The sequence below is a fragment of the Mytilus edulis genome, chromosome 6 (genome assembly GCF_963676685.1).
Source record: "Mytilus edulis chromosome 6, xbMytEdul2.2, whole genome shotgun sequence".
Lineage (NCBI taxonomy): Eukaryota > Metazoa > Mollusca > Bivalvia > Mytilida > Mytilidae > Mytilus > Mytilus edulis.
The window spans coordinates 19,524,269-19,654,028 of NC_092349.1; the positions used below are offsets into that span (position 1 = coordinate 19,524,269).

Genomic DNA, 129,760 nt, shown 5'->3' on the forward strand with positions numbered 1-129,760 from the left:
TAATGTGTTCCCCATAACGACGTTCATAACGACGTTCATAGTCTTGAAAAGTCCCAAGATGGATGAAAGCGCTAGACAATGCTGCTTTTAAAACTCTTTTTGTGTATTTAATTTTTAATATATATATATATATATATATATATATATATATATATATATATATATATATATATATATAATATATATATATATGAGGACGCAATGAATTTATCTCGGAAACAAGAGTTTAAACCTATAGACTTGTTTTCACGTCGTCTTTTTCAATGTTGCTGAAAGTTTACTCCGACTGTGAATGTGTTAAGAATATAATAAATAAAATATTCTAAATATCTGAATGTACATTGTATTCAATTCACTCTTAATCAGGTATGTTCAACAAATACCTGGGACTGAAAGAAAAGGATAATCCATAATATAGGTTTATAAACCTCAATATAATGATAATGTCACATTATATACCCTGTCTGAGAAGTGAATAATATTTTATAGTATATCCAATTAATATAAAGAAAACCCAATTGGACGAATGAAACGTCCAGATTTATACACGAGTTGAAATAATCCTTTATTCATTTCTTGAGATGTTTAATTTGTTTAAATGCATTAATAAAATAATTTTAATTCAAATCAGCTAATTATGCATCATCATATCTAAGTCTCTGTAAATTTAACTATATACTATACACGTACCTTTTGTTCAGGTAACTCAGGATATCTATTTATTGTCACATCCGTTTTTGTAGAACAAACTACTATCTACAATATTCAGTTCTACACACATTTTCAATATGGACTATGATACTATTATTTACCACTTAAATCCATTTGGAAAATATCAATTGTTTGTATGTCTAATTCTTAATATTGGAAGCAGTTTGAACAGCATGACATCATTGGTTTTAAATTTTATTATGACACAGCATATTCATAGGTATGTTTTTGCATATAATAAATTTCACAAAGTCGTAATTGTAAGAGTCAGCATGTAACGTGCTTGGGTGTGTATCAATATTTAGTTTCGGGAGTTAAACTAGTGGGTTTCCCCAACTATTTTTGAAGGAAATTCCATTTTTTAATGTTATGGAGGACCATAATACCAACACCTGCTTGATAATTAAAAAACTATACATTGGATTTTTTGATTTTTCAAATGACCCTTCATCCGCTGATTACAGCTTTAACAGAAAAAAACATCTCCTCCGTATTACCAAATCAAAATCATATATAATCATAAAGCATTTTGATTTGTAGTATGATAAATATTTTTGTTTCATATGTTTCAAATATCCATATATGAATAACATTTATTATCTTTAAAAAAAACCGAATTATCAGGTATTACGTGGTTGCAAATTATGCACTTATCGGATATATTATATATGCTAACTGCATGTGTAGTGAACACTTGTTGTCCTTCATATGCTTCCTGTCGATAAGTATTTTTTGGCGTTGTATAACGTCCTGACCTCCTGCACTGCATTGAAAAATTCCAATAATAATGAAAAATTTAGAGTGCTGTCGTAACTGCAGTGTGTATCGAAATCTTATTAGGTCTTTTCATTTTTCTGTGGAAAGACCTATTGATTTTGTTTTGATTATTGTTTAGGCTTTTCACTTTTCTGTGAAAAGACCTATTGATTTTGTTCTGATTTTTTTTCCTTCCGCCACTATTATTTCTTGCGTGTAATTTTTGTTCCGCAAGGTTTCGCTTAGATCTTATGTTTATGCGCCGTTGAAAATGATCCTGCTTAACCAAATACTTTTTTTTGTAAAAGTCATCTCCCCGAAAACTGTTTTCCTTGTGGGTGAATCTCCTCCGTAACCGTAAAAGAAACTGACAACTTTTTTTCCAAATTGCTCGTTATATCCTGATGTTTTGTCAAATTTTGACCGGACCCATATGAAGACTCCATATGAGAGTTATTTCCCTTCTGTATTTTACATAAGTGATATATTAATGTATTGCATAAATGGTAAGTACATGTAATAGAGACGTAAGGTATTTTGATTTGAGGTCCTTGGTTCCAAAAAATGAATTTTAATATAAAAATATTGTGACACATTTGTCTTTTAATTTATCAATAACGGTATTCCAAAGGGTACTAACTGTGCCTACCCATTAGTCGATTTTTTGGGGTTTTTGTTCTCATATGAAGCAGAACGCATACAAAACCTTCTCAAAGGCGAAAAACAATAAAACGTTTACTCGGATAATATGGATGTCTAAGGTGAAGTCAAGCTATCTATTCTACTTAGGCGGCGTGAATCAGATGTGGATACTAAAAAATTCCAAAGATCTGTTAGAGTCCATAATATCTGAGACTCTTTCAAAACAAGAATGGTCAACGTAGAAAAGTATCTTGTCTTATGGAGGAATAAATCGTACGTTTTAAAAAAACACTCTGATTAAGATAAAAAAAAAATGGTCTAAAAATGACATTGTCAAGATGCTTGATTGCTTAATTGACAACAAATTTGTTACGTTTGGAGGATGTGTTTTTCAAAAAGCAATCGGCTTGCCCATGGGAACCAACTGTGCTGTGTTCATCTGTTTGCCAACTTTTTTTGTAATTTGTTTATTTTTGACATAAAGACAGAAAACAATCAACCAGGATTACACACATGTACAGTTTTAAGTATGGTCTTAGAGATATTATTATATTACGTCAACTCTAAATAGCAAGACATAAAACAAAATATAACTATAATTTTCGTACAAGTTATATGAAATATTTAATTCACCTAGGACAGATTGTAATGGCAACCATTTCATATATATATATTCTCTTTGTGTAGGTGATAAATAATTTACCGTATGTTGTTCTATTCTTATACAATATTTCAAATATGCAATACTACCTTTCACAGAAGGTTTTTCTACTGAATTTTTACATCTATAAATACAAACTTTTAAAATCAACATTATATGTTGTACTGTATTATATGGGTCAAAAATTTCCCCAATACCAAAAATAACATCCTTTGCATCTATATGTTTCAGGCTAAATCCACATTTTAATAATACATTTTTAATTGCTATCCAAATATTGTTGCTGTATACATGTACACATTCCCAAAAGACATGCAATAAGCTTTTTTTGGTTTCAGTGCAAAAAGTGCACATTTCTGTTTCTGTTAAACCACATTTATAAAGAAAAGAGTTTGTTTGTGTATACAATTCTATGTAATAACCTGAACTGAAAATATAGAAATTTAGTGTTTTTTGTTGCTTGAAATGCAATGGAGTAGATTTCCCCCCAATCATCAATTTTAACACACAAATCCTCAGACCATTTGTTTTGTGATCTTGAAGGATTTTCTTTTAAATTTTCTAGAATTAGTTGATAATATTATTTACATGGTTTTTTTTTTCATTTTTAAGTTTTTCTACCATATCATTTTCAATAATATTTAATCTGCCGTAATCTGAAAATGTTTCTTCCAGATACCTGGGATTGCACTAACAAGACCATAATATTCAACAAACTCGGTTTTAACTGCATACTGAGTTTTAAGCTGTTCAAATGTCAGTATGTTTTTTTTTCATCTGAGATTAGATCATTTATAAAAAATAACCTCATTACAATAATTTCATAAATAAATGGCTTTTCACATCTTTTAATATTAATATTCAGCCAAATGGGTTGACTCAGGATAATTATGGCATTGTTTTCATTTTTCACCTTTTTTGGCTTCAATTTGGACAGATTTAGAAAAAAATGTCCCTCCAAAAACTTTTTTGCAATTGTTTCCAAACACTCTTTTGTCAGGTACAATATTTTATCCTCCCCCCCCTATTTTTCTATATAACTCAATCATATAATTTGCCAAGGGGAACGATTCAAGGGATCTAGCAATTTATAAAGCCATGACATTTTAAGGGACATACAAACACTTTCTAAATGGGGGAATTTTAAACCTCCCTTCATCATAATTATTTATAATAACCTTCCTTTTTATTTTTTCTGGTTTTCCTTCCCATAAGAATTTGATGAAAATTCCTTGTATTTCATGCATAACCTGAACTGGTGGATTTGGAAGTACTGTCAGAACCTGTACCAAAAGTGGGAGAGCCAAAGTTTTTATAACAATGGTTTTGCCAATATATGTCAAGTTTCTGTATGACCATAAACTGAGAAGGCTTTTCATGCTTTTATTTTTTTATGTATAGTTTTCTAAAGTTTTATCCTCGTTTAAGAGATTGAAACGATTTCTCAGCAGTTTAAACTTTCCTGATGTATTCCAATATAATTTCTTATTTGGTAACAGTTTTTCATTACTGCCTAATCTTGAGCCAACCCATATGGCTTCAGTCTTATCTACATTTACTCTCAAACCAGCACAAGCAGCAAAGCAATCAAAATGGGCAGAGCTTGTTTAAGAGATTCCTCATTTTCATCCAGAATCAGAGAGGAGTCATCTGCATATTGACTTAGTAAAAACTCTGAGTCGTTTACTGTGACACCAGATACATTTGGGTCATATTCTAAAGCTGCACTAAGTAGTTCCAACACAAGGATGAAGAGATGAGGGGATAAAGGATACCCTTGCCTAACCTCCCTAGCCAATGTAAAAAATTCTGTTAAATGTCCATTATTTGTAACTGCACTGGTAATGACTGTATAAAAACATTTTATCTATCTACAAAGTGTGGGGCCAAACCCATAAAAATCTAAAGTTTTTTTCAATAAAGGACCATTCGACCGTGCCGAAGGCTTTTTCAAAGTCAACCAGTAATAATAATCCTTGAATATCTTCTTCTAATTTATCTATCAAATCTGCAATAGTTCTGACACATTCACCAATGTATCTTCCTCTTAAAAATCCTTTTTGTGTCTGAATTATAATATTTTGCAGTAGAGGATTTTAATCTACTTGCTATGCAAGCAGATGCTAATTTATAGTCAACACAAAGTAAAGTAATGGAACGCCAATTGTTTATGAAATGTTTTTCTTTTCCCTCCTTTGATAAACATACTATTAGCCCTTGTCGCTGACTTACTGAAAGTTTTCCCTTTTCAAGGCTCTCATTCAGGCAATTGACAAGTGGAAATTTTATGTTATCTGTTTGCCAAATTTGTTCCTTTATTCCTATGAGGCTGACTACATACAGGAGCTTCTAAGGAAGAATGAAAAATAAAGAAGCTAGCATTATCTTTTAACCTCACTTTCCGCTATATACATGATGTCCTCTCACAGTATAGTTCAAAGATTGTTGACTATGTTGAAACCATTTATCCCATCGACTTTAAAATGAAGGATACAGATAAGTCTGTCTCATATCTTGACTCGGTTGAGAACAAAACTGTATGACTTGAGATGATTTCAGCTTCCCAATTCTTAACTTTCCATTTCTATGTAGCAAAAAGTAAAATAACAAAAATACCTAACTCCAAGGAGAATTCAAAACGTAAAGTCCCCCATCAACAATCCAGTACCATCTGCATATGGATTGTATATCTCCCAGTTGATACGATATTCCAGGGCTTAAATTTCATATAATTATTTCCTTGACAGAGGATTGCTGCTCACAAGGAATCTAATGAACCAAGAGTTTCAAGTGGTGAAGTTGAAATCATCCCTCCGAAATTTTTACGGACGCCATCACAAGTTGCCTGACCGTTATGAAATATCTTTTTACAGTAACTGTTGTCGACGGATATGATCAAATTGTTGTAACCACAATCCCGTCCACTTTTCCCCGAATGTGAAGTACAGAATAAGACTTATCACAGGCTTTGTACTTACACATATAACACGACAGGTGCCATATGTGGAGCAGGATCTGCTTACCTTTCTGGAGCACTTGATATCACCCCCGGGTTTTGATTGGGTTCATGTTGCTCAGTCGTTAGTTTTTTCTATGTTTTGTGTTGTATCGGGTGGATCTGTACGCAAACTTTAATGGTCGTTTTTGTGTTCTATTGTCGAAATAATAAAAATGTCCTTTATCTCTCTTCTCCCTCTTTCTCTGTCATGTATTGTTGAAGAACGTGCTTTTTTACAAGAGGGAAAATACTTTTGGAATTTTGTTAAAAGTAACCTGTAAATGGAAGTTTATATTTTTAAATCATTTTTGACTATGATAATTTATATCATAAGCTATCACCCTAAGGCCAAAATCTGTCACCCTCATATTTATCTCAAACATATTCATTGTCGACATGAGTTACCTTCCACGCAAAAATCAGACATCTTTCATGGAAATCATGACAAAAAAGGTCTTTAAATCTTTTCAACCTAAAAAAGTGTGAAAAAAATTGTTTGTGTTGCAGATGTCAAATTCCACATTATGACTTGGATCATTACTCCCCACCAGGTTCCGTATTCATCAATACAACAAACGGAGAACTGAACTACAATGTCACAGAATGTACGATAGAATTCAATGGTACCACAACAACATGTAATAGTTGGGTTTATGACCAGGGCTTGTTCAAGAGCACTATTATCTCAAAGGTAAAGTTCTATTATGTGCAGGAATAAAAGAGTGTAAAGAAACCAATCGTTTAACGTTTTGTTATGCAAATATCACAAGCAACACGACCGGTACCACATGTGGTGGAGGATCTACTTACTCTTCTGGATCACCTGAAATCACCCCAGTTTTGGTTGTGTTCGTGTTGCTCAGTCTTTAGTTTTCTATGTTGTGTTTTGTGAACTGTTGTTTGTATGTTGGTCTTTTTCTTTTTTAGACATAACGTTGTATATTTGTTTTCGAATTATGAATTTGAATGGCCTAATGATATCTTCCACCTCTCTTTCACATTTATTTCACAAACTTAGACACAAAATGATTTGCATATTTTCTGTTCTTCAATAAATTTGAATTCAAAATGGTTTTGTCAATAAATCCAGCAATAAAAACAATTTTTCTGAAGAATATAAAAAAATTTATAATCTTTATATATCGCTATTAAAATCATAAATTATATGATTTCTCGACACAGCATAGGACGTTTACCTTGTAGAATCATCCGGTCTCGCTCCATTTGGAATTTATTAGAATTCCTGAATTTTTGTTTGCTTCCTTGATTTATCTTTTTAATCATTTTATGAGATTTGTACACCAATCATGAACAGAATATTGTTAAATATTTTTAGTTTGACGTTGTTTGTGATGAGAAGTTTTTCCGGGCACACTTCTTGATGGCGCATTACATTGGATTGTTAGTGGGTTCGATATTGAGTGGATTTCTGTCAGACATGTAGGTATAGATTTAGCTTTGTTTTGTTGCTTTTTGTCTTAATGGTTACATACCATCTTCTATAATATATATACTTACATTGTGTTGCATAAGTAGTTATTCATTCTTACCTAAAGGATTTAGGATAAAAATATATAGTCACATTGACTTTTCCTGTTCAACAGTAAAATCAATCTTTTTTGGATATCCGAAAACACATCATAGATACTTGGATTAAAATTTTGTACGCTAGACGCGCGTTTCGTCTTAAAAAAACCTAAGATAATGGAGTGGGTGTCCGAACGAGAAACTAGTATAATTATTGTTTAGAGTTAAGCTGAGGCCCATCTCCGGGTGCGGGATTTTCTCGCTGTGTTGAAGACCCATTGGTGGCCTTGGGCTGTTTTCTGCTCTTTGGTCGAGTTGTTGTCTCTCTGACACATTCCCCGTATCCATTCTCAGTTTTATCATCAGTGACGCTCGAGTAAAAAAGTTATGAACGGCAAAATAAAGTACGAAATTGAAGAGCATTGAAGGAAACCTCCACCAATAGTGGCATCGACCCAGTGGTTGTAAATAAACTCTACTCAGATACCAGGAGTAAAAAAATCGTACGCCAGAAGACTCATCAGTGACACTCAAATTAAAATATTACAAAAGGGCTAAATAAATCACATAGTAGTAAAGCATCAAGGACCCAAAATGCCAAAGGTTTTGCAAAATACAGCTAAGATAATCTATTCTTGGGGTAGAAAATCCTAAGTTTTTAAAAGTTTTAGCTTTGCAAAATTATTGTACAAATTGACTGCCAGGTCGGATTTAGGACGATAAATCAGATGAGTTCTGTCGGAAGTGCAACACGATGTTTTTACCTGAAGGATGAAATAACTAGAGTAAAAACCGTCGTCACTGCTCGACCAGAGACATTCAGATTGATATTTTTGCTTTAATTACACATGAACTAAAATTAGACAAAAAGATGGAATTCTTCAAATGCTTAACAAAAAAATGAAAGTGTTAACAAGGTCAAACATCTAAAGATATAAATTGTTAATTATATGTTTTGTAGTATTGGGCGTAAACCAGTTCTTGTATTAGGAATTATGTCGATGCTGATAGCAATGGTGACTAGACCTTTCGTTCCAAGTTTGGAAATGGTGACCTTTTTGGAATTTATAAATGGTTTTGGAAGCATGGTTTCCTATATGATACCATTTGTTCTCCGTAAGTCAAAAACGCACATGAAAAAAAAAAGAAAAAAAACCAACAATAGCATGTGTCCCATTTCTATTGAGTATTAGTTGTGTTAAGAAATTCATTTATATATCTGATCAGAAAAACGTATAAAGACAGTTATTTCAGTGTAAATTTTCTGTAATAACCCTATATAGTAAAGACTAATACTGAAAACATTTAAGAGAACAAGATATTAAGTAAAATTTTATACGTTTATTCTTACTTGATATCTTGACACAATTTCTTATTTTGATATGCACTCGAAAAATGTGCAAAAGAAAAGGGTACTTTCTCGATTTATGTTTCCAGATATTGTAGTTTTTTCCATGTTTGCGGTAAAAGAAAAAAAAAAAAACAGTGTTTCAATATTTTCCCGAAAAGAACAAAAATAACACAATTTTTAAACGAAAACAAATTATTTCACATGTTAATGCCCCTAGACATAAACTATATTATTTTAGTATTAATGTATGGACTTTTTTTATATTGGCCCTGTAACATGACCGAGGTATTAATAATGGCCAAGGATGATTGTAATGGCCATGAGGCAACGCCGAGGGCCATTACAACTGTCCGAGGCCATTATCAATACCAAGGGCATGTTACAGGGCCAATATGAAAAGTCCATATTTATGCATAAAATAACATAAAAAAGTTTAATGATGTTCCGTGATTTGTAACGTCTTGAAACGGAAACATTTTATAATCACTGTTTCATTTCCGTAGAGGGAAAACGGTACTACTACATTTTCCCAGCATTAGGTTGGCCTTTTGTGTACCCAAGGCAGGTGAAGGAAGTCAACTTAGGAGCGCTGTGATTGGATGTAAGGGTACAATATTTTTTATTTATTTATCTATGAATAACTGCAGTGTGTATATTTACAATATAAATTTTGAAACCTATTGAAATATTTTCTAGAGAATTATTCGAAAATTCTTCATGATACTATTTGGCTTCAATTTTAAAAACAGAATAATAAAGTACTAACACCACACATAACTGTTTTCTCAAGGTTTTTATTATAAAAAAGTGGTAAATTTAGAAAATGCTAGTATTGTCGCCTATGGCAGAATAAATACTACCGTTATGTTGTTTTCTGATCATTAAGTCTGGGCACGCCTTGTCTTTCACGATAAAAATAATGTGTTGACTGATCTTTCACGATCAATTTTGATTTAAAATCATCAAAATTATAAGTTTTCAACAATAATAGGAACTTTTTCAAGCACATTTAATAGCATACTTATATTTTACTGGACTTTCTAATACAATAAAGATTAAGTTTCAAATATATCATGATATATTGGAATGCGACCATTACGACGTTACGCACGGTATTCGATCAATTTTTCATTTGACCATTTCTTGATGCATAAGTGGGACACAAAACAAATCAATTCTACGCAGAGTAAATTGTCTTGATTCATCATTTGAATCGATATTCAATAAAACCTGATTTTAATAAATTCAATGTTATGTTTTATTATGTAATAGTCCAGTTGCCAATTACCGTTATTGACCCTGTATTTAGAGATCCCTATTTAAGTTGTCTCCCTTATAAGGGACATTAATTTTTATTTATAATGGAGAGATAGCAGAAAGTGCAAATTTACCTGTGCGTAATGTGAGTAATCTTTAAGGTTTTCAAATCTTTCAATTACATTAATTTGTTGTTCAGCTAAATACTTTTGACAGATTCAGATTCAGATTCAATAGTTTATTAAAGTCTCACCACTTGAATAACATTATACATTCCAATATACATATAAAACATTGCGTATAACATGAAATATTGGATAACATATATAAAACATATTGTATATTAAAACTAACAGTAAAATATTATTAGCTTCAAATACATGTACTAAAACATATACAAGTGCCATTCTATTAAGAATTATGAGAGACTAATATTAAAGGATTAATTATATACAATATTTCACACAATTTTAAAACTATATATATCTAAGATTTAAAATACATCATTAGCTATATACAAATAAAAAATTTGTTCTTCTACATAAAATATTAAAGCAGGTTTTAGCAACTACCTGACATAGTTCTTCATTACTGAATAAAAATATAAATTTTTCGTCAAAAGACCAGTTATAAAATTGATCGTTATGTTTCACTGCTTCATTAAACAATATATTTCGAAGGTCGGCATATAAAGGACATAACGTAATTACATGTTTCTCATCTTCAATTTCGTTATTACACATAAAACAACATCTTTCATTTATTGGCTTTTTCTCATATCGTCCTGTTTCTATTTTAAGTGGCGCAACGCCACATCTAAATTTTGCATAAGCACTTCTAAATTTAATAGACATTTTTTGTTTTAAATATAACTCTGTACAATATTGTGACTTATATAGCTTATAAGTACGAAGCTTGTTACCATTACTCTGTGACAAAATTTTCGTTTGCCATTCTACAATATATTTATTAAATAAAACATTTTCAATTTGAAGAACAATATTCTTATGCAGCACATTATCAATTGTAGTATACAAATCAAAGTTACAATCTTTAAATTTTTTCATGACTCTATTACACCAGTTTTTCTTATTATTTACAGCATTTTTATGTGACCATTTGAAAACTTTATAATTCATTCTGTCATTAGTCATAGAACTACATCTTGCCCAATGCCTGAAGACACATGTCCATTGTTTTACACTAGGAGGTCTCCAGCCCATGTCCCCGTTAATTGCATCATTTGGCGTATACTTGCCAACACCCATAAAAAAAACCTGATAGCTCTGTTCTGGACAGCGTTGACACAGGAAAAAGAACGAGTGCCCCAAATGGATGCACCGTAGCTTATTACTGGCCAGACCAGAGTATCAAATAATGTTGTAAAGGTACTGTACTGGAAACCACCATGTGCTTTACATTTAACAATCAATAAACTTAGAGCTCGACTTGCAGACCTTGCTACAGCTTTAGCCATCTCGTTATAATCGAGATATTTTGTCAACAGTAGACCCAAATATTGGTAACAAGATACTATTTGTACTGTATTATTATTTAACAAAAAACATTTAGATGTTTGTTGAACCGAAGGGTTCCTAAAATGAACAACTTTAGTTTTATCTAAGTTCACATTCATACAATTGGTAACACACCAATAACTTAATACATCTAATAGAGTTTGTAAATTATTTTCATTTTCAGCAATAAATACAATGTCATCAGCATATAAAAGTATACCAACTTTTTCACCATCAATGTCTACACCAGTGTCTAGTGCTTTTATTACATCAATTAAACTATTAATAAAAATGTTGAACATAATAGGCGATAATACACATCCTTGTTTTAAACCTGAATTAACGCTAAACCAGTCTGTCATATTGCCATTAAGTTTAATACAACATTCTACATGTGAATATATAGCTTTCAATGTACATAAAAAATGTGTACTAATTCCTAAATCATCTAATTTTGTAAACAATAATTTTCTACTAACAGTATCATATGCTTTTTTAAAATCTATGAAAGCTGTAAATGTTGATAATTTTTTCAATTTTCTAGTTTCAATAATTGAAGTTAATGTATTAAGATGGTCAATGGTACTTCTACCTTTACGGAAGCCATTTTGCTCGTCATGAATAATATCTCTATCATCTAACCAATACACTAATCTATCATTCAGTATACTGCAATATAATTTATATGCACAAGGAGCTAAAGTTATGCCCCTATATGACAAAGGATCTCGTGGATCTGAAGTTGAAGACTTAGGAATTGGGGTTATAATACTTTTACCCCATACAGAAGGAATTTTTCCATACTTGAAACATATATTAAATAATTTATGCAAAATTAACATCAACGCATTATTTTTAAATAATTCTACTGACAATTGATCAATACCTGGCGACTTGCCATTTTTACTTTTAGCAATTGCATTTACTACTTCTTCAAACAATATTTCCCTATCTAAAAAATCATCAGAAATATTAATATTGCCATTAGTTTCAATAGTCTGATTATTACAATTTAATAATTTATCAAAACAGTTTTTCCATTTATTTAACACAGTGTTTGTATCTGTACTAGTTGTCCCATCGTCTAGTGTCACTTCCATCGGTATAGATTTCTGTCGTTCGTTTCCAACTCCAACTTGACCAATCTTCTTCCAGAACTCTCGCGGATCCCGTTTTTGGTCATCTAGAAGCTGTTCCTGACTGTTGTACCAAAACTGACGTTTAGCTTTCTGACTGCTTTTGTCAAACAATTTCCGTTTTTCCACAAATATCATCAGAAATTAATTTTCATGAACAATTAGTTAAACCGCCGATACATCACTTTTAATTCCTCAAAGCATCGGCATTTGCCAATTTTGTCCGGTATAGAACCAGTCTACAAGTAAAAAGGGAGGTAATTCGATTAAAAAGTGTGTAATAACAGAATCAAATCGGTAATTGGCAAATGGACTATTAAGCAATGATACCGTGTTCATACTGCCATTTTTACCGTCTAAGACGTAACAACAAGAACCAACCATCCAAATATAAACGAATAAGAAACACAAACTGTTAAATGGATTTCGATAAAATGTGTACAGGTGGGATATAATATAATTATATTCATGGTGTGAAACGTCACGATAGATATCATAGCGCGCAGGTTGCAATCTAGCGGTCATTTTCGAAATTCGATAGAGCTGTAAGATTTGAAAATTGGAGTACACAAAAATAAAAGCAAGCACTTCGATATTATAATATTTTCACATAAACTATAATAGAAAAGGTATGTCACCTCAACATTAAAATGTGATTTTATCAGATTGTACGAACATATTTTTATTTTTAACATAAATTATATCATTTTAATTTTTTTCAGTATTTCCCGTGTCTCCCTCAAATGTTACCATAGAGCCATTGTTCAAGATATTTCATTACCATGATAATTTATGGTATTTTACAATTTTTGACAGACAAATGAACTATGAAAACATATATTACTACTGAAATGTGATTTTTTAAAAGATTTGTTTAAGCCTTCAATGTTGAGGAAACGCTCAATTTTCATCAAGTTGTCCGTGTCTCCCCAAAATGTCACCACGTCCAAATTGAACGTTTTTTTGCACGGAACCTTAATGTAACGTAATGTATTAATTTTATTTTCCATTGACTGAAAGTGTTACATGTATATGTCTTTTGCATTTGACAAGTTCTGTATAATGACATAATTTTGGGAGATAATGTTTTTATAATTTCTTTTAAAAGGTTACAAATCAACATGTGTGAACATTTGACTCTATCAAAGTTTTGTTAGCTACAAATGTACGTGCTGATCTTAAAAACGTCGAAGATCTCGTATAAAAACAAAAATTTCATGCAAAGGGTTAATTATTTTTTATGCAAACAATTTGCCCTTGTAAAGCTAAAAGTGTGGTTGATAAATATATGTAGCACAAGCTTTAATGATACCGAAGCTTTCGTTTTTGGAACCCAGTAACAGATATGTCTCTGCTAGTACGAATGTTTGTTATATACACCAACAGTAATTTCCACGCATCCGACAGACGCATGTGAAAAATACTCATTCTTTTTCAAGGACTGTAAATCACTTTTTAATTTTAAATAAATGAACAATTCCAAACTGAAATTTTCATCACAAAATCTGAGGATGAAATTGAAATTAAGGATCAAGCAAACAGGATTACTTTTCATTACAATCTTCTTGAAAAACCCATATTTCAGAATTTGATATTACGGATAAAAAGGCGCTCGTTTTCTAAAAGACCCTGAAATTATTCGCGAACTGTATTTGAAAACTACAGTTCAAGGCGGGTTGGTAGAATTTAAACTCTTGAAGCTCAAAACAGCTTTGGTACCGACTGTTTCCAAGCAATATGTAAGCTTCGATACTAGTGATGACGGAATTCTGACTATCATTGAAGATATATATTTTGCAAGAATTGACATTCTTTGGCAACGACAATCATTTGAATTATATAATTTCAATAAGTTTGTATGTCAAAAACATATAATCAGTAACCTTAACAGTCTATTTTTTAAATAAATAGTTAAACATCAAAATGCCAGCTGTATTTAAAAATGTGCAAAGCTTTGACGTTCTGTACAGAAATCGGCTGAAATAATAGAAAAACTACGTCGGGTAACGTTACCATTTACTAAATCAAACACCGTGTCTATAGATACAAAACGTGACTTTTCTTAATGATTCTCATTGGATTGTGTGTCGCCTTTTGTGTTTTTTTAAAATTAGTACTAGTTTTTTTTAACTTAGTAGGAATAAGGACTAATTTTGACAGACATATTTTTTTCAGATTTGTTCAACCTTTTGAAAATGCAGCAGATTTTTTTTCACAGATTTTGAAGTAGAATTACAATTAATTACATTCACGGTCCGAAACCAGATCTTTCACGATCCGATAGTAATGCTTGACCACCGTTACTTATTCTTTCACCATCATTTTGCTCGATATACCGAATGACACCCGTGTTCTAGATCTACACGATAGATTCACTAAATACACAGAAAACGAAAAATGCACTTAACACAATTCCAACATGCACTTACCAAAACCAAACGCTTAGAAATAATGTATCTATTGCTGTTCCCTATTCTAATGTGATAGTGAAGCCTTCATGCAGGGAAAAGCTGACACCAAACTGCAAGTTCGTCGATGTATGTTTTCGTTGAAATACCCGATTAATAATACCAGAAAAACATACACAAATTAACCTACCTTCTATAACAATAGAAACATGTCTAATACTTGTAAAAAAAAAAAAACAAAACAAAAAACAAAACGAAAACAACACTTTAGAATGTAAAAAAGTATATAAGACTTAGAAACAGGTTGAAAACAAGGCTTGTGCCGAGCATTTCTATCCTGTTTTGAGCCGAGTACAAATTAAATGTATATTTCGATACATGTATAACATAATATTGCTATACATTTATGAGAACTTACAGTCTATACGTCCTGTTATTATAAAATTGAGAATGGAAATAGGGAATATGTCAAAGAGACAACAACCCGACCAAAGAGCAGAAAACAGCCGAAGGACACTAATGTGTCTTCAAAACAGCGAAAAAATCCCGCACCCAGAGGCGGGCTTCAGCTGGCCCCTAACTAAAAATGTGTACTAGTTGAGTGAAAATGGACGTCATACTAAACTCCAAAACATATAAATGAACTAAAATTTAAAAAACCATACAAGACTAACAAAGGCCAGATGCTCTTGACTTGGGACAGGCGCAAAAAAGCGCTTATATTGACAATAATCATATTTTGGTATTGATTGATACTTTAGTCTGGGTTACATGATTTATTTATTAGTTTTTATTGGCTTTGAACTAGCTTTCAGTACTAGTACGAGTACTCTGAGATCGTTACTTAGTGTTTTTTCTTGTTAAGTTAGTTGATTTTTTATGCATCATGCTGATCTGATGAGTCAAACAATTTCCAACTGATTTTTACAGTTTGTCGTTATGTTGTACTGTTACACCACTGTCCTAGATTAGGGAAGAGTTGAGCAGTCACAAACATGTTTAACCCCGCCACATTTATTTATATATGTGCCTGTCCCAAGTCAGTTATTCAAGTTGTCGTCCTTTGCTGTCTGTCATATTTTGTTTTTGGTCATAAATCATACCAGTGTTTTTGTTTGCCTGATTGAATTATTTCATATATTTTCATGTCAGGGCCTTTCAGCAGCTGACTATAAGGTATGGTTTTGCTAATTTTTGAAGGTCGTACAGTGACCTGCAATCGCTTCATTTGGATATTTGTCACAGTGGCAACCGTACCATTTCTCCTTATCTTATGTTTATAATGGTTGCTATTTTTAAAACTGCCACTAATTCAAATGTTCCAAATATATTAATTACATTAGATGTATGTTTCATAATAATACATTATTCTGATTGAATACACTGCAATCTCGCGTTATTCCTTAACCAATTTCATTACACAATAAAATTTATAAATTGTGATGAAACGAGGTCCCACAATAAAGTGCACATGTAAATCAAATGAAAACTTGATAAAAATCGTGTTTTCATGATCCTAGCTAAAAAATGTAATTATATAAGTATTGAATGCTTCTTTTTGTAACTTCATAGGGTTGTAAAAGCGTTGAACATGCGCAAATTTTTAGAATGAAGCGCTTCCGCGCCTCATACAAAATGTACTTCGTCAACGCTTTTACACCCCAATGAAGTTACAAAAAGAAGCATTCAATTCTTAAGAAATATTTCGTAAAAAAAACACCAATTTTGAATTTGAAGCGGCTCGATGACGAAAAAATTCCGCGAACCTGTATTTATTTTTGATAACATAAACAAAAACCCTACGGAGTTTCATTACCAATGTCACAACCAATGAATTATAAGGTAATGCAGTGACTGTATATTACAAATATTTATACAGTCAATTCAAGTTGACTGCCCAAATAGCACAGCAGTAATGTTGATAAAAACTGTTAACTAAAGATTATGATTAGTGAATTACAATGTAAGTGTATTTTCATTTATATTTGAGTTGTTTATGCTATATCATTTAAGGTTTATGCAGAAGATTTTAGTAGGCAATTTCTTGCATGCACTAGCTGTGAAATATATCTTAAAATGAAAATACTTTTGTTTATAGTTACAGAATTGGTAGGACCAAAAATGAGACTGTTTGCTTCGTTTTGTGTTTATCTCGGATTTTGTGTTGGTCTATACTTACTTTTGATTCTTGTGTATTTTATACGAGAATGGAAACTTCTAATGTGGGCTATCGGTGTACCAATTGGTATATTTGCATTGATAGTAATTTTGTAAGTACATGTATTTACCAAATTTCATATATAAATATATGCTTTTTTTTTAAATTTTAAGATTTGTTCGATACTGATAAGAGATAACAGAGAAGAAAATGAATTTATATCGTATATTTGAAAACTGGAGTATTTAAAAAAAGAGACGGAAAATACGAAGGGTGCATTAAAATACAAAGGGTGCATAAAAATCTACAAAGGGTGCATAAAAAACTCAAAGTTGAAGAAAAACTGACAACCTCACGAAAAAAACCCGAAATCGACGAAAAGACGAACAATTCCCCAAAACACGACATCGAAAACAACTTGCACCCCCCCCCCCCCCCCAAAAAAAAACCAACCCAACAAAACAAAACAAAAAAAACAGGGATTTACTCAGGTGCTCCGAGAGGGAAAGCAGTTCCTGCTCTGCGCGTGGCATCCGTCATGTTGATCGTACATTATTAATCCAATGAAAAGTCTCGTTCGGTGATGTCATAATCGAGGACTTAATTAACGATAATTTGATCTAATATAAACATAAGGAGATGTGGTAGATTGCTGATGAGATCTAATATAAACATAAGGATATGTGGTAGATTGCTGATGAGATCTAATATAAACATAAGGAGATGTGGTAGATTGCTGATGAGATCTAATATAAACATAAGGAGATGTGGTAGATTGCTGATGAGATCTAATATAAACATTAGGAGATGTGGTAGATTGCTGATGAGATCTAATATAAACATAAGGAGATGTGGTAGATTGCTGATGAGATCGAATATAAACATAAGGAGATGTGGTAGATTGCTGATGAGATCGAATATAAACATAAGGAGATGTGGTAGATTGCTGATGAGATCTAATATAAACATAAGGAGATGTGGTAGATTGCTGATGAGATTATTATACACCAAACTTAATTATTTGTCACCCGACATGAAAAATAAGAAAACTAACTGTCTAATTTATAACAATCTAATTTACATTAAACAAATGTGACATATATGAACCTACGACAACCACTGAACTACAGGGTCCTGACTTGGTAGCACATACAAACTATGGCGGGTCGAACATGTTTGGAGGCGTCTAACCCTTCCCTAACCTGGGACAATGGTGTTGTATCACAATATAAGAATACACTGGAAAAATCAGTTGCAAAAACTAAATGGCTTATCTCAATAAATCGATTCATGCAAAAAAAAAAGTAACTAAAATAAAAACAATAAAAACAAAGAACCGATATAAGAGTACTTGCAGTTACTTAATATAAAAAAGAAGATGTGGTATGATTGCGAATGAGACAACTCTCCACAAGAGACCAAAATGACACAGAAATTAAAAACTTTAGGTAACCGTACGGTCTTCAACAATTAGCAAAGCCCATACCGCATAGTCAGCTATAAAAGGCCCCGAAATGATAATGTAAAACAATTCAAACGAGAAAACCAACGGCCTTATTTATATATAAAAAATGAACGAAAAACAAATATGTAACATAAAAACAAACGACAACCACTGAATTACAGGCTCCTGACTTAGGACAGGCACATACATACATAATGAGCCGGGGTTAGACATGTTAGCGGGATCCCAACCGTTCCCCTAACCTGGGGCAGTGGTATAACAGTACAACATAAGAACGAACTATAAAAATCAGTTGAAAAAGGCTTAACTCATCAGATGGACAAAAATACAAGTGGACGTGGCCGGGTACTTCTACATCCCAACAACAAAAAGACACTAGGAACAGATCTGAGAGTATACTCGCAGTTAACGGAAAGCTAGTTCAAAGCCACTAACAACTAATAAAAAATTCATGCATCTAAGACTAATTTATCCATCCGTACACATCCAACATCCAATGGATTTGGTGTAAAGACTTCATAAACAGTCAGAGAAAAATATGACCTTGTGCAATGCCAAGATACATGTATCGACTTATAGATTTAAAACTAGTTCAAAGCCAGTTACAACTAATATATAAATAATGTTCTCCTAGACTGCAGTATCAATTAGTACACATCCAACCGATGTAGTGTAAACACGTCATAAACAGTTGGAGAAACGCAAGACCTCAATGCCAAATATAAGTAAAAAGTATCAACGGGATGTATGATCATGAGTACTTATAACTGTACACATTTAGCAATATATATTTAGCTGGGTTTTATTTTTTTCAAAAACAAAATCAATGTTAGTACCGATGAAAACAATATTTAAACATTTTATTTAAATGTTAAATTGATAACCTTTAAAATGACATTAATCAAAAGATCAATAAGGTTACAGGTATCGTTACTAAATTCTTGGGATCTATAAAAAAAGGATGAAAGATACCATAGGGACAGTCAAACTCATAAATCGAAAACATTAAACTGACAACGCCTGGCTCAAAATGAAAGAAGACAAACATTAACATATGACACAAAATAGAAAACTAAAGAATAAGCAACACGAACCCCACCAAAAATTAGAGGTAATCTCAGGTGTTTCGGAAGGGTAAGCAGATCCTGCTCCACATAAACTGTACAAATTAGGATGTAATAACCCGATTTTATTACGAACTTTACACGTACAGCCAAACTACCTATCCAAATCCTTGTATCAATAACATTGAGAATGGAAATGGGGAATGTGCCAAAGAGACAACAACCCGAACATAGAAAAAAAAGAAAAAAAACAACAGCAGAAGGTCACCAACAGGTGGCTCCTGACTTGGGACAGGCGCAAAAATGCGGCGGGGTTAAACATGTTTGTGAGATCTCAACCCTCCCTCTATACCTCTAGCCAATGTAGAAAAGTAAACGCATAACAATACGCACATTAAAATTCAGTTCAAGAGAAGTCCGAGTCTGATGTCAGAAGATTTAATCAAAGAAAATAAACAAAATGACAATAATACATAAATAACAACAGACTACTAGCAGTTATCCAGACTCCAATTAAACTGACTGAAAGATTATGATTTCATCATATGAACATCAGGCACAATCCTTCCCGTTAGGGGTTTAGTATCATTCCATCATAACATATATGAGAAGAACATAACCCGTGTCATGCCAACAACTGGTTTTTGAATAAATGTGTTTAGTTTTGATGCAAAGACCCTATATGTGAATCAATATTAACGCCAAAATATACAATCTTTAATGTCTACACGTACAGCCAAACTACCTATCCAAATCCTTGTATCAATGTCTACATTTACAGCCAAACTAAATATCCAAATCCTTGTATCTATGTCTACACGTACAGCTAAACTACCTATTTAAATAATTGTATCTATGTCTATACGTACATCCAAACTACCTATCCAAATCCTTGTACATGTATCTATATATGTCTACACGTACATCCAAACTACCTATCCAAATCCTTGTATCTATGTCTATACGTACATCTAAACTACCTATCCAAATCTGTGTATCTATGTCTATACGTACATCCAAACTACCTATCCAAATCCTTGTATATATGTCTACACGTACAGCCAATCTACCTATCCAAATCTGTGTATCTATGTCTTCACGTACAGCCAAACTACCTATCAAAATCCTTGTATCTATGTCTACACGTACAGCCAAACTACCTATCCAAATCCTTGTACTTGTATCTATGTCTACACGTACAGCCAAACTACCTATCCAAATCCTTGTACATGTATCTATGTCTACACGTACATTCAAACTACTTATCCAAATCCTTGTATTAATGTCTACACGTTCAGCCAAACTACATATCCAAATCATTGTATCTATGTCTACACGTACAGCCAAACTACCTATCCAAATCCTTGTATTAATGTCTACACGTACAGCAAAACTACCTATCCAAATCCTTGTATCTATGTCTACACGTACATCCAAACTACCAATCCAAATCTGTGTATCTATGTCTACACGTACAGCTAAATTACCTATCCAAATCCTTGTATCTATGTCTACACGTACAGCCAAACTACCTATCCAAATCCTTGTATCTATGTCTTCACGTACAGCCAAACTACCTATCCAAATCCTTGTATTAATGTCTACACGTACAGCAAAACTACCTATCCAAATCCTTGTATCTATGTATACACGTACATCCAAACTACCAATCCAAATCTGTGTATCTATGTCTACACGTACAGCTAAATTACCTATCCAAATCCTTGTATCTATGTCTACACGTACATCCACACTACCTATCCAAATCATTGGATCTATATCTATACGTACATCCAAACTATCTATCCAAATAATTGTATCTATGTCTATACGTACAGCCAAACTACCTATCCAAATCTGTGTATCTATGTCTACACGTACATCCAAACTACCTATTTAAATCTGTGTATCTATGTGTACACGTACAGCGAAACTACCTATCCAAATCCTTGTATCTATGTCTATACGTACAGCCAAACTACCTATCCAAATCCTTGTATCTATGTCTTCACATACAGTCAAACTACCTATCCAAATGATTGTATCAATGTCTACACGTACAGCCAAACTACCTATTTAAATAATTGTATCTATGTCTATACGTACATCAAAACTACCTATCCAAATATTTGTATCTATGTCTACACGTACAGCCAAACTACCTATCCAAATCCTTGTATCTATGTATACACGTACATCCAAACTACCTTTCCAAATCCTTGTATCTATGTCTATACGTACAGCCAAACTACCTATCCAAATCCTTGTATCTATGTCTTCACGTAAGTCAAACTACCTATCCAAATCATTGTATCAATGTCTACACGTACAGCCAAACTACCTATTTGAATAATTGTATCAATGTCTATACGTACATCTAAACTACCTATCCAAATCTGTGTATCTATGTCTATACGTACATCTAAACTACCTATCCAAATCTGTGTATCTATGTCTACACGTACAGCCAAACTACCTATCCAAATCCTTGTATCAATGTCTACACTCACGGCCATACTACCTATCCAAATCCTTGTAGCTATGTCTATACGTACATCCAAACTACCTATCTAAATCTGTGTATCTATGTCTACACGTACATCCAAACTACCTATCCAAATCATTGTATCTATGTCTACACGTACAGCTAAACTACCTATCCAAATCTCTGTATCTATGTCTTCACGTACAGCTAAACTACCTATCCAAATCCTTGTATCTATGTCTACACGTACATCCAAACGACCAATCCAAATCATTGTATCAATGTCTACACGTACAGCCAAACTACCTATCCAAATCATTGTATCTATGTCTACACGTACAGCTAAACTACCTATCCAAATCCTTGTATCTATGTCTACACGTACATCCAAACTACCTATCCAAATCATTGTATCTATATCTATACGTACATCTAAACTACCTATCCAAATAATTGTATCTATGTCTTTACGTACAGCCAAACTACCTATCCAAATCTGTGTATCTATGTCTACACGTACATCCAAACTACCTATTTAAATCTGTGTATCTATGTCTACACGTACAGCCAATCTACTTATGCAAATCCTTGTATCTATGTATATACGTACAGCCAAACTACCTATCCAAATCCTTGTGTCTATGTCTTCACGTACAGTCAAACTACCTATCCAAATCATTGTATCAATGTCTACACGTACAGCCAAACTACCTATTTAAATAATTGTATCTATGTCTATACGTACATCCAAACTACCTATCCAAATCTTTGTATCTATGTCTACACGTACAGCCCAACTACCTATCTAAATCCTTGTATCTATGTATACACGTACATCCAAACTACCTATCCAAATCCTTCTATCTATGTCTTCACGTACAGTCAAACTACCTATCCAAATCATTGTATCAATGTCTACACGTACAGCTAAACTACCTATTTAAATAATTGTATCAATGTCTACACGTACAGCCAAACTACCTATCCAAATCCTTGTATCTATGTCTATACGTACATCTAAACTACAATGTACCTATCCAAATCTGTGTATCTATGTCTACACGTACAGCCAAACAACCTATCCAAATCCTTGTATCAATGTCTACACTCACGGCCATACTACCTATCCAAATCCTTGTAGCTTATGTCTATACGTACATCCAAACTACCTATCCAAATCCTTGTATCGATGTCTACACGTACAGCCAAACTACCTATCGAAATCCTTGTATCTATGTCTACACGTACAGCCAAACTACCTATCCAAATCTGTGTATCTATGTCTACACGTACATCCAAATTACCTATCCAAATCCTTGTATCTATGTCTTCACGTACAGCTAAACTACCTATCCAAATCCTTGTATCTCTGTCTACACGTACATCCAAACTACCAATCCAAATCATTGTATCAATGTCTACACGTACAGCCAAACTACATATCCAAATCCTTGTATCTATGTCTACACGTACATCCAAACTACCTATCCAAATCATTGTATCTATATCTATACGTACATCTAAACTACCTATCCAAATAATTGTATCTATGTCTTTACGTACAGCCAAACTACCTATCCAAATCTGTGTATCTATGTCTACACGTACATCCAAACTACCTATTTAAATCTGTGTATCTATGTCTACACGTACAGCCAATCTACTTATGCAAATCCTTGTATCTATGTATATACGTACAGCCAAACTACCTATCCAAATCCTTGTATCTATGTCTTCACGTACAGTCAAACTACCTATCCAAATCATTGTATCAATGTCTACACGTACAGCCAAACTACCTATTTAAATAATTGTATCTATGTCTATACGTACATCCAAACTACCTATCCAAATCTTTGTATCTATGTCTACACGTACAGCCCAACTACCTATCCAAATCCTTGTATCTATGTATACACGTACATCCAAACTACCTATCCAAATCCTTGTATCTATGTCTATACGTACAGCCAAACTACCTATCCAAATCCTTCTATCTATGTCTTCACGTACAGTCAAACTACCTATCCAAATCATTGTATCAATGTCTACACGTACAGCTAAACTACCTATTTAAATAATTGTATCAATGTCTACACGTACAGCCAAACTACCTATCCAAATCCTTGTATCTATGTCTATACGTACATCTAAACTACCTATCCAAATCTGTGTATCTATGTCTACACGTACAGCCAAACTACCTATCCAAATCCTTGTATCAATGTCTACACTCACGGCCATACTACCTATCCAAATCCTTGTAGCTTATGTCTATACGTACATCCAAACTACCTATTCAAATCCTTGTATCTATGTCTACACGTACAGCCAAACTACCTATCGAAATCCTTGTATCTATGTCTACACGTACATCCAAACTACCTATCCAAATCATTGGATCTATGTCTACACGTACAGCCAAACTACCTATTTAAATAATTGTATCTATGTCTATACGTACATCCAAACTACCTATTCAAATCTTTGTATCTATGTCTATACGTACATCTAAACTACCTATCCAAATCTGTGTATCTATGTCTACACGTACATCCAAATTACCTATCCAAATCCTTGTATCTATGTCTTCACGTACAGCTAAACTACCTATCCAAATCCTTGTATCTATGTCTACCCGTACATCCAAACTACCAATCCAAATCATTGTATCAATGTCTACACGTACAGCCAAACTACCTATTTAAATAATTGTATCTATGTCTATACGTACATCCAAACTACCTATCCAAATCCTTGTATCTATGTCTATACGTACATCCAAACTACCTATCCAAATCTGTGTATCTATGTCTACACGTACAGCCAAACTACCTATCCAAATCCTTGTATAAATGTTTACACGTACAGCCAAACTACCTATCCAAATCCTTGTATCTATGTATACATGTACAGCCAAACTACCTATCCAAATCCTTGTATCAATGTATACACGTACAGCCAAACTACCTATCCAAATCCTTGTATCTATGTCTATACGTACAGCCAAACTACCTATCCAAATCCTTGTATCTATGTCTTCACGTACAGCCAAACTACCTATTTAAATAATTGTATCAATGTCTACACGTACAGCCAAACTACCTATTTAAATAATTGTATCTATGTCTATACGTACATCCAAACTACCTATTCAAATCTTTGTATCTATGTCTACACGTACAGCCAAACTACCTATCCAAATCCTTGTATCTATGTATACACGTACATCCAAACTACCTATCCAAATCCTTGTATGAATGTCTATACGTACAGCCAAACTACCTATCCAAATCCTTGTATCTATGTCTACACGTACAGTCAAACTACCTATCAAAATCATTGTATCAATGTCTACACGTACAGCCAAACTACCTATTTAAATAATTGTATCTATGTCTATACGTACATCCAAACTACCTATTCAAATCTTTGTATCTATGTCTACACGTACAGCCAAACTACCTATCCAAATCCTTGTATCTATGTATACACGAACATCCAAACTACCTATCCAAATCCTTGTATGAATGTCTATACGTACAGCCAAACTACCTATCCAAATCCTTGTATCTATGTCTTCACGTACAGTCAAACTACCTATCCAAATCATTGTATCAATGTCTACACGTACAGCCAAACTACCTATTTAAATAATTGTATCAATGTCTACACGTACAGCCAAACTACCTATCCAAATCCTTGTATCTATGTCTATACGTACATCCAAACTATCTATCCAAATCTTTGTATCTATGTCTACACGTACAGCCAAACTACCTATCCAAATCCTTGTATCTATGTATACACGTACATCCAAACTACCTATCCAAATCCTTGTATCTATGTCTATACGTTCAGCCAAACTACCTATCCAAATCCCTGTATCTATGTCTTCACGTAAGTCAAACTACCTATCCAAATCATTGTACCTATATCTATACGTACATCTAAACTACCTATCCAAATAATTGTATCTATGTTTATACGTACAGCCAAACTACCTATCCAAATCCTTGTATCTATGTTTATACGTACAGCCAAACTACCTATCCAAATCTTTGTATCTATGTCTACACGTACAGCCAAACTACATATCCAAATCTGTGTATCTATGTCTACACGTACATCCAAACTACCTATTTAAATCTCTGTATCTATGTCTACACGTACAGCGAAACTACCTATCCAAATCCTTGTGTCTATGTCAATACGTACAGCCAAACTACCTATCCAAATCTTTGTATCTATGTCTTCACGTACAGTCAAACTACCTATCCAAATCATTGTATCAATGTCTACACGTACAGCCAAACTACCTATTTAAATAATTGTATTTATGTCTATAAGTACATCCAAACTACCTATCCAAATCTTTGTATCTTTGTCTACACGTACAGCCAAACTACCTATCCAAATCCTTGTATCTATGTATACACGTACATCCAAACTACCTATCCAAATCCTTGTACATGTATCTATGTCTACACGTACAACCAAATTACCTATCCAAATCCTTGTATCAATGTCTACACGTACAGCCAAACTACCTATCCAAATCCTGGTATATATGTGTACACGTACATCCAAACTACCTATCCAAATCTTTGTATCTATCTCTTCACGTACAGTCAAACTACCTATCCAAATCCTTGTACATGTATCTATGTCTACACATACATCAAAACTACCTATCCAAATCCTTGTATCTATGTCTACACGTACAGCCAAACTACCTATCCAAATCCTTGTATCTATGTCTACACGTATAGCCAAACTACCTATTTAAATAATTGTATCTATGTATACACGTACTGCCAAACTACCTATCCAAATCCTTGCATCTATGAAAGAATTTAGGAAAAGTTTTAATTGATTTGTGTTTACAAAATCCTTGACTTAATAATGTACCATGTATACATGTACGTAAATTACGTTTATTGTTTAAGCCTAGGATTTGGTATCATTTCTTCAATAATTTTATACAACACAAAAACATGATTTGGCTAAGATCGTATTTCGACCACTTTTTATGTTTTGGGTCGCTGAAGGAAACTCCAATTTTATTTTATTCAGAAGTATACTCGTTGAGTACAGCCCTTTGTTTTGTTATTTCAGCTTCCTAGATGAATCCCCAAGATGGCTTATAAGTCGAGGAAAAATGGAAGAAGCAATGCAGTCTCTCAAAACCGTTGCCAAGGTGAACAAAATGACTCTTTCTCTGTCAGTGAAAGACATAACGATTAAAGACGAACGCACAGCTACATTTACACAATTTTTAAAAGAATTGATAAAATCCAAGTCTTTGCTGTGGAGATTAACCATCGTTAGTTTGAACTGGTATGTATGTGATTTTAAAACAACATATATATATATATATATATATTATACCATGCTCTATGCTCATTTTGACATTATATTTAAATTGTCAAGATCTTTATACTGAGTGAAAGTATGTTGTCAAATATAATCCACACCCATGTTAAATAGGAAAATTCTGAACTAACTTTTGTACTTCGGAGCGGATCTATAAGATACATTGTACGTTCGATAGGAAGCAGTTTTTAATTTATTTTGATGATACACAAACGTTCTAGAAAACCAACTGTTTTACGATTAAAAACTGAATTAAAACCTGTACACTTACTCTTAAAATGATTTTATTTATTTGCAAGCAAGCAAAAAAACCACAAAAAAGTCCATTTCGACATCTGGCGTTGTTAACACATACAATTATTAAACCTTGTAATTTGTTTGTGACGTCACACCCGTACTTCCCATGTTCTATTGGAATTTGAAAATGGCTGTACGGTAACCTATAGTTGTTAATTTCTGTGTCATTTGGTCTCGTGTGAAGAGTTGTCTCATTGGCATTCATACCACATCTTCTTTTTTATATGTATTTACATTTTCTGCAGTTACACGTGATCATCTTAAATGCGCATTTCGATTGGATGCAGCCAGTTACAACTGCGACCGTTGGAAATCATTACCTCGTGAATCCGAAATTTTAACTCAATCTGCCAAGGGAGAAGAGTAGGACTCCTGGTCATTACCCTTGCATATAAAAGATGAACGAATATTCTCAGATCAGTTATTTGCCACTGGACGTTAAGCAACCAACAAACAATCAATCTCAGATCAGTTAGATTGTTATGTGATACATATTATATTTGAACTTTCAGGTTTGCTCTTAATTTGGTCTATTATGGTATATCCATGAACGTGGCCAAATTTGGTGGTGACTTGTTTGTGAATTATGCTGCGTCCTCGTCTGCTGAACTTTTGGCAATATTGTTTTGTTGGTATACAGCAAATAAAATTGGAAGAAAGAAGTTATTTTGCACTGTAATGATTCTTGGTGGGGTCACGTGTACAAGTACAATTTTCACGTATTTATACGCTAACGAATGTGAGTAAAAGTAAAACATATATATCACTTACGCAATTAGACGTCTTCCTAGATTATCTTTTACCGAGAATCTTTAAGAAGCAAAATTTTGGAAAACCGGTGTTAAGGGAGTGTATGGTATAGAAATTCAAAATAGACTTTGATGAGCAAATCACTCTAAGGTGAATTTTTATGTTGGAATACTATGAACAAAAATTCAGTTTTTAAACGGGAAAACAATTTTGTTATGAATAAAAATAAACATAAAAATTGTGTTGAAAAAAAGGTTTTGATTTGTTATCATGTATTTCATTTTGCTAAAAAGTTTGATTTACGTTTCAATTATTTCAAAATCTTTTTTTTTCAGCACAAACTTGGCTAACAACCAGCCTAGCTATGATTGGGAAATTTTTTGTATCAATCGCTTTCTTTGTTGTTTATATGTTTACCGCCGAACTTTTCCCTACTGTACTGAGGGCATCATCACTAGGGTTCGCCAGCATGACAGGACGCCTTGGAGCTATCTCATCAGCGTACATCGCTGAGTTGGTAAGGAAGCAACAGCTGTTTTATTCTGAATGTAAAAACAACACCTAGTTAAACACATGTTTTGTCTCCAGAAATAATCAAAATAAAAAGGGCATCAGTGGCTGTCGGAAAGCTGGTTTACCTTTCGTAATGTGTAATCAAGTTTTGATGGTTGTATATTTTGATCTTATTTTGATAACTTGTGTATGTACTTGTGGTGCAATACCCTCTCACCCTTAGCGAATCGAGTGTTTAATGTTAGTTTTGTTAATTGATTTGTAACTCCAGAAATCTTCAAACCAGTGATGAATTTCAGTGAAACTCAGTGAAATACATTTTAATCAAATAGACGTCCAAAGCAGTATGAAAATATTTTGAGCAAAAAAAAAAAAAAATGCCTAAATAGAGTATAAAAGCTTTAAATATAAAATAAATAAATAAACAAAAGGAAAACCCCCAGAGAAGTTAGAACTTTCGACTGATAAAATGTTTGTCCTGATCGCATTCAATTGCACCAGAAACGCTCAATAAAAGGTGAGAATAGTGCTTTCGGAACATAAACTAATTTTTTTGAAGAAGTCTAGAAGTACGTAGACTCTTTTTGTTTTCTGTTTCTTTGTGCTTTATCAATTGCATGAAAACATCTTTTTAGGTGTGGGGGTTTTCAAACCATTATAGCAATATAATGCCTGTTATTGAATAACTTATTTCATTTAGGGAACACTTATTCCATCAAAGTTTGGGAGTGCACTGCCACTTATTGTATATGGAGTTGTTGGATTGACAGGAGGCATGTTGTCACTGTACCTTCCAGAAACCACAGACATTATCCTTCCAGAATACGTAAATGATGCCATAAATATCAACAGGTAAAATGACTTCATTTAAAAATGATAATTGCATTCACCGATAGGTACACTGTTCTTTTTCTTAAACTCTTTGATCACGATAACGAAGACTAACAGTTTTAAAAGCATCAAATAAAAAAGAAATAACAAAATCACTAACGACCCTCTAATAGAAGTGAAAACCTTTGATGTCCCCAATTAGGTTGTGAACTAGCTTTCAGCCTTTTTTTCTTTGCGACTCTAGGATCGCTACTTTTTGCCTTTTAATTGTCTTTTTGATATATGATTTGTATGCAAGAACCAATCCCATGATTCAAGCCATTTCCATCTGAGATATTTACAGGTTTTTGATTATGTTGGTCTTTTCCCCTTTCCAAGACTAGTGGGATGGCTGAACACTCACAAATATTTTAAACACCGTCACATTCTTTATGTGCCTGTCCCTTGCCAGGAGTCTGTCATCCAATTGTTATCAATTGTTTTTTTTCTCTGTTATATTGGTACATGTTGTAGTATAACTAAGGCCGTTGGTGTTCTGATTTGATTTTTTTTTTCATCACGGAATTTTTATTTCTTACTATCCGAAAATAGTTTGGCTCATATGAATACCGTCGGGTGCCTAACAATTGGCCGTTTCAGAATCTAAAGGACTATGGGTAATTGCATTGTCCGTACCCCAAAATGAAAATAACGTTACGTCATTGGTTGAATTTCGATTGTTTAGGACGTTTTAAACCAATCACCACGCTTTGGTGTACACTTTTGAAAATATTACCCAGAATGCATTAGATTCTGAAACGGTGAATTGTTTACATCTTTGTCCTTTGGTTATCTCTTTTTTCATATTAAGAAATATTAGTTAATAATAATAATAAGAATTGTCAAGCTGGAATTGAGAATTTTCGAACTCGAAGAAAGAAATAAACAAAAGAATGTGACGTCACTAAACGATTTCCGAACAGAACAAACTTTATCATGACAATTTTGACTCCTGGTTACTTATTTGCTAATTTAATCATACACATTTTTGATATACATAATACATATTTCCTGTTATTTCTGTTTGTTTGCAGGACTGAACAAAATTCACAGAAATCAGACGGTGGAGAAAAGAGTTCCGTGAATAACGAGTCTCAGAATGGAATAACTTACTTTTAACTCACATGGCACAATGAGATCATTTCAAGAATTTGGCATCCATTGTCGTTCATTAAATTTTTTTCTTCAATCTTGAATTTTCTCTCTTTTAAAGTACTGTGTCAAATAAAACCTCACTTGGTAATATTCATCTTTAGGATTTTTTTAGAAGAATTTGTGATATTGTAATTAACCCATCTCACACACTTGGAAAATTATGGTTTGTGACCTCATTTTTCATGGGACATGCCTTATATCGTTATACCGAAAACTCAAAACATTTTATTTTTCAAAAATGTTGTCAAGGGCCGATTGCTATCAATCTTTGAAAACCTGATACAATCGGCTTCCATTAAACGTTTGATGACCCTTATCGAACAAGCATGATCGCAATAGTAACTTTATTTCAAAATGACAGATATATCGAAAAAATAAATAAAAACCTTTTGAACATCCCAGTAATACAAGACATAGGAGAAATAACATGTTAACATCCACGGTGAAGATTTTTTTCCTAAATCATATTCACACATAACCGCGTCTGTTACTTATGAAATGAGTTCAACAAATGAGTCTGTGAGCTACTGCTCACTTATGATACCCCGCCCCGCTAAAAGTATAAGGTAAGCAGGAAGTTGTTGAATTTGAAAGCGCATCACACGGTATAGATGACTCATATAAACCCTGAAACCAAATTTCAGAAATCCTTGTAATGTAGTTCCTGAGAAAGATGCGATGAAAAATATTCATGGGACGGAGGGACGAACTGACGGATGGACGGACAGACAGAGGTAAAACAGTATACCCCCACTGTTTTACGGGGGTATAATTACATAAAGGCAACAGTAGTATACCGCTGTTCAAAACTCGTAAATCTATGGACAAAAATAAAATTGGGGTAACAAACTAAAACTGAGGGAAACGCATTAAATATAAGAGGAGAACAACGACACAACATTAAAATGTAACATACACAGAAACGGACTAAGCATTAGACAAAATCCGATGAGAATAACAAATATAACATCAAAACCAAATACATGAATTTGGGATAGAAAAGTACCGTGACACGTCTTATAGTAATGTGAATTCACACTCAAATATAAGAGAAAACAAACGACACAACGGAAACACAACGTTAAAATGTTACTCACACAGAAACGAACTATAATATAATAATGGCCATTTTCCTGACTTGGTACAGGACATTTTTAAAGATAAAAATGGTGGGTTGAACCTGGTTTTGTGGCATGCCATACCTCGCACTTTAATGGCAAATGAATGTTAAATATAACATTGAAATGACAACATAATATTACAGGACTACAATACACATAAATAGGAGAACGTATTATACAAAGAAACACATGATTAATAGATAACAAAAGGCATCCGGTTTAAAATTCAATACGCCAAAAACGGGCCTCGTCCACACAAGACTCACCAGTGACGCCCAGATATAAAAGATCGAATGAAAAAAAGTACAAAGTTGTACAGCACAGAAGATCAAAAGTTGAAAAAGGTTGTGTCAAATACGGCTATGTTATAATGCTTGGGATAAGAACATCCTTATTACAAAATTCCTTAAACTTATTATAGAACGAATTAGTTTCGAAACTAGGAACTTTTAGAAATGATTTTCTCGATATCCCCAAGATGATATGTGTGTTATTTGGATAATTTGGTGTTGATGGTAGATGATTGATTTATTCACAACTTTTATAATGTATGGACACGTGTTTATTGTTGAAGACTGTATATTGACCTCCTTATAGATTTTTTGTTTGTTTGTTATTTGGTGACAATGTCAATAACTTTTATCCCACGTCTCCATTTATTCAAATTGACAGCAAGGACCGACATTATCATAGTGAAAAGAGGATTGCCATTTATTTAGATTCCGAAAACAAATCCAGATTAGACTTTGACTTCTATAGAAGAATTTTATTTCGTACAAGCGATAATATTGGGAAATTAACTTACACTTCAATATGACAGGACAGATGAAACGTGAGCGATACACACGTCTAGTTTACGAAATAAGTTTCATAGCATATACACATGGTTTTGAATTGATTGTAAAACATTTTAAGTTGATGATTACCAATAAAATATGATCGATATGACAGTTCTAATATTACTTTTTATAGTTTAACGGTTTTGTAGTTCAGTCTCTTCCTTTATACCTTAGAAGTTGTAACTTGACAATAAACTGATATGATTTGAAACGTGATAGTGAAAATTGATTTATAGTCTTAGATACACGATTTTCTTTTATTAGTTGTTCTTGGCTCTGTACTAGCTATCAGTAACTGCGAGTACTCTCAGATTTGTGCTTAGTGTCTTTTCTGATGTTAGGGATGATGGATAGATATATACCCTGCCACGTCCTGTTTGTGTTTTTGTTTTTCTTTCTATCGATCTGATGAGTTAAGCCTTTTTCATCTGATTCTTATAGTTTGTTCTTATGTTGTTCTGTTACACCACTGTCCCGGGTTAGGAGGAGGATTGAGCGCTCACAAACATGTTTAATCCCGCCACATCCTTTATGTGCATTTCCCAAGTCAGGAGCCTGTAGTTCAGTGGTTGTCGTTGGTCATATCTGTCATATTTGTTTTTTGTAAATTGTTTTGTTATACATTAGACCGTTAGTTTTCCGAATTGAATTGTTTCATATGTTTCATGTCGGGCCTTTTATAGCCGACTATACGGTATGGATGGGTTTTTTCATTGTTAAAGGTCGTACGGTGACCTATAATTGCTTACATCCACTTCATTTTAACTTTGGTGGATAGTTGTCTCATTGGCAATCATACCACATCTCCTTATTTTTATTTTGTTCGCCGAACCCTGAGCCATGTTTTCTTTTCCGTTCGATGTTTAAACAATTCAAAAAAGTTTTGACATATAATCCGGTGTTGATTGAAGGACTGTCTATTGTGTAATGTGTCACGACATATTATTATGATTATCTCTATGCAAATTAGATTTTGCAAAAATGTTACTACTTACGGGTATTAAAAAAAGGAGAACGTACTTCGCACCATTCCAGGGTATTTGATAAAGCTGCAGTTGCTCCACATTTCCCAAAAGCAGTGACTGTGGTATAGAAATATTGAATCTTGGATTCTTTTGTCAGTACGTTCTAAGGGGGGACATGTATTGCTGTGAATATTAATAAATACGCAGCCAAGCCCATTGGAAAATGAAGACGGTTAGTGTAATGTCTCATGTTGAGATAGAACCTTCACTCTGCATGTCAAAGAACTCTTTGACGAGGAACGCCGTAACTGCCTCATGGTACTTCCTTCTTTATCATGATGAGGTTTTCTTTATCATGATGAGGTTTTCTTTATTATGTTGAGTTTTTTTTTCTTCTATGATAAGGTTTTTCATTATTATGATGAGCTTTTTCTTTATTATGATAAGGTTTTTCTCTATTATGATGAGGTTTTCTTTATGAAGTTGAATGTCTGAAAGTACCTAACAGCCACGTTTGCCTATTCTCCAGGACCCAACACATCGTGTTTCTGAAGTACAGAATAGGACAAATTCTACAATATTCCTAAGCTCATATGAAGGGTGGGTGCTTCTTCAGGGATCCTGAACCAATCCTTCATGTTGTACTCAGCTTTGACTACCGAGCAAGTCAGTTCCGATGTCTACTATACGCCACCATTGGTGGTTTTGGAAATAGCTCCCTACATTTCTCATTGCAAAGTAGTTTTGTATAATGTTTACGCAAAGCTTTATTTATATTTCCTAACATAAAGTGATATTTTGTTACAAATACTAGTGGTATCTGCTTGTCAAATTCTTGTTTAAAGCGGAGTAACTCTGATCGTTCGGTATTGAGAGCCGATTCACAGTTACGATGTATTTCATGCTCCTTATATCCCCTTTACTTAAGATGGCCCTTGCATTTTTAAATTGTATCTTTTAAATTCTGTGTGCTGCTGTGGTTTCGGTGGTGGCGAATAGCTTCCCCTTTTATAAATCCAGAGAAGACTGTTTGGTTATGCATAGACGTCCTATCTAAATATTGAAATGCATTAGTAGGTTTGGTGTAGTTCTTTATATCAAGGATACCGGTCTTTCTGAACCTCTTCCCTTTATGTATGACTGTATCGAGAAAAATAATTTCTTCGTTTGAAATTTCATAAGTAAACTTTAATAAAGGGTGATGATCATTCGCTTTTAAAGAACTCCTTAACCTCTTCTCGTGATGAATGAGCTATTATAAACGCATCATCTCTATACCTTCCGTAAAATAAAATCTTATTTTTATACTTATATTTTTCAATGACTTCATTAATAACTTCGAATGCTCTAATATCCCAAATTTCTGGGCTGCATTTACTTCCCATACTAGCGCCTATTTTCTGTACAAAGTATCGATCATTAAATTCAAAATAATTGTTTTTTCAACACTGTGGCTACTAACGATTAAATTGTTTCACAGCTAGGTAACTTTATCGGATAATCTTCTTTTACTGCACTGTTATAAGCCCGTCCAACAGATTTAATGAGTTCATCGAACTTTATATTTGTATACATGCTGGTACAGTCAAAAGAGATTAAAAGGCAATCCAGATCAGGCCTTAAATGTTCTATTTTATTCACGAAATCCCCACTATCTCTAATGTAACTGGTCTGTCTTAAGGCAGCAACCATTTGATTTTCTCTGGCTATGGTTTTTTTTTCTGTACAAACTTTTTTTTTCGCCTGCGGCGAAAAACAATATATTTTTTTCGCGACAAGTCGAAAACAATTTTTTTCTTTCAATTTTAGCATTACATATAGTGGCAGCTGAGGGTGAAACAAACAATTTTTTTTTTCTCAGAATCAAAAACAAATTATTTTTTTCTCCAAAAACTGGAAACAAACTTTTTTTTCCAAAAAAAACCATAGCCCCCCCCCCAGAAAATCAAATGGTTGCTGCCTAACTATAGGTATCAAAAAGTAATCAATAAATTTGCTAATCCTTTCGGTGACAGAGTTGACAGAGATCTCACAAAACATGTTTAACCCCGCCGCATTTTTGCGCCTGTCCCAGCGCCTGTCCCAAGTCAGGAGCCTCTGGCCTTTGTTTAATAGTTTTGTATGTTTTTTAATTTTAGTTCATTTATATATTTTGGAGTTTAGTGTGACGTCCATTTTCACTGAACTAGTACACGATTTTTAAAAGGTATTAATAATGTTATCTTTGTCGGTATATATCTACCTGGGTGTATCATTACAAAGCGGTTTTAGTGGCTGAGTGCTCTATGTAATCGAACTACTGTATCACTAGCTTGTCAACACTAGGAAGTTCGACTCATACTTAAAAGATAATGAAAATAATACACAATATCGTGGTATCTTCAATAAAATTTTCATCCGAAAATTTCAATACATTTTCGAACCTCACTTTATAGGATAAAACGGGGCGATGCATTTGCAGTGGAAAATAACGTTGCAAAAGACAAGTTATTACCTGATCCGCATGTATGTAAAAAGACAAGTAATTACCTGATCCTCATGTATGTAAAAAGACAAGTAATTACCTGATCCTCATGTATGTAAAAAGACAAGTAATTACCTGATCCTCATGTATGTAAAAAGACAAGTAATTACCTGATCCCCATGTATGTAAAAAGACAAGTAATTACCTGATCCTCATGCATGTAAAAAGAAAAGTAATTACCTGATCCGCATGTATGTAAAAAGACAAGTAATTACCTGATCCTCATGTATGCAAAAAGACAGTCAAGTAATTACCTGATCCTCATGTATGTAAAGGTACACATTAAAATTGAATGGTTAAAAACGCCATCTAAGGTCTATAACGTTTACATATAACTAATAATCGTTATGACTGATCGATACCAGATATTTTCAACTTAAAGATAACAGTTAATGTTATTGCAAAATTACACACATCACTTATTATCAAGCTTCACACATTATATACATGTAAATATACCAAGATCGTGTATAGATAAAATGACAAAACTACTTTCGTTATGAATGTGAAGAATATGTTAGATTCGTGTTGTTTATTCTTTAGTTTTCTATGTTGTGTCATGTGTACTATTGTTTTTCTGTTTGTCTTTTTCATTTTTAACCATGGCGTTGTCAGTTTGTTTTAGATTTATGAGTTTGACTGTCCCTTATGTATCTTTCGTCCCTCTTTTAGAGTTTTATTTCTTTGTTTTCACTACCATTAAAAGTTTCCTTTTAAACAAACACAAAGTAATGGAGGACAAACTTTACCCGCCAATCAGTATATGACATTGTCGAAGTTCTTTAAAGGAGGGAAACGGCTGCAGAAGAAAATGGAAATTCATTTGTCTCGACATGACATGGACAATTAATTTGTCTCGACATGACATGGACAATTCATTTGTCTCGACATGACATGGACAATTCATTTGTCTCGACATGACCTGGACAATTCATTTGTCTCGACATGACATGGACAATTCATTTGTCTCGACATGACATGGACAATTCATTTGTCCTGCTTACTGCTCAGCTACAGCAGAAACTGAAACTGCTGGATACGAAATTATCAGATCTTGCTTAAATCAATGAGACTAACCAGGATGTTTTAAAAATTGAAGAAAAATATAAAGGTCTGGAGCTAAGTTACAATAATCTGAAAAACGAAAACACTATATTGCAGAACAAATACAATTAGATCATGTAGATGGACACTGAACTCCAGTGAGTTACGAACAAAACGAATCAACTCGATAATATGTTACAGGATTATATAATGTTGCTCTGACAAGATTGTCCATTCAAGGGAAAGAATCAGTAGTCTTAAGAAACGAATCAGTATTGGTTAGCCAGGAAATTTCAAACTCAAAACAGTTAGGTATAATTCAACCACTTCAGGAAATAAAATCATTACAACAACAAGAATGTGTCCAAAGTACACGGATGCCCCACTCGCACTATCATTTTCCAAGTTCAATGGACCGTGAAAATTGGTAAAAATATAATAAGGCATTAAAATTAGAAAGATCATATCATAGGGAACATGTGAACTAAGTTTCAAGTTGATTGGACTTCAGCTTCATCAAAAACTACCTTGACCAAAAATTTTAACCTGAAACTCGCACTTTCATTTTCTATGTTCAGTGGACCGTGAAATTGGGGTCAAAAGTTTAATTTGGCTTTAAAATTAGAAAGATCATATCATAAGTAACATGTGTACTAAGTTTCAAGTTGATTGGACTTCAGCTTCATCAAAAACTACCTTGACCAAAAACTTTAACCTGAAGCGGGACAGACGGACGGACGGACAGACGGACGAACGAACAGACGAACGGACGCACAGACCAGAAAACATAATGCCCCTCTACTATCGTAGGTGGGGCATAAAAAGTAGAAACAATCTCAGCAATGACAAGTTCTTTAAGTATGACGATACGTGCACGTAGTGAAGATTTTCTGGCGTTATACAACACGAATACAAGCTCGATGAATGATCTTCAAGTTCGCACCCAAAGAAAATGAAGCAACTAGAACATGATTATAATAAAATGATATAGTTGTTTTTGTCAAAATATAGTCATAATTGTTTCCTTTTTTAAATAGAACGTTGTGTTGACGAATTATGTGTCGGTTATTTACGGCATAAAGAAAGTTATTAATAATACAATCCATGAAAGAGCGTATAACAATTATACTGAAAACGCGAGGTTCTAAATTTACAGTCCCGGCTTTGAACTGACTAAGATCTCAGTTACGCAGGATCAAAGATATTAGAGATTGAAGAAAAGGCATACAATTATTATCTGTAGAATTCCCGTGTTATTTGAAAAATAATTCTTAAAGTTTGAAAACCGTAGCATATATACTTGAAATAAATATTATAGAAAGTTGTTCCTATTAAACTTATTCCTAATCAGTGTTACTTATACTGCATGTATACACAAAATTGTCCCGACCTAAATTTTACTTGCCAGCTTATTAATGGCAATTTCCTCTGATACCATACGATTACTGAAGAAGTTTGTTTTATTCCGTTTGAAAATTTATCTTCAGTTAAAATAGGAGTTTTAAATTGATAAATAATGCAAACAACGATCATTTGATATTTAAACCATCATAATGACATTAAAAAAGCTTTATTAACACATTGATGGTCAAAGATAATTTTCAACTGTGTGCTAATTAGTAATAGGGCGTTTTGAATATATTATCTCTACCTGGAATGCATCACATAACATTTTGCCATTGATTGTTGTTGCTAGTAATAGCAATCTCGTTCAAATCCCGTTTCAATCACAGTTAAAAGTTGGGAGAAAACGTGATAGCTTTACTTTATAGCGGGTTACACACTTGTCTATATAAGATACCAGATTTTGACATGTAACGTCGTTAATGATGTTTAACGTCGATGGGCACATTGTGGTATGGTACAATAAGATTATTTTACACAAAGAAAACATTTGTTGAATGCAAATTGTTTTTTTTTTATTAGTTTTAAATACACTTAATATGATATTCGTCTCTAAAAAATAGATGCACGAAGAAAAATGTCATTAAATACTAAAACACTGTTTGTTGTGACTAATGGTTTTTAGTATACATAATCCGATATAAAAAAAATAATTAAAAGAAGATTTTCGGGCAATATTAACTGGACTATCAGGTACATTTCTAGAACAGATAAAAAAAAAGTGATAACGTCAGTTCACACAATATGGAGAAGTGTTACAAGCTAATTACAAGAACCGGTACATAATGTTATATCATCAATTGCAATATCACCGTTATTACCAGCTTTTCCTTTCGAAGCCTCGATATCAATCTGAAAAAAAAATATCAATATAGAAAATACTGTTGCGAGAATTTTGTTCAGGTTTACAAATATTTAAAAAAAAATTGCCAATCACACTTTATGTTCTTTTGAATAAATACATTTTATGTTATTTTTGTTTTTGTTTCACACAAATAAGTCATTCACGTGTTTTGAATTTTTCAGTTAGTAGTTAAATGCAATTGATATCTTACATTCTGATTAGTTTGAAATGCATTTGCGTACTTTATTTGGAAAATGATAGAATTATGACAAATTCACAATTTAACCTTGTTTTGATTGACACAAATTTAAAATTGAAGAGTCCAATTGTATGTATCATACGATAAAATCGTTTAGTAATGTTTGTTCCAATACATGGCTACATCAAGAGAGTAACCATATTGTACCAAGTAAAGAATATAATAGTTACTCTAAAGGATGTTTGCTTCTCATGTTTTGGACTTTTTGTCAGATTTTCGAAACATCTGGTTTTATCCATTTAAATGTCTTAAAAAATTTTGCCCATGAACCCCCAAATTTCTTTTTATAAATCTTTTCCGTGTATAATTATAAGCCATTGGTAAAAGTCTTATAAAATTTTATTTATTTTTTAATAGTTTTTGAGAAGTTTAACTGGTAAATGATAAAGCTATGAAAAATCAAGAGAGAACATTTTCCCGCCAAAATTTCAATGGCTACGATCTCAAAAACAAGCACATTGACCCCTATTTTGTTTTGCGTTTTTGATTCTTCAATTAATCCCCTATCAATATATACTAGTTTTAAGGAAAGTTATTTATAATGAAACTGAGCAGCAAACATCCTTAAGTTCGTTTGATGAGTTACTGTTTGAGCTTTTGAAAAGAGAGTTTCCGTTTTAATGTTTCCTTGGAGTTTTGTATTTTTGTTATTTTATCTCTTGATGTCTTGCTATGCAGACAATTAATTTTGTTGCATGCGTCAAGGATAAATCGTGTTACACAAAATGTCGTCTTTCATACATTCACCCTATTATAAAGGGTAAACGTGTCATCAACGAACGTATATAGACAGTTTATATTTATTAGTGTCACTATTAAACTTTTAAGGGCCATAACTCTCCTTAACAACTGAAGTAAAAATCGTCAACCCCGTTAATGAACTGCACTTTCTTACCATCTAAAACATAACCAATCCACAAAGCATTGGTGTGATAACTCTGAATTCATTTCATGAAAATTGCCATGTTCTAATCAATCAAAAACCATACAATACTAATTCTGACAAACAAAAGTGGAAATAATCGACATAGAACTTGACATCAATCGTAGTATTTGAAACAACATATAACAGCGCATTTAAGAGCAATGTGTGAACGGTTAGAAATTTATCACATCAAAAAAATTGCAGCTGCTTGTCCGTCTGTTCAGCAAATGTATTCCCTACTTAGAACCCGAATTTTCGGTCAGGAGGGATTTCTATGTCAGAAGCCCTAGATATAAATTTCAAGCCCAAACTGATTTTAAAATAATGCCATCGACGAGTTTTATGTTTGAGCTCAGTGCATATTATAATAATTATATAAGTTCACGCAATCTCAGTGAAACTTTACAAACAGACAAATGAATGTGTATTTAAAGTTTACTCTGGAAGGAAAATGTGAAGGAAGAACTGATGTTCTGATTATATACTTACAACAATGCCTTTCACTGTATTACCAGTTATATCCACACTAGCTTGCATCCATTGATTTCCTTGATTTCCAGACCTAGTCCAAGGATGGGACCACCAGCCCGCGCCGAGATATTGTGAGTACACTGATAGATATCCGATATGTTGACCATACATGTGATAACAAAATCTGAGGCAATACGAAGAGGCTGAAATAATCATAATAATTATTCGACAAGTGAGATATGTAAATTATGGTTGTTGGAACCAAACTGTAATATTTATATATATGTACTTGATTATCAAAACAATTGAAATATGAAGTTATACAAATGAACAGGGAAATTATAGAACCTTTGTGAGCAACTCACATGACAAAATGATTTTTATAAGGATACACCATGGACACTTATTTCATTTACGATATAGCTTTTACTTACTTTTTTGCACTAATATAGTTTTTTTTGTCGTCTGAATTACATGCTTATAGGTAGCATTGCTAAGGGAGAAACTATTGTGAATGCTAAAATTTGTAAAAGTAAACCATTATAGGTCAAAGAACGGTCTTTAACACAGAGCCTTGGTTAACACCGAACAGCAAGCTATGAACGGGCCCAACATGACAAGTTTAAACTCAAAGAACAGATAGCAGATGACAACCATGCTGCTACAATTGACAAGCAACATTAGGGTCAAAGGGGGAAAATAAAAAAATCCACTGCATCGGAAATAAAGATATATAGTATATGTTGATTTTAGATCGACGACCGTATATAAATAATATTGAGAATGGAAATCGGGAATATGTCAACGTGACAACAACCCGACCACAGATCAAATAACGAACGTAGACAATCAATTGGTCTTCATCACAGTAAAAACCCTCTAGCCCCGACACAGACTATTATCTTGCATAGTACAAAAGCATAAACCTGAAGCACGAAGATGCACTCTACTGTCTTCACGCGGCACTAAAGACAACACGAAAGATAGTTACAAGACTACAATAGTGCAGTTGGAAACTGAAATAATAAAAAAAATACTAATGAAAGACCTGTTAAACAATTTAAGGTAAAATCATAACATATATAAATAAATGTTTTTAATACTTACAGAACAGGTTAGTATTCTTTGACCTCAAAAATGCCACAAAGTCCTGTCCTTGACCATTTACCTCAATATAGGCATATTGGGTACCATTGTGTGCAGCGGAAGGACCAGTGTTTGGTGTAGATGTTGATCCCTGTATTGCAATGACATTTATAATATGAAAAATAAAATTGTGTTTGTTTGTTGTCATGTTTTACAGTTCCCTATTTGATGTGTCGTTCACACGCCTCTTTAATGTGTCGTCACACGATTATTTGTTCAATACAAGAATACATTTCAGCGACTGATACTTTGTTCGACATAAGAAATCATTTTATTGATTGCTATAACACAATACTTTGTTCGACAAGAACATATTTCAGTGATTATTATGCCACAATAATGTAATTTTGGATGTAACGCGTCCTCTGATTGGCTGATGTTGTTATGTGTATCAGCTCATAGACATAATTTTGTCATGTGACCGTGACGTCGTCAACGTTTTTTCATGATTTACGCCGGTTAAAATGAAATTTTGAATTCAATTATAAGGAATGACTGTAATATTTTTTTGTCTATTCAAAATAACAATGCACACTTAGAAATAACCCGCTACACTCGTTATTTAGTGTGCACCACACTTTTGATGTTATTTCTTTATAGACAGACAAATTTTACAGTCATTCCTTTAGTACGTACGTTGTTCATCACAAGACAACATTTCAGTAATTGCTATAACACAATACTTTGTTCGTCATTAGAAAATATTTCAGTGATTGCTATAACACAATACTTTGTTCGTCATTAGAAAATATTTCAGTGATTGCTATAACACAATACTTAGTTCGACAAGAAAAAATTCAGCAATTACTATAAGAACAAAATACTTTGTTCGACAAGAAAAAGATTCAGTGATTTCTATAACAACATACTTTGTTCGTCATTAAAAAATATTTCAGTAACTTCTATAACACAATACTTTGTTCGTCATTAGAAAATATTTCAGCAATTACTATAACAAAATACTTTGTTCGACAAGAAAAAAATTCAGTGATTGCTATAACACAATACTTTCTTCTACAAGAAAACATTTCATTGTTTACTATAACACAACATTTTGATCGACAATAAAATATTTCAGTAATTGCTATAACACAATACTTTGTTCGCCACAAAAAAGTATTTCAGTGATTGCTAAATACCAATACTTTCTGTATTATCTGATTTCGATACCAACTTGTTAGCACTTTTCGAAATTACGTCTCATATTGAGAATTTAGTTGTGTTTTCAATGTATGCCATTAGCTGTACAAGACAATAAGTTGTCTTATAATGGAATATTAAGCTAAAGCTGGCAATGAGATTGAGACCGAGAGCATGTGAATAAGAAAAAAAAATGATTACTAATTTTTCAAATATGAATTTGAACTTGGTGAAAAATATTTGAACGATTTCTTTCTTTAACATTAGAATCAAGATTATCATCATGGGTCAGGAATAACTATTATTACTCTAATATCAACTCAAATTGACACATTTAGAAATTGTAGTTCATATGTATAATTCTATTCGTTTGTTGTTTCGTTGGATTGTTACCTCATCGAAATGATGAACACTTTATATTTCCGACTATTCGTATTAACCGTATTCTGCGAAAGGACGTTATGTCTTTTAAAAGAAAAATGAAAAAAAAACCCGAAGCGGGATTAAAAAGTTTTTACCAGCAAACTAAATAAATTGAAACTCTTTTATGTAGGATTATTATTACTTTTTATATCATGTTGGACAAGAATATCATAAGCCGATAATGTTATTGTATTACAATAAAAAAATCCATGCATTTATATTTTCGAAGAATGGCCAAGTTCATTAAAAGTAAGCAGTTGTTTCACATAAATGACACAACGATGACCACAAATCTAATCAAAATAGCAGAACTATGTGAATATTCATCATTAATTTGCTCCTAAATACAACTTACTGATTTATCTAAAGTCCAGTTGAAGTCGTCGCCATTAGTATTTTCGAATGCACATGTTTGTCCTTGTTCAAATCCACATTCAATGACTGAAGAGAAAAAAAGGCAGACATGACGTCTATATTTTGTTTTCATGCAACCCTCCCCAGTATTCGATGAAGCAACTGTTTGACACCGAATAGTTAGCTCAATCAACAAATTATATCTTGACCCGCGCCTTCATCATTTCTTTCATTTCAATAAGTAAAAAATTGAGTTCAGATTAAATTACTATGAAAGTTGACGAGAACTGCTCGTTGCTACATTTGAAAAAAAATTAAACTGACCATAATCTTCTTACAACGATTCACGTCTTTGAATTAAGAATATCAATTACTCCGAAAAGGATACAAAATATGCTGCATACACTATATGTGAACAATAATATGATGCATACACTATATGTGAACAATAATATCGAATGTCTCATGAAACGATTCAGAAGAAGAAGATACAAATGGCATAAGATGTTAAAAAAAAATAATATTACACTACATCTACATTTCCCCTAGATTCCACTTCTTTATACCTTTGTCACATGAAGGAACAGTTGTCGTTGTGGTTGGAGGAGTTGTTGTAGTCAGAGTAGTTGTGATCCGAGTAGTTGTGATCCGAGTAGTTGTTGTGGTCGGAGTAGTTGTTGTGGTCGAAGTAGTTGTTGTGGTCGGAGTACTTGTTGTGGTCGGAGTAGTTGTTGTGGTCGGAGTAGTTGTTGTGGTCGGAGTGGTTGTTGTGAACGGAGTAGTTGTTGTGGTCGGAGTAGTTGTTGTGGTCGGAGTGGTTGTTGTGGTCAAAGTAGTTGTTGTGGTTGGAGTGGTTGTTGTGGTCGGAGTAGTTGTTGTAGTCGGAGTAGTTGTTGTGGTCGGAGTGGTTGTTGTGGTCGGAGTAGTTGTTGTGGTCGAAGTAGTTGTTGTGGTTGGAGTAGTTGTTGTGGTAGGAGTAGTTGTTGTGGTCGGAGTGGTTGTTGTGGTCGGAGTAGTTGTTTTGGTCGAAGTAGTTGGTGTGGTGGAAGAAATTGTTGTGGTCGGGGTGGTTGTGGTTGGAGAAGTTGTTGTTGTCGGAGTAGTTGTTGTAGCTTGAGTAGTTGTTGTAGTCGGAGTAGCTGTTGTTGTCGGAGTAGTTGTGGTCTGCGTAGTTGTTGTGGATGGAGTGGCTGTTGTGGATGAAGTGGCTGTTGGGGTCGGAGTGGTCGTTGACGTTGGAATAGTTGTTGTAGTCGGGGTCGTTGTGGTCGGATTGGTTGTTGTAGTCGGATTGGTTGTTGTAGTCGGAGTGGCTGTTGTGGTCTGTGTAGTTGTTGTGGATTGAGTAGTTGTTATGGTTGGAGTAGTCGTTGACGTTGGAATAGTTGTGGTCGGATTGGTTTTTGTAGTCAGAGTTGTTGTGGTTGGAGTGGATCTTGTAGTCAGAGTAGTTGTTGTGGTCGGAGTAGCTGTTGTGGTTTTCTCAGTTGTTGTTGTTGTCGAAGAAGTTGTTGTTGTCGGAGTAGTTGTTGTGGTCGAAATAGTTGTTGTTGTAGTTTGACTTGCTGTAAAATTCATAACATTAAAGTGAGATTTTTTTTTATCATAATAAAATCGGATTAAAAAATTAAAAGAAAAGCCCAAATAAGCAAAAGGAATTCCTTTTAAAAAGTTTCTTTGTATCTATTTTAGGAAAATTGCACTTACAGACTTTAACTTCGGTGAGAAGTGGTTTCACATTTTCGGTCATACTAATTTATTGAAAGATTTTGTCCTGCTGGTCTTTTCTTCTAATTAAAATATATATCTATTTTTTTTAAAGCATTCAAAATTAAAATTGCTCTTTGAATTATTTGTGGATCTTGTCTTGCTCTTTTTGATGTTCAAATTTACTTCCTTTCTGTTATAATATTTGAGATAGAAAAAACAAGTGAAACTGCGAGCTACTGCTCACTGATGATACCCCCGCCGCAAGTGGATAATATTAATAGTGTAAAAATATGCAAGTGTTCGGTAAACAGGAAGTTGTCAAGTGATGAATCTGAAAACGCATCACACGGTATAGCTGACTTATAAAAATCCTGAAACCAAATTTCAGAAATCCTTGTATTGTAGTTCCTGAGAAAAATGTGACGAAAATTTTTAACTTGGTTATCATGTGTAAAATCATACAAGTGTTCGGTAAACAGGAAGTTGTCGAGTGATGAATCTGAAAACGCATCACACGGTATAGCTGACTTATATAAATCCTGAAACCAAATTTCAGAAATCCTTGTATTGTAGTTCCTGAGAAAAATGTGACGAAAATTTTCAACTTGGCTATCATGTGTAAAATCAGACAAGTGTTCGGTAAACAGGAAGTTGTCAAGTGATGAATCTGAAAACGCATCACACGGTATGGCTGACATATATAAATGTTGATACCAAATTACAGAAAGGGTGGATGTGTAGTTCCTGAGAAAAATGTGACGAAAGTTTCATGGGACGGACTGACTGACGGACGAACGGACAGACAGAGGTAAAACAGTATACCCCCCCTTTTTTAAAGCGGGGGTATAAAAATCAAAACAAAATCGGAATTGTTCTTGTTTATTCCTACAAGTAGTCGTCTGACAGTATTGTAGATCTCTTCATTTTGAACAGGTTTTCTCTTTCTGTAGCGGTTTTCACGTTTTGAAAGACGAAAGCGACATTTTACTCCTATTTTTAGCCATATTTGCCATGCTTGTTTGCAAGTGTGGCAATCAGACACATTAGTTTTCAAATTTTAAATACCCAATGATGGTTGTGGCAAAGTTTGGTTAAATTTGGTCTAGTAGTTGTAGAAGAGATGATGTTTTTAAAAACGAACGACAATTAAGGAAAGGTGACGACGAAAGCTCACGCTGGCATTCGATTTAGACGAGGTTAAAGTATAAAAAAATGCAGGTAGAAATCGGTTTTCTTTTAAAAAAAAAAGCCACACTTTTAAACATGACCTAGCATTCTGAAGGTATATCTCATGCAATACAATGCCACTTGTCGACCGACACCGATGATTTGATGAGTTGACACATTACATTGAGACAATGCCTTCAATTTAATCATAAGGTATAGACTGATATTTGATATTAGAATGTCCAAGGGAAATAATAAAAATGTTGCCAATACAGTTAAGACATCCCACAAAAGTGTGGGTAACAGATAGAAGCTCCAAATTTATAGATTGAAACGTTTTAAAAACGTTTTTGAAAATTTCAAAGACATTATGTATAATGTAAAAGGACCACAAAGTCTGTAGAACTAGATCAACTAGAAAGGAACTTACTAATTAATTAGGTACAGTTAATAATTATCCAATTTGTATATCGCAGCTTTTCGTAGCAAATATGGAAGCATATATATCTCAAACCATTAATCTAATTCAAACACATACGAGTAAAGTAACATGATAATGACGTTCCAGGCACATAACCGATTTTGCCAGCCTTTGTTTTGTCATTTCCAATCCTCAACTATTTATTTACCTCTAAATACAATAAACCTGAGATATAACAAATGAGATACAATATAGATTCGGTTATTGTGCATTCCCTCTAGATATGTTTGATGTATGCCCCTTTACTCTTGATTTATATGTAGGACTCAGAGGTGCGATGGGGACGCTGAAGTGCGATGGTCACGCTGGAGTGCGATGGTCTACGCCGAGGTGCGATGGTCCTTTCGCTGAAGTGCGATGGTTTTGTATGACGTTTGAATATTGTGACGTTTTCAAATACAGCGTTATAATAAAATCTCAAAATGCAGGCAGGAGCATAAGATGATTTGTAGCTGAAAGTTTCATGCGTACAAATAAACAGAAATTGAATGAAACGAACGATTCAAGTCCCATTTTGAACATTGGGTGTCGAGGTTACCAAAATATGTAAATCAATGGGAACAAGGTGGCCAAAGGATAAGATGATCTTGGTCTCTAGATGAGCTAACCAGTGTTCGGAACTATAAAATATATGCCGGAAAAGTTTTGTACGACAAGTGAATGATCTTATTATTAATTATGACTTTTTTAAAAGTATCCTTCACAATAAATTGTGTTGACAACTTATATATAATTAATGATAAGATAAAATTAATTATAAGCATATTTTTTCGTTATATCAAGTAACTTTATTGTGCTCACAGTAATAAACTTCTGTAACGGGATAGGCGAAACAATCAACCAGAATGGTCTCAACTTGGTCATGAGTGGAGAAGCAGCTAATTACCCGCTATGAGTCAATCATAAAACAGTTATGGTATTAGACAAATGGATAACTGGGTGTTGTGAGCAATTTCTTAGATATGACATGACAAAACAATTTATTAGTATATTTGATAAATTAAGTTGGAACCCAGTGTTGTTTATCGCAATTAAACATTCAATATAAAGACATTTCTCGAAAATAACATCGGTGATTACATAATTTTTTTTCGCTTAAAATTCTGAAATAAGTATAATCTATCTTCATGCAAAATTTCAATGATTTAGTATTATTAGACTAATTATAGATAGTGTGATTTCCCTTTAATCTCGGCCATCCATATAATAAAAGAAGATGTGGTATAAAAAAAATTCTGACCCTTCACTGCTGTTATACATGTTAATATAAGCGGATGATTAGCATATTAAAAATTAAAGTCTTTGATTTAACCTGAACAGAAATAAAAACCCGATATCTCAAATGTGAGGCTAGCACGCTAACAACTAAACCTCCATATTACATAAGATTCAAACTTCAGACCGTCGTATAAACAACGTGACAATTAGACCATCGCACTTCAGCGTACCCACCATCGCACTTCAGCGTACCCACCAAAGCACTTTAGCGTTTCTAACAACAAGTCTGCGTCACAATGTCATCATCGCATTTCAGCGTGTTAACCAACACACTTCAACGTAGACCATTGCACTTCAGCGTGACCATCGCGGTTTGGAGTACCATCGCGGTGCCGAGTTCTACTTGTACGCTAAAACAAGCATGGCAAACATGACAACATGGCTATATACTCCAGATGAGCTTTAAAAAGGATATATAGTTGGATACTTTTTTCTAATAACGCAGTCGTACTAACCACAGGTACCAGGAACCAAGAATATACCATCTAGAGCCATTTCTTTCATCCAATAAGGCCCAGAGGTTCCTTTAATTGTAATCTGTAAGGAATAATAATTCTGTCAAATGCTTTTACTATCGAATCTTCAAGCACAAGAAAGAATAGCAAAACCTCCAAGTGCATTTAGAAATAAAAGAATTCAAGGAGCTTGAATCGCTCACTCAGCGAGCAATATGCAACATTAAAATTTCAAACAGCATTTGCATATTGTGATCGCTAAATGAGATTGTTACAAGGTCTGATACGATCAGAACTCATTTACAAAATTGGGAAACAGCTTTTGGGATTCAATAGAAATTTGGAGGACATAGGATATGTTCATAATTTTTTTCTGTCTAAAGTCCAACTGTTTCTTTTTAATTAATTAACTCTTTCGAAAGTGGATACACTAGTCTTTTAATGGAGATAACTAAGGTTGCAGGGGTTAATTAATGACCGTGTTCCTTTAACTTATAAATGTAAATCTTCGTAGTACACGAATGGCCCATCCGCACTATCATTTTGTATGTTTAGTAGACCGTGAGATTGGGAAAAAACTCTAATTAGACATACAAATGAGGAAAATCATAGCATAGGGACCATGTGTATTACGTTTCAGGTTGATTAGACTTCAACTTCATCAAAAACTACCTCGACCAAAAACTATAACCTGAAGTGGGACAGGAACGAACGGACGCACAGACCAGAAAACATGGGGTATTAAAAACACAAAATAAAAAACACAAAATATTACGATTAATAAGACGAAAATACACAACGTGTTCATTAAACATTCATTATTCAGTGTGCAAGTCTTGTAAGGTTTAAGCATTCCTACACGAATCTCTGATGACCATCCAGTTCAGATTTGTGTTGGTTTTAGAAAATATTTATAGAGTTTCAAAATTGGCTATCAACAATATTTCATGGATTAAAGGTAAACTTGATCCGTAAAATAAGTGAAGAGTTAAGCACTTTTCGGCAGCATTTAAGTATATTTACAGCTTTTCTATAAAACTATACAAATCAAACCTCTGTTTAACTTGCTTGCTTTGTTTGTTTTTGGTATTTGTAAACAACAGGTTGTTAGTCTGTTTCAGTCTATTTACTTTATACTGGAATTTGATTTGACAATAAACATTAACTGCATTTCAAGTTCCACATGTATGTCAATTTTTATTGTTCAATCAAATCACAATCTATATTAAACAGACTGAAACTCCGCCTATCAATTGTAAAACAATAACAAACATCCAAGCAAACTCCGTCTATCAATAGTAAAACAATAACAAACATCCAAGCAAACTCCGCCTATCAATAGTAAAACAATAACAAACATCCAAGCAAACTCCGCCTATCAATTGAAAAACAATAACAAACATCCAACCAAACTCCGCCTATCAATAGTAAAACAATAACAAACATCCAAGCCAACTCCGCCTATCAATAGTAAAACAATAACAAACTTCCAAGCAAACTCCGCCTATCAATAGTAAAACAATAACAAACATCCAAGCAAACTCCGCCTATCAATAGTAAAACAATAACAAACATCCAAGCAAACTCCGCCTATCAATTGTAAAACAATAACAAACATCCAATCAAACTCCGCCTATCAATTGTAAAACAAGAACAAACATCCAATCAAACTCCGCCTATCAATTGTAAAACAATAACAAACTTCCAAGCAAACTCCGCCTATCAATTGTTAAACAATAACAAACATCCAAGCAAACTCCGCCTATCAATTGTAAAACAAGAACACACATCCAAGCAAATATAGCCGATCAAAGTTTTGTGTTGCATGTTTTAAAAGAAAAACTGTATTTGTTATGCTGTTTACCATTGTAAACGTACGTCTTGATGCGAATATCCAAGGTCAATAGCCTTTGTTTAATTTCGGCCTCATTTTCTCTCTTTTAATTGTTTTAAATTATCATCCCAGGGTTGTTTATATCATATCATGCAGTGTAACTTTAATTTGTTCATTATAAAAGGCCGTACGGCGACATTTGGTAATGTTCTAATTTCCTTATCCGTTGATGTTTGATGAATAGTTAGCTCATAGGCAGTTATATACCACATATCTTTTTTTATACTATTTAAAAGCCTTACGAGTAACACATCTTTATAATTGAAAGGGAAGTAACATTTTACGTACCTTCAAATTGTCAACAGCTGGTATGTCTATTTTTTTTTTATATCATAGCATGCAGTGTAACTTTAATTTGTTCATTATAAAAGGCCGTACGACGACATTTGGTAATGTTCTACTTTCCTTATCCGTTGATGTTTGATGAATAGTTAGCTCATAGGCAGTTATATACCACATATCTTTTTTTATACTATTTAAAAGCCTTACGAGTAACACATCTTTATAATTGAAAGGGAAGTATCATTTTACGTACCTTCAAATTATCAACAGCTGGTATGTCTATTTTTTTTTGTAACCATACTTTGCTCTGACTACCCGTTCGGCTAAACAATGACGTTACAATACCAGTACTGTCAGTCATTGTAATCTGTAGTGTTCCCATCTCATATGCTGGAGAACTGTACATATGATACCAGAAAGACAAACATCGCGCGACCCCTATCAAGCAAAAAAGTCAAAAAGTTCATTGAGAGTAATATTGATGCAAATCAATAAAAAGTAAATTCTATCCAATCTGATTAATTCCTAAGATTATTATAATTATTAATACATAAACACACATGTATTTGTTAAATAAAATCTTATAAGGCAAACAATGGCAATCGTATAAAAAGTCATCAATTCTTATCTTAATTAATAAACATAAATAACAGGATTGATATTTTATAGGTCAAACGCGCGTTTCGTCTTTAAAAGCCTCATCATTAAAACTAAACTTCAAAGAAATATATAAAGATTATAAACGTCAAATAAGTACAAAGTTGAAGAGCATTTAGGATGCAAGTAACAATATGTATTCTCTTTGGATTACATAACCACCATTACAAAATACAATATTTAAATTCCTTGTCAGTTTTTGAATTGTAACGAAAATTATCCGAATCTCCGAAGTCTATCTAATCTTACTCTTTCCTCAAGTTTAAATATTTGAAATGAGGATAATTTCACCACAATTTAAAGGTGCTCTATCGAAAAGAACAAAAACCCACTTAATCTTAATTTAAGACAGATAACACCGTCTATAAACAGATCACCAGAAAATAACTGATATGATTTTTGATAATACATGATTTGTTATAGAACTTTTTAATATTGTCCGTTAATAAATTTTGAAATTACAAAAGAACTAAAGTTGTCAACGCCTTTGTTAATTTTAGATTTATTTGGCTCTTTTTATGTCCTTTTGGTTATGAATCCCTGCTCTCGAGCTGTTTCGTCTCTTATATTACTTGATTTATGTCACTTGACCGGGCGGGGTTTAACCGGTTCACTTATTAAAGACCAGTCCAACTATAGACATGAGTTTTGGGATACAATCATCAATGAATTATTATTTATCCCAGATTATACACTCAGTTCTTTTGTTAATCCATTTGGTGACGCTGATAGGTGATTATAAATCAATAATAATTAAAACGGCTATCAAGCTTATTGCACACATAATCAAATAGACTGTCCCTATGCAAATTAAAACATACGCACCGCTCGATCAGTTAAAATAACATAGGTAATATTACCAATGTTATTTCAACTGATCGGGCGGAGCTTACGTTTTAATTTGCATAAGGACAGTCTATTTGAACATGTGTGTGATAAGGATGATTGCCGTTATAAGTATTACTGATTTCTAATCACCTATCAGTGTCATCAAAGAAATTTACAAAACAATGACTGGACACTTCATTGATGAGTTTAACCTAAAACACCTATCTATAGATGGACTGGTTTATTGTGAGCGAATCGGTTATACTCCGCCCAGTCGAGTGAAATAAATCGAGTAATACATTGGCTTTCATAAAATTAATGAAATTTATTATATTATGTTTCAATTAGTCAATATCATCTATTTAAATTTTCTTCGTTTACCTAGACTTATGTTTTTACAAGAATTTTACCTGTCAACTAACAATCGAGCAAAATAAAAACAATAATAGTATTTAGAGCTCTCACTTGGAAAAGATATATTAGTTGACATAACTGCATCCTCTGCCACTGGCGATTCCCATTTATGCACTGTATATAAATATACAAATCCTTCTTTTGCGCCACCAGGATAACCAGTACCAACTGGACCCTGAAGAAAAGTGGAATGTTTTTAGACTAGGGAAAGAAATAAAACTATTTTCAGTGACTGAACTCGAACTAAACTAAATTACTTGAAATGTCTGTTTTATAAAGGCAGATACCCATTAGTAAAACTTGCGTACAGGGTTCTTCAATTGTGCATACATAGCAACAAAGATTATTTTCAAAAACAAATATAATATTTACAGAGTGGGCGAATAGAAAATTGTCAATGAACCATGCATCCGACCATAAAATTGACAATAGCTACGATTTTGACTGTAACGTTACGCACGCTGTTCCTACAACCTCTAGGATTTGTAACACAATCTTCGTAATTTCCTCCGCAAAAAAAAAATGTTAGCAAACACGAACCACTATTAAAACAAATTCAATATATGTTTTAAATTATGTTTTATAGCTCTTGATCATATACTAAGTAATATCTAGTATATTTGAGGATTAAAATAACAAAGCTATGTGAAAAAAACGGATGTCCAACGTTACATTTATGAAAAACTGTTTTGACTCTTATGTAGAGTGATCATATTTCTTATTCTCTGATCTTCCGGAAACTTGGCAGGAACAACGGCATGTGTCGGTTCTTTGTGGCGTAAAAGCCGTTACTTTGCCAAATTTCATTTGACTCGGTGGCCGCATATTAAGCTGGAATAAGAAAAATGTCCAACGACGTTTTTCGGTAACTTAACGACTGGAAGTGAATTTTATAAGTAGATATAGCGGAAAACGAATAAAAAGAGTAAGACAATAATAACATCTACCAAAAGTACAAATATTTGCCTCATTGTTCGTGAGTTCAAATATTGCAGATTTTCTAAAATCTTCTTTACACAGTCGTTTTTCAAGCGGTAGCCATTTTGTCCAAGTTGATATTTCATTTTTCAAAGCAGTTAACGCGTATTATTTAACTGATATTTCAATAAGTTATTTATAATTGATCAAAACAAAAGTTAGATACACGAAGAGTACAAAATGCCAACATTCTTTTCTTATTAACTACATATTTGGGTCTTAAAGGAATATATTTTTTCAACACATTACAAAACGGTAGCCATTTTGTCCAAAAGTTTAAAAACGTCGAAAAATCCGAAAAACGTTAATTTCCGACGTTACATGTCCTAAAGTTTCAATTAAATGTTCATGATAATTTGGAAAAAAAGATGTTGATAGCTGCCAAAAAAAAAGAATAGTGCATGTTGCTACATGTATAGGCTCTGGTCGGGAAATAGATTCGACACAGGTTAAATTTTGCAATTTTTATTGATCGTTTATAGCTTTTACCGATTTATTTAAAAGAATCGTGAAAAGGGAAATTCAATCTCATTACATGAACTTCGTTCAACTTTTGCAAAGACAAATTGGAAACACCAAGACAATCCTCTAAATGTAAAATGCGAATTTTAATTTATGTTGCGGAAGGACTACGAAAATTCGAAATAGATCATTTAAAGTCGTCACTTCAGTAAGGTGCATTCACCAATTATATTAAAAGGCTTAATACAAGTCCACGGAATGTTTTACTTCGCAATTTGTCCTGCAATTCATGTTATAACTGACAGCAATTCCTGTACTACATGTACAAGCGAAGCCGGAACTTTTCGTCAATATTAACTTGAACATTACTTGCGACAGTAAGCACTGTATTTTTAGGTGAAATAACTTTAAAGGTAAACATTATTAAATCGATTTCCACAACTTGAGGTAATTTATGATAAAATGATATCACAAAAAGAACAGAACCAGAATCAACCAACAGCATATAAAAAAACCCGAATAAAACTTATATATAATAAAAATTAATCAGTCAAAAACCCTCTTTGACGCCGCATTTTTAGTGTAACGTCGTGTTGTAGGATACAACGTTTGTATAACACACCATAGATACTTGCTAAATACCTATAGGAAGATGTAGTATGAGTGCCAACGAGACAAATCTCCATCAAAGTAACAATATATAAAAGTACTAGCAAGACATTTATTAGGCATCAACTGACTAGTACTAGCTACGTCTGAATCGACATTTGATATGACCTCAGTTGGAAATCAATTGTTCAATGAATCATAATATTTAGTGTGTGTAATGTTTCATAAAAAAGCAAACATAAGCAGCAATAAGGCAAAGATGTGCAAAAACTCGTCCTTATACAGGTTACACGATGCTATACATTCTTTTCAATGATATAAAATTTGCCAAAATATAGGAACAATAGCATAGGAAGAACATTGATTCCATGCACGTCTATTTTCATCGGGATCTAAATCTCATATCGGAGGAACATGTTCAACGCTTTTTCGGAGTTCATGTCGATTGTAAGAAAGCTACCATCCACAAATTCGCAGTAAGTGTTGATATCTTCCTTGCCTGGTTAATCGTTTACTCTGAAACTCTTGTAAACCTTTTAAGAATGTTAAAAGTTTAAAGTTGAAGGTGAATCAAATTTGTTGAACGTGTTTAGGGCAGCTAATACCGCTTTAAAACTGGTTTGCTGCATTTTAATAAAAAATGAAAGTAATTCAAAGATAATTTAAATAATCCAACCACATACGTCTTAGTAAACATCTAAATAGTGTTCATGTTCAGGTTTTAATAATATGGATGCAAAAATATGGTACACAACCTGATCAAGTTAGTGGTCATCCTTTTTTAACTGATATGTGCAAGTCTTATATATTGATTTTCAATTTATTACTTATGTCCGGTCTCAATAAGGAAAGTTGGGTCTGGTTTTAACCACTCATCAGTTTTTGACTGTATACAGTCTGGGTCTCTAATTAGTTAGGTATCAGAATTATAATGTTATACACAAGACGCGTTTCGTCTACATGAGACTCATCAGGGACGCTCATATCAAAGTAGTTATAAAGCCAAACAAGTACAAAGTTGAAGAGCATTAATCAATAAACAATGTGCTGTTATCTGTTCTTTATGTGTATGTCTGTTTCTACCTAGGGTGTCAGTAGTTGGTTGATGGAATATTCTCTTGTAAGAGCTACTATGTTTACAATATTTAGCTATCAATCGATAAACGTATTGCCTATCTTTATTCAAAGAATTATTAATATAATGTTCGATTGTATTTAAAACGTCACAGGCTTTAATTCGAATAAATGAACAAAATTTATAAACAATACTGATATGTTTACTCACTGTTTTTGTCTCCCAGTTAAAATCATCATCAGTGGATTGATCAAACATACAGTAACGATCAATCTCTGCAGTACACTCGAATATTGAATCAACTATAAAACAAAATAAACATATATATCTAGACCGAAAGATAAAATATGTTTTAGAATATGGCATAATTGTAAATTGTTTTAAAACCATGCAGCTGTAGCATTATATATTTTGTGTTCAGGTTGTAATGTTTATAATTTGTACAGAAATTATGTGCAAGTAATCAGTGTTATATGAACTGTTTAACACAGATAGTTGCAGCAATAATTCAGTCTTCTGTTTCGCCTATTTTTGTCATTTCTGGCTTGGTCCTTATAGCCACTATAAACAAAGCGAACTGTTCGTCTTTGTACCTAATCTATGTCGTGTATGATTAGCGAGAGTCCCATACCGGGGAAGCATATTCAAGAGTTGGTCTTACTAAGATGAGGTTAGCTTTTGTTGTTGGAATACATTACCCATGTTTATATGGAAGAAGCAAAGTGTTTTGAAGATTTTCTTGTTGATGTGGTTTGTCAAGATGAGGTCTTTACAGATGGTGAGCTAAATGTATTTTCAAATTCCTTCCTTTAATTCTCGATTTTGACCACACCGGAAGATACATCAATCGACGTATCATGAGCAACATAACTGATGCCACGTGTGAAGCAGGATGTGCTTAGTCCTCCACAAAAGACATCTACATACATCAATTGACGTATCATGAGCAACATAACTGATGCCATGTGTGAATCAGGATGTGCTTAGTCCTCCACAAAAGACATCTAAAATCTCACCCAGTTTTGGGTGATTTCGTGTTGCTGAGTTTTCTATGTTGTGTCTTGTGTGCTCGTCTTGTTTTCGTCATCATTCGTTTTATTTTGCCTAATTAATGCCAAATTAATGCCAGTTACTTGTCTTACGAGTCTTCAATATATAAGTATCTGCTGCATTTTTGTCATATAGTTCATAGGGTTAAAGGGAAATCCATTAAGAGTTTCGGACATACAAAATTAATAATATTTTTCGCCTCTTTTGTGGTTGACAAATGCATTTAAAGATATATTATACACATTTCCTGACAGTGTTAATCTCCTTTTCACGAATGTGAAGTAACAATTTAAACTATTTACTGTCTTTGTAATAACATGAGCAACACGACGTGGACATGATCCACTTACCCTTTCCGGAGCATCTGAAAGCCATCCAAGTTTTTGGTGGGGTTTGTGTTGTTGTCCTCCTAAGTGAGATATTTTCTTCTCGTATCTTAGTCAATATGATGAAATTTGATTCGACTGTCGTACAAATGTGATGTTTAGCGCTTTTAAACCGGGTTTAATCCACCATTGTTTTTCATTTGAGAATGCCTGAACCAAGTCAGGCATATGACAGTTTTGTCCATTCGTTTGAAGCGTTCTATCAATTAATTTTGCCATTTGATTAGGAATTTTCCGTTTTGAAATTTTTTCGGAGTTCAGTATTTCGTGATTTGACTTTTTAACTGATTTTATCGTCCATATTTTAACAATAAAATAACATATCGATAAGTTAATCAAAAGTATATAATCTTATTACAATGTAACTACAACATTTAAGAAAAATGACATCTCATGGAATAATATAACTGTTTGTGTTTTACTTCGTGGAAAAGGGTGATTCCTATAAGATATAAACGCTAACACAAATGTCTTGATATAATATGGGAAATATCGCTAGTATCATGAGTCGTTTATATATATATATATATATATATATAAAATGACTGAATAAATAGTCAACGATAAATCTTACGGGGCGATGGATCATATAACTATGATTCAGAACACTATAAATATAATATATAACAAGTCTAAAAGGGTACAACATCACAATAAAACAAACAAACAATAAAACGAACAATATGTTAGATATTTCGGATAACAGTTATCCTTCCTCGGTAATAGCACGATGTTAAATGAATCATGTCAAAATATTCAAATAAGGACACTTTCAAAATCTTACAATTTATACAATAAAAGCGACGCTGGTACAATTTAAAAATTTCCAAACACGGCGCAAAGACTTCAAAGATATGCCAAAATAAAAATAGTTATTTGCGATGTGTACTGGCACACCTCTAAATTTCCATAGATGGTGACAGTTGAAATGTTGAAAACACTGCGTGGAAATACAGTCCCAATAAACAGTCCTGACCGACATAAGCTGGTATAATATTTAAAATATGTCAACGGTAGAGCAATTGCAACAGAGACTGCGTATTTAAACATCCCAAATATATAGTAATTTGATGATAAGAAAATGGAGTAATACATTTTTACTAAGGGTAAGTAATTGAACGTGGCTGCGTATTTGCACATCCCTGCCAACTGTAATTAAAACTTGTATAATTAAAGAAAATCCTGAAAAGTGTAAGAGTCCAGTACGGAAGCCGGAGTTACCATGGTTACTGAACACAAGTGATGGCAGGAAAATTAGTGATGGTCGGGAAAATGAGTGATCTTTCTATGTTTTTTCATTAATGCCCTCTGGGGAAACTGTCCTGAGCTTTCTTATCCAAAAATTTTCCCGAGCAAGTCTGTCGGCCTTTGACCAATCCTCGTTGTGATCTATGATGGTGATGGTAAGTTCTTTTTTAAATCAGCTTGGGCGTGCCCATGTGATCTCAATTGGCGACTTAAAATTATATATATATATATATAATTGCAGTAATACGATATCATGTTTATAATGACTTTGTATAAAATACAATGGTATGTTTATTTCAAACCTGAGGGTACGTCGCAGTTTGTTCCAATAAATCCCTGGGTGCATGTACAGGTATAGTTGTTTGAATTCATTGGACTGTAACACGAGCCATGGAGACACGGACTTAACTCACATCCTATAAATAATAATAACATTTATAGATATCTTTGATTATTGTAATGAGTGTTAAAAAACTGCTAGATATTCACATTCAAAAATTGAAATTTGTTAGATTATCATGCCATTAGTAATTATACCACAAATATTTATCGTGGTATATCTTATTGTTGACCGAAACACCGACTGTAAAATAAATAACCAAAAATACAAATCATTTTTAACACACACTTGTTTATTCGCACGGAATGCAGTAGTGTTTGTCATTTCATTTATAATCCAATTTAACATGTGTCAACCAAACTGAAATGAAATATCTAAAATCAGCATACTTATATCGACATGCAATAACCTACTATGAAAGCTAACCTGAGACTTTCCAAAGGGTAGCTGACACACGCATCGTTATATATATAATAGCAATCAATGGTACTGTCGTATAAGTGAGAGGTTTACTGCTTTAAAACCTGATTCAATCCACCATTTTCTACATTTGAGAATGTACAAGGTCAGGAATATGACAGATTTTGTCCATTGCTTTTGATGTGTTTTGTCGTTTGGGTAGGCCATTTGAATAGAGATTTTCCGTTTTGAATTTTTCTCGGAGTTAAGTATTTTTGTTATTATACTTTTTGCAAGAGTTTACGGATGCGGATATATTAAGTTTATTGCGATTACCAGATTCGCATACATCTGATCTTTTTCGAGAAAATGGTGAGTTAAACCGGCTTCATAATTTTACATATTAATTGGATTAGATGTGTTAAGAAAGAGATACACCTACCACGAAGATGATAGACATCATTATCGATGCAAAATGTTTAGTGTAATGTTTATCAAATCACAAATGCATTAAAAGCTTAGTGAACCTTTGGATCATGCCTTTAATTATTACACTAACAGTTTGCATTGTAACATTGTTTATTTCTTATATATAATGAGTACATTTCAAATATTATTTCATAGAAATTAATGTAAATGTATCATTTTATATTCCTTCGCGTTATAGATTTATTTTTACCCCAGTTGTAAATATATTCAGCAAATTTGTTTTAGCAAGATATATATTAGTATAGCTCCGCTAGATTGGGGTGTTATTTTAAACATGGCTTTAACTTATCAGATTTCAAGATTCTAGCTTTATAAAACAAATGTTTAGAAATAAATCGTAAACGATTAAGCGCTGATCGAATCTAAATATACACCTTTTTCTTTATTTTCCCTTTTTATGTCATTCTCATTTTGGAGTTTATGAAAAACCAACTAAACATTATAATCATCACACTTTCCAACAACTAAGATTGTCGATGTAATTATAATGAGCTTTTACTTTACAAGTATTTACTTCTACATTCTACATTCTACATTCTAATACTATACGGTTTGACATACCGGATAGAACACCATACATATTCTCAGAAATTTAAAGCCTCATTTATTTGCAGTCAATTCTGCAGGTTGGATGCAACTCGCCAAATGAGGAGTTATTCCCAAAAAGAGTAACAACCACTCACCTGATTTATCATTTAGGAGTTCCACTTTTCTTCTACTTTAAGTGGCACACCTCCATAAAAATTAATAGGCATATCTTGATTTACTACGGAGTTACCAGCCTATGAAAACTTCTAAATACTGGTTTAAGCTACTTACTTAAAAAACATAATAAGAATACAAACAAATTTGGGAGAAGTAATTCCATTTTATATAAAGTGCCATTTTAAGCAAAAATACCAATTTTATGAAAAGTTTGTTTTTATAACGCTATCAAATTATTACTCAAATGAGGGATTGTTTATCATTTTGGGAATAATTCCTCGCTGGCAGGTTTTCACCTACCTGTTCAGGGCATCCCCTAACACAATACTAGTAAAACTAATATGTAATAAATACAAGCTGTAGCTTTTAGTTAATCTTATATACTATGATACACATATCCATTTTATTCTAATTTTAAACAACATGATATAAAGAAACGAATTGCCTTCTTTAAAAAAGTAAACAACTTGACGGCAGTTACAAAAACATTACACGACACTTATATATGATTATATATACTTTTAACCGACCTGTTCCAATTGATTCTAATGTTATATTGAAACCACGGGAAGCAGCCTTATCACCTCCTTTAAGGCTGTCAAATTTGATGATCATTGTATTCATTTCTCCGTCGTAGGATGTATCCCAGACTTCATGGTTCGAAGTACCGCATCGCCTAAAAATAACCACTATGCATCAGCATAATAACTTTGGAAAATTGTAGTCTCATTTGTTAAACAATTTGTCATAAAATGTCAGGCAATTACCAGCAGTAGTTTAAACAATTGCAATGATCATGAAAGTTTAAAGATCAAAACGTAGGTTACAACATAATGTGCACACGTATAGCAGTCTAAACAATAAGTATTTGACTGCCACTGTGTTATGCTTCTTTGTAAGATTCTCTTTGAAAATGTGTAAGTTTGAATATCTATATAATTTCACTGTTATTTTAATTACAAGCAATTTTTTCTTATATGACTTTGTTTCATACATATAGATTACACAACGTACATTGGACCTTTGTTGGCAAGGAGGTCATAAACCATTTCTATCCAGTGATAACACGCATTGCCGTTATTGCTTATATCCATATCGGTAACAGTTGCTCTGATATAGTTGCCAGGATCTCCCTATCAAATTATTAAGACTTTAAATATAACATTAAAGAAATTATTTGAATTATAATTTGCTAAACGTGACATGTATTCAGTCTACATAAGTATAATTAAACGCAGTGATATGAGTTCCAATAAATAAACTATATCCATCCAAGTCACAATGTATAAAAAGTATAGAAAAAATATGGGTCAAAGAACGACCTTCAACACGGAGCCTTGGCCAAACACCGAACAGTCGAAAACCTGTCCTTCATATTTTACACACAACAGTTATTAAAAAATCTTTAAAACAATACGAATCTTTGAAACCAACATTTACAGTGGATCAAATTTTTTGATCAAAAACAATAATCAAGGGATACAAATATCGCTGTGAAATCTTTACAAATATCTCTATTAACATATATTCAATACTACATTCAAATATAACATGTATAAACACAATATTACACACTGCCTATTAAATGTATCATTTTGTGTTTAAGTTCTTCACTATACATACCTGTATTAACCATACACACTGCACATCGAGGTCATAATTCGATGGGTAATTTGGTGACGTCAGGAAATATGTTTCACCGCCTGATATATTAACAGTACCTCCGCAGTTGACTGAAATTATTATAAGTATATTCGTGATGTCATTTGATTAACTCAAAATTACCACCGTTTCTATCACATACAACAATAATTTCCAAATCATTCATTTTTTGTCTTAAATGTATGCGTCAAGTCAATGATCCTTTACTTTCTCAAGTTTCATATTTTCCCTATGGAAAAAGTCTTAAGATTTTTGAAATGTTCATCCCTACCTGAAATAAGATATCTCAATGTTATCAAAACCTTTGAATAAAGTTATTAAGGTGGTACCCAACACTTTAACTAAAATTAATTTGGCTCGTTTAATTTTCTTAAAATTTTGACAAAGTATTGACTTTGACCCTTTTATAAAAATATAAAAAATTAAAAACATTTGAACCAACCGTTTTATCAGAAAAATTACACTGGTTATATAGCAGTTTGTCAAACACTTATTTTGATAATTGAGAAGCTTAATATTCCCTTAACAACACAACGTAATTAAAACGTTTAGCTGATTTTACAGAGTTATCTCCCTGTAGTGTTAGGTACCATCTTAACTGGCTTGATACCACTGCTGATAGACTGTTAGTTCTCGGGTGTATCATCAGCTCACTAGTCGGTGTCTGGTTACTGATATGATATACAATATCTATTTTTACTAACCCCCACTTTGATAAATTACGATTTGCAAAGAAAATAATAATTCCAAATCCATCAGGCAATACGGACTTAAAGTAACTGTGCTATTCTTTTTATTTCCCTTATTTAGATAGCTTCTAACGTTTCTCCTTATCTGTAAATTTCTTGAATTCAATTATTTGTTTTTGAGTGTTCCAGATAATGATACATGCAGAAAAGTACTTCTGAATCAGGAATTATTTGAAGTCTACTAGTACACATATTAAAATGAAAAAGAAAAATGTTCAATGCATCACACTACGGTTGAAGACACTATATACTCAGAATATACTTACAACTACTTTGTTTAAGTTGTTGACAAACAGTGCCAGTTAAATCTCCAGGACAAGCACATGAACAAGTTTTATCAACAAATCCTCCGTGCTGACAGGTAGGTGGTGAGACACACGAATCTAAAATAGTAGTACATATAAATATATTATTGGAATAGTCCAAGAGAACTTCATGGTCCTTTTTTCTAAAATATAAAATAACTGTTTTAAAAAATCCCAAATTAAGATTAATCACAAAAATATCGTTTGAAATATTAACATGAAAGAATACTATCTTTTAAGAAATTATGTCCAAAAGAAATCTCTATCATTTAAATACAATTGTATCACTATAAACACAAAACAAATAAGGAATATGTTCGGAAATATTTTTTTCCATTGGCGATATATATTAATATGTATATATATCGTATGTGTGTTGTTTTATCGTTTTTTGAGTTGTTCTGTTGTTTTGTTGTTAACCTCTCATAATTGATGTGTTTTTTTCGGTTTTAGTTTGAGAGAGAGATTTTATTGTAAAACGACTCATACAGAACACTTAATTAACAATGACATAGGTTTTATCTTTCAACATTTATTGCAACTAAAATTTTCAATTACAAACACGTTTTGCTGGATCTCGATATTGACGACTTCAAGTCTAAACCTCCTGATTGCACTTGTGTTAATTCCCATTTCACATATAATCCTGCGGCCACGTTATCACCGGTAACCTCAACATTGTTAATAACAATTCTCTACGAAATGTGTTATCGAAAGGTCCGAAATATCGCGAGCCTAAATTCATCAATTGGAAATACAACTTTAAAATTTTGATGGACTCAGTTGAGGATTATGCCAGGCAATGGGCTATGCGCGAGAAGGAAGACCGAATGGATTAAGGCAGTGAGGTCGTTGATACAAATCAGAATTAAGAAACTGAATGGGTCATTCAATGCCCATGCTACGTCAATCTTTAAAGACCCAAATGTTGCAAAGCACCTATCCTACCTCCATGACAAATATGTTTTTGTCCCCGCAGATAAAGCCCAAAACAACATCGTTTCTGTGTGTAAAACTCATTACATCAACTGCTTGATAAACGAATTAGGTATTGACAATTCACTTGGACACTCAACATATGCTCTCACGACACTTACCAAAGAAGAAATCCTGGATAATCATAGGTCTGTTCTGTGTTCCTTCGGAATTTCAACCAAAGATGAAGAACTGGATCTGCCTTCACTATATTGGATACATAAACTACATAAGTGTCCTTACAAACAACGGTATATTGCTGGGTCTTCCAACTGCTCCACGAAACCTCTTTCGAAATTATTAACATCTATTTTATCAGCAATCAAAGACGGGCTTCAAAGTTTTTGTGAAACTGCCTATTCTAGAGGGGGCGTGAATCAGATGTGGATATTTAAAAATTCAAAAAATCCTTTAGCATCACTGAAGAGACATTATTTGTCGAAATGCGCATCTGGTGCAGAAAAATTGGTACCGTTGCTGTTTTTAGAGTACATACAATCTCTTTTATCGTGTAACAGTATTAACACATTTGACTTTTCTACTCTTTACACTAGTATTCCACATTCCAAACTAAAAGACAAATTGAAAGAGTTGGTATTGCTTTGCTTCGTTAAAAAGAATGGCCAACGTAGATACAAGTATCTTGTCTTAGGGAGGGATAAATCCTACTTTGTTAAGGATCACTCTGATTCGAACAAAAAAATCTCTGAAAATGATATTATCAAGATGCTTGATTTCTTGATTGACAACATATTTGTTACGTTCGGAGGACGTGTTTTTCAACAGACTGTCGGCATTCCAATGGGAACGAACTGTGCCCCTCTACTTGCCGACTTGTTTTTTTATTATAATGAGGCTGACTTCATGCAGGAACTTCTTAGGAAGAAAGATAAGAAGTTAGCAATATCCTTTAACTCTACTTTTCGCTACATAGATGATGTTCTTTCACTAAAGAATTCAAAATTTGGTGACTATGTGGTACGCACCTATCCAATCGAGCTAGAGATAAAGGATACTACAGATACAGTTAAGTCGGCCTCATATCTTGACTTACATCTAGAAATTGACAATGAGGGTCGGTTGAAAACAAAACTTTACGACAAAAGAGATGATTTCAGCTATCCAATTGTGAACTTTCCATTTCTAAGTAGCAACATTCCAGCAGCACCTGCATACGGGGTATATATCTCCCAACTGATACGAAATTCCCGTGCTTGCATTTCCTATCATGATTTTCTTGATTGAGGGTTGCTGCTCACAAGGAAGCTATTAAACCAAGAGTTCCAAATGGTGAAGTTGAAATCATCCCTCCGTAAATTTTACGGACGCCATCACGAGTTGGTTGACCGTTATGGAATAACCGTTTCACAAATGATATCGGATATGTTCCTTACATCGTAGCTGCAATCCCCTTCCCTTTCATGAATGTGACCTACCGAATTAGACTATTTACCGGATTTGTTATCACATAAGCAACACGACGGGTGCCACATGTGAAGCAGGATCTGCTTACCCTTCCGGAGCACCTGAGATCATCCCTAGTTTTTTGGTGGGGTTCGTGTTATTTATTCTTTGGTTTTCTGTGTTGTGTCGTGTGTGCTGTTGTTTGTTTGTCCTTTTCATTTTTAGCCAAGGCGTTGTCAGTTTGTTTTCGATCTATGAGTTTGACTGTCCCTTTGGTATCTTTCGTCCCTCTTTTAAACAGTATTAATGACGATATTCTTACTAGTACATTCATAAGCCTCAGTAACCTCAGCAATATCATAGAAACTGAAACCTGTAGCTTTTCCTGCAAGAAACTCTTGTCTCCAGTCATGGAATTTTAATGTTTTATCTCCATTTATTGATAATGCCTAAAAAGATGATGATACAAAACAACAAAATACGCTACATTTAAAGAAATAAAAGCATATACAACATATTGAAGGATCTAATACGAACTACAAATATAAAGGCAATAGAAATTAATGATAAATATTATCAACTTAGCACTTTTGTTTTAGGAATAATAAAGAAAAATAAATATATTGGATCATTTAAAAAGAGCAACGTGTATGCAATATTTTTAGGGAACAGTAGTCTACCTATTTTCACATCTTAGAAACTCATGAAGTTGACAAATTGACGCTTACACTAAAACCATGTAATTTCATAAACTCTAAAAGGGGCGAGACTGGTTACGTCGACACTGTATTCGTCCCCTGCTATGTATTCAGTATCTGCAATCCGCCATAACCAGTCAAAATGTCATGTTAAATTACATATTAAACTATTGTTTTATTTTCTAAAGACTTAAGTTCTTTGTCTCAATAAACAATCATGCACAATATGCGAGCGATAAAGCTTTGGGGCAGTTTACTGGTGAGAAGTGGAAAGTTTATTGGAAAATTGATGTCATCACGTTTTTAAAAGGTTCTAGTTTGAAGTTGTCCACATGTGTCAGTTTGAAGAAACGCTTAAAAAATGAAGCAAATCTCTATTTTCGTTAGTATTTTAAATCTCAAATTTAAAATGATATATGAAATGCCAACACTGACTAGACCGCGAGGTATAAATCAAAGTTTTAATATTACTGCCAAAATATCAAAATTGTGATTGAAAATTTTCCAACATGTCTTTTGTTTTATAAAAAAAATCACATACTACTAGTATGACATCTTCTACTTTAGAAAAGAATAATGTGGGAACTTTAGAACAATATTAAGTGGAACATCTTGATGACTCGGTTAAATATCTTTCTATATAAGGTCCTATATATTTCTAAGAACATGATTGGTTAAGAGCAACCGCGTGGATACTGTGTATATTCCATATAAGGTTAGTCCCTTTATACAAACAACACGGCGGTGATAACAACAGACGATTAAATGGATAACGAACGAGTGAAATTAATTCCATACAACACATTGAAAGCTAACAAGTTGTTATTGTTGGCCTTTTTTTATATTTTTTTTAATAGACCTTTGAAAGTTGGATCATAATACTAACAGTATTGAAGACTTGATCACTTGTATAGGCCATAAGTCTAAATATCACATGTTTAGATAGTCAGTAAGATAAATTCGTTACATAGTGTTTTACGCTCTCACCCCATATGGAATTTACTGACGCTATATCTATCGTTTTAGGTCACTAGTGCACTATGTAACTAATATCATTAAACACTTATTATGTTTGAATATTACAATGTTAATGAAGATTATTTTAAAGTTCAGTTTCAAATACATTTAGTTTGACAAATCTAACATATTGTTTTAGGGCGGACGAGGACAAATGTCGACTTAACATCAATTCTGATAAGTGAATAAAAAAGGACAATTTTCGGACAAATTACGACTTATTTTTTCATACAAACAGCATTAGCATCAAGTCGACGACATAAGTGTCTATTAAGTTGGAAATAAAAACACCACGGACGGAAAATATATCAATTGATTTGTTCCTTAATTTTCGTTTCTGTCCTTCCGTTATGTGCCTCACGAAAAATGTCCCAAAAATGGGTAACTATTGCATCGACAAGAGAAAATCGAGTACATCTCTATATGTTAGGGCGTGTTTGTCTTGAATATGTTGTCTTGAAAACGTATTTGACACATCATCTTGCTTCAGATTCTATCATTTTTATATATCAAGGCTACAGGTTGACTTTATAACAACAACCAGTACTAAAAAATGAAATATATGGGTCGAGTGAAATACCTTACTAATGAATCAAAAACACAGAGAAGGTATTTTCGAATAGCAAATTTTTACTAATAGTTCTTGACGACAGACTTTCATGTGGATCTTGAAAATGTATATCTTCGTAAAAACTTCATTTTTTTGTGAGTGAGAATTAGGGTTTATAGTCTTCAACCACTGAACATTTTTAGTCTGCCCTTCCACAAAGTATTTAATTAGAATGTTTTTAAATGTTTATAAATTTTTGAAAATTCCAACTGACAACCGATCAGACATGCTCATTAGCTACTATTCTGCCGATAAAAACACAACTGGAATATAAGGATCGTAATGGTGCTGTGTGGATATTTTTTTGTTTTTTTCAAAAGCTCAATTGGAAGCGCGTCATCCCTACGATTGCTTCCATTTTTACGATTGTAAAACCGAAATGGCGTAATGGGGATATAATTTTTACTAGGTAAAATTTTGAATGGAGATGTTTGTGTCAGAAACAATTAAAGATACACCCGATAATAAAAGAAATGATGATTCTAAATAAGACTTACATATATAGGATACATTAAATCGGATGCTGGGTCAAATGGATAAATATCACTTGTGTCTTCCTTTCTGTAGTTTATATTACCCGTTCCTCCTTCGAGATTATCCATAACAACAGTCATATAATTGTCTCGGTCCCATCGAGACATTTCATGATAAGCACCAACGGCATGTAGCATTTCATGAATAATTGTTCCATGCTGTAAAAGTAACAATATAACACGAAATATCAAAGGAAATAAAACATTATATTATTCATAGTGTCAAGGCTTATCTTGTCGATTTGTATTTGTATACTTAAATGCAATCAGTTATTTTTTTTTAATAACGAAAGTTACCGTTTTACCATTGACAGGCCAGGTAAAACAGACTATACATCTTCTGACAAGTCCTAACTGGTCTGCTTAAACTCAAGTAATTTGCATGTTAAATATACGAAAGCACCTGTTTCTTTAAGTGTTATCTTTTGACCGACGTTTGATCTAGCTGCCAACTTTTATTTTCTGTAAATGAATTCAATAAGCTGAGAATATACATTGGCCTACGTAGATTTTAAAAATACTTTTTTCAGTTATTGTTATATTTCGATCAAAATCTATAATTGCAGGGAATCCCCCTAAAAAATGAAAACAGAAAAAACTCAAAAATTGAAGTTAGGCTTCTTTTCTGCGTGGAATTCAATAATATCTTAATTCTTTAAAGACCATATTACCATTTTTTTCTAAAACCTATTCATTCTTTGTCTTTTATTTTTATTTTTCAGTATCATTTAAATTATTAAAAAGATTTTCATTTGACTTGAAATTGTAAACTATATGTAGTGCTTTGAAGAGGAAAAATTATAATATTTGAATGTCCCTTTGGCATGTTATGCCTTTCTCTAATATAAGAACAATTATATTTGTTGATGTAAATCATATTATTTGGAATGAGAATAACAATGAAAATAATCGTAATGTTAGTTATCAAAGAAACAAAAAACAAAAATACCCAATACATACGTCAAAACAGTCGCTTTTTTTCAAAGCTATTTGTTGGGGAATAACCGAAACTTGTCCAACATACGATGAGCAATCTCTACAAGTAGTAAGAAAACAAATGATTAAAAGTAAGGCTGTGAATACAAATCTGTACAGAAAGCTTTAACAGGCATTTCATAACGAGCTTTAATAGTGTACACCATTAAATATGTACTTGAGGTATTACAATTGAATCATGGTTAACTGTGGTGAAAAGGTACAGTGTTCTTGCAGTCCGGTTTGAAATGGGAACGTTTAATATGATGCCTGATGTAGGGCTATTTTCAACGATGATGTACGAAAAAAATCCCAACCTATTCGTGGATACTTATGATCTAACAGTAAATCAAATGTTTACCAGTAGCAAAAAAGTTTTCGTATTGTATCCCAAATTAATTAAATATCATAAAATTTTACAAGTGAGAGGTTTAGATAAATATAAAACGAGATTGATTCCACCATTTTTTCTACATCAGAGTTGTTTAGAATTGTTTTTATAGGTTCAATTTCAGAAAATTATTATGATTTGACCACGTTAACAGCGTGGATATAACTATCGAGAATACGAGGCTTTACCGAGTTTCATGAATTCTTAGATGTTATACAAGTTAGAAATGAATAATGAAAAGGCTGGGAATTTTTCAGATTTAACGCATTTATCTTCCTGAAGAGACGAACACATTGTGGTCCTCTTTACAAAATTCTGTGGCTCTTTTTCTTCCATGTTCAATCTGGCCGTCGTCATAAATAACACACGAAAAAATGAAATGTTATAACGCATGTACAACTAGTTCAACTAGACCACAGGTTGTTCCCGTACCAGATCAGACTTTCTGTCTTCTGCGTTGCTTGGAGTGAGATTAGAGAATTCGGGTTTTTGTGGTTTATATTGTATATTAACTGTGCGGTATTCTTGATGATTCTTGTTAACATTAGTGATATGATATTAATACTTTTGATACATTGAATGATGTTCCTATATATACTCACTGTCCATCATTAAAAATGACGTAATGAGTATGAGTATTGCTGTCATATGGAATCCACCTTACACATGTTTTTTCATTAAAATCTGCTATTGCCTTAACAATTTTTGTTCTTTGGTCAGCATCTGAAAAAAAATCTTCATAATTTAATGTTTTAGGTGGCTTTGCCAGAAGGAGAAAGAATAATGATACAACTGGGCTTAATCTTTATATTTAAGGCTAATATTTCAAAGATGTTTTCTGAATTGATTTAGTAAGCAGTATTTCACTTGTGAAAAAAAGCCCTCCAAAAATATAGATCGGCAAATAAATGAAATTAATAAGGTATTAAAGAATAGTGAATTAGATGAACTAAATACATAACTTATATTCATTGATAAAGGTGTCCTAGAGAACTGCGAGGATTTGTTCTAGTGTCGAATAGTTGAATCATCATACATGATGAAAGTAACATTGATATATCTCAGAATTCTGTGTGTAAAATAATATTAAATTTAAAGAAACAATTAGAATAAAAGGAATTTAAAGAGTAAGGAAAAAAGAGATAGACAAACAAACAAAACTAATTAGATATAAAAAGTAAAATCACAAAAATTTTGAACTTAGACGAAAATCAATTCGGAAAGTCCATAATCACATGGCAAAATCAAATAACAAAACACATAAAAACGAATGGACAAGAACTGTCATATTCCTGACTTGGTACAGGCATTTTCACATGTAGAAAATGGTGGATTAAACCTGGTTTTATAGCGCTGATCTTCACATTATAGAAGAATTATTATAAATTAGATTAGTTAAAAACTTAACTATATAAATTGATAAAGATGTCCTAGAGAAGGAACTGTAAGGGTCTGTTCGATTGTCGAATGATAGAATAATTACTTGTTTTTAAGACTATAAGTGCAGGTCGAAGGTTAATCTATGTTGCAATCATGCGCAGTGAAAATCAATTATCAAAAACATCGGCACAAATTCAATTCTATTTGAAACCTTAATTTTACACATACATGCTTCAAAGTGACAAATTTGAAAACTATCAGAAGAGTTTACCGACGCTTAAAAACTTATTTGGGAAATACAAACCAAGCGTACCGGAAGGATTCGAATTTACTCAAACATTTACCTGTACTGATTTCATCTAAATGTTACCTTTGCGTCATCTCTTATGAATGCATTACAAGCCATGTTCTCGTCGAAAATGTTACACAAGGGGTATGACACAATCGATAATTTAGGTCCTTGGTATTGCGTCTTTTTCGTCGACTTATAGTTTTTATTGTCCCAAAATTTCTTTTCCTTGCATTGTCATCATCAAAAAAAATATTTGAAAGGTGTCCCTAGGAGTTTCAAATATTAATCTTTGGCGGGTTAAAGACTTGTTATTGTTCCGAGATGAACATTTCAGGGACTGAATTTTCGGCTCTCCTTTGACACCATTTGCAAGAATGGTCTTGAGGAAACGACGATAGTCCGTCCGAATGGGCGAATAATGGCTGACCCGTGTTAAGAAAGAGCCATATCTCTTGCACGTAAAAAACACCTTTTTAGATTAAAAAAACCACAGGCGGATGCCGTCACAAGGCAGCACTTGCACCCTCAAAGTGAAAAAGGATTAATATAAGATGCAAAACTTGATTCCAAATCCAGTATAAATAAATTTGTTTAAACTGATTCATTAAATTCGATTCTAATGCAAACACTGTAAAGATAATAAATTATCGAACTGATTATCATGTATACACCATGTATTTAAATTATGCAACCATTGATTTCCAGATTTAACGGTGGACACGTTATTTGAATGTTTGAAAACGAGAATGGTTGACTGAGTTTGGTAAGAGACCAAAAGCTATACAAATGTCATTTTTTTTATGATCTAATTCTTTCATTTGGTAACCATAATACATGTATGTATGTATATGATAAAATATAATAAAGTGTACCGTTCAAGACTTGAATATTATTTATTTGCAATTGTCTTAGATATAAATCAACTTACTAAACGTTGAATTAATCTTATAAGGAACAATTCTGTTCGGCCACAAACCAGCATACATGTAGTCAAAATTTCTCTTAGATGGATCCTAAAAAGAAACAATATATACTAGCATAAAATCTATAAGAACTATGAGGACAGAAAGCTAATTTGTTATCGGTTCCCTGTAAGACATGTGATAACTTCATTTACATTCATTACTAGATGAAGAAGTAACGGAGAGAAAAAAATCAATCCTGGTACCTTTGATGAGCTTGTGCATCTCTTAATTATAAAGCATAGGGCTATTTATGTATTTGTTATTTTTATCTTTTACTTTTTAGTCCATTTTTGTGACTATCCTTTTGACGTGGCACGGTACATTTGTACTTATATCATTACGTTGTTGTGTTATGGTATATTTGTTTGTTATCTTATTTGTTTTTGCTGAAGTGTGTTGTTTATATGTCTTTTTGTTTTTCTTTGTTGACATATCGTCTGGCACAGAGGTGAGAGGTTTATCTAGCTATAAAACCAGGTTTAATAAAAAAATGTCTGTACGACTTTATGAATATGTCAGTTGTTATCAATTCGTTTTAGCTTTTAATTTTTCCATTTTATTAGGGGCTTGTCGCTTAGCATTGTCTTCAGAATTCGATATTTTTGTAATTTTTCTTTTACCTAATGAATAATTCAACAGATCATTGTCTCGGTCACCGAAAAATCCTACATCCAGGGCGGACTAAGCTGAATCTTAAACCATTATGTATACCAGTTCCGCGAAATGGACGCCACACGAAATCTCGAATGATATGAAGAACCAAAATTTAAAAATATCGCATAGAACTAAAGGTCAAACTTAGGACATGCGCTAAAATGTCGATCAATAATACAGACACTTAATATTTGACTCGCTTCTCTATCCTCTAAGTTTCAGATTCTCGGCACCCCTTTCGTCTACTGTTTGTTTACAATGTTAAATTGGTACACAATACTTTAAACCTAGGTTACAATTTTGCATTGTCAATTCTAATTACAAATCATTCAAGGTCCAAAAGCAATTATTTTTTGTATGCTCTTAAGATGCTCGATACGCCGTTTTTGGGGAACTTAATGACAATGATTTATTTTTTATTTCATATTGTTATAAATTTTTTGCATTGGCGGTTAGAGGATGGTGACTAAAATTGCAATATGTTTCGCTTAATCACATGAGCAAACTATGAATAATACGACAAGTAGTTTGGGCTTAAAGGCGGTTATGAAAATCGTTTCGTCGCAATTGTCTATTTTAGGTCAAAGTTGCCTTAGATCCATTCAACTGTGTTTGATGTAAACATGTATACTAGTCAACAAAAGAAACAATACACGGCAATGCATTTTCCATATATAACGAAACTGGATACAATACACCGAGGTAAATTGTTGCCGAATCCCGTCTAACTTTTACAGAGTGTTATTTTCTCACCAAACCCATTGATATACAGGCAAAACCTCTAAAAAAAGAAATACTAAAATCGTTTTTTTTAACCCAAAATTCAAAAAACGATATCATAACTTAAAACTTTTAAACTTAAATAATGCCTGCTTAAAATTTTGGATGCCTTTGCAGATATTTGAATACTTAATTCTCATCTTCGAAATCAAGTGCCGATTCTTGTCATCATTTTCTTCAATAACTCGGTATTTTCTATCTTTCCAATTTGGTCAAATTCTTTTAATCATATGCATTTTCTTTGTAAATATTTTAAACAGTTTTTCGTATTTATTATATGTTAAGATAAATCTTAGTTTAAACTTGTGTATCATCCTTTAGTTGACCAGCATAAATACATTTACAAAATGAAATTGGAAAGGAAGGCGAGGGTTCAATTCTTTTTTACCCATTATGAAACGGTCTCTGGATGTTATAAAATTCGTGAACATCTCTTTGAGGTAGCCTGATACGAAGCCGCAATTCTGTCTTTATCGTTCATATTGTCTTTTCTAGTGACTATCCAAATGTGTTGTCCGTCATCATAAACTAAATATTGTTCTTCTATAATCTTTTCACTTGACATTACTTTTATATTTGTTATCAATACTGATGTGTTTAATTGATATTAAAATATTGTCATAACTCAAACTCTCTATATTAAACTACTCACAGAAGGAGGGACTGGATGTTTATCTAAGTTGTATGCAATGGCTCTCGTTGTATTCTTGATATTACGTCCAATGGGCTAAAACAGAAAAAATATAATGGTCAAAAATATGGTTATGGTAATAATGGGAAAACGTTTTTTTTTTATGTAACAAAAAGGAATATTTTGCCTATGCAATGTCCAATGTAAATATTTCGTATATATTGCTTCCGAAGTGGGGAACGCTAAAACCCCAAAAATTGAAATCCTAAGACGATAAAGTAAATATAAGGAAAAGAATATAAAAACAACCTAGAATTGGGACGATTTACACATTTGACACCAATTCAGCTCTCAGGTGTTTAAGATATAACTTTTTCGGGTTCGTGCAGGACCAAATGTTTAAATGTTAAAAAAAAAAAAAACGTTTCTGAGCATCATAACACAGAGCCTGTACAAAACATATAAATTAAGTCATCATCATCATTTTATATTTTTAAATTTTAAATATATAAACACATTTAAGAACTTACTGATAACACCACAATATCACAAATGAATCCAACAACCTTATTTCAAAAAAAGTACACCAAAAATCAAGAAGGCGTTCAAAAACAATAATTAAAAAAAGAGGTTTAAACCATGATAAAAATCCAAAAGACAAAAGAAAAACAACAATCAACGGAATACTACGCACACAATTAAACATTTTACAACACGAACCCCCTGCGTAAATCATTTACGTGCTAACTATTGATCAAAATTTCCAGCTTCCAGGTTATCTAATCAAAACATAAAATATGATTAGTAAAACCAGTTGATTATTCTTGATGCAATAACGGATTGATGAACACTTTGTGTCTAATAATGGCTAATACATCAATAAATTCTATCATCTTACCTTTAATCCTCAACAAATGGGAAAATTAAAAATTGAAACTATTTTCAAAATTTTGTTTTAAATTTAATATGAACATACTTTCACAATATATAGAGACATCATCAAATTATATCATCGTACCCTGAACCGTGAATGAATGTGGAAATTAAAAATTGAAACTATTTTTTAAAGGTTATTTTAAATTTAAAATAAACATACTTTCACAGTATATAGAGACATCATCAAATTATATCATCGCACCCTGAACCGTGAATGAATGTGAAAATTAGAAATTGGAACTATTTATAAGGGTTATTTTAAATTTAAAATGAACATACTTTCACAGTATATAGAGACATCACCAAATTATATCATCGTACCCTGAACCGTGAACGAATGTGAATATTAAAAATGGAAACTATTTTCTAAATTTTGTTTTAAATTTAGAATGAACATACTTTATATAGAGACATCATCATTTTCTACAATTGAAAATGCCTGTAGCCAGGAATATTGGACTTTGTCATTATGGACTTTCCGATTTGATTTTTCTCTGAGTTCAGTATTTTTGTGATTTTACTTTTTATATCATCGTACCCTGAAGCGTGAGCGAATGTGATAATTAAAATTTGAAACTATTTTCTCAAATATTGTTTTTAAACTAAAATAAACATACTTTTACAATATATAGAGACTTTTATGATACAGTAAAAGGTTACGAAGACTTTTTTTTGCTATTTTTGGTGATAGATTATCATTACTCCATGGAGGTTTTTCAAAATGTTAAAAATAAAAATTTCAAACTATGTATATGAGCATCATAACTCAGAGCCTCTACAATACATATATATCAAGTCATCATCATCAAACATTTTAAAACACTAAAATATTTTAAATATGTAAACAAATCTTAGAACTTACTGATGATACCCCATTATCGCAACTTTATTTTAAAAGAGATGCATCAAAAACTAAGAGGGCGTTCAAATACCCTAGTCGAATAAAACCCAGACAGAACCATGATGAAAAAGAAGAAAGGCTAATAACAAGAGTCAATACAATCCTACATACAAAAATGTACAACACGAAATCCCCGTGTAAAGCATTCAGGTGGTAACAATAGTTCAACATTTCCAGCTACCAGGTTATTGAATCAAGTTGTAAAATATGATCAGTAAAATAAACTGATTAGGCATGGTACAGTAAGAGAAAAGTGAATACCTCCTGTCTATTTCTGACATCACCAGCATCATCGTACCCTGAACCGTGAACGAATGTGAAATTAAAAATGGAAACTATTTTCTCAAATATTGTTTTTAAACTAAAATGAACATACTTTTACAATATATAGAGACTTTTTTACAGTAAAAGGTTACCAGGACTTATTTGTGGTGATATATTGTCATTCGTCGAGGAAGAGTTTTCAACATTTTAAATTAATAATCATAAAGAATCTCTATAAGTTTAAACTTACATAGTATTTCCAGTTTTCTAATTTGAATTAATTTACACTTGATGATGTCGTGTCTTTTCACATGCTATAGTTGTTGATAAAGGCAGTGTGTTTAGCTGTCTTAATCGTCTCTATTGAACAGTTGTCTAACTTTATCATATCACAGCTCCTTATTTTCATATGAATTTTGTTTAGTGTATTTAACAATGTGTAATAGTACATCTTTTATCATGCTCAATTGTTTTAACAATGAGATGAACGAATGATGAAAAAGGGTGAGTGTTAGTATCACTTGGTAATCACACACTGTTACTGATTGTATTTCTTAAAAGAACATGATTCAAAATTTTCAGATAAGAAAATAATGAAATTGTGGAATACAATCAAATACAGTATACGGTAACCACGGTCAAAACATAATTTTCCAAATGACAAAATGAAGATTACTTGAACACTGAATACATATATTATCTATGAAGTAAACTGTACCTGGTGTACTTTTCCGTGGTCATCAATACTCATTCCATCCAATAAAAACGCCAAATACGAATTAGGATCAAGATCCTGTGAAAAAAATAAGTATAAATAAAGGCAACAGTAGTATACCGCTGTTAAAAACTCGTAAATCGATGGACACAAAAAACATTAAATATAAGAGGAGAACAACTACACAACATTAAAATGTAACACAATCAATGTGTTCAAGTGTTGTTTTGCGGTGCCGACATGTTCTTATATCCGAGATCCTAGTTTGAGAATGGTTGGACCTTGTTACGTCACGGTCTAAGTCAAAACAAAACATGAAATTTGTCGACCAAGACTTTTGCCGGAAAGTTTATATCTCAAAATTATGTGAGATCCCAATCAAACGAAAGCCCTTTTTCCAATTATTTCTTTGTTTGATTTTTAAAAATAGCTTTTTATAATGATGCCCTGAATGTTTTATGCAATTTTTGTCGATTACAGCTTTATAATTTAATTTTGGATGTAACGCGTCGTCTGATTGGCTGACGTTATTTTGTTATGAGCCCATAGACGTAATTAAGTCATGTGACCGTGACGTCATCAACGTTTTTCATGGTTTTATATTTTAAGTTTCAGCCAACAGTAACATGCTCGCATTTTGCTTAACATGTATGACAATTCTACACTTTAAGATTCAACGTGCATTTAGAATATTTTAGTTTATCAGATTACTGTCCCAAGATAGTACTCCATCATTGTATTTTTTCTCTTTAAAATGCATTTGTATAACTTTGTTTGAGTCTACAATCATTGCACAGAATACTTAACATTGAACAACAAGCCTTCTTGTAAGATGATAAATTCCTTCAGTTTCTATTTGTTGTTACTTTAATTTGTCTCTCCAAAATCGATTTACGATATGTTTAGTTACTCGTGCTAAAATTCATTGATGAATTGTTCACACATTATGGTTAACTTAATGGACTTGTATGCGACAATCATACAAGTGAAAGGTTGAGTTATCTATAAAACCAGGTTTAATCCACACATTTCTACATAATGATATATCTGTACTAGGTCAGGAATATTCTTAATTTTCGTTTGATGTGTTTGAACTTTTAATTTTGCAATTTGTCCAGTTACTTTGAATTTTCCGAATTTAATTTTTTCTTGAAGTTCGGTATGTTCGTTGTAAAGTTGTTTGAAAAGAATGACTTAACAACTTATCGAATGTATACGTTTGAATTTTTTTTTTCATCAGGTTATCAAACATCGCTGTTTGATGTGATTATAAGGATAGACATGTTTATTAAATCATATTCGTTCTTTACTTTGATATTTTAGATTCTATTCAAAGTTGTTCATTTCGCTTCGTAGAGGCTTAAAACTAAATAGGTTAATTCCATAAGAATATCATTGACATCTTATATTCCAATATGAATTGCATTACTTAAATCATCGTTTTGTTATTAGATTTTATTGAATGAGGTTCTGTTTTTACAGATGAAAAAAAAACCCCGTTAATATTAGCCACTCATCAACAGACGATCCATTCTATTAACTCTACTGGAAATATGACAACTCTTTCTAAATAACATGTATATATTATATGTAAAAAATATGACGAATGTATGAAGAACTAATAATCTTTAAATTTCAAAGCGATTGATAGAATTCAGTTCAACCTTCTCATTTAGATTAAATGTTTTAAGGATAATTAATAGTTATTTTATTTCTCAGATTAATAGATTAAAAAACATACCGTTAGATTATCAAGTTTGTACCCCTCATCGATACCCTTTTTTTTATCAAGTGTCCGTAGGTTTTTCGTAAGGTGTCTTTTGACTCGAAAGGCATTATAATTGCTGATATAGCGTTCATCCTTATCCTGTAATTGCCTGTGTTGATTTATCTGAAATAATCATTTTATACAATACAATGTTATATTTGTTATCAAGGCCACACTTTGCAAAGCATAAGTACATGTAAAATTTGAAAAAAGAGCTTTATACACAGAACAAATAGCAAAGTACTATACGATGAACGAGGTTTTCTTCTATTCATCAAAACATCTGTAAGACAATTTTATACTAAGTATACCGGAAATATTTATATGCAATAATTGAAGTTAAGACGCGAATGTGTAAAAATAGTTGTGTTACAGAACAAAAACATACACTAATTATTAATTGACGTAAAACAAGATTCCACGGATTTCGATGGTGAAACATTTAATCATAATGCTAGCCTAACGTCTTTTTCGTAATATCAAAATAATGAGATTTCTTATTATTTTTTCTGAGACAACTTCCCATGAATAACCTATGAACAACGATGTTCGTTTAATTCAGGTCTTATATTTAAGATCATAGCATACGTTTTTTTCAGTCACAGTAGCCTTTGCACATTTAATAGTTTTAAAAGAATGCATCAAATTAAATAGATAACGAAAATGGGATAAATCTATAATGGAAATACAGATTCTTACACTGCAACAAGTGTATTACGATATTTCTCCACTCCAGACAGTTAAATTTTATTATTTAAAGCGAGAGGCTTGCCAAGCCCTTTAAATAATAAAATTTAACTGTCGAGAGTGGAGAAATACCGTAATACACGAGTTATAGTGTCGGAATCTGTTTCTCTAATGCTTTTTATCGTTCTTTTTCAAAGATTTTCAGAAAATTGTGCTCTTTATATGCGACGTCATCAGGCAAGGTCGCCTTTTTTCATGACGTCACAATAGGAAAATTGAGAAGAAAACAAAACATTTGACGTCATAATCAAATTTCGACTAATCATTTGCCGAGAACAGATTTTTCACTAGTGAGGAGAAATATTTTTCTCACACCGGTCAAGAAATGTGAAAATAGCACAAAAATTAGAGAAAGTACCATTTCCTGCATGTATGACTTTAACTCGCTAATATATTTTATAGATAACCACACTATTTCACGAGACAAACTAGCTTCTTAAGGAGTGTAATATTTGATAAATGTAATGAAATATACCATAAGCTGAAACATTCTCGTATCAGTCACCAATTTTACCCATGAAATACAAATGATGAAGCTAGTTCCTAGTCGGATCCAGGATTATTGAAAGGGCCATAAAGTGACGAAATACCACAGAGTGTAGCTATGCTGTACACATTTTTGAAAACTAATTGCTCAATATGATATATTTTTTCGATCAATGGGGGTACGTATACCCCTTTCTCCCCCTTAAATCCCCAACTGAGCTAGTTTGTTTATGGAGATATTGCGTGAAGCTATTGTCTATTGCAGCTAATCTTTAAACACATGTATTGTGAAATCTACACTCTTATTCAATTTATAATCTAATTTGGCAAATGCATCAGTTAATTTTAAACATGATCAAGATAGTTTGGATGTTGATCGTTGCAATTATTAGACCATATATTATTATCAAGTTTGAAAATGTTTTACAAACTTACCTTGCGTATTTGTCTTCCGTAATTGTTATCCAGTTCATTAATGGTTTCTGCTACTTCTTCTATATGAAAAAAGAAAGAAGGAAATTGAACGCATTTCCTAAATGAAGGTTATTCAATTCATACAAACTTCGTTTAAGTTTTTTTGTAAAAACAAATAACTATCAAGCGAAAAAGTAAAACAATTCAAAACGATTACCCGTTCTCCCCAAAAGATTTACTAAATACCCAAAAAGACATAAAAATAACGATTAAAAATAAAACATATAACAAACACCCCTAAACAAAACTTTCCCGCTTCAGGTCAAAGTTTTTGGTCAAGGTAGTTTTTGCAGAAGCTGAAGTCCAATCAACTTTAAACTTAGTACACATGTTCCCCATGATATTATCTTTCTAATTTTAATGCCAATTTAAATGTTGACCCCAATTTCACGGTCCACTGAACATAGAAAATGATAGTACGAAGTTCAGGTTAAAGTTTTTGGTCAAGGTCGTTTTTGATGAAGTTGAAATCCAATCAACTTGAAACTAAGTACACATATTCCCTATGATATGATCTTTCTAATTTAAATGCCAAATTAAAGTATTGCTCCAATTTCACGGTCCACTGAACATGGAAAGTAATAGTGCCAGAGTGGCATCAGTATACTATGGACTCATTTTTGTTTTTTTACTATTTCAGCATCTAAATGAAAGACGGCTTGCAAAATTCTTAGTAAAATCCGTGATTTGTATTTCATGATGAGATAAAGAAGGGGCAATAAATGACAGAAGTGGGCATAAAAGTAGGCATGCAGCATACCTTTTAAGTGTAAATGATTTAAGTCAGAAAGAAAATAATCATAGGTAATATGTAAAACAATTAAAAAAAAAAAACCAACGGCCAGATTTACGAAAAAACAATAAACAGCTTAAAACTGTAGTAGGCAGCAATAATTGTAAACCGCTGCAAACTACAGGCTCCTTATATTGAAGATTCCGTCTAAAATGATTTGCAGTAGGTAAGAAAATGAAAATGAAATAGAAATCTATTTAATATACATAGCTTGGTGATCGCTTACCTTTCTTTAAATGAGCAGCTCCAGCCATAACCACAAAATGAACCAGAAGAATAGCGTGACTGAAATACATTTCTAGTCAATTTAGTTGTGTCATCGACAAACAAAATATCTGTAACTTTAAACTGGACTTTAAACCTTTAAATACTTGAGTCTCAATGAATGTTGCTCAACATGCAACCTGTTTTAATTGGTTCCTATGATTAAATTTAGAACGATTGGATATTATTGGTTAAGAACTATTTACAAAAAAAATAGAATAAGGAGGATCTCTGATGAATGACTTTATTTTGTTCGATTTGACATTTAAGTGATAATAGTCATGTATACTCTTCGCGATTTTTATTATGTTGAAACCAGGGGTATCCAAATAATTGTACAGAGTTGGTTCAGATATTTCAATATTCTTTGTAGTATGTTTATATGATGCGATTGTAACTTTCTATCAAGTTGAACGAAACATGGAACATGACAAGAATGAGAGAATCAATTTAGAAACTTCAGTAAACGCACGACTGACGTAAATATACCAAACTGATATGTCTAGTATCTTTGATGATTTTTCATATATACTGTGTTGATGCCACTGTCTACAAAAGACATAAATGGTCGGGGGGACAAGATTTCGTCTTTTGATTTTTGTTGTCTATAAATTTGGTCCTTACTGTAGACAGTGTATCAATAGCACTTATGAATAGCACTTTTTTTATACACTTCAAAAATTAATTTCGTTATACTTTAACCATAAAATTGTAAGTCGGGGGGGGGGGGGACATTCCATGTAATGATAAGTTTTAAACTACATGTTGATTTTTTTTTAGAAACAAACAGGTGCGATTCTTGTAATTTGCGAGTTTTTTTTTGTCACTGTTAAACAATTCGGCATTTTTATCCACACCCCCAAAGAATATCCTGGTATACATTTGGAAAAAAACTATCAAATACTTAAAATGGCTGAACGTTATGTTTCTGAAAATTCATGTGCTGATCAACTTTTTGCAAACAAGTGAATATTCAGTTGTTTTTTGCGGGAATTTAGGGAATTTGAAGTAATATTATAAAATCAGAAATACAAACAACAAGCTTTAAGGACAACCGTTTGATAGCAGCATTTTGGTTTCTTTTGATACTTATTTTTAGTTCAAAACAGGCCAGGTAATTCATGCTTAAAATTGTCTGCCCACCCCAGCCCACACCAAGAAAAATCGAATGTTCATCCCTCACAATTATACTTTTATTTTGAAATATTTACAGGGAAACATTTCTACGTCTTCGATTTGTGGCAACTAATGTAAATGTTTCAGACCGTCTGAGTATTTGGACCGTACGCGTACGGTCTGGACCGTATGCGTACGTTTTCAAAATACTCATACGGTCGGACCGTACGCGTACGCTTGGACTAATATTATCAAGTTGGTCAAGTTTATTAGATACAAATGCATATATCAGATCCATAACTTAACTTTAAAATTAATATAAAAAAAGTGCAATTACAATTGAAACAAAAACTTTTTTTACTTCACGCTAATCTCTTGTATCAACCATGTCGATCAGTAATACATTAACTGTATTATGAACACTGAAATTAAAGATATCGGAAGTAAACATTATGTAGGAGATCAAAGTTATCATTTTCAATTACGCAATTTACGCAATTTGTATGGGTAAACATGACTGCTCTTCCTGCTGGATTAGGAGATATTAAAGTACAGATTATGATAAGTACATATGCATATGATAATATCATTAGTTCATAATAAACCAAAACGTCAATCATATCAATTGTATACATATGTTAAAACCTTTTATATTTCTATTGCTAAAACTGTGTGACTTTCGAGACTATCGGAATTAATATTCCATGGATAAATCCTAATACGTATAAATATGTAAATGAAATAAACGCTTTGTAAATTTCGTGCTTTCGAACAGCTTTTATAGATATTACTTTCACATGGGAATATAACAGGACAACATTAATTCGTGGGACCAGACTAGAACTCAAAATCACTACATTTTGATGGCATTGATAACACAAGTGATAGATTTTCTAATTAGCTGGCTTTCTCATAGTAGATGAAGTGTATAATGCTATCTTCAAACATTAAAGTTTCATCCATTCAGAATAGCGTTATGTATATATTATGATAATGTTATAAAACAAATCTGTTAAGATTTACCAGTTTCTTTTTTTTTGGGGGGGGGGGGGTGGAGAGGATGAACAGGGTGAAATAACATGTGTTAATATCTTTGCTCTTTTCGTTTTGATAAACGTACGATCCCAACAAGTAGGCGTGTTATATAGCGGTCAATATTTACCAACAATTGTCATTTATTTACTTATTCTTTTATCTTACTTACATACAATCTAAGCCTCTTTCATCTGAGTATCAATAGTATTAAAACATTTGATTTTTACACTGTATACAGTTATATCGGAATACAAACTAAAAGACAAATTGAAAGATATGATATTGCTTTGTTTAATCAAAAGAATGGCCAACGTAGATATAAAGATCTTGTCTTAAGGAGGGACAACTCCTACTTTGTAAAACTTCACTCTGATCCAAACACACGTAGTTGAAGTTAAAACTGACATCATCAAGAAGCTTGATTTACAACACATTTGTTACGTTTAGAGAACGTGTTTTTAAACGAACTATCTGCATTCCCATGGGAACCGACTACGCCCCTCTTCTTTTCTTCTTTTCGACTTGTTCTGTTTTTCTTACGAGGCTGACATCATATAGGAACTTTGTGAGAAGAAAGAAAAAAGAAGTTAGCAGTTTTCCTCAACTTTACTTTCAGCTTTATAGATGATCTCTCAATAAGTAATTCAGAATTTGGTGATTATTTTGAACATATCTATCCCATTGAACGAGAGATAAGGGATACACCAGATACAGTTACGTCTGCCTCATATCTTGCCTTGTGAATTTTCAATATCTATGTAGCAACATTCCAGCATGCATACGGAGTATATATCTCCCAATTGAAACGTTATTTAAGGGTTTGTATTCCGTATCATGATTTCATTAAGCTTGATGGAGGACTGCTGCTCACAAGGATGCTGATAAACTAAGTATTCCAAATGGTGCAACTGAAATCATCCCTGCGTAAATTTTACGGACGATATCACGGTTATTTGATCGTTATGGAATATCTATTAAAAAGATGATAGCAAATATGTTCCGATGTCGTATAAACTACAACCCTTTTCACTTTTCACGCACGTGACCTACCAAATACGACTTAGAATCGGGTTTGTTATAACATGACGACGGATGCCACATGTGGATCAGGATCTTCTTACACTTCCAGAGCGTCTGATATCACCCCGATTTTTTATGGGGTTCGTGTTGCTAAGTCTTTATTTTTTCTATGTTGTCTTTTGTGTACTATTATATGTTGTTTTTTTATGATGTATGAGTTTGAATGTCCCTCTGGTATCTTTTGTCCATCTTTCATAACCAATGAAAATATTATTATATCAAAACCATGGTAAAAGTACTATATTTTGAATTTCAATGCTAACAATACCGCTTTCATTTTTTTCTCAAAACTGTTTATTGAAGATGTTCAATAAAGAATTAAAGATTTTCTCTTCTAATATATTGAATAGATGAAAAGGAGATTCTGACAACCGTCTTCTTCTTTACAAAAAAAAGAAGAGACAAGGATATCTTCAACAATAAAAACAGACTATGCCATACGTAAAGCTCTCAAATTCAGGGAAATTAGGAATAGAGTAGACACTAGTCTAAATCATGTTATAATAGTTCTCTAATGATCCAATTATAATATGTTTCATCAACTTCACTATGAGTGAAGAATCGTGATAAGTTTCCAGTAACACAAGTTTGTATATAAATTATAAAGTGGTACATTTTCGAATAAGACAACAATCTAACAAACGACCTAAGCAGTTATATTTCACATTATGGCGAGATTTATGAAAAAAAAACAATGAACAAAAACACAGTACAACATACAGTTATCATCGACAAATTCTAAATTACAGGCTCCTGATATTGTAGATTATTTAAACAAGTGTCCCTGTATCGTTTTCTGTCTGTTTTAACGTATAGTGTATCACATGCCATTCTTATCACTCGGACCCCCAAGGGTGACTGGGGGTATAGAAATATGGTCACTTGGTCTTCCCGACCGACAGTAAAACGCTTGCCAAAGTGGGGCGTCCGTTTGGATGTGCGGGATGTATCAAGTTCGCAGTCACGTCCGGTCAGAAGGGGGACGTTAAATCCGATGCCTCGTGTAAAGAGAGTGCCACACTCTTTGTTCGTTAATAAACCTTGCAACAACTCTTTTGAGGGGTCCGTAGGTGGCCTGTTGCAAGGCAAAATGTCTGTCCCTATCCAAGATACCCTCATTTTCCAGTGGCATTCCAAATTTCCCCGACCATCATCCCAGATGGCCTCTATTGTATCAAACTACCTATTGTGTTTATTGAGAACTTGTTCTCATCCTGAATATGCATGAAATAATTCCACTGGACGTTAAGCAACCAACAATCAATCAATCTTATCACTCGGTACCATGTTTATTGTATTGTATATACATTGTATGGCTTCAAAACAAATTTAGGCGTATTCCCGAATATGTGTATCTGAAAAAAACTCTTCATAGATACCAAAATTGTTGTACGTCTTCAAAAAGTTCATACTCCAATCAAAAAGATTAAAGATAAAATAAAGTACGAAGTTGAAGAGCATTTAAAACAAAAATTCCTGAAGGTTTTGCAACTTATAACTAAGATAATTTATTCGTTGGGTAGAAAAATTTTGAAATGAACAAATTTATTATAACGACCATATAAATGATAATTCATGTCAACACATGACTGCTGAATACTAAGATTGTGATACTCTCAGGATGTCAAAACCAACCAGTAGTTGCATGTTATCCAGTGGAAGTAAATAAATTTATTAAAGATACCAGAATTTAAATTTGGTACACCAGAAGCGAATTTCGTCTACAAAAGATTCAGGAGTGACACCGAATTTTTTTTTAAAGGCTAAATAAAGTACGAACAGCATTAAGCAACCAAAGTTCCTTTATGTTTTGCCAATACATATGGTAATCTATTTCTTTGGTATAAATCTTTATTCATAAATTTGACAATTTTTAATGATAATTCATGTTTTAACACAGACGTGTTGACTACTAGGCTGGTGATACTATCGGGGTGACAACCTCTATCAGTTGCATCAATTCAATGGTTGTTAATAAACTCATCATATATAACAGGATTGAAATTTGTTACGCATTCCGTTTACAAAGCCTTATCAGTGACGCTTCAATCGAAGAAGTTAAAAAGATTAAAAACAGTACGAAAGTGAAGAGCATTGAGAACACAAAATTTCTGAATGTTTTGACAAATACAGCTAAAAAAATCTATTCCTGGGATTGAACAATCTCAGTTATTAAAAAAAATACCACATACATTAACATGGAGGAGAGGATATCAGCAATTTGATCACATGTCATTGGAACGTATGATAAATGCAGGTTTTCTAGTTTCATTTAATGGTATCTTAAATCTTTCTATTTGAATACCACAGATTCGGTGTGGTTCTTCTTATATGTATTAACATGTAAATTGTATGTTTAAATAACATATCAGATAATATGATACGGTCCCATCAAGAGAGTGATAAAGATTTCAATTTAATAGAAAAGTAAAATTCTATAGCATTGAAAACATCTCTTTGGTTTTGTTAAATCATATAATTTTCTTCTTTTAGTGGCATTGTTTTAACCCTGTCCTGTATTAATCTCTTATTTATACTATTATGTTGGTTCAGAGGCGACAATTGTAAAGGAATAAAATATATTCTATCTAAAAATAAATATCAACTATTGTATTTGCATCGAAGTAATGTTGTAGTTTTTAGTAGTATTATACCAGGGTCACATATGACTTTATTATTAGTTTATTGACAGTGAACTAGCTTTTATTAACTGCGAGTACCCTTTGATCTGTCCATTGTGTCTCTTGTGTTTTTTTTAGTGTCTTGTAACTGATGCTTATAGTTTGTTCTAATGATGTACTGTTATATCACTGTAAAATGTTGGGGTTAGGATGGGGCTTGGCGCCAGCAAACATATTTAACTTCGTCTTATTCTGTATGTGCCTATCCCAAATTATATTTAGAGCCTGTGGTGATCGTTTGTTGCTATAAATCATATTTATTTTCAGTTTATGGTCTTGTAGGCCACCACCTTTTTTTCATTTCAAATGATCTACATTCGTCATTTCGGGGCCTTTAAAATCTTACAACTAGTATGTAGTATGAGTTTACTTATTGTTGAAGTTTGCATGATGATCTCTAGTTATTAAACAGTACTTTATTTGGTCACAGTTTAAAAAATTATATTTTTATTAGCATATCCAACGAATGCTCTCTTTCTATATGCAGTATGATTTTGAGAAAAAAAGTATCCTAAAAAAATACCTACTTTTTTTTCTATTTCAATTTATATCTTTTAAAGTCATCACATGCATAAATCGAACCAAAAATTATTAGGTAATATAATGACTTTGATATAACATGACCAACTGTGAATGTACTGATGGAGGTGGGTTATAAATTTTTAATGAAAACATTACCCAAAAATTGTTGCTGCACTTCCTACCGAGTAGTGCATACACGCAAATTATTAGAAATGTTTGTAAAATAAGAAATTATCGTGTGAAGGGAACGATGAACGCAAACTGTCTACTAATTATATTTATAAGACTATAATGCATACAAACAGACATGCAAGCGTTAAATTCTCAGCGCGCTTGTTTTTTCTTATACTTTTACTTTAAATTTTGACACGAAATCTGTTTAATTTCCTGAATAAAATTAGAGTAATGACGTCTTTCCTTAAAATTACTGTTAAGTCTTAAGTTTATCATTTGAAAGGAAACTGTCATTTATATATAAGTATAAGTTTATTTTAAGATAATGTTTATGTATTATGTAAATATTATTAATGCTCAGTGTATCTAAAGTAATATAAAAAAAATATCAAATAAGATATCTTTAATGTTATATAAGAAATGTTTAATGTAACATAAGTACTGACCGACTTTAGAAACGTAACACAAGATTATTCTTTGTAATTCCCATTTTCAAATATTCAATTTCTTGTAAACAAACTTATGAACAGAAAAATCTTTCATTACTTCAATGTTAAAAAAAAATCAAGTTGAATTGATTACGTCATCGATGCCACTGCTGGTGGACGTTTCGTCCCCGAGGGTCATAGCAGTCCATTCCATTATTCAAAATATCCATTTCATAATTCAAAATTGACTATTTCTCAATGTTCACGCGTATTTCGATATTTAAGTCCTTCGTTACTCCTGTAATATCCGTTGCGGAACATATTGACTATATATCTTTTGTTCCTCTCTTGATAAGCTTCCGATTGAGGTATAATATATATCTGTAATTAGGGACTGAAGAGTCATAGCAGTCCATTCCATTATTCAAAATATCCATTTCATTATTCAAAATTGACTATTTCTCAATGTTCACGCATATTTCGATATTTGAGTCCTTCGTTACTCCTGTAATATTCCTTGCGGAACATATTGACTATATACCTTTTGTTCCTCTCTTGATAAGCTTTAGAATGAGGTGTGAATTACAGATATATAGTATACTTCAATCGAAAGCTTATCAAGAGAGGAAAAAATGGTATATAGTCAATATGTTCCGTAACGCATATTAGAGGAGAAACGAAGGACTAAAATATCGAATTACGCGTGCAAATTAAGTCATAGCCAATTTTGAATAATGAAATGGATATTTTAAATAATGAACTGCTTTGTTCCTTCAGTCCCTAATTACAGATATATAATATGCCTCAATTGACAGCTTATCAAGAGAGGATCAAAAGGTATATAGTCAGTTTGTTCCGCAACAAATATTACAGGAGTAACGAAGGACTTAAATATCGAAATACGCATGAACATTGAGAAATAGCCAATTTTGAATAATGAATTGGATATTTTGAAGTATTTTTAAGATGCTTGCGTAGCAATTTGAATAGAGAGAACATAATTTTATTAATAAAACATCTTCATTCTATATATTTATTGCCAACCTACTTTACACAGTCCTAAAACGAGAGCTTACTTTGGAAGTATATTTATATTCGGTTATAGCTATATTAGCAGGATTGATTTTTTTTCTTCCGTATAACCTCAATTTACTCATTTTTCTTTGTAATATATGTACTAGTAGTAACAAGGATATGGTTTCTGGGATCCTTTAGTTTGTTGTTCAGTGTAAGCCAATGCTCCTTAATATCCCACAATGACGCGGTGTGTCAGTGTAAGATCACCCCGATGGCGAGAGGCCAGAAGGTGATCTAACACTGACACACCAAGACCGAGTGGGATAACTATTTTACATCCCAGCTGTTTTAGATTAGACGATAAAACATTTACAATTCATAAAATCTAGTTTAGAACGCCACACAACCATTATTATATACTTTATATATAACTATATGATTTATACCCTATTTGACCCCCGAACGCGATGAGTAGATATCAAACAATGTCAACTCGCCCCACTGGCCAATCGGCCTCACCTATATCGCCACTTTATGAAAAAAATCGCCCACTGACTCTTATTAACCAACTCTTCCCTCTTTTGAAAAAGTTTAAAATCAAACTGAACAATCACTGACAACTCACTTGTTAACGAAAAGGGTTTAAACCCCAATGAATAAAGGTCTGCCAACTCGCCCCACTTATAAAAATATCTTGCTTCCTTTAAGTATGTTAAATTACTGATAGTTCGCATCCAGTCGTCCTGGTGAAGTGGTTGTGTCTTGGCTAGATATGCTAAAGGTCTTGAGTTCGAATCCCAACATATTCACTGGATTTTTTCTACGTGAATTTTGATAGATAGTCTTTTCCGTATAATTAAATATAAGTTTTATAGTGGATTTGACATTCCCGCTGATCTGGTAGGGGTGATCCGGCTCAGATCACCCCTGTTAGAACAAAGGAGCTGAGATGTATGTGTTGAAGACTGTACTTTGGCCTGTGATGGTTTACTTTTAGGAATAGGGACTCAAATAGAGAGTTTTCTTATTGGCATTCATATCTCATTTTATTATATTATTCTGCTCATTATTGAAGTCAATGATATGATCTAATTATTCAAGGATTTTACTTTGCAATGACTACAATGGTGATACATTTTAATATATACAGCCTCCTCTATTAATAACTACTGTTTCCTTTGAATCTTAAATAAGAAATACTAGTAAGATAAAACAAAGGTTTGCATTATTTCGCAAAGGTTTGCGTTGTAACGCAAACATTGGAAGAAAAAATTTAAAAAATGTGTGGCGCTAATACACTTCCGTAGATGTTAAGAAAAAGGTAGTGCATATGTAAGTTAAGAATCGGTGCTCACCCATTACATTAAGAATTGAAAAACGCCAGATACTAGTATTGTACAGCTGATAGAGTTGAGGATGAGGCTCATTTTTCAATCGAATGCTCACTTCATAATGATTTGAGGGAGGAACTCTTTTAGCACATTTCTAGCACATCTCGATGTTAACACAAGAAAACTTGACTATTATGGGGGGATACTGACGATTGTATTGTTAAACAATAGTTCTTTTGAATTATGTAGTACATGTCTTGATACTGACTGTTATTAGATATATATAGTTGGGTTTTTTTTCTATTTTGTTTTGGCTCCGATTGTGACTGAGGCTTTTGGTGCTATAAAGATATTTATATCATATTATTATTGTAAAGTCTTTAATATTGATCCAATCATTATACCGCCGGATAAAAAAAGTGGGGTATACTGTTTTACCTCTGTCTGTCCGTCCTTCCAACCGTCCAGTTCATCCTCCGTCCCATGAATATTTTCGTTGCATTTTTTTCATGAACTACATTAAAAGGATGTCTGAAAGGTTTATTGAAGTCGGCTATATCGTGTGATAAGTTTTCAGATTCATTACTCAACCACTTCTTGTTTACACTTTTCACATGACAGCCAGGTTAAAAAAATCGTCATATTTTTCTGAGGAACTACAATACAAAGATTTCTGAAATTTGGTTTCAAGGTTTATATTAGTCAGCTATACTGTGTGATGCTTTTTCAGATTCACAACTCAACAACGAAATATTTGGGCGGGGTATCATCAGTAGTTATAGTTTTATATGCCATTTATTTTTAGATATGTTTGTTTTTAGGATCTCATAACATGGGCTTCCATATTTTATTGTTAATACTTATATATCTGTATGAATATGTTGTAAAGCGCTTAGGGTAATTTTTGATATTATGTAATGCGCTGTTATAAATACTGTATAATAATAATAATAGTTAGCACCATCATTGGTTGTTTATATGCTCTTTATAGACCCTTTAATTTGGAAAAATGAATATTCTGTTCTGTTTTATTCTATATACAGATTTCGAATTGAGTATATAGAAAGTATTTCGAATTGAGTATATAGAAAGTATGTTATATACAAGAGTAGTCTCGATTTCCCAGACGCATATTTAAATATAGCGTCTAGGGTGATTAACCGGACTGGTCAAATATTTATAGGGGGCATAACAAATAACTAAATAGAGAACATATCTATAAATAGCACTTCCGTTATCCCCAATATATTTTTTTAAAAACAACAGTAAACAGTGTAGTATTAAATGTACATGTAGAAATTCTTGTAGCTCACTCTATGTTGGCCAGCGTGCTGATGGGAAATTTTAATACAAACTTGAAGTCAATCACACGTATTCCTTTCAAGAGTTCTTGTCTGAAACTGAGTGATTTATAAACATGTAATAAAGATATAGTCAAAATTAAGCTTTAATTGGCCGTACTTTATATTCAGATTTCGGATATTTTTTTTCGTTGATTAAAAGTACTTGATATAAGTTTTACTCTATTTTGTCATGGTTTTTTTTTATCTAAGACTTGCAGATCAATAACTACTTTTCTAGTTTTCGGCCGGTTGTGTCACCCCTGGTTCCCCCACTACCTGAGTACCGCAGACAGCGGCATCCAAACGCCTTCCTCGTTTTATTCTGAGGCCTTTCTTAAATATTATAGCACTCGTCATATGCGGATCCACTCAAACCCACCTTGTTTTCTTAGGAAAAATATGGTTGATTATAGGGAAACACTGTAGCATGAGTGAGTGAAGTTCTCCTGTGGATCTGCCACTGTTCGTGTATAGAGGATACCATGCTCTCTACACGCTTAAAAAGAGGTCCGTAGGTGGACCGTTATACTTAAATCTATATTTCTGCTTCAATACAATATACCCTTATTTTTTTTAGTGAGTCATAATTTCTCCAACTTGTATCCCGAACGAGCTATAATGATAACCTCCTTTTTATAATTATTGTTCATTTCTTTTCGTCCTGAATATTACCATTATTTACCACAAGACGATTCAAAAACAACCCGAGATCAAACTATTCTTATATTATGGCACACCTGTCCACTTCATTCTCTTATCGTCATACTATAAAATACCACTACTATATATTCCTTGTATTGTTTCACATCGTCCTAAACATGCATGAAATATTTGTCTCTGCACGTTAAGCAACGGCAACCATCAGTTTATTGTGTCACCGTTAATCTCGATTTCTTAATTGTTTTATCCATTTTTACTTGTTTTGTCTCGTCATTCGTATTTCTGTAAATTCCTGCAATAATTTATGCTGTCCTTTTTTTTTATTTATATCTCATGTACTTACCTTACAAAAAAGCACACATCAAGTTACGTCTATGTAAAGAAAACATCTCATACAAATACTAAGATTGCATATGTAGAAAATCTTTTTTAACAAGACTTAGTATAACTGGCAGATCAGCGAGATCACACAATGAGCCAACTCAATTTTCATTTACCAAATTAACTGATCTTAAAACGGCAAACAACAGAATAGTCTGAATGTTTCTAAGCTGTTAAATACACCAATAATCGCCTAATCCTTTTGGGAAGAAAATATTTAGGAATCAACCTTCACGAAAAACCTCTTTGCCAGTGTAGCCCGTGTCCATGGAGAAATAGAGAACTTAACCAGGCAGTCATGAAACCCATTACTCTTTGAATGCATGTTTGAATCATGCACATGGAAAAGATGGAATGGAATTTGTCCAATACTGCATAGTAAGTTGTAAAAAAAAATAATAACTCAAAAGTGTATTCTACTTCTCCAACTCTTATAATTTCCATCATGTATTAGCCTACAACAAAGGACAGATTCACAAGAACAATATATTCTGCTGTGAACCTTTTATATAAAAATAAGGAAACTGGTATGGTTGCTAACGAGGCAACAACCCAACAAAGTTCAAATGACATGGATATACATAAATGTGATCACTGCATGGCCTTCGATATTAAGAAAACTCCCTACCATATAGTTAACTATTAAAGGGCCCGACATGAAAATAAGATACAATTCAACCGTAAAAACTAACTGTTTAATTGTTCATATGATTTTTAATTTGTTAATACAAATATAATTTCCCTAACATATCTGACAACAGTATTTCTTGATATTTGTTTCATTTAATCAATGTACATCTGTGTATTATTTTTCGCTTTGTGGCAGCTGTCAAAATAATGCATACCCAACATTTTTGGTACTGTGATCTATTTATACTGATTGATGCTTCAGTAATTAAAAAAAATCTTTCAGTTTGAATCTTGTTGTTATAAAATTGAAGCTTGTTTATGATACAATGAAAATCCTGAATATTACGTGGTTTTTTTTTTAATTCTTCACATTTTATACATAAAATCTGTGTCCATTAATCATCATTGGTTTGTCTACAAAAGAAAGTAAATATTAAAATAAAAGAATATTTTAGTCACCAGCATAGCATATATATGAAAAACAAATTGTTGAAAAAAACAACATCATACAAATATATAGTATAAATTATTGTCCTGGGGCAAGCTGAATCGGGCTTCAGGGTGCAAAATTTTCTCGCTGCGTTGCATGAAGACATGTCCCATTGGTGGCATTGGGCTGTTTACTGCTCTTTGGTCAGGTTGCCCATTGTCTCTCTGACACATTCCCTGTTTGTATTCTCTATCCAAACCATGCATGGATTTTTCTCATTGTTGAAGGCCATACAGTTGCATATAATTGCTCACATCCAATTCATTTGAACTAAGGTGGATAGTTATCATTGGTATTCATACCGCATCTCCTTATGTGTGTAATGTTGAGTTTTTGGCAATTTTATCTTCACTTTTTGTTTTAGTCTACATGATAAACTATTAATCATGATGATTTCTACTTTTGGTAATTTATGTTATTGGGTTCACTGGTTGCCTCATTGACACCTCTTTTCGTTGATTCTGAATATATTGTTTAACTGTTTTGTTTTGCAGAAAATCGAATGTATAAATCATTTTGACCGTTTAGTGTACTATGTAAAAAATGGCATCTTCTAGATACACTTGGTTTTTATTTGAATGTGTACATCATTGTGTATCACTCCTCCCCTTTTTTTTAATATAATATCAAGATGCAAACTGTCTTATTTAGATAAATACAACAAACTCGATGAAGGTGATATTTCGGGGTCATAGCAGTTTTCCATTAAGTCTTTATAAAGTGAACGATACTACACATCAAACCAAAATGTATTTATAACATTATGACTGTTCGAGTGGTCCCAGTCAACATAACAATTGACATTTATTGTATAATTATAAACTCGTTTTCGTGGCTCGGACATGCATGAAAGAATATATTTACTCAGTCGGTGTATCAGGTTGCATTTCAATTTATGTTACAGTGTATGTTGTTATAACACCTTACTAAGGTTGGATGTGCTGGTTTTTCCTTCGCGTTCATGCCCATGCATGTAAGCCATGCTGTATGGTGTTTTCCGTGAAAATATATAAATAGCTTTAAACAACAATCGGTACACTCGGCCTTTTCAATAATATTATCGTAAGGTCATTTCTTCCGAAGTCAATAACCAACTTCTTGGTTATTCGTCTTGGACATTATCTTTGACAACAAGCTAAAAAAAGCCGATACTATTCCGAATGTCATAAATTACCATTTTTATATCACTTGTCATCCAGACGCTCTACTTTGAAAAATAAAGCGGCTAGATGATCGAGACTAATACCAGAGTGCACACACTGAAATGTCTCGCCTTCTTTACTTATCATTGATATTATGATGATAGTCCTAAGTATAAACACGGCCGACACTCGGCTAACCGAGAGATTGGTCGGTTAATCTATATATTGAGTATGCGGCTATATCGGCGGATGGTCTGTTAATTGGGTTGGCTAAAGTCTGTTAATCAGGTGTTATCGAGAAAATCGTTGAAAGTTTTGTATGTTTCATTTCATGTTTTCTTTTCAAATATATTTTTCTCATAAAAATAATTCATGTCTAACAAAACAATTCAATGTACTGAATCCAGTGGTGTAATCATCATTTTTCTAGCTTCGATGTACGATCTATAAAATGAAAAGGCGGGTTACTCATCAATACATTTATACACATTTTACACACACAAAATGTACACAAAATGACACGTTGGTGGAATATACTTGCATGCAATATTTTGAACATCGAAAAAAGACCGGTATTATGTTTGTTAACCATATTGATATCAGTGTGTGAAAAATCTACACGAAAATCTGTATTTGGTGACATAAATCAATCTTTATTTAAAACCTGGTCTGTTAATGGGTCGGATGTATAAAACTCGGTCTGTTAATTGGTCTGTTAAGAGTTATGAATGGCAATAAAAGTATGATTTCACTGCTATATGGAGTGTTATCGGATCAAATGGGTAGGCTCAAGACGAGCGGCTAAAATATACGGAAACAACACATGAACAATGAACAATTTAGACAATGAAAAATGGTTTCAAAAAGTGTTTTATTAAAGTATTATTAATTTCATCCATGAATGACACCAATTTGTCATCTACATTGGTAACCAGTATATAAATCAGAGATAAACGTCGTAATGAAACTAAACATCAGTAAGTAAAATTGGGATGCACAAATATTAAGAATAGAGAAAGAATAATGAGTAAGATAAATTAAAATGTAGAGAAAAGTTAAATAACAATTTAAAGAATGCAGAAATAAACAACACCCGCAATCTGGACCCTCATGGTATACACGTGAATCTGACTGGAGACGCAGAATATAGAATAATAGATATGGACAGTAGAGAGTGATGTATTTTTAAAAAAAGAGAGAGAAAAAATAAATGTTTGAGAATACAGACATGAACAAAAATGATGAAACATCCCTGGGTGTTGAAACAGTAACGGATTGCGATGTACTCATATTGGTCACAAATGCTAGAAGTTTTTATGCGGACAACTGCAGCTCTTCTCTGCACTTATATAGAAAGGAACTAAAAGGAATAAAATGAATTAAAACTTAAGATAACCAAATGTATAGCTGCATTCGCTCCTTTCCATTCAGTTCTTTAGAATGATATGTAAACAACATATGATTAAGTAATAGGAGAAAAGAACCAATTGGATGATGCTGACGAAGTAGGGTTTAACGTCCAGTGACAAATATCATGTGCATATGAGAACGAAAACATGTTATGTGTACCCTGTTAACCCTGTGTTGTATAAGAAAGACATTTTTAGTAGGATTAGAGAACGTGCTACTTTGAACAGACACAAAAATTAAGGCTGATTGAAAACTTTAATAATAAATTCATGCGTATTTCAGCGGCCAAACCATATCACACTATATTGAAGTGACACACCCTTCAATAAAGTGCAGAGAAAGTCAAAATTATAATGCTCTTACTAGAAGGATACTGATGCACCGTTTTTTTACTCAAGAACATCTCATTCTTAACTTGTTCAATGGGAAAATATAAAGGTAGAAAACCTATTTTCGTGGCTAAATAACTCTTAACTGACACAATTTCAATTGCCCAACCCATTAACAGACTTTATTTCCCATAATTTTCACTAAAACGTGGTATTATTCACGTTATATTACAATTATGAAATATTTACTAATGTCAATTTATTTTTTAGAACCAAAGTATTATTTTGTGTCCTTTAAATGATATCTAAAATTGTTTGTTTCGCCTTTTATTGAAATAATTGCTATGGGTATAAGCATAAATATTACATACTTGCGCGACGCCTTTTAGATTTACTGAAAACTGCGCAGACTATGAAATGTTTTTACAAGGGGGAATTGTTCTATGATTGATATCATTTTGTCAGACACTTTTCTTTTTTTGATTTGGTTCTTATAATATGCCAAAAATCGGTATATTTAATAGAGTTTAACATTAAATTGTGTGTTTTACTCTTAACAGACGTATAACCAACCCGATTGACAGACCAATCGCCCATATAGCCGCATACTCAATATAGATTAACCGACCAATCTCTCGGTTAGCCGAGTGTCGGCCGTGATAAAACTTTATTAAAAACTGTCACATAAACTTAACATTAACCAAGATAACTACACAAAGACCAATGAACCATGAAAATGAGGTCAAGGTCAGATGAACCATGCAAAGCAGACATGTGCAGCTAACAATGCTTCCATACAACAAATATAGCTGACCTATTACTTATAGTTTAAGAAAAATAGACCAAAACACAAAAACTTAACACTGAGCAATGAATATTGTATGTATGACAAAAAGAGGGCTTCAGAAAGGTTCTCCTAAGATCAAATGGTCACTTTTAGAAATTTCTTTAGTTACCCAGGCCATAAAAGGCAAATTATACAGTTAACAGTGACACCAATAAAATTCAAACTTGATCTCTGTGTGTATACATTTTCATAATATTTGATTGAGGCAAACTAAAATTATAAAATGGAAACCAACTTTGTGACGACTAATGTACTGACGAACATGGGTTAAACCTACTACAACCCCCCCCCCTAAAAAAAATTGCGGCACGACCATAAAAGTGTTTATTTTTGTTTTTGCCCTTGTACCTTGAATCGATCAAATGTGTGCACAAAGAGTGGGACATTGGAAATTTATTCTTTTATTTCACACGGGACACTAAAGTCTTGTATTCATGAATGTTTACAACTTGTTGGGACAAGAAAACATTGATAATTACAAAGAAAAATAAGATTGGTATGTACTGCGCCGTTTCTAGTGTTGCAGTTAATTGAATGTGTGAAATTTGTATTCAAGTTATTACTGTTATTAATCTTGTATTTATGCAGACATTCTCAGCTTAGTGGTTCCATTCCAAATCTCGGGATTAATGCAGTCGTTTGTATAGGTTACAGAGACAGATACAGGAAATAAGGGCGTTATTCATGTAAAAGTTAAAAAAAAACGTTGAGAATAGCAAAACAATTTTTTTGAAGATTTATCCTAAAAAAATGATACCTCTATTTACAGGTTTACTATCTTAAAGGAGAGGAGGGGGATTTCAGAAGGATAAGAAGTGTGCTTCAGTTGAATCCCCCTCCCCAACACACACACACACACACACACACACACACACAAAACGAGATATTATGTTCGGAATCATGAACTTGTGAGATATAAGTAGAACGATGCATGGTAAGGAATGATTCATTATTGATACAATTATATTGCTTGATAATTTTGATTTGATAGTTTGGCCGGTAATAGCATAATTATTTTACCGGGATTAGCAGAATTCCAACTTAGCAGATGTATTCTATTTGTCTATCTCGGAGATCCTGAATTCCTATTGCGGGATAGTAGTACAAAAAAGCAGTTAATGATATGTTAATAGCTACATGTATATATTATATGTATATATTACGAGGATTCCATTATACTGGACTTACGATATTAGAGATCATCCATTGACTATTATTTTTTTTAAATCACCACCAACTTAAAATGTGTTCAATTTGCCTGTCTGTTTATCCGCCCGTCCACCACACTTCAGTTTTAGTTTAGAAATGCTTTGACCAAATGATTCTATTATTGGTTTGTTAATATTATGTTAAGGGTCAATTATGTGATTTATGCTGGTGGAATAATGTCTCAGACAGATGTGTGCCATAAGAAATTAAGAATTTTCTTACAATTGGTAGGGCCATATCTACATGTACATGTATCTTGCCTTTCCATAGGCCAGCTGGTTGGCCCGGCTATTGCAATCATATGAAGTTCATCACCTGTTAACTTTAAACCAGATGCTCCACATGGCACAGTTTTATAGACCGCAGAGTTCGAACCCTGAACAGTTGGGGCAAGTATGGACACAACATTCAAGCTTGATACAGCTCTGAATTTGGATTGCGATTAAATAGTTGACACAACATAGTTTTCTGACACAGAATGAATGTGGTGACTGGTCTACGAACTTAAAAATTGGACATTTACCTATTTATGGTCCAATATCCAAAATCTGAATACATGGTTAGATTCAGTATATCAAAGAACCCTAAGAATTCTTTTTTTTGGTTAAAATCAAACTATGTTTAATTTTGAACCCTTTGGATCTTAATGTAGACCAATTGGAAAACGGGACCAAATATTTCTACATTCACAGTTAGATTCGGCATGTCAAAGAACCCCAATTATTCAATTTTTGATGAAATCAAACAAAGTATAATGTTGGACCCTTTGGGTCCTTAATTACTAAACTATTTGGACCAAAACTCCCAAAATCAATCCCAATCTTCCTTTTAATTTAATTTAATTCTTTATTTATTTAAAGAGGATTGCCAACAGCCAGAGGCTACGCGTGGATCTCCTCAACATAGATATATACAGATTCACAATTATCAAAGTTTTGAATACAAACATGTTAAACACAAGACAAGACAATATGTACAGGACAAGACATACAAATACTACACACCCATCCAATCACTCGCTCTTTCTTACTCACATGCACACGAATTAACAAACATGTATGATTCAGTAATATAAAATAGTGATTATGGAAAGACAATTTTGAGCACAATCAGGTCAAAAAAAGTTTTTAAGCTATCGAGAAAATCTGTTCGAAGATTTAATAAATCGAAACACACACTCAAACAACTCTAAATTAGTATCATCAGACAAATCATCACTACCTTCTATTAATATTTTGCTCAGATAGTTGGGACATAGATCCCGCAACATTGCTATATTTATATCTGGACAAAGCAGATTCTTAATTCCAAGTAGAAGAGTAATCCGATAGTTCGTGTAACGGGCGCAATGAATTAAATAGTGCTCAGTGTTTTCAATGAAGTTACCTGGGCAGAAATAGCAAAACCTATTTAATGTTAGATTATATTTATACAAGTAGTCATTAAGAGCACTTAGCCCTAAGCGTAATCTAGTATGAATCTTTTTCTCATAACCATGTCCTCGTGAATATATTTTTTTACTACACAAATTGAGATTCTTCTTTAACAACCTTTTGAAACTCGCCAAAGATGTTGCTGTAATTAGTTCAGCTGACAAACTATTCCAGTCTCTAATCGTAGCTAGAAGAAAAGAGTTATAGTATGCTACTGTTCTTGACCTGATGGGTATCAGGTTAGCATGTCGTCTTAAGTTATAGTTTTCAGTATTATGATGGAACAATGGTTGAAAATTACAAGGATAATCTGGGACAAGATGATTTTTAATTTTGTACAAGTATATAAGTCTATGAACTTGACGGCGTGTTTTGAGAAGCTCAAGACCAGCCTCTTTCAATAAAGTGACATGTTTTGTGACCCTGATTGCCCCAGTAGATATAATGCAGGCACGTCTCTGTACATGTTCAATGTTTGCAGAATCGGCGCTAGTGCAGTTATCATAGATGACATCTGCATAATCTAGCAATGAACGAACAAATGTTTTATATAATTTTTCAATGCATAATCTAGGTAATATATGTCGCATCCTCAAGATATTGTTCAGTTTATTATGACATTTCTTACAAATATCAGCAATATGATCGGTCCAAGAAAGTTTATCATTCAAGATAAGACCTAAATGTTTATGGCATGTAACTCTCTTTATATTTACATTATTTAAGATCAATGGAGGGTAGTGTGGTGTTTGCTTCTTCTTAGAAATAATCAGATACTCCGTTTTTTCTGCATTGAATGTTACACACCATTGCTGGGCCCATGTGTTCAACGTGACGAGGTCACTGTTCAGAGTTTGGAAACAATCAGAGATGTCATCAATTTGTTTGACAAGGGACTTATCATCAGCAAACAGTTTGATATTGCTGACAATTCCATCTTTAATATCATTCACATATATAAGAAAAAGCAAAGGACCGAGTATAGAGCCCTGGGGTACACCAGCATAGGTGTTTTGACTCGATGATGTCTGACCATTAATAACGACTCTTTGAGTACGACCTGAGAGGTAATTCTCTACAAGAGACAAAAGTGAGCCATATATGCCAAATTGTTTAAGTTTGAAAATCAGGCCTTTGTGCCAAACCTTATCAAAGGCCTTTGAAACATCTAAAAAGATTGTACATACATCTTTACCGCTATCTAATGACTTGTAAAGGAGTAGGTCCGGTAAGGACTCATTTTGGCCTCAAATTTCAGTTTCATCTGACGAAAGATTTTGACCACTTTTTAAACACTTAAGTGTCTATTTCACTTGATTCAATTAGTTAATGTGAAAGATTTTAACTGATTTAGTCATTAAAAACGATCCGATTCAAGCTCAAATATGACAAATCTTACAAATATGCTGAAAATTGTCGCTTTACAGATGGTTTTTGTCAAAAATGAAAGTGGCCGCATCCGTGTTCATCCACAACCTTTATATATGTTATGCATTATCATAAAATACAACTTACATTTCAATATTAAGGATGAACACGAATGCGGCCACTTTCGTTTTACACGGAAACCGTATAAAATTTACCTAAAATGCTAGAATTTTGAAGATTTCAGTAATTTAGCATGACTTAATGGTGCTACAACCCGATAACTGTGCATTGTATGGTCAAAAACAGCCCATATTTATGTAGCAGAAGCATTCAACTGTCCAATAAATAACTAAAAATTTACATTTTAACAATTTTGTAAAACTGTTATATTTTGGGGCCAAAAAGGGGTCTTACCGGACCTTCTCCTTTCATGAGTAATAGTAATTAGTTGATTCACTGTTGAATCGTTTTTCTTAAAGCCCGAATTTTCACTGATGAGTCAGTCATTAAATTCACAGAACTCATAGATAGCCTTGTAGTAGATGATTTTTTCAAGGATCTTGGACACAGATGATAGTAGAGCAATTGGTCGATAATTAGACATGATATTTTTATCGCCTTTATTTTTGTACACTGGGCACACATTAGATACTTTCCAGAGAGATGGATATACTCCAGAATGGAGTGAGAAATTAAAGAGTTTAGTGAGTGGTTTATACAGAGAATGAGCACAGTACTTTAGGATATGGTTTGATATACCATCTGGGCCGCATGACTTATGGGGGTTAGATTGGCGTAAATATTTAAGAACATCTTCTTCGACAGCTACTATCTCCTGAAGACGCTCTACTGTAAAAAAAGATAATGGCGGTAGTGCGGGCAAGTCATTTTCATGTTGACCCAAGTGCATCTGAGCAGAAAAATAACAATTAAGGAGTTCTGCTTTCTCAAGATCATCAGATATCAGATTCATGTTATCTTTTAAAGGGGGGATAGTTCTATCTGAATTGTAACCTAACACAGATTTACTAAGGGACCAAAACTTCCTAGGATTAAGGTTTTCTCTAGAAAATGAGCGAATGATATTAATTTCATATCTTTGCTTTGCGTCTCGTTTTAAGCGATTGACCTCTCTCCTAGCAACTATGTGATATAACTTGTCTTCCTCTCTTCGAGTCCGTTGATATTTTTTTTTGAAGCAACGATCACGCTTGCGAATCGCTCGCCTAACCTCGTTACTCATCCATGGTTTATCCCTATGACGAATAGTTACTATTTTATTCGGTATGAATTCAGAACAAGCGGAGGTGATAAGATCACTCGTATAACTAGCAATGTCGTTTACATCGTCAAAAATTTCATATGCGGAATCAAAGGGAGCGTTTAATAATGCGGTATTCAGACTATTAAAATCAGCTGACTTGTAATCCCAAACACGACGCTGAAAGGCACGTGATTTACTTACTTTGAGGGATAGTTTACAGAAAATAATGCAATGGTCGAGATTAAGTAGGGGTGGGCTAACTCCGAAGTCCGATACACAACGTTCATTGTCAGTGAATATAAGGTCTAACAATGTCGCATTGCTATCCGTATACCTGGTCGGTTCATCAATTAATTGTGATAGACCATACCTATGGGCCAGATTAAAAAGAGTTAGACCGAGCTCGCTGTGACTATGACTATCAAACCATGAAACACACCGGTCGTTGAAGTCCCCTAGAATCAGGCACACATCTGGGCTGTGTGATTTCATATTTTCAATGACTGCAGTAAAGCTATCAGTGAATTTTTTACGTTCATTTGCCGTTACATTCGGCGGTCGGTAACAAACACTAACAAGGATAGACTTATCCTTGGTTTTGACTTCAATTCATAAGAATTCGAGACCCTGTATTTCTAACTCCTGACGGCGCATAGAATATAGTCGGTCGGAAACATATATGGCTACACCACCGTAACCAAACCCGTCAGCCCTATCTCGCCTGTAAGTATTATAATTATCAATCTTAATATCTTCAAATGATATATCTGGTTTTAACCAAGTTTCACTTGTACAGATCACATCATATTGGAGTTCGTTACACAGGACGAACTCAATTTCATCTAGCTTAGTTCGGTTGGACTTTAATACGGTATCAAAAGAATATAAACTACGTGCATTTAAGTGACATACAGATAGATCCCCGGACGGACCCGGATTAGGATGACGATTTCCCGATGTGACTAGTAATAAAAATATCATCATTGCTAGCTTGTGTAGTGAAACAGAAAATGAAAGAACAGTAATAACTGAACAAAAGACGTACACGTAACGAGAGTGTGACAAGGTGCTATTCAAAAAGTGAGAACTGTTTATTCGTAATTGCTTTGATACAATAGTATTAATTTATGAAATCGTCCGATACACGCTCTATACTGATCAACCCCGATCATAGGTAAGCAAGTGGAATGTTGCGGGATTATGGATCACTGAGCAAAACGTATACATAAACAAACAATATAATACAAGTTGACAAAAAAATACAAACAGGGTACACATAGCGAAAAAAAAAAAAAAAAAAAAAAAAAAAAATTTAAAAGAAATGAATACAGGCAAACGGATATCCAGTGCACACAATAAACAATTAAGCATTATAAATTTGGCTACATACTTTATATGCCTTAAATAATTTGAGATTTGGTTATTATCAAGACTAAAAAAAAAAAAAAAAAAAAAAGAGGATCATTAAAACTTAAACTAAAAAGGATCAGAAAAAAAAAAAAAAATAATAACACTGATAATTACAGATTAAGAGGTTTATTGCTGTAAACTTAACTATTGAAGAATTCAAAAGTGATATATTTCGAAAAAAAAGAAAAGAAACTGAAGCAAACCATGGGAATCTGTTGCTCATGAGATTAGTAAAACAATTTTACAATTAAGGATATATATTTATACAAATATAAAAATAATCGGTTACATGAATCAACATAAATAAGGTTATATGTATATATATTATAAAGAAAATGCATCAACTCACGAGAAACAACAAGTTTTTCAGCAGTACTACATGTGATTTCAGTAAATAGATCAGCTTACGAAGACTCTACTAACATCAGCAATGTCAATTATTCTTTTGATATCATTGTTTTTGTGTTTAGCAAAGATTTTACCATTGTAAGACCAAGCTTGATCTATAAGCTCATGTTCCTGTAGACTTTTTAAAAGTTCAAAGTTTTGTTTAGTAAGTTCATCACTAATAGAAACTTTTTGGCCTTTAAGTTTACGACGGGATGCTATGACTTTGATTTTATCAGTTCTACGGAGCATTTTGCAGATGATTGGTCTTCTGGTGTTAACATTTTCATCAGAATCTTTGACCGGACCTATTCTGTGTGCAATTTCGATGTCAATGTTATCAAGAGAGAGCTTTTCTTTCAATAGTTTTTGAACGACATCATGAGTATTTTCTTTCTCCTCTGTTTGTACAATTCCAAATATTCTCACGGTGTTTTTTCTTGTATATTGAGCAGTTTCATTTATTTGAAAACGATGTTGTTTTAAGTCTTTATGTACCATGTTCAGCTCTGAATGAAGTGTGGATATCTTCAATGTTTTAGCTTTATTGTCGTTTAGAAGTTCGACGAGATCTTTCGAAAGTTTACTATTCCATTCAAGTTGTTTATCGTAGTTCTTTTCTAAGTCAAAGATCCTGCTTTCTAAGATGTCAATTCTGTGACTAAAAATGGATTCGAGACCAGTTTGGATAGTTTTTTTGGCAGCTTGGATAGCTGCTTCTGTAGCCACATTAACGGATTCTTCGATTATCCTCTGAATTTTGACTTTTATTTGTTCTGAATCAAGATCAAGGACGAAAGAATCTGCAGAAGAATCGGAAGACAATGCTTCACGCTTTCGTTTCTGCTCATGGTGTGGTTTAATAGATGAAGTTGCAATAGGTGTAGATGTAATAGGCTCTGGTTTACTGGACGTATTTTTGATTTTATCTTTTGCACCCGACATTGTTGTCGGTGTGGACTGAGTGGTAGATGACATAGTTTTAAATCTCTTTTTTGGCTTGCTTTTCTTTCTAGGCATATGTATGAAGATTGTTTACATATTTATAAGTATTTTCCTATCTGGTATATAATGTATATATAATGTAAACAGACTTACAGTTCATGAGTATTATTCACATTTGTAGAGATCCAAGACGAAATTCACTGAAATAACAATGTTTTTTTTTCACATGTGCTTGCAAAAAAAGTCGTGCTTGTAACCATCAAAGTTAATATTTCACACTAATCATCAAAATCTTCATTTTGTGCATTGAAATATCCGAATTATTTAAGTTTTCATGATGAGCTCAAAATCGTCCAACCTTCCCACATGGGAGATAATTGATCTTCCTTTTATGGTGATGAACCTTGTGTTCAAATTTCATAGATTTCTATTTACTTATACTAAAGTTATGGTGCGAAAACCAAGAAAAATCCTTAATTGGGCTCCTTTTTGGCCCCTAATTCCTAAACTGTTGGGACCAAAACTCCTAAAATCAATCCCAACCTTTCTTTTGTGTTCATAAACATTATGTTTGAATTTCATAGATTTCTATGTACTTATACTAAAGTTATTTTGTGAAAACCAAGAAAAATGCCTAAATGGGCCCTTTTTTGGCCCCTAATTCCTAAACTGTTGGGACCAAAACTCTCAAAATCAATCCCAACCTTCCTTTTGTGGTAATTAACCTTGTGATTAAATTTCATAGATTTCTATCAACTTAAACTAAAGTTAAAGTACGAAAACCAATGTGTTATCAGACGACGAAACGCAATTATCTTTTCAAGTATCTACTTGTATGCAACATTTAAAAAAATCAACATACCCTCTCTCCCCCCTTTTCCAAGCCCCCAACCCCAATGTTTCATTACATATTACATTTATTGAACAATCTGAAGAAAAAGAAAAAAACAGACAAGACTGTGAGTCAAGCAAAGAATGAAGTCATATTCCAATTTGAAAATAAACACCCTCTATTTAGATATTTTTGTACATAAATTTCTATTTATGCAGTTTTTTAGTGGATGTTGCTATGGATAATTTGTGTTTCCGTGGTAACAATTGAAGTCAACAACACTTGACGATAGTAATTTAAAGTTTGCGTTAGCTTTAATGTATTTTCTTATCGGTTATAAAACAATTCAGGACATTTAAGCTCTTAAACTGCAAAACTCCGTTTCCCATGAAAAAATCGGTTGCTATGGTGATAAAACTTACAAAAATCCCACGCATTTTTCTATTAAATTTGGTAAAGTAGTATCCAAACTATATAACTACAGTGCTAACTAATCTGTACACATTTGCACTTTTCAAAAAAATTGATAATTTCGCCAAAATCCCAATTTCACAACAGTTAAAAATAGGCATTTTTTCATAAAATTTACAAATTTGGTTGACATGCAATTGCACTACTGGACGAAAAAACGTCTGTCCATACCAGTAACAGTCGTTCTAAGACTGATAAGGCCTGTTAACGTTGTAACAGTTGTTAAATTTCACTGCTTCAATTATTTTGTAACTGTCCCAACTTTAAAAGTGTTTGTCTACAACATAAATCGACTGCAACAACGCAAGAAATAACTGCCACAGACATTAAAGGACTGATACAACTATTTCAAAGTTGTAACAGTTGATTTACAACTGTCCCAACTCGAAAAACGTTGCAACAGTCATAAATAAACTGATTAAACGCCTAAAGAGTTGTCACAGTCGTAATAAAACTGATGCAACTATTTGAAAGTTGTAACAGTTATTTTATTACTGTCCCAACACGGAAAACGTTGAAACAGTCATAAATAAACTGTTTAAACGCAGAAAAAGTTGTAACAGTTAAAATATAATAGCTTCAACCATCGTATAGGCCTAGCTAATTTATAAGCGTAGCAACTTCCAAACATTGATATTCGTGTACACTTAAAAGTCACGGATACAAATTGTCTGACAGTCAGGCCCGGGATAAAGGTTAAATTATTTGTAAAACAATTTTACCGTGTGAAATATAAGGTTGTGACAAAGAGAAACAACTTTCATTCCCATTTAATACATTAATTTTAGATGTATATTGTTTTAAAAAAATAGTTTTTTGAAATATTTGCCGCTGAGCACATTTTTGTATTCCTCGGTTATTTAGTGAATGTGCTGAATTTATATATTTTTTTAACACTTCCTCGCCATTATCTCTTCGATCAAATTAAATCGGAACCAGCCATAGATACCTGCAATTTCACTAGATAAAATATAACTGCTAACAGAAAAAGCGAAAAACGTTACCCAATGTATTTGTAAACCAAACGTATCTTTATAACTGAATTAACAGTTGACAATTTTTTTATTATTAAATTAGTTAGGTGTGAAATCATTCATGCATACACAATTGTTTTCAATACCCGTAGTTTTACGAATCACATTACTTCATAATAACGCTAATATACATGATATACTCTAAACCTAGCCGGGAACTCCTTATACACACACTTGTCAAACTTATCCCCATATAAAACTGCTTTATATTTTTTTTAGGGCTTATTTCAGACACTTATTCTGAGCTTTTATTCGGGGCTACATTTTTTTCTTTTAAAATTATAAATATTGCCGTATTAACCATATTGATTTATATACATGTAAAACATATAATCAAAGCTATTACGGACATTTAACACATCTTTAGCGGCTATGGAAAACAAATTTTAAATCTATCTAAATTTAATTTATTTTATTCTTTATCGTTTTTTATTTTAGAATAGTTCAATATTAACTCGACTTTGTACTGTATATTCTTCATATTGTACGGAATGGTCTATGAGTAAAATTGTAATTGATACACATGATACATATAAATAGCACGTCAGCATTCACGATTGAGGTGAACAAATATTATCACTCGCGAGAAAAAATCATATTTTCACCGGATTTTTCGCAAACAATTTACCATACATATTTTGTACATTTGTAAATACTAGTAGATGGACGTACTGTACATACAAGACCCGACAAAATAACTAGCGCAAGTGAAAGTTCAAATGTTCAAAACAAGAAAACTCGCATTGTTTCAGACAGGAAAATCAAATCTTCTTTTATGTTTTTTCACATCATGGTTTAGAACTTGATGTATTTGGTCAATTCTAAAGACTGACATCGGATTCTCTTACGTGGTTTCAGTTGATCAGATGTCGGACTAATTACGTTTATTCAAAATATTTTCCCATTTCAATTGTTCAAATTCAAATTATTTAATCTTGTAAATGCTTGTACAATAATGACATACTATTTAATTAGTAAAGAAAACTAACAATGTTACTAGATGTAGACAATATTCTGGGTCCCTTAATATTTTTTTGGTTCGGTGTGAGCCGAGGCTCCGTGTTGAAGGCCTTACATTGACCTATAATGGTTTACTATTATAAATTGTTATTTGAATGGAGAGTTGTCTCATTGGCACACACACCCAATCTTCCTTTATCTATGACAGTACAGTAATGGAAATTTAAAAAATGGTCACATTTATAAATTACGAAAATGGGTCCCATATTCTAAATTCATATATACACCTTAGAAAAAACAAGTGAAACTGCGAGCTACTGCTCACTGATGATACCCCGCCGCAAGTAGATAATATAAATAGTGTAAAAATATGCAAGTGTTCGGTAAACAGGAAATTGTCGAGTGATGAATCTGAAAACGCATCGCACGGTATAGCTGACTTATATAAATCCTGAAACCAAATTTCAGAAATCCTTATATTGTAGTTCCTGAGAAAAGTGTGACGAAAATTTTCAACTTGGCTTTCATGTGTAAAATCATACAAGTGTTCAGTTAACAGGAAGTTATCAAGTGATGAATCTGAAAACGCATCACACTGTATAGGTGACTTAGATAAACCCTGAAACCAAATTTCAGAAATCCTTGTATTGTAGTTCCTGAGAAAATTGCAACGAAAAAATAAATAGTGTAAAATTATGCAAGTGTTCGGTAAACAGGAAGTTGTCGAGTGATGAATCTGAAAATGCATCACACGGTATAGCTGACTTCGTTAAACCCTGAAACCAAATTTCAGAAATCCTTGTATTGTAGTTCCTGAGAAAAATGTGATGAAAATTTTCAACTTGGCTATCATGTGTAAAATCATACAAATGTTCGGTAAACAGAAAGTTGTCAAGTGATCAATCTGAAAACGCATCACACGATATAGCTGACTTAGATAAACTCTGAAACCAAACTTCAGAAATCCTTGTATTGTATTTCCTGAGAAAAATGCGACGAAAAATATTCATGGGAGGGACTGACTGACGGACGGACTGACGGACAGACAGACAGAGGTAAAACAGTATACCCCCCCTTTTTTTTAAAGTGGGGGTATACAAATACACAGATTCAGTGACTTGTGACTCGTTTCATCCCGGATGGCAACTATTAAAGAACCTACCAAGTGTATTCATTGTAAATTGTTTTTGTCCTGAACATGCATGTAATATTTGCTACTGGACAATAGCAAATTAAAACCCCAAAAATATGCTTCCAAACATAAATATTATAATTAAATTACAACAAACAGCTCACTATTAGTGCATTATACATGTATGACTTTGTAATGCTTATTGTGTTTATGGAAAACAATGGGAAAATGTTGCTTAACATCTTGGGTCATATATTTAGAAGGCATTTATTCAAAAGCAGATAGAATAGATTTGTAGAAAAAAACATGAATAAGGGCAGAAAATCACCTATTTAAAGTACAAGTCTTTGGTTAAACACAATATATTTGTCATCATTGGTGTATCAATGTTGCTTTTGTGTACATGGTATAAAAATCAAACTTGGGTTTCTCATCTAAACTTGTTTACATTGTGTTACATCATCCAATATGGCTAGGCCTGTTATAGGTTTTTCATTATCACACTTATGCGGAACTGATTTTGCTCATTGTTGAAGGATGTACAGTTACTAACAATTACATCACTTGGCTTACGATTGATGGTCGTCTTATTGAAATTCATACCACATCTCCTTATTCTGGTTATCATACAGTATTCATGTTATACAATACCTAGTATTATCAAATGAATTATAACAATTGTTAATAATGTAGTTGTCAGACTTTTGTTATCAAAAAGCAGCTACATGTGTATAATCTTGCTTTTCCTACATGTATGAAGGTTTTAGTACATTGTACATGTACAGGTATCACACAAACTTTCCATTATAAATAACCTTTGAAAAAGAATTTAAGTCACAGTAAAATTAACCATGCCAGACAGATGATGTACACCCTACAAACTGACATTCCATACACAAAATTTAGTGATTTATACTGTCTGTGGAATAGACTTAACATTCTTAACATCCAAACCATGAAAATTAAACATTGCCCAATGAAACATGAAATGAGGTCATGGTCAGATGTAAAGCCTGCCAATCAAACTTGTACATGTTGTACACCTTATGAATATATATCCAATAATATGCCAAAAATAGTGATCCTATACATGTCATGCATGTACAATACTACATGTAGTTTATACTGTAGCATCTGAGAAACATTTGGAAATAGATCAAACAACAAAAACTAAAATGAACCATGATATTTTCATTGAGGTCAAAGTCCGATGTAAGTCTTGCAATTAAGACATTTTTTCACCGCACTCATTTCATACACCAAATATATATAATTGACCTACTTTTCCTACTGCTTGTAGTATTTAACATGTGTGAGAAACAAACTTGACAAATTACATGTAACTGAAGTAACCTTAATCACTGATCCATGAAATGAAGTCAGGATCAGGCCAACCTTGCCTGACAGACAATGAGACATACAATGTAGACCTTTTGAGATACCTATATACATATATAAATGGATTTACCTAAAATTAATCCATGTTATACATGTAAGACTTAGAGTGTATTCCACTGTGACTGTTCAAACAGTAATATTTTTTTTCCAAACAGTTACATGTTCATGTAGCTTGATGTAGTATACCATGCAAACTAAGTTACGTGCAAGGGACAAGTCACTAACAGAAATGTCATAACATAAGGAAGTACCCAGGCCTTTCAGCTTCTAAATTTTATCTGGTGAAGCTCAAATACAAAACGGTACGTTGTAGTCAGATTGTAATACCAATTTCTTGCATGCATGTACTTCAACTTTTGTTGCAGGTGGAATAATAAAATTATACTTTAAAGTACATGCATGGTTTATTTGTTTCAAATACTTGGCCACTAATCATGCTAATTAAGATATTTATTTAATTCAAATTCAGACTTTAATAATTTAAGTACAGCAAGCAGTCATTTGACACTAAACAATTGACACAGACTGCACGAGACCCTCATAGTTGGTTAAGATCTTTTTACAAACCCTGGACACGCTGGTGGTAGTTAACAATTGCAATGCCAACATAAACTTCAGATGTGATATACATGTACTGTTTTGTAAATTTCACTGAAGCTAGAAATTCACATTATCCATATTCATGATATTGTTATTATAATAAATCCAATTCAAACCTTTGTCCAGTGCATATAATGAATAAACCTTTGTGATGTAAATATATTGTTCCAGGCTTAACCATCCCAGTTAATGTTTTAAATCCTTGAGTTTAATATTTTTTACATCTTTTGTGTTACCCTGAATACTTTTTACTTATTCATTTCTTATTACAGCTTGCATTAAATAATGCTTTGCAGCTCAGACAACACTTTTTGTTTATTTAATTTAGTCATTTACCCAATTTTATTTTAATAAATCAATATTCAAATTACTTTTAAAATTTGAATTTTTATATCCAAAATGATAGTATATCCTGCTGTTTCATATTATTTAAAATTATAATTTGTTTTGAAAAAGTTATCAAAATTTTAATCATGATAATTTGTGAAGATTATCATAAAATTATATCATTATACCAATGACAGATTAAATATCATCCCCAGGGCAATAAACTATTGTGTCTTAATTTGTATATTAGCTACATCATGTATATAATAATTTCTTATTAATACCTATCAGATATCCAGTGTTAACATCCTGATTATTACCTATTTTAATGTCACATTTGCATGGTCATATTCAGTAAATACAAATATTTTATTTGTTTATTTTTTTTTAAATATGTTGAGCTTCATAAAATACTTTAAAAAGGTTTATACCATGTTAACATAAAAAAAAATGCATACAGACATGACAGATAGATTGTTTTGTTATGTTTTCCTGACATATTGAATTTTAACATAAAATAATTATCATGATTATGTAGAAAATGCAAAAAATCAGCAATCGTTTGTGAATGCACATAATCAAAGGAGGTGTGGGATATATCAATGATGCATCAACCCAACAGTTAGGCAACAATAAAGTAACCAAAACACAATTGAATGTGTGTCAAAAAATATGACTCATGATTAGAAGGTCCTTAATAATTGTGGGAATAATAAAAAGACCATTGAATGTTACTACTTGTAAGTTACATAACATGTATTGCACAAATGAATTTTTAAAAACAATGCTAACAGGGCACAATTTATATAAAAATTTCACATGAAAATATATAGTTTAGGTTCAAAGTATTAACAAATTATAGTGATTTAATATAAATTCTATGTTAAATCTAAAAAGAAGAAAATTATGATGCTAGCTTTGCTCTTTTAATATTTGCTTTTTAAACAATGCAGTACATGATAAAACAATTACTAATTGAATTAGCACAATTTGTTTAATCAACAGTGTTTAAATGGCAACTGTTTATGACTCTGTGCCTTGTTTCAGGAACATTAGTTTAATAATATTGTTTTATTTTGATGATTAATGCTATTTTAAACCATTTCTGAAATACCTATTCACTTTCAATGCCTGCTATCATGTATTATCAAAAATATATATTAATGTTTTGTTGTCCATAATTTGAGAATTATTTAAAATCTAAATGAAAGTGGACACTTGCTAAATAAGTCACTATTTAATTTTAAAGTTTATAGTTTTCATAACATTTTATGATCAAATCATATGTTTTTGTACTATGCATGTTTTTTTATGGAAATTGTGACATCACAATGCATTCCTTATTGAACAAAAACTATCAGCTGATAAAGCAAAATCAGGGAAATACTAGTAATCCAGCATAAGCATGATAAGAAACACATTTTTATGGATACGTACATGTAAAGATCGGTTGGTTGTTTGTTATAAAATGTCCAGTGACAAGTATTTCATGCAAATTTATGACCCGAGTTAGCAATACTTTAACATTCAATATGTACGATACATGATGTATAGGTCAGTGGCACTTCCAGAACTTTTCATAAGGGACAGGGTTGCTGACTGCCCTTAGGGGCACAGATCCAGTCATGCTTGAGTGATTCCCTATTTAATCAACCAAACTTTTCCCACAAAAAAGGGGAAGATATAGAGTAACCTTTTCTGTATTCCACTCAGGGTGATGTATGCAAAATAATTAAGGTAATAAATGGCATACTGTTCACACATGATAATAGGGGGAGGGGAACGGTGTCCTTTATGACTTTCAATGATTTATTATGATGCTCAACTTTAACATTGAAGCTCAAAGCCTATATTTTCCCTGGAATATGCAACTTTGCACGAGTGTGTTAATATAGAACATTGATTCATAGCAATAGCCTATCGGAGTATCTAAATACATAGATTCCGTAGGATCAGTGGCGGATCCAGACATTTTAAAAAGGGGGGGGGGGGTCCAACCCAGGACAAAATAGTGGGGGTCCAAATATATGTCCCCATTCAAATGCATTGAGCGGCCAAAAAAAGGAATGGGTTCGAACCCTCTCCCCCCCCTTTTGATCCGCCAATGGGAACAAATTGTAAGGTCTGTAAGCCGACAAATGTGCACATCCATGATTATTCGATTGACATGCTATAAACTATTGATAATTTCTACTCACCAATTGTAATTTCCAGCTAAGATTATTGAACATGTGGTCTAACATCTGTAGTTACCTGTGTAAAAATATAGTTTGCCGACCTGAGGTCCAAGGTTTTTTGCCGACAAAAAATTAAAGAGGGTAAATCGTTTACGGTGAAGAATTGTTTTCCGTTTTTAATGAAACTTGACAGATTTTGCTAATTATTTTTTTAATCATCGGAAATGTCCTTGTTTTGGTGAAATTCGAATTAAAACTGTTTTATTATGCTGTACAATATTGGTAACTGAGTCATAATCTTTAAATTTATTTCAAGTACACCCTTGTACATTTTTCTATTGCGCAGAATTTATCAAAACTTTTTTAAGTATAAATTTGAATGAATTCATTGTCATCTTCTTATTCTTCTGCAATAATATTAAAACTCTATTTTAAACGAAAGCTGCTGGTTTTTAAAACCAGTTATGAACGAAAATGTTATAAAACAGATATTATAAAATAAAAAGTAAGGATATCAGAAGGATTATTTAAAGTCAAACGCACATGACTGTCAAAAATGAACGGACAATGCTACGGCAATAAATAGAAAACGACAAAAGACAAACAACGATCGCAAAATAAATGAATAAACAGCAAAACAAGTTTACAATCGCACAATAGACGATAATAGTATAAGTAAAGACTATTTCACAACAAAATCAAATCTTGAGAGCCGGGTGAGACGTGATTTTTTTACACTGATGGCCGACTACCGTTACGCTAAAATATTTGTATTAAAACATTTACCGACTGTATCAACCTATGAAGTGTTTGTTTTAAACATTTAACGACTGTGTCAACCTTTTATAAGTTGTTATAAACATTTAATGACTGTGCCAACCCTTAGAAAGTTGTAACAAACATTTAACGACTGTCCCAACTCTAAAAACGTTGTGACAAACATTTTTTGACTGCATCAACGTCTAAATAGTTGACACAAACAAATTTTAACTGTCTCAACTATGAAAAGGTTGGGACGGACATTATGCAACTGCCACAACTATTAGAAAGACTGTAATAAATAGATTTTGACTGTGACAACACCGTAAACCACTGCAACAGTTCTGAAATGACTGATGGTAGAATTTTTTGACTTTCACAACCCGTAGAAAAGTTGGGACAGACATAAATAAACTGTTGCAACGAAATATGACAAATTTGACAGTCATTACTGGTCTTTTACAGACTAAAACAGTCGTACAATAGATATAGGAAGATGTGGTGTGAGTGCCAATGAGACAACTCTCCATACAAATAACAATTTAAAAAGTAAACCATTATAGGTTAAAGTACGGCCTTCAACACGGAGCCTTAGCTCACACCGAACAACAAGCTATAATGACTGTTACTGGTATGGACAGTTGTTTTTTCGTCCAGTAGTGCAATCTTCACTAAAATGAAGCTTAAACCAAGTTCTATCAATGTTACATATGAAAATTAATGAAAAATGCATGATTTTATTCATAATAAGGCTCTGGAATGTGGTGATTTAGCTGATTTTTGAAAGATTTAACTACGCTTAAGAACCAAAAAATTGTGTGTCAGTTACCATGGCAAGCACTCATATTTACTACTCAAAATTATTTTTTGAGCAGGATTCATTTATTGCTTCTACTAGGCCAATTATATATAAAATCTTAAACTCCCATGTATCACATGTATGTGGCACTCTGCCTGGTTCTTATAAAGAGCCGTACTTAAGTCCTTCGTTACTCCTGTAATATTTGTTGCGGAACAAACTGACTACATACCTTAGAGATATAATATATATCTGTTATTAGGGATTGAAGGATCAAAGCAGTTCATTCTATTATTCAAAATATCCATTTCATTATTCATTCAAAATTGGCTATTTCTTAATTTGCACGCGTAATTTGATATTTAAGGCCTTAGTTACTCCTCTAATATGCGTTGCGGAACATATTGAGTATATACCTTTTGTTCCTCCTTTGATAAGCTTTCGATTGGGATATGATATATATCTTTATACTGCACTCGTTCTATTTGAGCAGTCAAAATGCGTTGACTGTATATTTCTATGTCATATACAGTCACTGACCCGATATCACTTTTCCTCATGAATATTTAAATAGTAAATGCCGAAATAATATTTAATTACTCATACGACCTCTTCAACCTGTTCTTGTTTCCAATGCATACAACGACGCATGGATCGACTAAACCTTGTTTCGTTTGCAATTATTGGGAAAACATATTTCATTTGTTAATATTTTTTGTGTTCAACCTATAAATTATTATGTTTCATGCTTATGGTTGCTATGTAAGTCCAGACTCAAACGATTTCGTTCACCATCGAGTGTGAGTTTCAACAGGTAAATATGTACATTTCATTGTGTTGTATATTTCTCCGCGAGCATGATATGAGGCCTTTTTAAAGGGGATTTTCCCCAATATTTAAATCCAATAAATAACCTTAACGCATTAAACAACCATTGAAAAGGTTGTTTTAGATTGCAGTATAAAGACAATAATAGTGCATTGACTTTACATATCAACGATATAAGGATTCGGCCCGAAACGGGGAAATAGTCTGTCACAGCCTCGCATTTCCCCGTTTCTAAGCCTCATCCTTATATCGTTGATATGTCAAGTCAATGCACTATTATTGTCTATGTAATAAGGGGCTAAAGGGTCATAGGCTAGCAGTCCATTCCATTATTCAAAATATCCATTTTATTATTAAAAATCGGCTATTTCTCAATGTTCACGTGTATTTCGATATTTCAGTCCTTGGTTACTCCTGTAATATCCGTTGCGGGACAAAATGACTATATACCTTTTGTTCCTCTCTTGATAAGCTTTCGATTGAGGTATAATATATATCTGTAATTAGGGGCTAAAGGGTCATAGCAGTTCATGCCATTATTCAAAATATCTATTTCATTATTCAAAATTGGCTATTTCTCAATGTTCACGCGTATTTCGATATTTAAGTCCTTTGTTACTCCTCTAATATGCGTTGCGGAACATATTGACTATATACCTTTTGTTCCTCTCTTAATAAGCTTTCGATTGAGGTATTATATATAATATATCTGTAATTAGGGGCTGACGGGTCATAGCAGTCCATTCCATTATTCAAAATATCTATTTCATTATTCAAAATTAGGTATTTCCTCATTTTTACGCGTATTGTGGCATTTAGGTCCTCCGTAAATACTCTTATGGTCATTGCGAATCAGGATATAGCTATAGTGTCACAGTCAATTTTTTTATATTTATTTCACTAATCACTGCTTCAAGTTAAATAATGGAACATAAACTATTTCATTATTCATTATTCATGTTTTAATTTTGAATAGTGAATAGTGAACTATTTTATTATGTTTAATTGAATACTGAATAATGAACTATGAATAATGGACGTACTTCAAAGCAGTTCATTCCATTATTCAAAATATCCATTTCATTATTCATTCAAAATTGGCTATTTCTTAATTTGCACGCGTAATTTGATATTTAAGGCCTTAGTTACTCCTCTAATATGCGTTGCGGAACATATTGAGCATATACCTTTTGATCCTCTTTTGATAAGCTTTCGATTGGGATATGATATATATCTTTATACTGCACTCGTTCTATTTGAGCAGTCAAAATGCGTTGACTGTATATTTCTATGTCATATACAGTCACTGACCCGATATCACTTTTCCTCATGAATATTTAAATAGAAAATGCCGAAATAATATTTAATTATTCATACGACCTCTTCAACCTGTTCTTCTTTCTAATGCATACAACAACGCATGGATCGACTAAACCTTGTTTCTTTTGCAATTATTGGGAAAACATGTTTCATTTGTTAATATTTTTTGTTTTCAACCTATAAATTATTATGTTTCATGCTTATGGTTGCTATGTTAGTCCAGACTCAAACGATTTCATTCACCATCGAGTGTGAGTTTCAACAGGTAAATATGTACATTTCATTGTGTTGTATATTTCTCCGCGAGCATGATATGAGGCCTTTTTAAAGGGGATTTTCACCAATATTTAAACCCAATAAATAACCTTAACGCATTACACAACCCTTGAAAAGGTTGTTTTAGATTGCAGTATAAAGACAATAATAGTGCATTGACTTGACATATCAACGATATAAGGATTCGGCCCGAAACGGGGAAATAGGTTGGCACAGCCTCGCATTTCCCCGTTTCTAAGCCTCATCCTTATATCGTTGATATGTCAAGTCAATGCACTATTATTGTCTATGTAATAAGGGGCTAAAGGGTCATAGGCTAGCAGTCCATTCCATTATTCAAAATATCCATTTCATTATTAAAAATCGGCTACTTCTCAATGTTCACGTGTATTTCGATATTTCAGTCCTTGGTTACTCCTGTAATATCCGTTGTGGGACAAACTGACTATATACCTTTTGTTCCTCTCTTGATAAGCTTTCGATTGAGGTATAATATATATCTGTAATTAGGGGCTAAAGGGTCATAGCAGTTCATGCCATTATTCAAAATATCCATTTCATTATTCAAAATTGGCTATTTCTCAATGTTCACGCGTATTTCGATATTTAAGTCCTTTGTTACTCCTGTAATATCCGTTGCGGGACAAACTGACTATATACCTTTTGTTCCTCTCTTGATAAGCTTTCGATTGAGGTATAATATATATCTGTAATTAGGGGCTGAATGGTCATAGCAGTCCATTTCATTATTCAAAATATCCAATTCATTAGTCAAAATTGGCTATTTCTCAATGTTCACGCGTATTTCGATATTTAAGACCTTCGTTACTCCTTTAATATTTATTGCAGAACAAACTGACTATATACCTTTTGTTCCTCTTTGATAAGCTGTCGATTGAGGTATAATATATATCTGTAATTAGGGACTGAAGGATCAAATCAGTTCATTCCATTATTCAAAATATCCATTTCTTTATTCAAAATTGGCTATTTCTTAATTTGTACGCGTACTTTGATATTTAAGGCCTTCGTTTCTCCTCTAATATGCGTTACGGAACATATTGACTATAAACCTTTTGTTCCTCCTTTGATAAGCTTTCGATTGAGGTATAATATAAATCTGTAATTAGGGGCTAAAGGGTCATAGCAGTTCATTCCATTATTCAAAATATCCATTTCATTATTCAAAATTGGCTATTTCTCAATGTTCACGCGTATTTCGATATTTAAGTCCTTTGTTATTCCTCTAATATGCGTTGCGGAACATATTGACTATATACCTTTTGTTCCTCTCTTAATAAGCTTTCGATTGAGGTATTATATATAATATATCTGTAATTAGGGGCTGAAGGGTCATAGCAGTCCATTCCATTATTCAAAATATCTATTTCATTATTCAAAATTAGGTATTTCCTCATTTTTACGCGTATTGTGGCATTTAGGTCCTCCGTAAATACTCTTATGGTCATTGCGAATCAGGATAAAGCTATAGTGTCACAGTCAATTTTTTTATATTTATTTCACTAATCACTGCTTCAAGTTGAATAATGGAACACAAACTATTTCATTTATTCATTATTCATTTTTTAATATTGAATAGTGAATAGTGAACTATTTCATTATGTATAATTGAATACTGAATAATGAACTATGAATAATGGACGTACTTCAGCGCGGTCCAAAATGACAATGTTAAACAATTCAAACAAGAAAAGAAACGGCGGATTTATGAATAAAAAAATGAAATAAAAACAAATATGTAACACATAAACAAACGACAACCACTGAATTACAGGCTCCTGACTTGCAACAGGTACATACCTTCTGCTGTTGTTTTTTCTATGGTCGGGTTGTTGTCTCTTTGACACATTCCCCATTTCCATTCTCAATTTTATACTGAATAAGGCGGGGTTGAACATGTTTGCGGGATCTCCACCATTTCCGTAACCTGGGACGATGCTTATTTCCACACAACACACAATCAAATTTGAAATTTGGTAGCGTCACTTTTTTCCGTTTATGAGTTATCAAGTTCCTTTTAAAAACATAGAAAAGGCTGAATTTTTCGTATCCGTTTTCTTTGATAAGTTTGACTCAATCAAATGTTATAAACCTTGTACATCATGCTTATTACTTCATAACACAGATCTATCAAGTACGATATTTGATGGTGTTACTGTTCATGAGTTATTAGATATAAGAAGGTGTGGTACGTGTACCAATGATACAATATCAACACGGAGCCTTAAGATAGGAAAAATTTTAAATCTGTTATTTCTGTTCTTTACCTTTAGTTTGCCTCAACCAAATGTTTTGAAACTTATACACAATGCTTATGGTCACAAAATAGTCAAACTCACGTGAATCCTGCATCTACTATTATATGTTGAAGTTTACTTGTGTTTTTTTCACAGGCAGGGGCATCTGTGGCCCATCGACATATTGTACATTTATTTCAGTAAACAGTTTAATTACTTCCATTGAATTCTACTTCTAATAGAATTAACTTGCATATTTTTTTCAGGATTTCGGTGCAGTTTGGTAACGGACAGTGACCAGCATAACAAAGTGTTTCACTAGATTGAGCTCTATGTCTTATTGTTCTTAAAAGGTTCTTTGCCTTGAGTTCAGATTATTGATATGCATATTCTGTGTATCTGTCTAATGATTTAAACATTTTGAATTATCTATCACAACTGGCAGCACATGGTGCTACTGAAACAGTAAATATTCTCTCTAATTTTTCACGACAATTAAAGGATTAACTTTTCATTCGAACCAAACATTCTTAAAAATTGAGAATGGAAATGTGGAATGTGTAAAAGAGACAGCAACACGACAAAAGAGCAAAAAGCAGTCGAAGGCCACCAATGGGTCTTCAACAAAGCGAGAAAATCCCTCGCCCAGCGGCACGCTTCAGATGTCTGCTAAACAAAATGTGTACTAGATCAAACTCCAAAACATAAAACCGAACTTACAATTAATAACATACAAGACTAACAAAAAAACAGAGATTCCTGACTTTGTCAAGGTAATCATACCAAGATGCACACCCAATATGCATAGGTCAAGAGTCAAAAAGTCATAGTCTGGTCAAGAGTTCCATAACAAAAAAAAAACCAAAAAAAAAAACCACAAAGCTGATTTGAGGAAAGGGTCATCGTGGTACACAAAACTAACAAATATATCTACATTTGTATATATTTAGAAGATATAAGAAGATGTGGTATGAGTGCAATCAGACAATTCTCCGTATAATTCAAACAAAAGACTAGATGACATAGAAATTAACAACTATAGGTCACAAGAGACAAGATGATACAGAAATTAACAACTATAAGTCACCATACGGCCTTCAACAATGAGCAAAGTCCATTGGATTGAGAGTTGTCTCATTGGCACTCACCCCACATCTTCCTATATCTATACAATATACAAGTTGTACATTGAGGGCAAAGATCAAGCTCATATGAATTAAGTTTCTCTTGCCAAAAGACTCACCATCTTATGACAATACATATTTATGCCACATATTCAGAAGCAAGGTCAATTTAAAATACTACTTTTAGTTCAGGGTAATATACAAAGGGAAACACTGTATCAGTCCCTGTAACGTAAAAGTTAACACTTATTTCGTTCGGGAATCGTACGTACAGCGTTCGGTAATCGTTCGTATAGAGTTCGGTCATCGTTCGTACATCATTCGTATAGCGTCCGTACAACGTTCGGTCAGCGTTCGTTCATCGTTCGTTCATCGTATGGTAAATGTCACCGTTGATGGTTTTGTATAACGTATGGTTCATGGTATCGTTAATCGTTTTATTTGTCGTATGGTTTATGGTACGGTTTAGCGTTTAGCGTTTTGTTTATCGTATGGTGTGTGATATTGTTTAGCGTTTCACCAATCGTATGGTATATCGTTTTGTTAAGCGTCTGATATACACGTATGTTACGGTTTTATTTCAGAAAGTTATTTCAATTATTATAGTTATGAGTTAAAGTGATTTAATATAAAAAGATGCGGGATAAAAAAAAAATAATTATTAGTTTGGATTGGATTAAATCTCTAACTAATATCATTATGGAATATATATAAAACGAATGGGACACGTTTCCTCCAATCACATTTTGACATGAATAACATGAGACCAAATACCGCGATATAAGTCAGGCTCTCTATGTCTCTCTCTCTCTCCTCCGCCAAACATTTCTCTGATCCAAATATTTCCTTGACACAATAAATTATAAAGAATGTTCTATAAATGAGGCATTATATGAAGTACATGTTTCATATGTAAATGTATTAAAAAAAAAAAGACAACACATCCATGGTATTTGTTCTCCTCAATGTGAGAGTCTGATATAAACCGAAAACTGCCAGGGGTAAATAAAAATTCGTTGAAGATATCTATGGAACCAGCATCGCTTGCGATTCCTGCTGTCGGTGTTAAAACTGGTTTTGTTTTACTGTAAAAAGTGCTTAAGTCCATTATGAGTAAAATACAGAATTAAAAAATAACTCTACCCTTTGTATATTTCTTTATTTTAGAGGTAAGGTTCTGGCCAAGTTCCACTTATTCTGTCGCAAATCATTTACCTAAATAACCAATCAATTGTATTCTAAAAGAAGTTGATTTGTTCTTTGTACGAATACATGAAATATTTCTCACTGGACGTTATGTTTGCAATCGATGATCAAATACAAGTCTACAGTATTTATATGAAAGAGACTAATTAATATATTTTTTTATTATTATTCTATACACATATTTGAAGGATCGAAATAATCAGTTCTACAAATTGATGTTATTTAAAGACTTGACATTTTACAATTATCACATGCATCCATGAAATTTTTTATCGACGTACCAAACTTTTCCCTTTCATCGTGCATAGCTCATTTTCCGATTCACTTAAGGTTTCTAACGTTCTTCTTACTTGTTCATTAAATTCTAAAATTAAAATCCTACACAAATTGCAAAAACTTTTATTCTCCGGCTAGACTGAGTAAAAGATGAATACTGTTTTGTTTGTGTACACACAATGTTTTTGAAGGCCGATATCCAGTTTCGCTAAAAAAGAATTAATTACGCAAATTCCTTTTTTTTCATCACTTTATTGTAAAAGCTGCAACATTCATTTGCGCCAATAAAACAATCATTTTTAATTGCGCAAATATTATAGACTTGTTTTCAAATGTTTCTTCTTAGTGCACTGAGGAGGTCCTTTCCCGGTATTTACAGGTACAGATACCGTTAACTGAAAGGGCCTCCTTAGTGCACTTAGAACAAAATAGTGCACTAGGGACCTGATGGAAAGATAGAATTGACACAAAAAACATGGCATACGGAAGGAGAAGTACATAATTTCAAATTTTAGTAATTTTAGTAATTATAAAGTTATTTAACAGTTGAAGTCAGTATTCTAATGTTACATGTACGTGTAAATAGGTTAATCGTTTCGAGCTTAATATGACACAATTAATAATATTGAGAATGGAAATGGGGAATGTGTCAAGTTCCATTTATTGGCGCATTTCATATTATAAAAAAGAAGAGATGAGCGCGATTCAAACCTTTACAATATGACAAATTACACCTAACCGTTTTGACAAACCAGTAAATTCTTCGCCCGGGGATATACACCTGACAGTAATCTTCATTCAGTAACTTTACAATACCCAGCCGTGTCATTTCCGTATAGTATACATGTAGATAACACGTGTGATACATGTATATACACCAGAAATACCCATTCAAGTGATTATTAATTTTAGAAGAACTCCATATCGGGAACATAAACATAAATTACAATAATATGTAAAAAATGTATTAATAATTTCAAATTGTTTATTAAATGCTCCTAGGTATGTATTTGTAAACTTATGTTTATTCATTATTTCATGTATCTTTTTTTTTTTGCTTCAATTACTTTTTTTATCTTATTGACTTATTCGTAAATCGAAAAACGCACACATCTGAATACTGTGTCATCTTTTGTTTTACATTGTTTACCGAATAAAGGTCGTATTCATTTAAAGAGCTACTGTATATATTAGCACTTCAACGCAAAGCTTGATGCATGATTAATGTTAGTTTACGCCGTATCTTATTTTTCTCAAGAAACCATTTTTTTTCTTCATCTTTCTCAAGTAAAACCAGACTTTGAGTTTTCTATCCGGAATGACAAAATCTCGGAAAAGTTTGTGTTGCATTCTAATGCAATAATAAATCATTGCGCATTTTCTCTCGTTATTTTCTACTGAAATGAAGATTTTGAATAAAACGGAAACTTAAGTGAGTATAGTCTAGTAATGATCAAGATAATTGCAGTTTATTTATAATAGACCAAGAGGACAAAGATATCTTTTAAGTTTTGAGTTCTAGTTCTGTTAATATACTGTAGCATATGAGTTTTTTGCCGATTCCCGCCGTACCGTTTCCTTTGCGGAAAGAAACCGCCATTTCCAGACGGCCATTATGACGTCGTTTAAACACCGTGAAATTACGGGAAACAATAGACGACGGTTACGTTTGTTATTACCTCCCCTGAAACTGTTGGATATGCCCTTAAATTATATTTTTCTCGTTGGGTTGCTTGTCCATTAATTGACGTTTACGCTAATTAAGAATCGTGCATAATCATATGGGGACCTTACTTTAACCAAACTTCACAGAAACAATAAATTCAGGATCTTTTGGAATCATAGATAAAGCCAATAATGATTGGCCCGACTATTTACCTTACATGAAATTCATAGGCAGAACTACAAAAGAGAGAATCACCCCCCCCCTTTTCCTCTCCTACCCAAATTCCTTAAGAATATTAGAATTAAAAAAAATCTGAATCAAATGTTTAGTTGTTTTTGTTTTTTTTTGTTTTTATTAGAATGAGTTCTTTTTCATAAAACGATGTTAGACAATATAATTATTTTAAGACAACTCGTGCTTTATTTGAAACCTTCAAAACACAATGCTATATCTTCATCATTTTAATGTTTGGCCGGCCAAATAGCGAAAAACCGTTAAAATGCTATTTGTCCGACCTGCCGGATGAATAGACATTTTTGACTATTTGTCCAGCTAGCCGGACGAATAGCCACTGCCTTAAAAGAAGGGGGACAATATACCTCTAAGTAGTAAAACTTTAAGATTGATATTCTTTAAATTGTATAGCTTTCTTATTCTGGCTTTCTCCTCAATTTTTAAATTATATTAAGAATCACGTTTTTACGCCAGATCTTTTATCATTTGTTAAATCAAAGACATGTAGTACATGTATTCTATTTTCCGGGATAAATTATTCACAATGATAAAGAAAAAAGGATGATTTAGAAATTGGCATTTTGTGTATACACAGGTCTATCTATTGGTGCACACTATAATAATATGTGACCCACTAGCTGTCCTTATGTGTTTTTGTTGTTTGATTGCTGGCTCGTTGTTGTTAAACCCACTATGATATCCTACAGTTTCAATATATATTTCCCTTAAGACTTTGCTCAGAGGAAAGTGATAGAATAGGTTTGTATATACATTTTAGCGTTTCACTTATTAATTTTTAACTCCCCAAAATTTTATTTTAAACTATTAATTTTGAAGACGTGTGTTATCTAAACGAAGTCTAAATGGTCACCAACTTACCAGTTTATTGTTTCCCTATTTGGCACAGACCTAAATATAAACCTCATTATAAATACAATTTAATTGGTCGCAGTAAGTTCTATTGATCACAAAACAAATCCACGTTTTTTTTTAAATATGAAAAAAAATAATATTTATTTTTTTACTTTGAAACAAGGAAATAATACTTTAAATTACATTGTGCAAAATATGTTATAAAATCTTCCTACAAATTAGAAACTCTTTTCGTCACAAAAATGTTTGACATAGTTTACCCTGGACATAAAACAACGTACAATCAATCAACTAAAATATATTTAAGGGATCATTATTCTGCATGTATGAGTAGTATGAAATGGGGTCAGTCACCCACCAAAAACCCACCGGAAGTCACGTCACAGCTAATCCGCTTAACTATGACGTAGTATCCGGTCTATAATCTCTTAATCCTCTTAACTGCTACTTAACATCCGGGTTATAATCCTCTTACCTGAAGTAGATTAATCTCTTAATCCTCTTAACTGCTACTTAACATCCGGGTTATAATCCTCTTAAATGCTACTTATTATCCTGGTTATAATCCTCTTAACTGAAGTGGATTAATCTCCTAATCCTCTAAACTGCTACTTAACATCCTGGTTATAATTCTCTTAACTGAAGTGGATTAATCTCTTAATCTTCTGAACTTGTACTTAACATCCTGGTTAAAATCCGGTGGGGAAAAAAAATTAACGGACATGTTTTTTAATCCCCCCTACCCTCCTAAGTATTATCTTGTAAACGTGGCATACACGTTGAGACATGCACGTTTACATCCTAAAGTGTAATCTTGTAAACGTATAATCTAAATGTAAAAAGTTTATAAACTAAGAAAAACGTTTACTATATAGCATACATCATTAGTAATTTCATAAGAACAAACAGTATGAATCTCCAATATTTTAATATGTATACACTCTTAAGAGAAAGAGAACTAACAGGGAAGATCAGACGATCACGAAAAGGACCCAAAAAGACTGCAAATTTGATAAGGAACAGGGTTGATAAACTTCATCATGAAGAACTATTTCGGTGTTCAGTAGAAACATGGCTTCTGAAAAACGGTTACATTGTTTGTATTCTATACAACTTTGAACACCACCCAGAGTTTATTGAAGATCTATATTTTTGTGGATGTTACTTTGATGCAGTGTTAGCAGACTACAAGTTTATGGATCCTGTCAACTACCAATAAGAAAAAAATCCATGTATATCATTTACATGTGTACAACGGTCCTTTTAAGAACCAACAAATCATTCAAAAAGAGTGTATTATTGTTGTACATGATCAGATAGTTTTTCTTCTCCAACGAATATGAAATATCTACAAAAGGTTCACAACTTGTTTATTTTCGAAGAAAAGAAAACTAGATTGTATAGGACAGCATCTTATTTCTTCATTCATTTATAGACGAACACTGATAGTACAATGGTGGCAATTAAAGTTGGTATGGAAAAAAGACTGCTTTCAACTATATTACTGTTTTCTTTTGCTGAATTATTGGATGAAATGGTGCAACAATTATCAAAGAAGTTTTGTCAGGGATGCAAAGTGGAACATGGATCACAACATAAACACGAATGTTTGGTGGATAGTGAACTAGATAAACTCGAAAAACATTTTGATCAGGCGTTCTGTGAGTTTAAATACAGTCACATACTAGGAAAATACAGAGAGAATGTGAGAACATTGACCTTGGAAAATAGTGTCGTTTTAAACTT

General features: G+C 32.8%; 3 protein-coding genes across 4 annotated transcripts; 1 reads left to right on the plus strand and 2 right to left on the minus strand.

The window, feature by feature from the left end:
* The first annotated feature begins 749 nt into the window (after window positions 1–749).
* Window positions 750–31,138, plus strand: LOC139527316 (organic cation transporter protein-like). The gene is made up of 10 exons (XM_071322677.1): window positions 750–931; window positions 6,276–6,459; window positions 7,105–7,208; window positions 8,257–8,411; window positions 17,063–17,234; window positions 27,255–27,476; window positions 28,322–28,548; window positions 28,895–29,076; window positions 29,773–29,924; window positions 30,977–31,138. The coding sequence occupies exons 1-10, from the start codon at window positions 789–791 to the stop codon at window positions 31,059–31,061; spliced, it is 1,626 nt and encodes a 541-aa protein (XP_071178778.1). The 5' UTR covers window positions 750–788; the 3' UTR covers window positions 31,062–31,138.
* Window positions 31,139–39,483: 8,345 nt separating this feature from the next.
* Window positions 39,484–82,969, minus strand: LOC139527317 (uncharacterized). Of its 2 annotated transcripts, none has more exons than XM_071322679.1 (24): window positions 82,795–82,969; window positions 81,737–81,795; window positions 80,042–80,191; window positions 78,304–78,378; window positions 75,506–75,580; window positions 73,383–73,467; window positions 71,385–71,505; window positions 70,377–70,452; window positions 69,381–69,575; window positions 66,881–67,007; window positions 64,141–64,257; window positions 63,087–63,196; window positions 62,478–62,596; window positions 61,994–62,139; window positions 59,833–59,946; window positions 57,057–57,148; window positions 53,774–53,897; window positions 52,077–52,261; window positions 49,648–49,729; window positions 45,123–46,121; window positions 44,558–44,643; window positions 42,601–42,730; window positions 41,512–41,696; window positions 39,484–39,846 (listed from the first exon to the last, which is right to left on the minus strand). In XM_071322679.1, exons 1-24 carry the CDS (start codon window positions 82,862–82,864, stop codon window positions 39,757–39,759), a joined length of 3,612 nt encoding a protein of 1,203 aa, XP_071178780.1. In that variant the 5' UTR covers window positions 82,865–82,969; the 3' UTR covers window positions 39,484–39,756. The 2 variants fall into 2 exon arrangements, with proteins under 2 accessions (XP_071178780.1, XP_071178779.1); XM_071322678.1 differs by having other exon boundaries at window positions 81,737–81,792; window positions 82,795–82,923.
* Window positions 82,970–106,531: 23,562 nt separating this feature from the next.
* LOC139526258 (uncharacterized protein MCAP_0864-like) lies at window positions 106,532–107,539 on the minus strand. The gene has a single exon (XM_071321390.1). The coding sequence runs from the start codon at window positions 107,537–107,539 to the stop codon at window positions 106,532–106,534; it is 1,008 nt and encodes a 335-aa protein (XP_071177491.1).
* Between the last annotated feature and the right edge of the window lie 22,221 nt (window positions 107,540–129,760).

Excerpts from the sequence above, each read along its gene's own strand:
- LOC139527316 (XM_071322677.1), top strand. The coding sequence starts at position 789 with ATGGACTATGATACTATTATTTACCACTTAAATCCATTTGGAAAATAT. Across the intron at positions 8,412-17,062 it reads TATGATACCATTTGTTCTCC|TTACAGAATTGGTAGGACCA; the intron begins GTAAGTCAAAAA and ends TTTTGTTTATAG. Across the intron at positions 29,077-29,772 it reads CAGCGTACATCGCTGAGTTG|GGAACACTTATTCCATCAAA; the intron begins GTAAGGAAGCAA and ends TATTTCATTTAG.
- LOC139527317 (XM_071322679.1), bottom strand. The coding sequence starts at position 82,864 with ATGTATTTCAGTCACGCTATTCTTCTGGTTCATTTTGTGGTTATGGCT. Across the intron at positions 53,898-57,056 it reads TTAACTGGGAGACAAAAACA|GGTCCAGTTGGTACTGGTTA; the intron begins GTGAGTAAACAT and ends ACTTTTCTTCAG. Across the intron at positions 52,262-53,773 it reads AACTAATATATCTTTTCCAA|GGGTCGCGCGATGTTTGTCT; the intron begins GTGAGAGCTCTA and ends TTTGCTTGATAG.
- LOC139526258 (XM_071321390.1), bottom strand. The coding sequence starts at position 107,539 with ATGCCTAGAAAGAAAAGCAAGCCAAAAAAGAGATTTAAAACTATGTCA.